Source organism: Lytechinus pictus, chromosome 1 (assembly GCF_037042905.1).
Source record: "Lytechinus pictus isolate F3 Inbred chromosome 1, Lp3.0, whole genome shotgun sequence".
NCBI classification, from domain to species: Eukaryota; Metazoa; Echinodermata; class Echinoidea; order Temnopleuroida; family Toxopneustidae; genus Lytechinus; species Lytechinus pictus.
Genome location: NC_087245.1, coordinates 3,054,608 through 3,195,386, shown reverse-complemented (window position 1 = coordinate 3,195,386; position 140,779 = coordinate 3,054,608). Strand labels below are relative to the sequence as shown.

At 34.8% G+C, this 140,779-nt stretch overlaps 2 protein-coding genes across 2 annotated transcripts; both read right to left on the bottom strand.

Moving 5' to 3' along the window:
* Positions 1-44,142: 44,142 nt before the first annotated feature.
* LOC129254219 (alpha-1,6-mannosylglycoprotein 6-beta-N-acetylglucosaminyltransferase A-like) lies at positions 44,143-113,847 on the bottom strand. Its single transcript, XM_064104617.1, has 17 exons — positions 113,665-113,847; positions 103,289-104,145; positions 100,176-100,364; positions 98,646-98,717; positions 88,744-88,823; positions 87,147-87,236; positions 86,285-86,359; positions 80,651-80,815; positions 70,777-70,946; positions 68,645-68,782; positions 64,994-65,127; positions 62,650-62,777; positions 61,851-62,021; positions 60,841-60,987; positions 58,218-58,409; positions 57,520-57,619; positions 44,143-44,249 (listed from the first exon to the last, which is right to left on the bottom strand). Exons 2-17 carry the CDS (start codon positions 103,548-103,550, stop codon positions 44,143-44,145), a joined length of 2,220 nt encoding a protein of 739 aa, XP_063960687.1. The 5' UTR covers positions 103,551-104,145; positions 113,665-113,847.
* Positions 113,848-119,226: 5,379 nt separating this feature from the next.
* LOC129255836 (endoplasmic reticulum resident protein 44-like) lies at positions 119,227-129,541 on the bottom strand. The gene is made up of 8 exons (XM_054894168.2): positions 129,426-129,541; positions 127,937-128,121; positions 126,807-126,922; positions 126,015-126,072; positions 125,263-125,379; positions 123,798-123,909; positions 123,016-123,157; positions 119,227-121,284 (listed from the first exon to the last, which is right to left on the bottom strand). Exons 1-8 carry the CDS (start codon positions 129,523-129,525, stop codon positions 121,083-121,085), a joined length of 1,032 nt encoding a protein of 343 aa, XP_054750143.1. The 5' UTR covers positions 129,526-129,541; the 3' UTR covers positions 119,227-121,082.
* Positions 129,542-140,779: the final 11,238 nt, after the last annotated feature.

Here is a 140,779-nt window from a genome sequence, read left to right as displayed (position 1 = left end):
AATTAATATGTTTTTAAGCAGTTTTTTGAGAAAATAAGCCTACCAATGGAAAAACCTTAAATATAGAATCAATTGGGATCACGTATTGAAGATACTCTGAAATAAACAGTTGTTTACGGAAGGACATATTAGGTATCTTGGGAAGTGTCTCTTGCATAGCTGGTCGAGTAAGTGGAACATCTCATCCAACTTCACACCCACCCATCGCAACACAGAATCTCCCTCACATAATTACATTTAGTTCATGTTAATCAGAAATCGGCTCACTTCATTGTATTTCTTTAAATAGATTCCCATCTGTATATTGTATGCTCTTTAATTTCTTTTATTTTTAATAACTTTTTTTTGTGAGGGGGGGGGGGGTCCGCTGACATGTTCTTTCTAGCTATATGGTCAATAAAGCATGTAAACTATATCCCATTGATCCAAGCGAATGAGAACGGAAGAAGACAGGAAATTACTTGATACTTAATGTGATACTAGAGTAGACATATCTGATTTGAAATTGAGAATTGTTATAAATTGGTTCTAATCTGGAAATAATGTAGTATGGTCTGTATAAGTGTGTGTGTGTGTGTGTGTGAGAGAGAGAGGGGGAGGGTGTGTAGGTGTGTGTGTGTGTGTGTGAGAGAGAGAGGGGGGGGGGGGGGTCATCACTGACGCTGGGACCTAAGAACTATGAGAGTTAAGTTACTGATTGCAACGCCCGCCCGTCAATTGCTGCTAGTTTTTACCACGCCAAACACACTGCAATACTATTTTATTTAATTTGCAGTACTTCATTTTCATTTGGACACAGAAATAGCATATACGTCTGACGTTAAGCTACCTACTTACTTAAATTCAAGTTTGCTCTTTAACTGCAAATTCATGCTATTCAAGGATTTGCATGTATTTCGTACGTTTTATTTAATCTCAATCAACATAAAAAATCATATTAATAGTTATTTTCCGTCTGAAATATTCAGTTACCAAGCACATGTCTACCAACACCATCTGATATTTTTGGTTTGGTCCCCCTCCCCTCTCTCTCTCTCTCTCCATCAATCTCTCATTGGAGCTGTAGGGAGAATTTGATGATATAGAAATCTTTAGCTCTAACGTTGGTCGTTTTTCTATTCAAAATGAAATATTTATATTGTATCCCCCAGTGCTATTGTACAAGATCCAGATTTTTAAAGGTATATCAATAATTTATATATCCATTAGTGATTCTTACTATACACAGACTGATATTCTGTTCGTGTCTTTTAATTACATTCCTTCCAGGCTAATATTTATAGGTTTGATAACAAAGATGTAAGATATCTTGACAAATTTGATTTTGATAGAATACGTTTGGCCATAACAAGTCCAGCAACGTTGGCAGATGTCTTTCAGTTTGTTTAAGCATATACCGATTCGATGTTCAAAGTTGTTACCAAAGTCTTTCGCATCAAAGCAATTATCTTTTACCAAGCAGTATTTTAAGTTTATTCATTAGATTGATTTTCCTTTATTCCAAACCTTTACAAATTTGCATTAAAAATCCATTGTTATATACCACTTGTATTTTTGCACTTTGATTTACACCTCCCCCTGGTTAAAAGAAAAGAAAAAGCAATTTTATTTTCAATTTCGATTACAAGTTCTGAAACAACCTTGTTTAATTGAGTAAACTTTCATGAACACAACCCCAACCCCCCCCCCAAAAAAAAAAATTGAAACATTATAAGACAATTTTACGAGTATAATCTGGATATAGAAAGACAATACCGAGGAGAAACTAGACATATTCACTAAGATATTCAGATTTGGATGTGATTTATTTTTATTAATATTGTAATGTTAAAACGGTCTTAAGGTCGGTAATTTGCAGAATTTTATGATGTATTATGATATATATAAATCAATAGTCAATCACAAATAAATAGGGATAATGATTTTTTTTTCAAAATTGAACATGATTGAATCGAACTCCATTTGCATTTTCCCCTGGATTTTATTTACTACATTATTTTGTTGACGATAAATCTAATATTATTTGTGATTAAGTTTACAGGAAAAACACAATTCAAGTCCTCTATATGTTTGGTGCATTTGGCCAAATTAGGGGCACTCCTGACACACTAAACATTTTGATGAACTTTTAACATTTCCTATTCATGATATTCATTACCTTAGGAATTGTATTTATTTTCCCGGGTGAATTTTTCAAAGGAAACCGTTAAAATCAATCAATCGTGCTCCCTACTGTGTCTATATACTTGTATCTCGAAAGTAGACTAATCCATGAAACAACCTACATGTCTAGATCTACCCATTCCATCCTTAAAATGTAATTAAAATTAAAAAGAAAATGGATATGTGTAGGAACTTATACCGTTCCTGATACTTGGTTTCACGCTATCCCTACATTGAATATGTTTCATACAAATACAGAATGATATAACCAGCAACATACTGACGAATTTATCTATATCAAAAGTAGAATAAGAAAGCTATGGCATTTTAAAAAATTGTACTTTATTTCACATAAAACGAAATCAAAGTGAAGTGACATGCATATTAAAATTAACTGGGCAAATGAAGAAGGTCTTTGATATATTACACACTCAATATTTATTTTGTACTTGATTAAATGAATTATGAAACATTTTGCATTATTACCTATACGAGGTGTTTCTCCGTTGCAATCATTATCCATATTTTGCGTTCTCTGATTTCGCAGCGGTCAATATCGTGCCGTATTTTCTCTCTTCCGGGTTTTCCCGTTGACTTTGTGTGTAAATTTAACAGCGGGCAATATTCGCGAAATCTGGTTGGAACCAGTTTGTGAAGAGACCGCAGTCGTAGCGCAGCGCGGCTCTATATGTACAGCGCAGCGCATAGTGCGATGCATGCCATGCACATGCACATAGACAAATAACTATGAAAATTGTGTATGCACAGCGTGTAGATGACGTGAGAAAATGGCTAAGAGATTCGCTAGTTATGGTGCAGACGAATTTTATTTGCTGTGTTCATGATTGTTTGCATCTATTTTAACTCACATTAATGGAGCATGCTGCATTACAAGTAGGCCTACAATGGATGATTTTTCAGAGGAGCCTTTATAAAAAAGTTAAGTCAAATGTGTGGTGAAAATTCTCAATATAGCGGGTGTGACTGTGTTGATAGACTATTGCAAAGATGTTTATATTATGAAGTTTTGAATCAATTCACTATATAGGTAATAATAATAATATTAACTGGCATAGAATGAGATACAAACCTATATTTCCCTCTCTGAATCCAATATAGCCCGCGCCTTCGGCTTGGGCAATATTGGATTCACATCGGGCAATATAGGTTTGTATCTGATTCTATGCCAGTCAATATTATATAATTATCACCCGTATCAGACATCTGAGCTGGTCATTTACAAAACCGCATTTCCCTGTATTTTATTATTATCAGGAAGGGATAGGTATATTGTTTGTATTTTCCTCGGTCTCAATGCGCGCATTGACTTTGCATGCAGAGACGACGCAAAATATACCTTTGTATTTTCCCTGGTCTCACATCCGGGCCTTTGAGGATGCGAATGAAGTGATACGCTTCATGTTCCGCGCACCAACGATCTACGTCATAATAAAGACAACGCTGGATCTGGGCGCTTGCAAGTACGTCATAATGGTAAAGTGCAGAGCCTAGACACTGATTTTATCATGACACAACAGAACTCTATTCTTAAAAGACATCACTGTTATCATAATTTTTGCTCTAGATATCTGATTTGGATGATAATAAAAATATTGACTGCCCTTATTTATTTATTTATTTATTTATTTAAAAATCTTTATACAGGATAAGCATGTTCAGATAATATATACACTGTTTTTCAACATGGTCCTGTTGACATAGTAAACATCTAACAATGTACAGAAAAAAATGCATTAAACAATTTAAATTCAGACATAGTAAATAGTAAAAAAAAAAATGAGTGACATCGGTATTAACAAACATAGATATATAAAAAACAAAAGATATATGTGCACTTGGTGATGAATACTAAATTGAAAGTTGAAAACATAAACCGGCATAAAGATGAATAGAATGAAGAGCGGAGAGAGTGTTACGCGAAGTGTGTTTTCTTCTTTCGGGGAACATCAAATATATTGCCCTTAAAAGACCCATATTGCCCTCGTCTAAAGACTCGGGCCAATATGATTCTTTTGCTGGCAATATATTTGATGTTCCCCTCAAGACCAGTCAATATTATATAATTATATCCTTCTGTAATGATGGTCTGATTATCCCTAGTAGTAACGTAGTTACCACTCTTGTAACTATTATTCAATCAATAATCTTGTGTGATTACAGAATCTAAAAATGTCTAAAATAAATAGCGTGCGACTTTCCATCGTCAGTTTAATCGTTGTCATCACATCACCTTGGCATTCTTGGAGAGGATCTTAAGCCTTCAGTTCTCTGGTTGTTTATTACGTGCGTTCGTGCTTTCTTAGCAGTCTCGATAACGTATATATATATATATATATATATATATATATATATATATATATATATATATATATATTCATATTTCCCCATGTAATATTTTTTTCATAAGAAATCGAATCACGTAGGTGTAAGGCATGTTATCAAACGTATGATCAAGCCTTCATCAGTCACGAGAACAGGTAACTTTCATTTAAAAGAAATTTTCTCCTAGTTCTTTGAAGATAACATGGTATTTTACAAGATAAGACCCGATATGCTTACTCTATAGTTTTGCTAATGGCTAGATAAAATAAAAAGAAACTCTATTCTATTTCATGTAGTCCTGATTAAGAACTACGGGCAAAAAATAGATTGAAAAAGAAAGACAGGTACATCATAACCTAAATTCTAATAAAGAAATTGATGAATGGAAATATTATGGCAACTCATTCAATGCTTGAAATGATACTGAAATACTTCGTCTTTGCGATTGATCAAATATAAAAGGAATGATCCATGAAAGTAAGAATAGTCTTGAATCTAATCCAACCAGTGGAGATGGAGCATGAACTAATGATAAACATGTCACAATTCAGTCTTGTATTAAATGCACGATCAAAATATAAGTAAACAGTGAAAGGGTATTGATAAATCACGTTCTAATGAATAGTATCCTAAATGAAAGGAGCAGAAGCTTTGCATTTACTTAAATAAAAAAATCTCGGTAAAACGAAAAAACATGAAGGGGGGGATTATATTAAGGAAACCCAATCAGAAGGTAGGGTGAGAAAATGCGCAAGCAATAAACAGCTGCAAAATGTAAGATCAAAATAATAATATTGTGCACGAGGGCCAAAGAAGATGTGTGTTAATCTTCAGAATTCTTGTTTCAAAATAAAATCAGAGGTCATTAACTCTTGTTGAACTCTTTGGATTATGAATTGGAAAATGATAATGAAGCCTAAAAAAAATCATTAATGGCAAAGAAAATATTTTTTTTAAATGAACTGTTAATTGTAAAAAAAAAAAAAAAAAAAGATAGTGATACAACTGCAGGATCGGGGATGTAATATTCGGTCATATTGGCCCGAATTCACAAAGGTGGTTTTGAAAACCCACGGTTGAATCCATGGTTTATGCAGATTTCTTGTATAAATTATGCTTAATTTAGCGCGTATCGGGCGCGTGTATAAAAATGTCCAATGTGATGCGCGCTTTTGTCACAGTGCGCCAAATTGACGCCTGTTACCATGGTTAGATACGCTATTTTATTCATGAGTCCACTGTTTGAAGAGTGGACTCATGAATAAAAACAGTGGACTCATGAATAAAATAGCGTGGATAACCACGGCAACAGGCGTCAATTTGGCGCACTGTGACAAAAGCGCGCATCAGCATTGGACATTTTTTAATATGCGCGGTAAAATAAGCGTAATTTATACAGGAAATCTGCATAAACCATGGACTCAACCGTGGGTTTTCAAAACCACCTTTGTGAATTCGGGCCAATGAGCTTGAAATGACCAAAAAATATACAATAAATTTATATTTCTAACTTGGAAATAATTTGGTATGTATGTGATAATGAACGTTTTAGAATGTTTGAATTTCCTAATTCCAAACCATTTTTAATTGATATATAATGAACAGATGGAAGCATCATTGCTAAGATGAAAACTGATTTCTTTTTAAACCGTATTTTCTAGATAGGTAACCGGAACAGACGGCATGTGAACGAAATACCGAAATGTTTTTATGCAAAATATTAAAGTGTCAGTTAATACATGAGTCCGACCAAATGTAATAAAAACGATAAATCACTTTGATGGTCATTAACATCAAAATAACGGTTAAACGTATACCATGACATTTTGAATTGATTTAACCCCCGTTTTGGTCGCACACATGTTTATCAACACATTAATAATTTCTTACACCAAGCCTTTTCTATCACTTTCGAGCCTTCACTAATAAAGAATACTAGTAGTACAGGTATGTAATTTAGAGGCAATATCGATTCATGGCATTAAAATCCATTCAGCGACCACTCCCATAGGGTCTGGATGAATGAGTTACGTCATATTAATCATCTGTCATCTTAGAGGTTCTCCAAGGTTGCATGGTCGGACCCTATACCCTTCGTCCTCGTCATTGGAGTACAATCTTTCGGAATACTTAACATCATAGTATACAGGGGCCGCGGAACGGTTTTCAAAGTGGGGGGGGGGGGGGCTGACCATGCTAAAAATCACAATCATATGGTCATTTTTATTTTTTTGTACACGGTTTTGGAAAAAAGTGGGGGGCTGAAGCCCCCCAGCCCCCCCCCCCGGTTCCGCGGCCCCTGGTATACGGTGCATCTCTTTGCTGATGACTGTATCATGTAGTGAAAGTTCAGGACAGAGGAAATAGACCGAAAAATACGGAGGGACCTAAGAGATATTCTTAATATGTATGATTGCTTATATATTTTCTACACCATTTGTTGAGTAAAAAGAAGAAGAAGGGGAATAAGAAAATCTACAGTTACGTCATACAGGAGTGATATAGGAGTGTATAGGAGCGCTTTAAGCACCTAGCAAGGTGGATACGTGCGCTATATAAATCCTATCATATTTTTTATTTATTTATTTATTCATTTATTTATTTATACAGGAATTCAAAGAGAAAGTCTGGAGTTAGTCCTGCCAGGGCAATCTTGTCCTTGAGCAAGACCTTTGCATGTATCTGCCATTCTCTTCTAACGTAAATCAAATGAAGATTATACATTTTTAATTTAGTGTTCGCATTTATGTCTGTTTTGGGGTGTATGAGGGTGTAAGTGCTAGTGTGTGTTAATGTATTTTTCTGTTCATCATTGTTCTTTAAACTTTCTCTCATCTCTTCAATTTATTATGTTAAAGATCATTAAATTTGGCTATATAGGCTGAGCAGACAAAAATAGAGAGTGTGTTACTTCTTAGAAAAACCAAACGGACTTGGGCGTCGTTTGTTTATTGCTCTGCAGTAATATAAAGATTATTACATCTATCCTGTTAATAGGAAATGGCAGGGTGGAAAATTTACAACTTGCATTATGAGAAACATAAAAAAGCAAGAAATTTCAATTAATCCATTTTGCAAATGAGTGTATAATTATGAGAACAGTGGCACATCCGATTCTCATATTACTTTGTGGGATATTGATCAAAGTGTTAATTCGATTTTTTATTTTTAGGAACAAATTATTTTATTTCATTCATATTTCAAGATTTGGTTCGCAACTGAATATGACGTCAATGTCAAATTGAGTGGGCATGAAGAAGTACATCAATTCTTATATTACCCGAAGGAACATAATAAAATCGTTTAAAATATTCTATTAATGAATTCAGGAAACTACATATCATTTCCAGATGATTGCGTTCGCCTTTGATTTAGAAATGTGATAAAATACAGTGATAAAATATTTCAAAATGAATTTCTAGTTTATTAATTTCTAACAGAAATATACTACAAGATCATGACCTAGTTGACATTCGGTAGCATATCTGAGAAGAGATAAACTAAGTGCACAACCAAAGATTATGTTTTTGTTGAATGAATAGTAATTCGTTATACACATTGTAAAGAGATGTGTGTAAATGTTTATGGAAAAGTAAAACAGTAGAACTTTGCGTTAGTACATTATTCATTTCTATTTGACACTTGATCATGTATATATAAAACTTTCAACTAAAGGTTAAGCAACACTTTCAAAGATAAAAGCCATTCAAATCAGATAGATCTCTCCTTAATCGTATCAAATTTGTTTAAGCGGTATCAAGGGTTGCCGAAAGTAATTTATTCTGATATAAAGTCAGGACCATTTGAAAAAAAAATGCACAGCTATGTTAAACAACATTTGTATCACAAAAATCTAGGATCTTACTACTTACCTCTCTAAGCACATAACACTTCACCTGTAAAATATGATAAGACCATGTATATTGGTTTTCGCTGATTTTTTTTCTATATTATAAAGAGGTTCGCTATATTTCTTTGTGATGCGCATCCAAATGTTATATTTTAGGACATCACGAAGGCTTGCACTCGCTCGACGGAAGGAGAGGGGCGGTTTCCAAGCGGCATCACCATCCCCTTTCAGCTTTTCTATTACTTTGTGTAACGTATACCTCTCCTGCATCCATGTTAACTTTCTTCTTACCATGAGATCGATTGGGTAAATTTCTATTCGCAGAATCAATGTTTAGATATTTGATCTTTAATATCGTAATCTCTTGATATCAAACTCATCCTTACTGTTATGTTCGGATCATCTTCCAGGTGAGTGAGCCAATGAGTCACAGAATGGAGTGAACTTGAGCGTTGAATTTACCATCGATTGTACTTGGATGACGTGGTAATGAATCTCCCTGAATCTCATGAAATTATCATCTGTAGCAAGCGATCGAATTTCTATTCAATTTTATTTTTCAAATGTTTTGTTTGCTTTATCAAAAGCTTTTAACCAACTTTTTTGTTTAATATAAAGAGTAAACATATGGCAAGCATGCGTATTGTTCAATGAAACGAAATGCACCAAACATTTCCAATACCAAGCATCCAACTCTCACAAACAATAGCAAAGAAAAAAAGAGGAACAGAAAATGAAACTTAATCAATAATTCCCTGCTAAAAAACACCCCATCTCAGACGCTGGTCCTATGGAAAACTAAAAACTGCAAATGAAGAGGAAGTTTTGATATGGAGAAGTCACAATTTTCGTATTAGAATTTTTTTCTTTCATTTCAGTTTCACAGTATGGTAAATTGCGCAACATATCTGACTGGTTATGATTGATCCGAATCTGATTCATGTCAATAAGCTTTTGAATAACTTCATACCTTACTATTGAGAATGGGAAAACGTTTTTTCATGCCGTGAGCTGGGTTACGCGTGAAAATCTTCTGAAGTTAAAGTAATGAACGGGACACCCGACCTCAGATATCGAAATGGTATTTGCGAAATTCACTTAGATACCCCCCCCCCCATTTTTTTCTCATCTTCTTTCGTGATGTCATAATCTCTACCCTCCGAAGATAACGTTATCAATTGAAAGAATATTGTACCTTTGACATCCTTATTTTCAAAACAATAAATGTCAACAAGATGCACATTTGGCACCCACTACAGTTCCACGTGCCTATACTGACAAATTTATTCAGTCCAAAAGTCTGGTTGACCGCAAGTCTCTTAATACTGGAAAAATATTTGTATAGTTTCAGTGGTTGATTGGCAACTTCTTGATAAAGCATTAAATGAAATCACTTGAAACGATTTAAAGTCTTATCACAATTTTGCTCTACTTTGAGAGCTTGCCTTCTTGTATAGATTTAAATGAAATTAAATTTACAATTTACAATTTATCAAATATCAAATCGACTGGTATTTTCCTTCTTTCTGTTAAGGCTCATACTTCATGGAGGCTTATGTATTCATTAATGACTGATCATAATCATCTCTTTCATTTTTTAGAACTGAGAAATTTTGATTGATCCTACAATCTGAACTTAGCAACATATTCTAATTAATGAATAGGCATTTTAGTAAGTGGACAGTTCAAATTAAATGAAAATCAATCAAATGAAATTAGCATGTAAAAATGAAAGTTTCGTTTGCATTTTCCGTCATTATTGTGAATTCATTTTTAACAGAAGAATCTCAATGTTAAGCATATATCAGAGATGGGTTCCCTACACACAGTAACTACATCCCATGGCCATTATTCTAAGATAATCCCCTAGAAAATTATTTCAATCAAAATGTCAGCTCTCTTAAGAAGGGTGTTAGAAAGAAAATTTGAAATGTGGGGAATTCAATATTCGCTCAATCGTAAAAATATCATGAATTAATCATAAAAAATAGGAGAGCAGGTTATTACATTCCCTAAATCATTGGCGTAAATCTTTGCGTCACACCAATTGTTCTGGGAGGTGATCAGTAATCTATTATTCCATCCCCTCCGAACAATAGATGTGACGCAAGAATTTACGCTGGTGCCATGAATGTCAGCTTATGACAATCTTCCATGAAGAAATCTTTTCAACACCAATGCTCGAATTTTGAGCACTTAACATTTGACATTCAAATATTGTTTGAATCTAAGAACAGGTCTTCTCATTCCCTGTCGTAAACCAGAATGAGCACATCGATTTTACAGTGTATATCCGAAGCTAAGTGGCGTTCTAGTCTGGATGATCGGTGCAAAAAATAGCAAGAATTGTTCAGATTATGGTACAAGCATGAAATTTGGCTGACAGGTAGAGTTAAAAGTGCTGAACATTTTTAGCCGGGGGTGCCAACCCGATCTCTCTTCGTATAGCAACAGTTGCTAGGTAACATATTTACCTTACCAACCACCATTTCAGGGTGTTATCTACATTTTAAAAACTATATTTTTACTTCTAAGCGCCAATTTTACAGTCACATATTAAGCAACGTTCCAACCATGTACAGCAACAGTTGCTAAGCAACACATTTTCCATAGCAACTATAGATAATAATCCTGAATACAACATCTGGTCATAATAACTGAATGAAACTGGTTAGAAAATTGGTCAAAATATGAAACCTGCGAGTAAAAAATATCTGATAAGCCTGAAAAATTCAGAAGCAGTCCAAATAATTATAATATCCGCATAATAATCGTATCTAGGTAACAAACCTAATTTTGATATACATGATTTGATTATTTTTCTTCATACTTTTTACTCATACATGACACAGCTAACCTCTCCTTTTCTTTCTTTCTTTCCTTTCTTTCTTCCTTCTTTCTTTCTTCCTTTCTTTCTTTCTTTCCTTCCTTCCTTATTTCCTTCTTTCTTTCTTTCTTTCTTTCCTTCTAAACCTGCATTAGCAAATTATGTCTTCAAATGTCATTTTTATTTGTTATTTGTTATTTGTTGAACTGTATTTTAATGTTCGTGTTCTTTTTTAGCACCAGCTAATGAGGAGAGTCTTTTAACAGAAGCTTGATTTTTTTTTTATAATCCCCAGGTTTTAGCTGGTGTTCTTTCCTCTTTTTTTTTTTTTTTTTTTTTTAATTGATATTGTATATTGGATGTTGTATGATGATTATTTTCATTGTAATGAATTTGACTATTGTTATGAGTATGTGTACCTGGAAATGAAATAAAATTAATAAAATAAAATAAATAACACACCGACAAAAATAATCACTGAGTCATTGAATGTGCTTGCTATTTAATAATTATATAGGATCTCGCCTGTTATGAAAATGTGACAGGGCATCGTAGTGGATGTACATGGAACACTGGGAAAGACTGAAATTTTGGGGCAAAGGGAAGCTGAAATTTGATTGATATGAACTAATCGCTCCCAAATGACAAAGCTTCATTTTGGAAGCAGTGGCGATTAATGCCCACACACAATACTTGTAAGTAAAGTTTTGATATTATTGACTGACTTGAAAAGCATGTACAGTAGACCTGAAACGGTTTCAAGCATCATTGACTGTATGTGCACTGTACATAGCATGCATAGTAGACCTGAAACAGCCTCAATCATCATTGACTATGTTCACTGTATAGCATGCACAGTAGACCTAAAACAGCCTCAAACACCACTGACTGTATGTTTACTGTATAGCATGGACAGTAGACCTGATGAAACAGCCTCAAGCATCATTGACTGTATGTTTACTGTATAGCATGGACAGTAGACCTGAAACAGCTTCAAGCATCAACTGTACATGTACCACTTGTGAATATGTCACGAAGCAATACATTTGTCGTTTATACAACAAAATCTTTTAAAAGAAATGGTTATCTCTGTAATTGACACTAATCATTAACGCCGCATCCTACAAATCATGAAGATGAAGCGGTAATATGCAGGATATTGTATGTTGTAACAGGTCGACATAAAAAGTATGGTTGGAAAATTGAAAGCAATGTAAAGGTGTTGGTACAAAGCTTTCCAACCTGCTTAGAATGATTTTTTTCATCATTCTTGCTCATTTGAGCATCTTTAAAAAAGAACAACTAATTATTCAATCCCAAGTTTACTAGGAGCAATTGCCACTGTATGTATCTGTATATATTTGATCATAATGCTGGGCACCTGAGTCATTTACATAATTTACATGATATTTTGCAATAGTTTCTAGATGATGAAAGAACATTAATGATTTATATTTACACTGTAAGTTTCCAATAGCTTGGGACTTTGGGTACAATTCTAGCGAATAAATCGAACGTACATTTTATGTGTCGCACATGCCTTCTCAAAGAAGGGCATATAATTAGTCCGAAATTTAAGTTAAGACTGTCAATGTTTATCATAAGTACAGGAAAGTAAGACCACTGTGAAGCATGCAGTATGCTTGACAAAGAATATCAGATGCAACAGAGGAATACATCAAGAAAGTTACAGTCATCATCCTCTTCGGTGGGACAATTAATTGTTCATCAATCAAAGTGTAAGAAACATTTCTCTCCATAAGGAAATTATATTGCGAGATAAGGTGGTAGTGCCATCAGCAGAATCATTTCAATCTGAGTTGGACATGCCAAGAAGTATTGGAGGTATATGGAAGGAAGAAGCATATCAGAACTTCATGCTACTGTCATGACTGTTCTGTGGCCGAGTATGGATCGCGTCCAGCCAACCTGATATCACATGTGCTTCACATACGTAGGTGACAAAGTCAGATGCGCATAGTCCTGCAAGAACTATCAAGTCATAATCGATCTTGAAGCTGCAGGATCCTGGCCAAAATACCTGCAATTGGAACTAACAGGTCAAATCAACTTCTGCAGGATCGAGCTATGATAGATCAATCATATAGCTGCATGATACAGGCCAGCACGCCTGAAAATAGAACTGGCTGGTCCAAATCGACTGTTGCGAAATCTTTCACGTGATGACAAATCCTGGAGCTGCAGGATTGTTCCAGGTCAAAACTCCTGGAAAAAGAACAGAAAGGTCCAAATCAACTTTAGCGGGATCAAGTCATTTAGCACCAGGATCCAGGCCATCATGCCTATATAGAAACAGAACGGGTCCAAATCAACTCTAGCAAGATCTGTCACGTCATGATAGATCGTGGAGCTGCAGGACTGTTCCAGGTCAAAACACCCGGAACTAACAGGTCCAAATCAACTTCTGCAGTCATGATAAATCATGTAGCTGCAGGATCCAGGCCAACAGGCCAGGAAACGGAACTGAATGGTCCCAATCATTTCTAACAGATCTTTCCCCTCATGATAGATCCCGCAGCTGCGCAGGATTGATCTAAGTCAAAACGCCTGGTCAAAATCAACTGCTGCCCGTGGCATTCGGTTTGGGAACGGCATGGAGAACTGATATGATCTTCATTCAGGCTACGGAAGGGAGTGGGTAAACCAAGGCAAAGTGTGTTGGCTTTCAAGCTAACGACTACTGTTAGCAAGGGATAAGTGGTATACAAGCACTCATTTGAAAATTAACTTCTGGCAAGTTTTTGGTGTTTGAAATAATTCTAAACTTAGTGACTCAGTCAATTATTGGTGGTCATTCGTTTATCTCTCCAAGATCAGACTGAGATATTTAGGTTGTAAGCACCCATGACCTCTGGGAAGCTCTTGTGACCGTTCTTCAACAGAGTTACCTCTTGCTAAATGTTGATATTGTGGAATTCTTTCCAAGGGTCGATCTTTTACATAATTTTATGTTTAGGTTAATCCATAATAATTATGGTTTCCAAATGGATAAATATTGAGGTTTTTTTAACATGCAATAGGCATTATTGTACTAATATAATATGGAACCCATAGACATCGTCTTATAATATGAACCATATCATGAGGTACTTTAATTTATGCAAGGTTTTACTTCTTAAGCATCTATTAGTACCTCCGTGATTTACACACATCAATAATCTTACCTTAAGGCCTTTAACCATTGGTTGCTACAGAAAACATATTACTTAACAACTGATACTTCGCATGGGCTTGTATACATGGTATAATTGTTCTTGGGTTGTTGTGATTAATGTATTAATGCTTTAATAGAAAAGATGAGATTCATAGAAATTATAATCATAAAAAAAGATACCCTATAATAATTGGTTATCGTGGAAAATGTTACTTAGCAACGGTTGCTATGGTGCTCATTGTGTCTACCTATGGAGACATTCATCACATGAGGAATCTATGGGCCAGATTTAATTTCTGAGCTATTCTGATTAAATTATAATGATCTAAACTAAGATAAAGTATTTGTTGCTACGAAAGAGGGTCACTTAGCAACCGTTGTTATGAATAAATGGATCAAAACTAATGTGATACAAAGGAAAATGCTTTAGATCAAAATTTGTGTGACATATCGATTGAGAAAATGTTACTCAAGCCCAATTGAGCTCAGTTACTAAGGTAAATATGTTACCTAGCAACCATTGCTATGTTTGGTGAACTCACGTTGGCACCCCCTGCTAAAAATGTTTAGAATAACTTACTCTACCTTTGTGCCGAGTTTCATGCTTGTACTATTTTCTGAACATTTTTTTCACCAATCACCTAGACTATTCGGGCAAACATTGTCCCCTCTCTCTAGATACCCCATTGGGCCTAACAGTTTTCAATTCGTCTATGCCGGACTGTCGTCATAAAAAAAAACAGCCCATTCCTTGTCGGTTGTGATTCATTCTTAATACCTCGGTCACATTTACTCTACGGCGGCCGTACGTCAAGTCGAAAACAGCCGTTTTAATTTTTTGTATCAGCTACATAATGGGGTTTGAATAAAAATGAATAAAACGGCTGTTTTCGACTCGCCGCACGGCCGCCGTAGAGCAAATGTGACCGAGGTATAATTACACAGGATAAACCACCATTTCTTATTTTAATATGAGCGATAGAAAATGGACAAGACTCATGTTGATTGAGCACCCTCCGTCTCCTTACCATTCCGAAACTGTCCATGAACATCTAAAAAAATGAAATTTACAAAATAAATCGATTACTTTGAATACAGCTTGATCATGTTTGATAAACATCTACCAGGACATTAAATAGGATAGCGTGCAGGCTACCCTATTTTGACATTGCTTTCTTCTGTATACAAATTAGAAGTTCCCGAAAAATAAATGTGAGTATATAAAATTTGAACACTCGTTTCAAGCGGATCGTTAAAAAAGGTTAGGCATTTTTACACAGCATCTCTATGGAAAAGAGTTGTAAGAATCTGACACATGTTACTATTCCGAAAAGTACTCTGATACATTATGAAAGGAAATACGTACCACAGTTTTCTTCATCTGACAGATCTATGCAGTTTGGAAACCCGTCACACATTTGTAATTTCTGGTAGCATTGTCTGCCATTATTGCATGGAACCGAATCATCTGGACAGCGCCTGTGTTCTAAAAAGGAAAGACATGAAAATGAAAATATCTGAGAATGAAAGCCCTAATAACATCGATGTATTCTAATGACGGTATCTCAAGAACATGTAGATCTAGAGTTGGCGACCATTTAAAGAGACTCCCCTGGTTTACTAAGTTGTGTTTATACTATCCTGGATGACTAGTCAGGCCTCCGGGAAATCCCATGTGAATGGATGATTCTAAGGAGACATTGTCCAAAATCAGACTAACTAGTTCAAGTAATATATCCATCTGCTAAGGACACTATTTTGGAACTGCAACGACACATTCACCAACTTTGTCCTCTTTTCAGACTAGCTTACTTTACTTTAGACGAATATCAATTTGGTCTAACGACTGCTCAATACTCATTCTCCTGCACGTTAGGTCAAATATTTATATTTTGTAATAGTATTGATTATACTTCTTGGTACTTGACCAATGACCAATTTTACTACTAGTATTACTTATTTGTCAGTTACTATATGTTGGGTCTCATGTTTAATAATAAAAAAAATCAAGTAATCAATTCACGGTTCACGGAATGGCAGATTACAGAATATTTTTAGAATTAAAAGTCGTACAAATATTGTACCTATTATTAGATAGAAGAAAAAAACATGGTAGAATGTTATACATTTCCTAAATATTCGCATCATACTTAATATTCATATGATAAAAAGGGTATATAATATGACATTTTGAAATCATGAAGTATACAATTTTGTAAACAACGTTGGGAGTAACTTGCAGACCGATTATTGTCGCGATAGCACTGTCAACAGTTGGGATATTGGGGGAGGAGTCAGCCACAATTTTTGCCTTGTGAGGCATGAAAAAATAGCAAGTCATTTGAGTTTAAGATACAATCCATACACTCTATTTACACTCTAAAAATGAAATGCTAATTTAGCACTTAATGATCAGAACTTCATTATTTTAGAGTGGAACATTCATTTAATGTTTAAAATATATGATCGTTAACTGATGTAATATAGGCATTTATTTTCTTATATGCATCATCAAACTTTTGTTCATTATTCTTTTATTTATTTAGAATCCAATAACATGTGAGGCCTGTTCCCTATACGGTCAACATCCCTCTTCATTTTTTATTATATTTTAACTACCTGTTGGAAGAAAAAGAAATCAATGATAGTTTTATGATTTGCCTCACTTAATTCTAGATCATAAACAATTTCATTCAATCTATTTTCAAAATCATTCACATCTTAAAAGGAGGAAGTGTGTGAGGATACAGATGTGATGAGGATTGGTGGCTGAGGTGTAAAGCTTGTTTCCGTTCGGTAAACGCCTTATCACCTGCTGCTATACTGTATAGAGCAACCGGAATTGATCTTATAATTCCTTGTCACAGATCTGTGAATTTTGCATCCACATTCAAATCATGATTCAGGTTCAAACGGGACCTTAAAAAAGGGGGTAGTTTCATTTCAACGAAGGATATTTCGTTTGAGTTGGTTTATATACATTTCTATATTAATTATCAGATTGTGAAGTAAAATGTCTCTGGTATCGTTCTAATCAGGTGAACAATCATACAATAATTTAATCAAATAGGCTCATAAAGTTAACAAAGCAATAAAATAGAAGGTGAATCCTTGGTTTGATATATATATTTTTTGTTACATGATCAAAGATAAACACTTTTACTTGATCACTATCTTCAAAACAACTTTCGGTCATTATTTAATTGTACCATCACTTCTACATTGTCATAAATGCTAGCCTTTCAACCATCAGAGTCTACATATTATATAAATATCAGGCTCTGAGGAAGTATAGCGAGAATTAATTGTCGGGAAGTTTGACTGGCATTACTAGTTTACACGAGGGGCGAAGCCCCGAGGAAAAAACAGTAATTTTGCCAGTAAAACCAAGGATGAATAATTCCCTCTATACTGTCGAAATAAAGGCCTGGTATATTTGTTTTACATCCTACTTTTAATAAGTTGGATCAATAGATCTCGATAATCTAGTTATTATACTCGCAGTTCATCTTTTTTAATCTGAACCAAAATTAAGATAGGCTACCGCGCCGCGCTGACTGACCTATCTTTCCCGAGGCACACGGAACGCGGATTAGTGCCAGCGCCGTCCCATCACGTGACTCGCCCACTGAACTGGAAATACGTATTTCCAGTTCAGTGGACTCGCCCGGTAGGCGAAAAAAATTTTCCCACCGCAGTTCTGGAACAAAATATGAATATTCATGACTTGCGTCTTCGGAATACGAGTACACATGCGCGTGGACATGCATAAACAAAATTAATTCACTCAGTGGTCGTGTACGTACGTACTGGTCGCGTACGTACGTACGTGCGTACACGTTAGCATTCACGTTGCCACGGATGAATCATTACCGGTACCCTTACATTAGTTACATAGGCCTTATAGGCTTAGATCTATATCTAGATAGCTTGTGTGAAAACAGAAAAATCAAAGAATCAGATCAACGAAAGTTTGAGAAAAAACAGACAAATAATGAGAAGGTTATGAGCATTTGAATATTGCGATCACTAATGCTATGGAGATCCTCCCATTGGCAATGCGACAAAGATGTGTGGTGTCACTTGTGAACAACTCTCCCCATTACTTAAGTATATATTTCACTTAAACTGCCTCTTTTATCACATCTAACGGTATATCATGTGTTCTTTCTATAGGAGAGCATGTAATACAGATTTATAAAAAATATATCATGGATGAAGAGTTTGTATCAGCATGAGAAAAAGCAAAAAAGAGGCATTTTGGGGGTATTTTGTAGTCCCTCAAAGGGAAAGTTGTTCACATGTGACATCACACATCCTTGTCGCATTGCCAATGGGAAGATCCCCATAGCATTATTGATTGTAATATTCAAATGCTCATAACTTTCTCATTATTTGTCCTATTTTTCTCAAACTTTCTTTGTTCTTATTCTTTTATTTTCTGTTTCGACACATGCCAACTTGTTCCAAAGGTTTCATTTCCCTTTAATAATTGGTAAAAAAATGCAGATCGATCTATTGTTGATCAAGACGCGTACGGGGATCAAGATCCGTCAAGATCGAGAGTTTACTCTCTGCGATTGCAGAGCCGCGTGCGTTAAACGGGTTATGTAGGCTATGTTCTGTTCACTGTGCCTGACGTTAGAATACGTTCCATGATGATACAGTGTAGATCAGAATCTATCAAGATATAGAGACTAGACTAGATCTAAGATAACTTTATTTAGATCTAGGACTTGTCCTGTATACGGACTAGACCTATTAAACCATGGCTACTAAGCTAATTGTTCTAATCTAATTAAACGTAAACTTCGGAATTAACCACTTCGAAGTTAACCATGGCATTAGTCGGCTACTAGTATGAGGCATTAGACAGGTCCAGATTTGAGGTAAATTTAAAGCGCTAGCCTAAGCGAGCCCTAGCCTAGCATTTTGTCTTGTCATTAGTGACAGCTAGTTTGATAAGTATTTAAGAATTTGATCTAGATAGATCTAAGCTTATAAGGCCTATGTAACTATGTAAGGGTACCGTACCGGTAATTTGAGGGTGCTGATTCATCATTCGTGGCAACGTGAACGCTAACGACCACTGATCGAGGCACTGACAATTAATTTTGTAAAGATATCCACGCGCATGTGTACTCTTATTCTGACGACGCAAGTCATGAATATTCATATTTTGTTCCAGAACTGCGGTGGGAAAAATAATTTTGCGCCCGGTAAAGGCACCTCGATGTCCGGTGCGTCAGCGAGATTGCAAGATCTGTGACGTCAATGATGGATAAGTGCACTATTCCATCATTGACGTCACGGAAAAGTACATTTTCTTTAGTTGGCGGTCTGTATCAGTAGTATAGCTAGAATATGTTTGGTTTCATGATGCTGTTTGAACCAATAACTAGAGAAGATTAAATACATGTAGGATATAAAGCAGAATATACAAATAAAGCACATTATGACTGTGTTGTGGCGATGCAGCGCATTCGAGGATTTACAATATGCTTTTGCATGTTGTTATACGAGAAACCTCCATCGTCACGAATTTTAAAATGCGCATTACTGTTTATAAAATTTGAAGTGGACATGTGGTTTGAGTCTCTCAAAATTTTTGAGGATCGCATTTAGGAAGAGATCACGCATGCTTTCCATAATGACATCGCAGGTGTATCTAGTAATGCGCGCCGAAAATTAAGCGCATAATTCCTTGCCGTAGCCCTTTCTTTGATAGAATGCGTATTCAGTTTTAGCGCGCTGTGGGTAAAATGCATGGTAAAATGATACACCAAAAATGCACAGTGTTGCACGAAAGAATGCACGACTGGGATCCGGAGGTTGGGTAAAATCAAAGAATGAATATGTGACTTGCATGTGCACTCGCCATTTGCTACATCCTTGAAGCCGTTTTATGATATGCTTTACTGCCTAACCATATACCTATTTTAGGTTTGATTAGAGTAAACCGAAACCCACCATCAAAAATTGTTATCTCATAAAAGTGTTATGCATATTCACATTCATAATTATACATGGTCTATCACATGTTAAGTTATTGCATAAAGTGCTACCACTTGGAGAAAACACAGTCTAAGTGAATTGTGTTATACACAACTACATCACCAAATACAGATATTTCTGAGAGCGAACCTAAATTACTTCTCAAATTGGGTCTATTTGCGTAAGCAACGCCCAGATATGTGCAAATGTACAAAAAAAAACTTTCGGAAATGTCCCATCTTGAAATGTCCCTCGCCTCTTACAGGGCATAGAATAGTCAGAAAAGTTGAACTTGTTACATATCTAATGACATTGTAATAACGAATAAAGGTTTTGATTTTTCAAACTCACGATCACTCTAGTTTGTGCTACGTCATGCAAATAAGGTGAATAAATATCATTCGGTTATTAGGATAAGACAATGTGTGTAGCATTGATGCTCAATGCATCCCCTTTTTCAACTTAATTTATTTTCAAGGACGTTCGACGATTAAAATGAAGCATTTTCAACATATTTTACATAAAGTCGATTTAGTAACTATGTGAGCATCTATCATTGAACCTCTCCCACACACCATCATTACAGCACCAATATACCCAATCAAATCATTGAACCTCACCCACACCATCATTACAGCACCCAGATACCACATCCATCATTGAACCTAACCCACACCCACATCATCATTACAGCACCCAGATACCACATCTATCATAGAGCCTCACCCACACCCACATCATCATTACAGCACCCAGATACCACATCTATCATAGAGCCTCACCCACACTCACATCATCATTACAGCACCCAGATACCACATCTATCATAGAACCTCACCCACACTCACACCATCATTACAGCACCCAGATACCACATCTGTCATTGAACCTAACCCACACTCACACCATCATTACAGCACCCAATAACCACATCTATCATTTTACATCACCCACACCCACACCATCATTACAGCACCCAGATATCACACCTGTCATTTAACCTCACCCACACCATCATTTCAGCACCCAGATACCACATCTGTCATTGACCCTCACCCACACCCACACCATCATTACAGCACCCATATACCACATCTATCATTGAACCTCACCCACACCATCATTACAGCACCCATGTACCACATCTATCATTTAAGCTCACCCACAACCACACCATCATTACAACACCCAGATACAACATATATCATTGAGCCTCACCCACACGCACATCATCATTACATCACTGAGATCCCACATCTATCATAGAACCTCACCCACACTCACACCATCATTACAGCACCCAGATACCACATCTATCATAGAACCTCACCCACACTCACACCATCATTACAGCACCCAGATACCACATTCATCATTGAACCTAACCCACACTCACACCATCATTACAGCACCCAGATACCACATCTATCATTTTACATCACCCACACCCACACCATCATTACAGCACCCATATATCACACCTGTCATTTAACCTCACCCACACCATCATTTCAGCACCCAGATACCACATCTGTCATTGACCCTCACCCACACACCATCATTACAGCACCCAGATACCACATCCATCATTGAACCTCACCCACACCCACACCATCATTACAGCACCCAGATACCACATCTATCATTGAACCTCACCCACACCATCATTACAGCACCCAGGTACCACATCTATCATTTAAGCTCACCCACAACCACACCATCATTACAACACCCAGATACCACATCTATCATTTAACCTCACCCACACTCACACCATCATTACAGCACCCAGATACCACATCTGTCATTGAACCTAACCCACACTCACACCATCATTACAGCACCCAGATACCACATCTATCATTTTACATCACCCACACCCACACCATCATTACAGCACCCAGATATCACACCTGTCATTTAACCTCACCCACACCATCATTTCAGCACCCAGATACCACATCTGTCATTGACCCTCACCCACACACCATCATTACAGCACCCAGATACCACATCCATCATTGAACCTCACCCACACCCACACCATCATTACAGCACCCATATACCACATCTATCATTGAACCTCACCCACACCATCATTACAGCACCCATGTACCACATCTATCATTTAAGCTCACCCACAACCACACCATCATTACAACACCCAGATACAACATATATCATTGAGCCTCACCCACACGCACATCATCATTACATCACTGAGATCCCACATCTATCATAGAACCTCACCCACACTCACACCATCATTACAGCACCCAGATACCACATCTATCATAGAACCTCACCCACACTCACACCATCATTACAGCACCCAAATACCACATTCATCATTGAACCTAACCCACACTCACACCATCATTACAGCACCCAGATACCACATCTATCATTTTACATCACCCACACCCACACCATCATTACAGCACCCAGATATCACACCTGTCATTTAACCTCACCCACACCATCATTTCAGCACCCAGATACCACATCTGTCATTGACCCTCACCCACACACCATCATTACAGCACCCAGATACCACATCCATCATTGAACCTCACCCACACCCACACCATCATTACAGCACCCAGATACCACATCTATCATTGAACCTCACCCACACCATCATTACAGCACCCAGGTACCACATCTATCATTTAAGCTCACCCACAACCACACCATCATTACAACACCCAGATACCACATCTATCATTTAACCTCACCCACAGTCCACACCATCATTACAACACCCAGATACAACATCTATCATTGAGCCTCACCCACACGCACATCATCATTACATCACTGAGATCCCACATCTATGATTGAACCTCATCCACACCTACACCATCATTACAGCACCCAGATACCACATCTATCATTGAACCTCACCCATACCCACACCCACACCCACACCATCGTTACAGCACCCAGATACCACATCTATAGTCTGGGTTTAGATGGTATTTTTAATTTTCCCTACAATGTCGTTCTTTTGATTTGCAGCTGATATTGGATGGAACCTTTTTTTCCTTCATGATATTTGATATTAGGTGAGTACTATACAGACTGATTAGATAGCTTGAAAACCACTTAAAATAGTGTTTAACTGTCGATAAGGTAAAAGAACAACCCAATACCTTTGCAGTATAGATCACATCTATCATTTAACCTCACCCACAGTCCACACCATCATTACAACACCCAGATACAACATCTATCATTGAGCCTCACCCACACGCACATCATCATTACATCACTGAGATCCCACATCTATGATTGAACCTCACCCACACCTACACCATCATTACAGCACCCAGATACCACATCTATCATTGAACCTATCCCACACCCACACCATCGTTACAGCACCCAGATACCACATCTATAGTCTGGGTTTAGATGGTATTTTTAATTTTTCCTACAATGTCGTTCTTTTGATTTGCAGCTGATATTGGATGGAACCTTTTTTTCCTTCATGATATTTGATATTAGGTGAGTACTATACAGACTGATTAGATAGCTTGAAAACCACTTAAAATAGTGTTTAACTGTCGATAAGGTAAAAGAACAACCCAATACCTTTGCAGTATAGAGCAGTCATATCTCCTCGTAGCATCTCCATGAAACTCGAGTACTTTACTTTCAGTAATCGATGTTAAAGAAGTTGGTATTGAAAGTAATTAAGTGGGAAAATCGTATACTGAAAAGATTTGTGTTGTTTTAATAGACGGATCAATGTTTTCCTCGATACTTTAATGGTTCCATGCGGTCTGGTCCAGCCAGAACATTTTAATTCAGATTCTGTTATTGAGAAAATATGAGACCTTTTCAGAGGCAGGCCAAACAGTTTTCCTCCCAGGGGAAAAGTGAATGCTTAAAAGTAACTCGTATACATGAAAGTTCTGTCAGAGGGTTTTTAAATATTTCAATATTTGAAAGTTTATCAAAATTGTACTATATTTTTCAATTAACCTTTTTCGCAAACTTATCTGCGTTAGGTCCGCACCATGTACGCGGCGATTACGACTGCGCTAATTTTCAATAGGTCCGCATTGAACCTGATCGCACTGTGGACCGTTTTATGATCTTGTATGGAAGAGATCAAGTAATGCTACAATCAAACGGTTATGTTACGGACCTGCGAATGCCCGCGTATATTTGGATAATGAAAATGCGTATTTTTTCCCCAAAAAACGGAAATTTTAGCAAAAGTTACCAATATTCTGCGGAAGATACGGATTGATTACGGATGCAATCCTGCGAATGAGCCCATCCGCTGGCACATGACTTGTGACGGACGGATGACTTACGGACGATATACAGATAAGTTACGCTCGTGTCTGCGCATGTCAGCTTCCTCTGGCGACCGCACCATCCGCATATAAACCCCCGTGGATCGGAACTTGCGTGAGTCGCATTTCATCAATTCTGAGAGCTAGAATGCTTTTTTTTAAATAAATGTTTACCACAATGTGCTTTAACATATTTACAGGCTGCTTGCAGATATGCAAACTGATATGCAAAACTGTGGTTTTTTTTCAAAAAGTATTCAATATATTTCCATGAAAAAAAATTATTCTGCAAAGTGAATGTAATATATTACAGGCAATATTATACATGTATAGAAAGTAAAATATAGAAAAACATAGGCCCGACGTGCCTCGATCCATAATTAAAAGATAACATTAGTTCAATTTTGAGAGTGAATTTTTCTAAATCATCTAATCATCCAAAATAAATGGGCAAAAGGAACAAAATTCAAAATTTAATATACCAACAGTTTTCAGATACTTCTTAACACCAAGGATATTATGAAGAATTTATATTGCAAATATCTAAATGTTCTTGATATGTTTATGAATTTATAAATAAATCTATATACATCCTTTCGTAAGCTTGTTCGTGCCAGTTTCTTTTTGGTAATGAACATTTTTAGGAGGTTTTTCGCAAACATTTTCCATTCGGCAGGTATACCAGACATGACAGAATAATAACCAAGAAACTTACAATGAATATCTATTTCGGTAACCTTTTTTTAAGTGCTTGGTTTAAAAGATAACAAATATTGTTCAGAAATGTGATATATATGTGATACCGTGTCACGGTGATGGAAAAATAATGTTTCCGCATTAATCTGCCTGATTGGAAATTGTGAATCAAGGTAAAAAAAAACGTTGTTGTTTTTATTTCAATGTTGTATAGAAAAAAATGTTGGTTTTAGATGGTTTAAATGATTATAAGAATTCACCCCCCCCCCCCGAAAGTGTAAAAAAGCCATAGAATTTTGAAAGAAAAAATTATTAAGCCCATTTGCATATATTTAAACTTTCATGTCACTTAATGATCATTAAGTGTGCGGATCAGTTACGTATTCTACGAATTGTTCAAATGGGTTTACGTATGAGTTACGTATTTTACGTATGGATAACGTATATTCTGCGGATGCTTACGTATATTTTGAGATTTTCAAAATTTCCGCTGCGGATCCTGCGGATTGAATCTTGGATGGATACGGATGCTTACTGATAATACGGATCCTTGCGGATGCCTACAGATTTTTTATCCGTAGGCATCCGCAGCTTCCGTAATGGACCGTGTGACTGTAGCATCAAGTGGGCTGTCCTACGGACATCGGCAGGTTCTCTCTAATGAGCCATTGAGTCAATATTCGGGTCTCTCTTTATTTTACTCATTTGGATGCGGACATTTTTCGCTCTCTCAAACAAGAGGTAGCTCGAGGACACTTCAAAGAACATTATTATTATTATCATTATTATTATTATTATTATTATTATTATTGTTATTACCATTATTATTTATTCGGCATTTCAAAATACATGAATTATAGTACAATACAAATTACATAAACAATAGGATATACATGACATAATACAAAGGACCTGGAATAGAGATGAAGGGGCTGCCTGGGTTTGGAAAGGGTTAACGAAATTACCATGACCCACAGGTCTCCCTTCCCACACCCCTTTACCTCCATCCAGGTCAGTATAAGAACATAAAAAGAAACATATGAATTAAAAGTATACATCTGAAACTGGAAACAGTTAATTTGGCGAAACAAATGTAACACGGATCCATCTGCAATCATCATTTCAATTGATTCATTGCAATATAAATTATAAAAGAAAAGAAATAAAAATAATAATGCAATAATTTGATTTGATTGTGTACATATCTGTTTCGAATCTTAATTGACTACTTTATTATTGGAGGACACTCTGCAAGAGCTTGTCTACGATTGGATAAGAAATTGAGCTACACTGAATAATTTGACAAATAACTAAATTAAAGAATTAAATACAAATTATATATTGTAATTGCAATGTATTCATTAAATTTAATTTCATTTTATCCGGATAAGTTGCGGAATAAATGCGGATCATGATCATAAATTATAAATGGGTGCACCCCTCTCCCCATTCGTAAATTAGTTTTGTTCTGTATTATCTCACCAATGAGCACATTATGAAACATAAATAAATAAACCTCAATCCTTATCTCTGCCAACGCAGAAGACGTGAGTTTTGCGTCTAAGTCCAGTTTCTGGTATAGAAGTGCGTTTCTCCCGTAGTACATCGTTCCATCTAATTTGGAATAAACACCTTTCGCCTTAGTCAAATAGACAAACTTCTTCTTCTTCTTCTTCTTTCTATTTCTTTCATCTTCTTCCATTTCTTCTTCATATTCGTCTCGTTGTTGTTGTTGTTCTTTTTCTTCTTCTTCCTACCTTCTTCATTGTCTGTTGTACATTTACATTTCTCTTGAATGAATATTCTTCAGGATTATCAGAAATTTTAGTTTTCTTGTTAGTAAAAATATTTACTCACCAAATAATCTAGTGATCATACTGCGCAAGTCATCGTGTCCGATATTAAGTTGGCCTATAAATCTAGCAAGATGGGAAACAGTTTGAGTGACAAGTTCTTCAGGCTGACTCTCCGTGACAGTACGGATGGTCACTGTCTTGGCTGCTGATGGCGAAGGCTCGTAAACTGTCGACTCTTCGTACCATATTCTAGGCTCTTCGTTTAATATACGAAGCCTTTTGAATAAAGAATCTTCAACCGAGGTTGATATAGTAGGTGGAAGAAGGAAAATGAGAGAAAGAGCACCAAAAATAAAAACATTTACATCGGGTATTGTCCATGCTCGGAAAACCAGCATCATTGAGAGAGTTCACTCAACATAAGCCGGGAAGCGACGAAAGAGCGGACGTGTCGTCTGCTTTGTCGACGTCGTTTACATAAAGTGAGAAAATAACGGCGTAGAAAACTCCGTGCGGGTATATCTCTCTATATCAATTAGCTTGGTCACAAGTCAAAATGAAATGGATAAAAAAGTTACACCAGTAGTTCCTAAAAATCACTTTAGAATCGGCAACTGCTCTACGTCTTTTCAAATGAAATAAAATGAGATGGCACTGCTTTTAAAAGCTCCTCTGCTATTGATTAGATGATCTTTTCACTACCAGATTCTCCCACGCTCGTACTATGATTAATTGTATTTCATTCGCCCTGAGGTACCCTCACTCACTCTCTCCCCCTCTCTCTCCCTCTCTGTCGTTGACATTGTTTGTCTTTCTATGATGGGTGGATAGATCATAGCTTTCTTTATAATCCCGTAATTGATTTCTAATAATGTTCAAGCTTAGTGCGTACTACAGCTTACGCAAGTTGGAAGAGTGAAAAGTATGCCGTGTATGCGTATGCGGCAAGGGATGTATAATATTACAATTAGTGTAAAAAAAAAGAGGTGAAAAGAGATAGCGAGGGAGAGAGAAAGCGCATGGGATATGGCAAATTCAAAATATTTTGCAAAAGGCGTTGGGGAGAAAGAAAAAGAAAGGCGACTTGAATGTTGGTAATAAAATAAAGGAAGAATAAAGAAACGTTAAAAAGGAAAGAAAAGACTGAACATGTTTGGGGAGTCTGTGAGGAATGTGTCTTTGTATTAACCCTAAAAGCTCGAAAAGAATCATGACATCTCAATTTTTTGGGGGGATTAATTGTAGTTTGCAATTAAAAAAATCACGAAGATACCTATTAAGGGAACGATCATTAGGAAAACATAATTTGATAAAGTTTTTGCTGAATATCTTGGTAAAAGAAAATGCAATATCAGTTATAGCATTGTTTTGGCTATAAACATTTTAAGTTCGTTTTGCTGAAGTATGTGGTGCGTAAGAAATTCCTTCCATCAAAATTAAATTAATTATTTCGGCTCATTCATTTGGATCTTAGTCTCTAATTAAAAAAAAAGTTAGACCAAAATGGAAAGAGAAGAGAAAGTGGTGAAAGGTCTTCTTTATGCGTCAAAAAATCAGTTCCTGCTCGTGGTGCAAGAAACGAGGTTTTCGGCAATTGTCATTGGGAATTAATGACTCCTCCATAGTCAGATTAAAAAAAAAATTACATTCGCATATGTTGAATATAAGAGAAAGAAACCCATGCAGGGAAAAATGTTCCTGATTTAATTTTGAATCAATTATCATTCTCAATTGTGTTAAGTTTTAGGAAAGCTACTTTATTTCGTGAGGATTTTATTGGTCTCGCTTGATTAGTCTTAAATATAAAGTTCATTACCTAACAGCGCAGTTTTCAGTCCATTACAGATCAGGGGGCCGTTGCAGAAAGAGTTGCAATCAATTGTAACTCTAAAAATCATGCACAACTTGATTTTCAACCAATCAACAGCGTGCATTTGGGACTTGCGATTGATTTTTTGACTTGCGTTTAAACGTAACTCTTTCTGCAACGGGCCCCAGGGGTTAATTGGTTGAAAATCAAGTTGCGCGTGATTTTTAGAGTTGCGATTGATTGCAACTCTTTCTGCAACGGGCCCCAGGTGTAGTTCATGCACGTAGTTCCATTCTGCGCATGATCAGAAGATTCGGCGCATGATCAAAGGAAGGTCATTGGTACTAAAGTGACATGGTGGTTTAAAATTTAATGGGATAAGCACCAACTTTGATGTCTTGATTATTCATATATTCTTTTGAACTGTGTTTTTCCACAAAAAACAACAATGCGTCCACGAACGAATGGTATTCTACAGTTTGCCAAGTACATTTTACAACATACTCTAATATGCATTCAAAGTAGAAATGCAACAAATACCTTCATAGAGTGTTTATTGGTGGTTATTCTAGTCCTCTGGTCTTTTTAATTTCTTCATCCTGCTATGTAAGGCATGCTTACGTAATATCTTGGTTTGAAATCTGCTTATCATAATAAAATACATGAAAGGTAATTTGACCAAAATTGTCCATGAAGTAACTACGAACTGGTCAAAATTTGGGTCGCGTTCTAAATTTACCCCCCGACCCCTCATAGAGCGAAAAAAAGCGATTTAACCTCGAGCTGGATTAACTCACGTTCAGATTACGATGATGCTCTGTACTGTGTCTGTGAATGATTTTCAAATCGCGAGCAATCACACACACACGCACACCCTCACCTTTTTTCAACGCATAAATACCCTTGCTCATACACACACATACAGTGCAGCAAATTATCGAGACTATTCGGGAGGGGGGGGGGGGTTGCAAGAATAGATCACGTCCATTTATGAATATTTTTTCTCCACACGAAAAAAAGTCAATCGATTGATCGTAGACCTCTGTTTCTAAATATTGAAAATCAAGCTTGTCTTTTGCGGTACTAGCTGATTTTTAGTCATAAAACACCGCCTCGTTTTACTTCGAACATTTACCATCATCAGCTTGTCATCCAGCCTGAAGTTCATGTGGTGGAATGCTTCAACCTAAATTGGATATCTATAGCAATAAATGAAGAATATAAAAATGTTTACACGCCGGGAATAGGGGGAGAAAAAAACACATACCCTGTGATCAGATCAACAATACCTCTGAGCTTATCTAAAAAATGGTCGAAAATTTGTTAAATGGAAGGGCAAACCTAAAACGTAACGTCCCCACTTTTGGCACCAACCTTCAGTACTCGGATGCGTTGCAAGTGAATAAAATATAAACTATTCCAAGTGCGTCATCATATGTATGCTTTTATCTGCTTACCACACCACAGATAATGAATATAATATCTAATCCGATAAAGCATCTATATTCAAAACGATACTTAATCATTTACCGTGGTGTGACAGCCGACACGATGAAATAATAATTACCATAGCTATTATTAGTAGAATAATAATACCATCCATTAATCATATTAACTATTCTTAGACATTCCATTGGCAGGGGTGAGTGGTCACAAATAAAAAAAAGCTGAAGAGTGTTGAAAAAGTCTGAAATAGAAAGAGCTCCCATACTTTTTGTACAGAGGAAGGCCAAAAATAAGCTGAAATTAAGCTGAAAATCAAAACAAAAAAAATCTGAAATCAGATAGAAATCTGAACTCTCACACCCCTGCATTGGTGGACAAAGATTTCTCTAATTCAAAGTTGATTGTAAAAGGACCTGAATGTAAAAGTCAGAATCCTTCAACATGTCAATGGCAATGTAATTTACCTTTAAAGGTACTAGATAAAAGGGAGAAATGTTCCAATATTTCATTGTTTTATTTACCACACTTTCACTATTCAAATGAAACAGAGTTAAATTCCAGTTAGCGACATTCCAGATCATATTTATGATCATAAGTGTGTGTGCTTCTGTGTGAAAAAGAGCAACCTGCAGAGAGAGAGAGACAGACAGAAAGACAGTGATAAGGATAGGAATGGAAGGGTAAATGAGAGTAGAATAAAGGTAGACATACCAAAAACATATTACACAAATGCATATACTTTTTACTTGAAAAATACCATTTTAATACAATTGTGTCAATTTCACCAACATACAAATTTGAAGATTCAGACACAATAATAGTGAAAAGGTGCATCAAACATATATCTATAAGAGTGAACACATCATGATCATGTCAATAAATTAGTCTTAACAAGCCCTTACAAAAGACTAACATCATTTTACCTTATTGACCTACCTGTCCAAAATTCAGGAAAATACAGTTTTCAATTTCATGTCTGTAATTAATAAATTACTGAAAATCAAATTTGCAGACATATCTTGTTGCTATATCAGTCAAGAATAAGGTATATGTTCTGGATGTCAAGAAAGACCTATTACTAAAATCCTAACCTAGAGTGAAATGTGCTAGCACAGCAGATGTATAAAATAAAACTAAGATGAAAAAATGCCATACCATGGAATGGGTGTTGACACAAGAACAGCAAACAAAGGCCAACAATGCTAGAGAATTATCACTGAAAAGATGGGAGTGACCGAGATTGGTTCAAATATAAAGATTCACCCACATAGTGCAATATAGGTTCCTCCCAAATAAAGTTATTCCTAACTCTTTCCAGAAAACTTTCTTAAACATGGGCTAGTAAAACAAGGTATACTTCGAAAAGACCTTTGGCAACTACCAAATAATGCACATTCAAACAACATATGAGACAATTATATCTCGTGATCAAACTAAGTATTATACAAATAATGCATATTTATGAGTGTGTTATGGCAATGCAGCGGACTAGAGGTTATTCGCAATATGCGAAATACCAAAGTGCCTGCATCGACACTAACACATAACAAATTCAAAAATGTGCATTATTTGTTTTATAAAATATGTTTGCAGTAGAAATTTGTATTGGATATCGAATCCCTCTATTTTTTTTAGGATTGCACAGATGAAGAGGTCGCACCTGCTTTCCATTATGACATCACAGGCATGTCTAGTATTCGCGCACAAGTAAGCGCCGGCAGCATGCATTTCCTTTGAAAGAACAAGTATTTCAGATGGCGTCTCAGTTTTTACACACTCTGGGGAAGATGATGCACCCAATATGGACATTGCTGCACAAAAAATACTTGGCTGGGAGGTGGGGTAGAATTAAAGAATGAACATGTGACTTTTTACCCACTCACTAATGGCTACATCCTTGAACCCATTTTAGACATACGGAATAGCAAAGTTTTGATAGAAATCAAAAGGAGAAATAGAGGAGAAGCAGCATTTTTATCTATTTGTTTAACTGATATTTGACCATACATGCACCCTTTACCTATTTAAAAATGATTGTTAGCTTGCTGGAAATTTCATGATGCTCATTTAAATTAATAATTGAACTATATACATTGAAATATATCTATAAATCTTGATTGAGCATTGAATTAACATTTTGATCAAGCATTTGATTATGTGTTCCCTTTACCTATTTCAGAATCATTTTTAGCTTGTAGAAACTTTCACTATAACAATTCAACTATGTAAATTATATATCTAACAGTCCTAGCGTTTGGGCATGTCATTTGACCAAGAACTATTGAACATTTTGATCTACCATTTTATCACACGTGCACCATTTACCTATTTCAAAACTATCAGTAGCTTGTTGGAAATGTCATGTCTCTCATTTACGTTAAAACAAATGAACTACGTACATAAATTGAACTTTGTTAAGTTAAGAACTGAATTATGTAGAATAGAATACTCCTACGAGTCTTAGAATTTTATTTTGATTGAGCATTTGCTGGTTGAAAAATATTAATTACAAAATTTTTATTCAACTGAACTTTGTTTAATGGGAAATAACCCTCTATAAGTAGCAATATATACAAACAAGGCACTCTGTAAACCTACATCATGATATCAAATGCTTGAATACAGTTTAATTCCAAACAAATCCTTATGTGGAGAAAGAAACATAATGTAATAACTTATCAGTAATACCTTACTGGTGGCAAATGAAAATTCAATTGCTTCAAATTTTCAGAGAGCTCTTCTTCAGAGATTAAATGTTAATTTTTAAATACACAATCTTTATCCCTGAAAATAGGCCACAGTAAATGTGGGGGAAATATACTATCAACGAGAAAAATCCATTGTTATTGATTTCTGACTTTTAAACACATGTACTAACACTCACTACATCTTCTAAGTATTAAACCACAATAATACTTGAAAAACAGGAACAAATAATCAAAGAGTTCTAAAAAAAATAACACAAAGAAAATAGAACATTGCTATCCAAAGACAAACACAGAACTTCTTTCAGCAAAACAAAAGAGTTTGATGAAATGGGTAGTCAAGAAAAAGTCATATTCCATAAATCACCTTTCCCTACAATAGAAGTGACATTTCATGTAAAAGATAAATATGTACCACAAACATCAATATAATATCATGCTGCCTTATCTAATATATCTCCAAACAGGTTTAATGCATAAAATTTGATTAAGAACACACAAAATAAAATAATCTACCCAAATTAGTTTGATACCACTAAGTTACATGCTTTGTTCAAAGGGCATTGATTTGTACCCGTAATAAGAATAACAGCTATTTTTTATATAGCGCTTTTCCCATAATGGCCCAAAGCACTTTACAGCATATTATTACCCCTGTCATCGGATCCTTGCATGCCTGCATACAATGTATGCACCTTCTCCACTCCCTGGGGAGCATTCCAACAAGAGTTCCAAGACTCAACTGCTAGGCATACTACATAGGCTTTCCCATCCTACCGGGTACCCATTTAGCACCTGGGTCAAGAGTGGCAAAGTATGGAAGCCTTACCCGTACTGACAAGATGTCTATGAAAAAAAATCAATTGCCTTTATCCTAATAATAGTTAATGTGCATAACTACCATTAAAATGTGAGGATTTACAGAGCTTTTCTCAATCAATACTATGCATGTAGGAAAAATGAAACTGAGATTATCTATATCAACTAGCATTCATACTCTATCAAGACAGAAGTCATCCTCACAGTCGTTCAATTTTTAAACATGTAAAAAATACTTCAATTTTGAACAGCATTCCTCTTCACAATTACTACAATTCAAGATAACTTTACAACAAATTAAATTGACTAAAACAACATATACATCAAATACACACACTGTAATCATTAAATAAGAAAGAAAGGAAGTAAGAGAAGAACTATATTTCATTGATATATATTCTTTGAAAGCCTCTACCCCAGTACTGGAATTAAACAACTACCTCTACTTCATTCCACGTCTAATTAAATTTGAAAACAAAATAGTCTCTATTCTGAACATGCTTGTTTTAAATTTATCTATGATTGGTCAGTTTTAATCCTACATCACAACTCTTTGCAAGTTTTTTCAATACAAGTTGTAGGTAAATGAACTGAGTACAAGCCAGCAATGTCAATTATGTCTATTTGCAATTTTGCATCACTCAAAATCATTATCGATATACAAAAGCTTGCAACATTTACTCAAGTAATCATGTCAAAGGGTGCTATCACGTTTTGCATACATTCATAAAAACACCCCCATAACCTACAAAGTGTTGGGTTATGTGACCAAACAATTTGGTGAATACGAAATACAAATCACTACGTAACATTAACAACATAAATTGTCACTGAGAACAGATTAATATCCTTGCACGGTATACGTGATATCGCGCCGTGACGTGATTACGTAATTGAAAGTCATATTATAGAAAGGTGTAATACTGCACTTTAACTTCATATGACATTAAAAAACACCTTATGTAAGAAAGAATATGTGATCCATTCTAATATTCCTAACTTAAATTACTTTAGCAACAGAGATTAATTTCTTTTAAAAATAGTCATTTTAATGCACTATTCTTAAAATTGATTTTTAATTAGTCTTAAGTTTAGTTAATCTGAATGATCAATGATGTATTAAAAAATCAAAGTTATTTCCACATTTCCATAAAAACATAAAAACAATCATCATAGCAAGTATAGTCATGTATAATGTTTATACAAAGGATAAACAAAGGACAAACATAGAGAATATATTATAAAAATGTGGTGGGTCAAAAGAAGTTCTTGTATTAACAAGATTACAAATACAAATTTGATGCAGTAAGCATCTTTTGATAAAATCAAAGATTTAGACAATGAAAAAAATTGTGATAAAAATAGAGAGGTAATGCTAGAGTTAAAATTCAATAATAATTTCTAAAAGATTTATGAAGAGTTTACTGTCTTTATATATACACACACAATGAACAACGCCATGTAGGAAGGATGGCTACAACTGTATTTGCACATGAATGACAATTAAAATGAGCATATTGATCCCTTGATGAGGTCTTTATTTGATTGCAATATCAATGTTTATGTGACCATTCGTCATACCAATTAGATAAAACCACTGTACAGATTGTCAATATCAATATTTATGTGACCATCAGAAAATACCACTTGTAGACTATCATATAAGTATCAATACATTTTAGGCAAGAAATGTTGGTCTAGAAGGGATCAGATCTCCCACAAAGATTAATTTCAGATCATTTAAGACCCCGACTTGACCAAAAAGTGATATTGACAACTCATATATCAATCAAAAGCTAATAAACTGCAAAAACATACATATAGCAATGCAAGGTTCATGCATTTTGAAAATTAAAATTCTTCTTATTAACAAGCATTTGAATGGAATGTTTATTATTTTCAAAATAATTATAAGAAATTAATTACAATTATGATCAAACAGAAGTATTGGGTATCTCAGGAATAAAATGGGTCACCCATCATTAAAGGTCAGCAATAATTGATTTAATGCATAAGTTACAAAAATATTTTGAAATGCCCCCAGGGCCACTGACAACAGGCTTGGGAAAACATTCCTAGATATGCAACTGATCCTTCAGTTATACTGCCCTTAAACAAATATATGCAAAACAAATCTCCAATAAGAAAATAAAACAAGTGGAGCGCCTCTGGCAGTCTCACCTGCATCACGCGAATCAATATAGCAGCAGTGCTGACTTTGAAAACTACTATAACATGATTATTCACAAAAAACACAATTCATATAATGATACAATACTACGTTCATTGACAACAAATGACATTTGATCTTGATCATGCGACCTAAGACTTGTCGGTGATACTTGATTACCCCTATATCCACATTTTATAAACTATATTTATAAACTTTGAAAGTAATGACAGCAATCTAAAAATTACCTCCAAAATGGCCAAAGTTCATTGACCTTAAATGACCTTTGACTTTGGTCATGTGACCTGAAACTCGCTTGAAATGTTCAGTGCTACTTGATTACTCTTATGTCCAAGTTTTATGAATCAGATCCATAAACTTTCAAAGTTACTATGGTAATTCAACAATACCCCCAACTTGGTCAAAGTTCATTGACTCTAAATGACCTTTGACCTTGGTCATGTGACTTGAAACTCAGGCAAGATATTCAGTAATACTTGATTACCTTTATGGCCAAGTTTCATGAACATACACTTTCTAAATTGGTTTAAGATTTGATGTTGATGCCGCCGCCAACGCCGTCAGAAAAAACTCTGCTATGCAGGTGAGACAAAAAATGCATAATATACATTCTTTAAGCTAAAGAAAATCATACACTCAGTAGTGATGATGAGATATATTATTTCTACTAGAAGTAAAAATATCACCAAAGATGAAAATATCACCAAAATTTACAGACTAAGAACAAACATGAAGCATATACACGTAGGTGCAATCAATGTGAATATTTCTATTAGTCTCATGGACATGTTCACACAAAACTTACACACCTGATAATATACAGAAATATACAACCTATAGCAGCGGACTCAATTCTTCTTAATTCTATTTTTAGAATACCATAATTAAAATATACTATTACCTCAATGATCAAACAAATATTGCAATTTTCAAGTCCAACATATAGTCATAGAATGAACATTCTACATTTACGAACAAGAATGTTTCAGTCTTTCTTTGGTAGTTAAATTTTCATTAATATTAAAATCAAATATCGATAAATGTAATTGAATTGAAAAAAATACAATGATAGTATACATAAACATAAAATAACTTGAAAGTGCAACACAATCATAGAATGAATTTTACTGAAGAATCAGGAATATTTCTCAAATTTCCTGACATTCACTTTCCTTAATTGTGGCTGTCAAATATTTAAAGAATGACTGTGATAACTGAGGACATCAAAAAAACCTTTATAATAGTATTTGAAAGAAATTAATCTGAATTTCATGCTTCATGAATATAGCTTTTTGAAATTTGAATAAAAAAAAGATATGTGAGGTTTTAAAGGCAATGCCAAACAAATTTTTGATAAAATGTGCAAATCCCATTGGAAACAGTCAGCCGAACCGTTGTTTCTGCATTCATTGACTTCGCATGTGAAAGAGTGATACAAATTTTTGCTTGATCGTGCACATTGAAATCATGGTCAGGGTTGTTTTATTCCCCATGGTGTTTCTGTAAAGGGAAAATCTAAACCTCTCAAACCAAAATATGCCAGTTCAAAAACTTAACCTTGGTAAAGATTTCAATGTTGACAACTTCGCCGCCACCGCCATCGGAAAAGCGGCGCCAATAGTCTCACTCTGCTATGCAGGCGAGACAAAAATGACATTTTCAAATTATCATGTCCTTTTTACATTATAAGAATTATTACTTTGGATGACTTTATTATATAAAAATACATATCCTGCATGATCAATAAAACATAACAAAGGTATCATCAGCTTTAGAATGTCTGTGGAAGGTTATGGCAACCTGTGCCGACCTCACAGAAACGTTGTTAGCCTAACAGAGCGCTAAGTCACATCTTTCGGATTGTCAAAACATTTATTTCAATGTTAAGCAATGCATTGTTGTAACATTAGGCATCGCCGCCACATTACCGGTTGTAACAGGGCCTCTGTTAGTGCACTGTTAGCGCTAACAAAGTTTATGTGCGGTTAGTATAGGTCTTACGCAAACTTTACACATAAATCATTACAAATTCAAAATTTATGAATCTACATTGTTTGGCAAATGTGATAATACGTAAAAAGTCAAAAGGTAGAGATATAGAGGTGTCATTCTTTAACAAACCAGGATGATAGGTTTGATTGTTATCATTTTATATCCTTATCAGAAAGACAGTTCACTGCTCTTTTACTTGAAATATACTATGCCTGATACAAATATATGTGGGAGTCTTTTTTTAGAAATTAAATGCCCGCAAAGGAACAAATTTGTACAAACATTAAGACAAGGTTAGAGAATGCTACTCTGCACTCACTTGGGTAAAAAAAATCTTGATTTGTAAGTGTTTGTCACAAGTCATGCAAATATATATTTAATTTTTCATTATTTGCCTGATAAATCAATTTGATTCATTCTCATGTGAGTACTATAAAAATGGAGAAACATTATCTTCTTTGAGAGCAAGTCCTACTCCTAAAGTATTTCAGTCGTAGTAATAACCATTGGAAAGCTCAAGTATATGTTGTTTAAAAAGATAAATATAATTTGACTTATAGCATAACATCTAATCTATATACCCTAGATTGAAGTTGGGTATTCAAAGTCAATATATCTCATAATTCCCTGCACTCCTGACATAGTGCCACCTGGCCCTTAATATAGTCCCTACATGGACACAATCTCTTATGGTTAAATCCACTGCCAGCACAGCTGTAAAGGAGATGGTGGGCCTGGGTGTAGCATCTAGTTGATAGGATCGTAGACTCTATGGATGGAGCATAAATCTCCTCAACAGCTGATGAACCAGAACACTTTGATGAAGTAATACTGAAATTTAATAATACAAAATGAAAATAATGAATAATAAATCTAAAAGATTTATTTTTCATATACTTTGTAAAAAATTATTTATAAACAAAATATGGTTAAAGATGATCATACGGGTGTGATTCTGACCACCAATAAGTGGACAGGTATCTGTTTCTGGGTATCATATATATCACTTGGTACATGAGGTTCTGAAAATTTACCTTTCGAGGTCGTTCTTATTTTTAAACTCATCTAACTACATTTGTACATGTCCACATACATAACTTTATAAGCTATAATTTTCACAAAAATCTTTATACAGAAGTTATTTTTGTTTAGGTAGTATATAGAATACCTAATTAATTCTATTCATTAAGAATTCCATGTATACAGGACTGACATGTCTCTTTAGCTCTCTCTGCCAAGATTATTTTATACATCCATAGTTATGGGAATATATATTTGTGAATATATTATTTATGGGAATATATTCTGTACTGACTAGATTATACTGATCACTTCTGAACCAATTTACCCACGTTTTGTACCCATTTTTTTAGAATATTCTTCAAAGTTTCACAATGCAGAAGGACAATATGACTACTAAGCTAGGTTCTTATTCTACCCCAGCTGCATGACGAACCCAAACCATCACGTGATCCAATGCTAAGTGAAATTCATTAACCTATCCTGTCCAGCTCCGCCTCTACAAATCGCAAATTGGATATACTCATGGCAGAAATAGTTTACTCAAGGACGTTCCACAGTTAAAATGAAGTCCATGTCATTTTCACGAAATTTTGCAGAAAGTTACTTTGGTATTTATACATTATGAAAATGCTAAAAATAATATAGGTTCATGTGCGTATTTCTTTCTACAGGACTTCAAAGTCGCCGTATTTTAATGATATGAAATGTTGTACAATCAAGAGAATTATGCATCTCTTCGACCTCACAAATTCATCAAATAAGTTTAAATCATCTTTACTCTGTCGATATCGCATCAAACTTTCAGGATATGTAACTAAGTGGATACCAAAGTAGGAGGATATCTTTTAATTAGCAAAACTATATCTATTTAGAGTCAGCAGCACCCTCATTTGACAAGAATGGTGCATAAACTTCCAAAAGACGTGAATCTACTCAAAAATTAAAAAAGTATAGTTTAAGCTGCACTTATTCAAAATCCATGTCATTTTCTAAAATTCGGCAAAATTGTAGGGGAATGCATTGCAAAGGTGTAGGGAAGTTGAAAATATGGGGTCCATGTGCTCGTTTTTAAACTATCAGTGTCCAAAGTGTTACGAGTTGGCTTGAAATTTGCCTAAAATGCACCGAAAACATGCGAAAGTCAGTGTCCAAAGTGTTACGAGTTGGCTTGAAATTCGCCTAAAATGCACCGAAAACATGCAAAAGTCTGATAATACCATCCAAAATGTCTAAAATGTCTGTCATTTTCCTCACACTCTCCGCATTTGTAGAGGAATATATTCTGAAGACGTTAAAACATTAAAAATATGGGGTCAATTTGCTTATTTTTAAACTATCAGTGTCCAAAGTAGTTGTGAGGTGGCTTAAAACAGCTCAAAATTTAAATTGGGTCCATGTGCTTGATATTTGCTATAGAGCTTCAAAATTCACCCAAATGAATGTTCTTAAGAATTTGTGCAATCAAAATAATTTGGCATTTTTAGACCTCATGAGATTACAACAATGAGTTTAAAGCTCTATTACTCAGTCAAAATCCATGAAAATTTCACAATATAATTAATAACTGTAACTTGAAGATGGATAATCTATTTATATTGCTATTGATTGTTTGCTCAAGTCTAACATCACTCTCAGTTCTTAGAAATTGCGCCAAAGATAACAAAAACTCGACCTCAAAATGTGAAATTTTAATATCAAACATGATAAGTACAAGAAATGCTGCACTTTATTAAAAACCCATGTAATTTTTACCAAACTTTACAAAGTCGTAGAAGAAGGTATACCTAATGTAAAAGGGGCAAACATAAAAAAATATGGATTCGTGTGCTTGTTTTCAAACTATCAGCACTTTTATTAGAGCAAATGTGCTTTTTAAAACACCCCAGAACGCGCCAAATGCTTGGTATCTAAGTGAGGAAAAGTTCCAAACCACTCCACTCCACCATTTAATTCAAACTCAGGGTCATATTCATCATACTTTGCAGCACTACAGAGTAAAGTATTTTGAAATTGTAGAGGAATTTAAAAAAAATGGTCCATGGGATTATTCCACTTTATCAGCTTCATAAAATAGCACATCATATCTACAGTTAGTGTAGATAAGGAGAAAAATCAGCTCATACCTACAGCTCATTAATCACCTGTTTATGCATTGTGACGTCAGCGCGCAGAGTGTAAAATATGCGCAGATCATGATGCGCACAAACATAACTGTGGAACGTCCTTTATACACGCAAGCAAGATGAGTTTGAGCATGGACCTACTAGAGTAGGTCATGAAACGTTGCGAGAGCTTTTTGCGTTCCGAAAATATTGCAAAAAATGAGGGGGACCTCTGAGCCAAGCTCCCCCCCCCCCCCCCATAGATCGGGTTAAAATTGTTTTTCACTATAGGCAAATTGAAATGCTGAATTCTGTAGATTTGTGAACATGACTTACACTGATAGGTGCATCATTACATTAATTTTCTTTCATCCTTTCCCTACTTTCACAAAGTGCATTGAAAGAAGATTTAATAACCAAGCTTGTTCTTAGTTGGGATACGACACTCTGCAATAAATATATTGATATAATATATGCAACACTACAACCATATAGAAGTTAATCCATTTATGAGATCTCATTCTTCTTACATGAAATATATATCTACTGAGTTTTCCATGTGATAAATTTTCTCAAATGTGAAAAAAACATAGTTTCTGTCAATTTATCCTGGCAAGGAATTTACTTACTTTTCAATACTTTCTTTGTTATTTAATTGCTTGAAGAATCCAGGTTCACAGACAAGATCTGCAAAACAAAAGAATAAATTAAAACATACATAATATGTATCAAAGCAAGTGTTGATAAATGTATGTATATCATCAGAAACCGGTGCCAGTATGTAATATTTAAAGAAATTATTTTGGCAACAAAATAAAATATAAATGAAATAAAATACTAATTTCACAAAATGATTTCAACAAAGCTAATATGTCCTATAAATATTCAACAAATCTAAATGTTTCATTTCAATATTAACATGACCAAATTCATTAGTGCAAAACATCCAACTTGCGAGCAATTTCCCTTACACTAATATGAGGTCTGAAACATAGATAATAATGCCTCCCACTGTCATATATTCCTGTGTTAACAATAATCTTAAGATATTGTGCTTAAAATAGACGGTTTGGTAAAAAGAATTGATTTCAACCACTGACAAGGTAGTCTTTACTACCTACATCATCCGATGAAAGCATATGACTTTACAAGTAAGCTAAGACATAATAAGCATTCTAGAATAAACAAGATAGAAGCTGTCATTTCCAACTATCTCATCATTCATAACCCAAAATCACTATGCTCAAAAGATGAATATTTACACTTCAGTTTTCTGATCAAGGAGAGAAGCATTCTGAATATACATGTACAGTGACTACTTTTTGAAGCAGTATTTGATCCCACTCTATGAATGAATTTGTAAGATACTTTGCTATCCAACATCAACCTGAAAAAATATATCACAAAATGAAAATTAGAATAAAAAGAGGAAATGTCAAATATCTCTAAATTCAAGGTTTTCTTCAACCTTCTTGTCTGAATCAACCACTACTTTTGATTTTACATTCAACTAGTATGAATCTTTATCTGGAGATCACAATTTCAATGCTCAATGAATGCAAACTATACATTAAAACAAAATATTTGCACTTATTAAGCTTTTAAGCTGCTTGCCAACTTCTAAAAAAAATATTAATTTACAAATAAATCTAACTATGGAAGCTAAAAGTGCATCACGACTATTGGTGGTTATTCCGAAATATACCCTTCGGGATATTATTCCTGAAGTTAAGAGCATGCGCAGTATGGTCTGATAAGCAGGCAAGGCACGAGATTCAAAACCACTAGCTCAGCAGCCACCAACGGCGCCCGCGCCCAACCACACGCTGGGCTAAAAGTTCCCGTAAATTGCTTTCACATTGCCAAAATACCTGCGACCTTGGAAAATCCCCGCGAAAGTTCTCGTAATTTTGCCAAGTACCTACTATTTCGTGGGTATTTTCTTTTGGGGATATTACGCGTAATTTGCGTTCACATTGCCAATATTACCTGGTATTTTCTGATCGGGTAAATTTCCCGATCAAAAAATACCTGGAACTGACGAACTTCGAGGCGGTCTGAAACCACCTTCTGAAAACTTTTGGAGGCTGTCTGATTTTGTTATTTTTTAACAAATATTTCTTATAGACTCCAGGCTACAAATTTTTATAGTCAGCGGTCATCTGAATCCATGTATCACGTACAATGTTGCAAACCGATTTCAGAGAAAATCGACTTCAAACTTTACTGTAATTTCCACACTTTTGACCCCAGCCTTATAAGATTTTCATTGCAAGAAAATTACAAGACAACTGCTTGACATTGGTAAAACCAAGAATTAGGAAAATATCGCAAAAGAGCTACAAGCTTGTAATTGCAGTTTGAGCGGTTTAGATTCTCCCTTCACAAAACGCAATAGGAAATATGACAACCCTCATTGCATTTCCAATACACACGATCAGCAAAATGTTTTATCACTCTTTTCATGCAAAGTCAATGCATTGCAGACACTATGGTTTGATGACCGCGTATTAACTTTTAATAAGTAAAGTTTCCAATGGGATTCGCCCTGAAAATCACCACATATCTCAGAAACTAAAATATATAACTACCTAGAAATTTGTTTTTGTATAGAGTAGGACTTGTACTTTCGTTTTCTGTAAAAATCTCAAAATTGATTTTTTTTTTTTAACCCAAATTGACTGATATGGTGGTTCGGATGAATGCTGAGGATATGTATATGGGCTCAGTCTTCAACAAGTTAAAGGTATAAATTCCCCGGATTTATGAGGGTGATGTTGGACATACGTATGCACTGCGGATGGCACCAGCAGCCCATTGACACCAACAAAAAATGAACTGAATATAAAACAACGCTTAGGCAGATGCCATATTCTGAATGCCCAAACTCTGATTCTCACTCAGTTCTTATGAGCTTCGGCTGCTGGTTGAATTTTCCCAGCAGGTTGGCTCCGACTCCTGCTCTGTGAAGTGACGTCAGCAGATAATTGGGCCAGCACTGATGTAGCTAAAAGCAGCACAGCATACACATGTGTACTGTGTATGTGAGCATGTGCTGCAAGACTGGCTGATGATCTTTGCAATAAAGATGGCGGCAAGTACAGCCCCATCCAACAGCGCCCTCTTGAATATTTGGAACGTGCACCTTTAAATTAAGATTCCCTTTGTGGCACTAACTGGCTGGTTATGGTTAGTGGACTCTCATACAAATTCCTATAGGTTTGATACAAGGATCAACGACTCCTATCCCAATTGGGTTACAGTATTTAAGTGAAATTAGGGGGATGCTTTTCCTTCATAAGCACCACTGACATGGGACCTGTAAGATATGTTTGTGATCGATTGCAAATAATTGAAAACAAAACAAACATTTCCGTTTGACTACTGGTCATTTCTTTTGACAAATGGCACATGGAACTCTCAAGTTGATTTGTCATTGACATATTGCAATTAATAAAATAAGATCTTGGTTTTATTGGGTAATGCTTTTTAAATACAAAGCAAAGACCAAGTTTAGTACTTTTTAAAGTCTCAGTTGAATTCACCCCACTATTTAACAAAAATATGCTTACAAAAAAAAACAGAATAGCAAGACTGTATACAAATTCTTTTAATTGGCTTATAAATTGACTGCATTGAATCAATTGTTAAGAAATATTTTTGGACTTGATACTCAAATCTCATATGACAATTTACTTGAAAGAATAGTAAGAAATACAAAGTACATGTAAAGGGTGCTTCAAAGCTGCTGTTTGGAATTGGAAAGTAGCAATGACTTTACGAAGAACTTTAAACATGAAGATAAACATTCAAGTGGTATACAGGCATTTCAATACAAACGTTATCATATGTATTGGGATTATAGGAAAGTCAGTCCCACTTCTATAAAACACCAAGGAAAGTTAGCACCAGAACATCATTCCCAATATTTTGGGAATGATGTTCAAAGTCATACTTTACAAAGAGCTTTATGGAACAGCCTTCTGGTTAACTTAAAGAGCTGAAAGTGTCAGTAGCTCTTCTTTAAAGGTCAAGTCCACCCCACAAAAATGTTGATTTGAATAAATAGAGTAATTTAAACAAACATAATGCTAAAAATTTGATCAAAATCGGATGTAAAATAAGAAAGTTATGACATTCTAAAGTTTTGCTTATTTTTCATAAAACAGTCATATGCACAAGTCAGTGACGTGCAAATGAGAGAAGCGATGATGTCCATCACTCACTATTTCTTTTGTTTTTTATTGTTTGAATTATACAATATTTCAATTTTTACCAATTTGACATTAAGGACCAACTTAAATGAACCATACAATATTATAACAATGGTAATGCCACATGTTCAGAGAGGAATAAAACTTTGTTTCACATCACAATGAGGAGAAAATTAGAATTTTTCATATTTCATGTAATAAAGTACAAAAGAAGTAGTGAGTGAGTGATGTCATCAGTCCCTCAATTGCATACCGACCAGGATGTTCATATAACTGTTTTGCGAAATTAAGCAAAACTTAAAAATGTCATAACTTTCTTATTTTACATCCGATTTTGATGATTTTTTCAGTGATATACTTGTTGGATTTTTCTCTTGTTATTCAAATCAACTTTTTGTTGGGGTGGACTTGTCCTTTAAGTTTTGTAAACTGATGACAATTGTGTCTTTATAAATGGAGCTACTCCATGCTTTAAACAAATATGGAAATTAAGATCCAAGGATGAGTCTGTGGAAATGTACCTTCATAAAAAAGTGTAGACAATTAGATTCATATTGAATTTCCTGTCAAAATTAATAGCACCAACAAAAAGTATCTGAATAAATAAAGAATATAATCATAAGTATCAACAGGATTGTACGTCCTCTTTATTCTTATGAATCTCATTTCTAATCATCATTTATTGCTTATGAAAAATTCAGAGTTGAAAGGTCATAAATGGTTAAACTCTTTCATGATAAAATCAATTTTTTATTTTAATGCATTTTTTACCTATGCTATCATAATCCAATCATTTGAATCAAATATTTTTTGTACTCTATTTTAAAATATCAAATACTAAAAAATAAAAGCATGACATTTTTTAAGTTGATGTGTTGAGGCAAGTCTTGAAATCTTCAGTGGGTGAAAGCATTTTAAAAATGTGTTGATATTCACAGAGGTAAAGAACTTTTGTCTCTATAGAAAGATCTAAAGTCAGTATTGTATTTTATCATTATCAAGATAAAAGTATTTCAATTGAAATTTAAATGGTAAATTTTCCTTTTAAGAAATAAAGTATTGTATTATATTATTTTGGTAAATCTTCCTTTTAATAAAATCCATTCCTGATGCCACAAATACTCTATGCAAAGAAATAAAAAGAGAAAATATGAGTTTTGTATCACCATTAATGACAGGACTTAATATATATCCTACGTGTGAATCACAAATTAGTTTGCAAGGGAACATTTATAGATTTCGCATATTATTAAACGCCCTTTCTTGAACAACTTGCACTCCTTAACTCTTACACACCACAGACATAATCCCTCCTTTGCGACATTAATGTTAGAGTGCAACCATCCATGGTTTTTGCATGGACCTGGCTTATTCAACTCCAATAACATTCAATTAGTTTAATGTTTGAGACAAGAGCTTTATGTGTACACTGTACAATGTTACGCATACATCATTTACAATAGACTTAATGCATTCTGTGTGCAAGGTAAATAAAATTGTGACTTGAGTTGAACCTGGTAGTTCAATTTATGTTATTCTAATAGACAAAGCGGGCAAGAAGTTGGAACATTTATTTATGAGGGGGGGGGGGTGGGTGACAAACAACACTTTCATAACTTTTTGATGGGCATTTGTAAAATAAGTTTTCCATAAAATTGGGCTGAGTACAAGCACACTATAAAGTTATTCAAAGATATGAATATGAAATTTCATTGTAATTATGCCATTCAGAGAAGGAAACTTCATTGATTTCTTGTTTCATCAGGATATTTCTAACCACACCAACCACCATCTTGTCAATTTTAGAATACCTCCTGATTAATTTCCTTTTCCGTCTCAATTTTCTTCCAAGCCACTCTCATGTAATCCTCCCCCCTTCCCTTTTCTCATTCAGTGTTCTTTGAAGCAATACATGTTTGAATCTTCATTTATTTGTCTATCCTTGCTATAACAATGATAGAATCATTTCTGAACAAAATATACATTTTTGTTCCTTTTTATTCAAATAGCTCTAAGCATCTACATAAAACCTAGAGTGTAAGATAATGGACGTTAATCCCTTTTTGGGACAAAACTTTGTTTTAGCCCTCAAAACATATACACAGAACTTTATTTTTGATCAAAATCAGAATTAACACACATTGAAAAAGAAATAAATCAAATCAAATTTACCTCTATGTCATATTAATCAAATGTAATTATGTCTTTTAAAAATAGAACATTTGAAAGTGTAAAAAAGTAATCAATGATGCAGCTTTTCTGATCAGAAGTAAACGTTTCTCCTCCCTCATCCTTTCTCTCTCTCTTCATATTTCTCTTTCCCTTCGTCATTTATCTTATATACATTACATTTACTCTGTTAATGAACTTTTTTTTAAGTATTGAGAATCATATCATTTTACTCAATATTTCTGTAAAAATGATATCGTTAAAAAGAAGAAAATAGAGATAATTGGGGTAACAAAATTTAACTAAAAAATATCATGTTGGGTTTGCATCATGAATCTAGGTGCTTACATGACCACTCCATCAAAAGAATACAAATAATTAGAACAATTTCAGGCCACAAAATACTTGAAAAATTACGTTCACATCCATCTGAGGTATCGTAACAAGAAAAATAACTGGAATTTCTGTGATCAAGTGGGTATAAATCATCTCATATCCGATCCAATTCATTTTTTTCAGAAACATAACCAAGAAACTAGTCTCATCACTGAAGAATAATTTGATTTCTCTATGAAAAATCCAGAAATTAAATGCAAATCATACTTTATACATACACAATACTTTTTCTTTCATTTCCCCCTTTTTGTACTTAAAAAAACAGGCCGATACCATTATGTTTGCTTGTAATACCCTGCATCATCATAAAAAGTAGCAAGAAAATCCTTAAATGTAGCATTGTGATGTAAAAAAAAAAATCCCTGAAAATGGTAATCTCATATCCATCTTCCCTTCTTTTATAAACCTCTTATCCAATGTCAGTATTTTTTTCAAGTTACTATTAAGTAATAGGATTTGAAAGAAGGGGCGGGAGGGAATGCTCTCGATTTTTTAACACTATTTGAATGAATAAAAAACTAATGTGTTTTTTCATGAGTGGATAAGACATTGATTTGTTTTTAGCTGTTTGCAATGTGGGTTGGGGCAATTAGTAAAACATGCTATTACTCATAAATCAATAGGCTGCTGAAATGTTTTTACTGAAATTTGATGCTCTATGAACACATCTCAAATGTCAAAAATACATTTTAAGTTCATATACTACTATCTGTGCCTCTAGAACTATTATGTGTATCAAATCATTTTGGAGCAATGTGTAACCAAAAAAACGTGTTGCTCCAAAAAAAAAATGCTCAAAAATTGATGTTGTGGGCAATATCAATACAAATTCTGCATTCAGCCAAATGTCATAAAATGTATAAATTTCCTCAAAATACATAAAAGAATTTAAAAGCAATAATACATAAAAAATCAATCTAATATTTTTTAGCATATTTGCCAAGAACACCAAAAAAGTGTTTTTTCACCAAAAATTAGCACACTGGGAACTTTATTATTGGGGGAGTTACACCAAAAAGTAGGACTTAGCCTACACGAAAATTTCATGAAATATTATAACTACGCAATTTGTAGATTAGGTTGCAGACAAATGCATGCCAGTTTCCAACGCGACCACGCAGTCGACAACTGGGATTTCAACCTGTAAGGCCTCTCGTCATATAATCTCCCAAAATACCTCGGCCTAAAGAGGGCAAAAGATTTTTGTCTTTCCTTTGAAAAAAAAACTTGAAAAGAATGAAAGATTGTTACACAAGATCCCTAAGCCAAAAGAAGAAACACTAGGGCCAGGCAACAACTGACATCCGAACCCACCGCATCATCCATCATTGCGATACATAGAGCTCATACAGAAATTTGACAAATAAATACAATTATCATGGTGACAATGACTCTGCCCACATTTTGCCAATGGTTACCAAATTTGATGACAATAATATGACGCAGCAGCGTGACTCTGCAGAACCTGAAGTATTGTCCAGTAGCACCTGTTGGGGAATACAATTATAGAGTAATCTGGATATATTTTGTAAACCTAACCCAAGACCCTCCCCCCACCAAAAATGATAGGCATCTTCGCTTTAATACCTTCTAATATTGCTTGTGTATGCCAACTGCTATGACAAACTTTCTATATATATGGGAACAGCATGGTATTATGATACATGTACCTTGGAATGAAGTAAGCATGATACATTGGATTGTAATAGTTATTGGTAACACTCACTTGGATTGTTACCATGACAATAAAGACCCCCCCCCCCACATCACCAAAAATGATAGGCATCTTCGCTTTTATACCTTCAAATGCTTCTAATGCTTCTGTGGGCATACTGTTATGATAAACTGGAAAAAAATATGGTTACCATGGCAACCATGTCTCCACCCACTCCAAAATCAGAAGGCGGCTTTGCTTTACCATAATGGACCTTCATGACAAATTTGAAGATGTTCGGAGAAGAAACGCAGCCAGAAGAGCACTCACAAGGAAATCTCTATTTCCACAAACCCTTGTTACCATGGCAACAATGTCTCCGCCCACATCGAAATCAAGAGGCGTCTTGGCTTAATGGACCTTCATGCCACATATGAAAATGATCGGAGAAAAAATGCAGCTGGTAGAGCGCTCACAATGACAAAAACTCTTGTTACCATGGCAACGACATCGCTGCCCACACCAAGGCAAAATCAATAGGCGGCTTTGTTTTACCATTGTGGACCTTCATGCCACATTTGAAGATAATCGGAGAAGAAATGCAGCTGGTAGAGTGCTCACAAGGACATCTCTGCTATTTTCACAAAAATTCTTTTTTTGTTACCATTGCAACGTTGTCTCCGCCCACACGAAAATAAATAGGTGGTTTTGCTTTACCATAATGGACCTTCCATGCCACATTTGAAGCTGATCGGAGAAGAAATGCAGCTGGTAGAGCACTCACAATGACATCTCGCCTATTCCACATAAACTCTTGTTAACCATGACAACGATGTCTCTGTCCACACCAAAATCAATAGGCAGCTTTGCTTTACCATAGTGGACCTTCATACCACATTTGAAGATGATCGGACAAGAAATGCAGCTGGTAGAGTGCTCACAAGGATATCTCTGCCATTCCATAAAAACTTGTTACCATGGCAATGATGTCTCCGCCCACACCAAAATCGATAGGCCGCTTTGCTATACCATACTCTACCTTCATGCCAAATTTGAAGATGATCGGAGAAGAAATGCAGCTGATAGAGCGCTCACAAGGAAATCTCTGCGGCGGCGGCGCGACGAGGCCAAATCCATAGTATCCTCCAAACTCTGTTCGGGGGATACAATTAGTGAACCCCACTCAGAAAATAAACACATCTATTTAAAGTGTTCAAGTCCCGCCATGTTTGATATTTAAAGATAAATTCCAGTTGTGGGAACGATCTCAAAATGACTTTTTACAGAATTTAATATGATCACCAAAGTGTCTGTTTGTATGAATAAAAAATATGTGCCACAGGATTCTGGAAGAAATTGTGTAATTGCTGAGAAATAAGCAAACTAAGCGCGGATTCGGTCACTTCTGTCGGGTCTTTATTCCAGCAATAATAATACACTGTCCCACGTGTGCCTATCTGTGTTGGCGATCTTCAGTGTGATCGTTTTTTAGCTAGATATTATGATTTCACAAAGTTCAGTTTATGTAACTGTACCAGATCTAGATCCACGATGATATATCAATACTTTACCTTGGTTTTACAGACTTTCTCACAAAATCAGTGTTTTACTGCAACTACGTTCATTTAGCTTTAACTGTGAAGTCAGGTGATAAAATATTACATTCAATAAAATTTGTTTCTCTAGGCTCCCTGAACATTGAAGTGTTGTTTACGGTACATTCAACACTCAGCATTCAGGGTGCATTTTGTGAGGGGGGGGGTTACACAAACTTCACCTCAGATGTTATTCTATATGCAAAGCTAACAGGTACTTCAATTTCTGAATTATATTGATAATAATGACATTAATAATAATGATAATTACAAAGACAATGATGAAAGTGATGAATTATGATAATGGTGATCAGAAAGATAAAAACAAGAAAAATGTTTTAAAACAGCTTACAATTGCTGATAATATTATAATGTTGATTCATACCACAACCCTTTATTTGCATGAGCTCTGTATTTGTATGTACTTTTTATGTAATGACTCATATTTAGGGAATATTGGATGGCCTTGAGTGGGATGCGAAGATATGTTGTACGAGCTGAAGAACAATATCGGATGAGTCGGAGACGAATCCAATAATGTTCTTCAGCGACTAACAATATTTCTACGCATTTCACGAAAATTGGTTATTCAATATTCTTATTATTATTTAGATACCCCCAAAAAGCTAAACATAAAGTAACGAAGCAAAAAAATTGTTTTTAGTACATGTAACCATCATTTATGGCAATCCTGTAAATCATGAGCATGGCCCCTGAGTATTATCATTTTTCAAAAAATGAAATCTCTGTAATAGAGTTAAGATGCGCTACAGTATAGTGCAAGCGCATTTGAATTTAATAAATTGATGCTCCTTTACCACACCTTCTGGCAACTAATACGCATTGCGATTTCATTGTGACGTAACAATAGCTTCATGCGCACAATCATTTATTAACCAATGATAATCTTGTGGGCGGGGCAAAATATTTATTTCGTCTAATATTTTTAATATCGGATGGTTTTCATAGGCATGCACGTTAAAAATCAGTTTTAATATTCTGTCTCTTTGAAACAACCTCACAAGACGTCAAAAAATATCTGCGCCTCTAAAACCCTACATCTAAATAATAATACCAAATGTTATTCAATGCTTAGAGAAGTCTTGAAATTCAGCCTTTGGGCCATGATCCTGTTTTTATTTTTATAGACTTTGTTGAAAGCCATGTAATTAATATTTTATCAATTTATATCTTAATGATACTTTTCATATTTTAAAAAATCTTTTTGCAAAAAAATTGAATTGAATTGAAATTTCAACTCAACTGCACATTTCAATGGTGCATGACACTTGCCTTACACAGATTTGTACAGGCAAAGGTTGATGGTCAACACATTTTACCCCAATTTATTAAAATCCTTAGAACTGATTTGTAATAATTTCTTTAACAAGTTTATTGTGACTGGGCCTCAGAGGTCACGGTAGTAAGTTGACATATATGCTAAAACGATCTATCACTCATTTTATTCATGGCATGAGAACATACCACAGCCAAGGCAGCTCACCCAGCTAAGTTGTAGTTTCACAAGATGATGTCTTACACAAAAGGGCACAAGTTTCCTTCATAAATGAAGGGAATGAATACAAAAAAACCCAACATCATCACTCCAAACAAGAAAGGTGGATCTTTAATAGAACTGTCCATATGTGTATGTTGAATTTTAATCATGTGAGTTTAAATAAAATGAATAAAATGTGAAGGAATACAAAAGTAATATAATTGGTCGACTATCAAACCCCATTTTCAATTTTGTGCATGTTAGATTAACACTACAATTTCATTGGCAAAAGGGCCAAAGGAGCTACAGCGTTTGAATAAATCTGAAACTTAATTCTAATTAGACACACTTTATCGCGATGTACCTTTATTCCTAAAATAATTTAAATTTGTCCAACATCTTTCAAATTATCAAGCTGAAACTAATTATAGAATTTAAGTCCTGACTTCTTATCATTGGCCTGCAAACTCCTACTTGACCTTGACCTAAACTTAAGTGTGATGTACCTGCCTTCCCAAATTATTCTACAAGCTAGTGTATGGAAACCAATGCAAATCTTAACAGCCTGCATGAAAATACTTACGAATAATAAACCTTGAAATGAGCTGTTTGTTACATGTAGATATCAAACGTAAAAATGGAATATAAACATTTCAGTCACAAATAGCTACTATTCTTTTTTTACTTTTAAATAGAGAGAAGACTTGCATACAAGTCTATGCAACTACATATACAATGCATAAATCCGGGAAAAATACAGCATAAAACCATAAAACCACAACCTTTGTTTTTAATTGCTAAATAATGACAGGAAACCTGATGCATATTGAAACAGCATGTAGTGTGAAATTTTGGACCATTCTTTACCTCAAGAGGGCAGCATAAATAATTATTTCTATCAACCTTCAAACACACAGCACTAATATCAGTCAAATAACAAATCAAATCTTCCTCTTCCTCTATTTCCTTCCTTCTTGTTCTTAATCCTCCTCAATGATCTGCATATGATCTACAGCAAATATATTTTTCATAACACATGATTCAGGGTGAACATATGTGTGATTATATATATATCTATACATATTATATAAATAGTGTACAATCTATTGTACAATTTACTGGATTATATGTATGACAAATATAAAATTATCCCGAGTGCAGGTTAATTTCACCGAGGCCGAAAGACGAGGTTAAATAGACCTGCACGGGGGATGATTTTATATTTGAAGTTCGTATAGTCTAGTAATATTGTATGATAGAACATTCACTATTTATCATAGTAAATTGTACAACGCCTACTTAGCTTGTTGTACGCAAGCAAATGAGAGGCTGAATGTCAAATATTCGTTCCGTTGCACATGTACCATCCAAAATGTACCGTCCATAATGTTAAGTTGCACAAGTCAGGAAAAGCTGACATCACTATACAAATTAAGATTCAACACATTGCATGTGCTAAGTAAATGCAGACATTCAGGACTGACTGGCTAAATGCACATTGTCATCAATCAATATTCTCCCCATTCATTTAACACGGTTTTTACCCTCCAAAAATCAAGTTATATTGTACATATGTACAATATAACTTTTTGAAGGGAGGTCACGTGGTACCAATCTAGCCAATCACAGCTCGTATTTTACTACCGCTATTTACTATATATATACAGTCAAACCTGTCTTATACCCCCATCTCACTAGATGGCGATCCCGCTGCGATCGTCAAAAATCGACAAAGCGTGTTATATCGTAGCTTGATCGTGGCTTGATCTTTTCAATCTTCTCCGTCGTACCTTGATCTTTTCTGAAGCGGCAAAGATCGCCACCATCTTCCTGGTCGCCACAAAATTTTGAACATGTTCAAAACTTACGTAGCGAGAGCGCGGAGGTGGTAAAGCGCATCACAATCGAGTCATGAGCGTATTACAAACAATATATTCATAGCTGTAACGGAGCTCTAACGCATAAAGCGTAGTAGAAGCGCATTAAAAGCGGCACCGATCGCCCGTGTTTTCAGGCCCGTTCCCAAGACAATACTGCCACGCTGCTTCCGTTTACAAGGCGCCTAACGCCTTGCACTCGACACGCTTCACACCGCTTCCACCGCGACGCTTTCTTCTTTGGGTGGCATGTGGCACGCGTATGTGGCACACGTTCTCAGGCCGCTGCAGGCATTCGCGTTGCGCTTTTGCTGCGCCGCTGATGACTGGGCAGCGATTGTGCAACGACCGTCCGTGCTGCTATAAAACGCCGTGCCGATGGTGGCGGATTATCACATTTGCAACAGATTACGAGGCGACACCACGACGTTTTCAAACATAACTCCCAGAAAAAGGACAAAAAAAAAAGGAAAGCTGCCCAAGCTACCCCTGTTAGGCCGGCAGTCCAAGAGGAAGAACAAGAGGTTATGGTGGTGGTAGAGGAGGATGAAAATCTTACTGCTGAGCCAGCTGGAAAGAGAAAAAAAGACGCTCGCCTGTCTTGATGACCAAATGGGTTACCTCTGCAAAAATATATAAATTGACTATGTTTTAAAAATAGATTGAATTCTAACCACATTGACAGTAGACAATATCAAATTTTGTTAATGATTTGATCACTAATGTATTGAATGGGAAAGGCACTCTTTAGGGAGATTCTGGCATTGTGCCCCTTTTTTATGAGTGCTCTCAAATCAGTAGACTATTTCTTGTCAGCAAATTTGAAAGGAATTTACAAAAAAAAATTTGAGTGACAAACTTTTGTGGAAAAAATAAACAGAATATCAAAGATTTGTATGCTCTTTTATGAAATTCTGGATGCATTCCTCATTAGGTTCCTCAATTAGGTTCATCGACATCTTTTGAATGAAATTTTAATAAATATTGTATATTATGACTTAAGTGACAGCCAGGATCGGACCCAGTATTGTTTTGGCCTCCTCTTCCTCCTGTCCTCGTATTCAACTTCTAACTGATGTTGTTGTAGAATGCTAAGATGTATAAGTCCAACCAAATTCTGGACATCCATCTTGGTTGGAGGTTGGCAATCGACTGAAGAATGTCTCATGTGCCGCGATTAATATGCCGATTGCTTGAAATCGTTTCAAGAGCCCATCATGAACGTAACACAATAGCTCCATTCGTAGCACCACCGTAGCGAGGTCCTAATTAGCGTATGAGCCTCGTTGTACGGTCGCTTTGATTGCAGAAGCAGCGCATCACATCTGCCTCGAATCGTGGCAAGAGAGTGGCAGCGTCGTACTAACAGCGTATTACCATCGCATTCAGCGCAGGTCGGTCGCAGAGAAGTTGCAGTGCAATCGCCTCGCAGGCTAAAAATAGAATTCTAGGAAGATTCTGCTACGCTTTGCGGGATTTACACAGATCGCCATGGTCGCCACGATCGCCTTCCTAGTGAGATGGGGGCCTTAGCGGCCACCAGTATTTAGTGGCCACTTGCTTATAGTGGCCACTAAATATTCCCCTTCAGGAAATTCATGTGTTGTAGACCCTGTCTAATGCGACCAGTGTCCACTCATTTTGTGTCCCTCTGTCAATGTACCACCCTCTATAGTGGCCACTAAAATCAGCTTCACTGAAGCTTTTGACTCTGAAAATAATTGAATTTGCTAGTCCTTATGCTTGCAGCTGCATCTGAACATAAATCATACTCTTAAAATAATGATTATACAATCTACATAAGTATTTGGTGGATCGGAATAGATCCAGGTAAATGTATGCAATTTCAAATTTAAAAAAATTAACTCATTAGAGACACATACATGTACTGTATGTCCAGTATATTGCACATTATATCCCTCTTATGAATATTTATGCGTATTCTAGATAAACGATTGGTCAATTCGCGATCATGTGACATAAGTATAATTTCAATAGGAAAGCAAATCGCTGCAAGTAGCTCCATATAGTTTTCTTCAAGCTCCGAATATTTTTAGATATACTTTCATGGGGAGAACTGCGCATGCTTGTGCTCGATATGTTCCCTCAACATTGAACTGCGCATGCTCCCTGACCCGATATCCACAAAAATAAATAAATAAAATAAAATATGAGCTTTTGCACAAATTACTTACCGACAATATGAAAAAACAGTGTGGAATCGGGTCTAGATCAGCATGCAGAAAATTTAATTCCTTGACAGCCTTTCATACAGGATTATTCAAATAATACCTAACAAGGTGAGTCAGGATTCGATAATTAGCCTGCGCGTTAACAATTTTAGTGCAACTGCAGCGGCGCAGCGCAGTGGACCTCTCATTAATTGCAGTCAGGTAGAAGCAGCGCACAGCCTACCTAGGAACTGGTTAGCATTACTAGCTCGTCAGGCCTACATTGTAGGACTAGGTTTGGCAACGATAGAATTGGTCTAGATTGTTTACACATCAGCAAGGACGAGGTATACAAGTCAAAGAGGGATATAAAACAAATATATCAGGCGTTTCTTTCAAAAGCATAGAGGGAATTATTAATCCTCGTTTGGACTGGCAATAACTATTTTTCCTCAAGGCTTCGCCCCTCGGAGAAAATGGTGATTGCCAGTCCAACCTCGGATAAATAATTCCCACTATACTTTCTCAAAGCATACTTTCTCAAAGCCTGATATATTTGTATAATATCTACAATAAATTGCAAATTCAAGATGGCCACCAACCTGTCTATAGCGCCACCTGTCTGCAGTGGCCAATTTGTTGTTTCCCTTCGGTGGCCACTATACAAATGTAGAAAGATATATATAAATATATATGAACTCACCATCTTCCATGCATCTTTCCCTACATGACTGTCCTTTCTCAGAAACCTTGACTTGTAAAGATGATAATGGTGGCCACTGCTTCTCTCCAGTACAAAACTCCTAGAAAAGGTAATCAAACATAACACAGTCAAGTATGTATTCAATAATATCAGTAGTAATAATAACCCATACAGTAATTTGGTTTATCTTGTGTTTCTACCTTTATACTCCTGCATTTCCCCCCTTGAACTATAGCCAAATTGCTTTAGAATTTAACCCATTCTCAGTTTAACACATGTGCAGGTTTAAAAGGGAGTTTACAGCTTTCTCTATTTGGGGGTTCTTAAGTAACAAGACATACATGTACGTTCTGTACTGTAAATTTGTTAACATTTTAAATTACGTATGTTATTATAGTTTCATAAGCCAGGATATAGGTGAAAAGGATTTTATGCACACTCAGATATGGCATGCAATTAACATTTTTGCTATGCAGCATAGCAGTTTTGTAACAAAGAAAATTAATGGCCTTGCTTATAAACGCCATTCATTCTCCATATTGTCAATCCATTTTTAGTATAAAATTGTGATGTTTAGTGGCTATGCACACATCTTTGGCATTTTTAATGATGTGCACCTTTGTAAGTACATGTATCATCAAATGTGTTGTGTCACTATTATCACACTCACACCCGTGCATTATTTGTAATGCACCCACCTGCTTTTGAATATAACTACTGACTCTCTCTAACATTCCATGACATGTGAATTCAAAGGGTAAATATGATGTAGTGTTCTTCATGGCTGCTATCTTCTCCAGTGCTACATCAAACTCATTACCCAATACATCTACTGTCCATACATGAGGCTGTCCAATGTACACTTCAGTGTAAGGGTGCTGAGATGTAAGCTGCAACGGAAAAAAAAAGGAATTAATGCTGTGTAGTCCTATAGAATTATTAACCTTTTCTAGAACCAACCCCAATATTCTTCTATTTTAACTTCATTTCGCAAACTACTTCAACCAAGATAACATTCGAGAATTACAACTGTCGATTATGAAGTATAAAACAGAGTCAAACCATTTTATGAAGGACCAATATACAGAGGGTCAGCCTTAATATTTCATGAAATTGCCTTTCTCCTTACATGCATGTGAATTGAGATCTAGGTTGATCATTGAAATTATAATTTAAAGAAACTTTATCATTGAAGCTTTATTAAAATAAGTTGTTCAGCATTGCAATAAGGTGTTCAGCAATGTTTCTATGAGGGTAGGTTTTATACAATAAGACCATGAGCTCTAAAATCAGTATGCTTACATATTTTTTCCTATCAGTACTACTTTAAAATCCCAACATAAGTCATTAATGACAAGATAAATATCAACACCCTTCACTTGAGATCAACCTATGTACTTAGCATAACCAGGCAAGTGCTGAAATGATCAACTACAATTCATTACAGAGAGAGAAGAAAATAAATTAAGTAAATATTTGAAGTTATCGTACTCATGTGAATGCAAAGTCTGTCAATATTTCTGGTAAAATTTGAACAATCTAAATTATATATATTACACAGTTGTGCTAAAAAGTTAGTGAACCCACCACAAAATGCACTCCTTCATGCTAAGTGTTGAATGTAAACACCGACACTACAATGTTCGGTGAGCCCAGAGTAACAATGATTGGTTCTTTTAAAACCATTACTTTCCATTCCCTTCTTTCTCTTTCTTTCTTTCTATTTCTTTCTTTCTCTTTCTCTTTCTTTCTTTCTTTGTCTTTCTTTCAATTCTTTCTTTCTTTCTCTTTCTTTCTTTCTTTCTTTCTTTCTTTCTTTCTTTCTTTTTCTTTCTTTCTTTCTCTTTCTTTCTTTCTTTGTCTTTCTTTCAATTCTTTCTTTCTTTCTCAAATGTCTCAAATTGCAATATCTAAGGGAAGTAAAGTAAATGTATCTTTATGTAGTGAAAAATATGAGTAGCTAAAATGTATTTATATCTCTGTACCCTGTTTCATTCATAACAATTGTTGGTTTCAGAGCTTTTCAGTAGATATAAATCTATTCACAGGGTGCCACAAAACCGCTTGCCCGGGGCAAGTTGAAATGACGTGCAGGCAAGCATTTCTCAAAGTCAATTGCCCGATCGGGCAAGTGGTTGTTTTGGAAATAAAATATCAGTAGACCCTCTAAATTTCAATATCCTTTGGATAATCACAACTATCTCTCAGATTATGTCAAACCAGTAAAAAAAAAAGTGGAAACTGATATAAAAACAGCGCCAATTACCAATAATTTATCGCCAGGTACCTCGTTCGAAAAACCGTGCCAACGCATCTTACGTTCTTTGTGTGCAATGACTGCGCACGCGCTACTTGAGCAATTTGCAAAAAAAAACCACCAAAAGTGGCTAAAATTTCACATTTTGCAAAAATCCATGAAATGGACATGTATTTTCCATATTACCTTAAAATGTTTTGATAGTTGGAAACTACTGAAAAAATGAAGAATATTCAGCTCTTTCTTTACTCTGATTTATGATGATGTACTTGGTAAATGCTTTTTATTATTGTGGTCCCACATGTAGACTTCCATGTTGACCAAGTGTAAAACAATCAAACGATACGATCAATCGATACGATCAACGATCAAAGCTGCAACACCATGAAAAAACCCCATGAAAGTCTACATGCCGGACTACAATAAAAAAATATTGACCGAGTGTAACATCATAAAATGATGAAGAAAAGACAAGAGAGAGGTGAATATTCTTAATTTTCTTGATAGTTTCTAACTAATTTTTAAAAAATTCCAGGAAATATGGAAAATAAATGACAATTTCATGGATTTAAAGATGCAAAATGTGAAATTTTAGCCACTCCACTTTTGATTTTTTTTTACATCATAAAACGATCTTTTTCAGAGTCAATAAAGAGCTGAATATTTTTCACTGGCTTTCTTTATAGTTTCCAACTAAATCAAAACAATTCTAAGGAAATATGGCAAACAGATAACCATTTCATGGATTTAAAGATGCAAAATATGAAATTTCAGCAACTTTTGGTGAAGTTTTTTTTAACCTTCAAATAAGCCCCATTTATAAATAGCGAAAAAATCTAAATAAACGTAATGACTCAGGCCTACATTGCTGAAAATATACTTTTAAAATAAAAATAGGGCAAGCAGTTTTTTCTATCGGGCAAGCAAATTTTTTTTGTAGAGGCCTGCTATTCATGTCATATTTCATGTAGAATGCAAGATATAAAAAACAAAACATATCCTTAAAATGTTACGCATGTACATGTATTTAAGGTGATGTAACAGATCAAAACATTTATACTTACCGCTCTAGCTGTTGGCTTTCCTGTGAAAAATTTAGTATTTTTAGAATTTTTAGGAGGAGTGAATTTGGGGTTGAGAAAGACACAGCCATTAGCTACAGCTTCAAGTGGAGCAGGACCCTCATAAGGAAAGCCAAGACCAATAAATAACTGTAAAGCAAAGGACAAACAAAAGGGATTGAGTTAGTTTTAATTTCTAGCTTTAACTTTCTTTAGAAATATAAGCTTTATGAATGCTTATTTACAAAGTCAGCAGAGCTACCAACCATGAGTCAATAAAAATGTGTATTTTCCCATCAAAATTCTTTTTTATTCAATCGACCCTATTTTCAATTTAAACAAAAATTGACAAATTCAACCGTTCTCATGCATTTCTTTTCAAAACATTTTTTTTATCTTAAATTGATCCTTTTTTTTTTGGGGGGGGGGGATAGCAGGTAAAAAAATTGAAGTAAAAGAGAGAAACATGTGTTCTCTTTTTCCACTACAAAAAGGCCCCAAAAAATTATTTTGTCCAAGTCTTGCAGTTCCTATGCTTTATGTCGGGTCTCCCTTAATATTTTTATTACTGGTCTCACATAAATATTGAAATTATAAATAAAAAATACATATAATTTATCTAAAAAAAATGATTTTGTTCCCTACAAAATTTTACTTTTTTTGCTTGCACATAAAAACTGGAATACAAAAAAAAAATCTTACTGGTTGGCAGGTCTCAGAAATTAATGAGTTAGAAAATGTATCAAAGTGCAATTACTGAAATGTAAACATAGTAATGTCTGTAACATACATTTTTCAAAAAGTAATTAAAAGGAGCACTAACAATCCTACAGAACAAGGGAAGAAACTTTATTCTTGAATAGGCATTAACATACAATTTTAGATTAATTTTAAAGTAAATAAAGGATATGTTCTAAGAGGTAGAGATGAATAAGTGCAGAATAAGTTTTCATAACTTCAGAAAGGAGACAGAAAAGATGAAAGAGGGAGAGCTATTTGACTTCTATACAAACCTTTGTTTCTTTTAATAAATTCTGTATCTCTGAACCAGATACAATGCCATGGTTTACCACATAGTCAGGTATAACACTCTTCATTGTTGATGTGCTTTGGTTCAGGAATACTGTGCCATGAATCTCAAATTTCTTGTGAATCTTGTCCAAGTATTTCCTAATCCAAGGCTCCTACAAGACAGGTAAGAAAGAGAACACATCAAAATGAATGAATACAGAACTTAACAAAAAGAAGAGCAAAGGCATTTGTTTGATATTGAAGGGAAGCTGGTAAAATATTCGCTAGAAATAATATCTGATAATCCATCAGAAAAACAAGTTAACTCTCCCACCCCCCTCGAAAAAAATATCTATAAATAAATAAAATAAATAAATAAAATAAATACATGTAAATAAAATAAATAAAATAAATGAAACAAATAAAATAAATAAAATAAATAAAATAAATAAAATAAATAAAATAAATAAAATACATAAAATAAATAAAATAAATAAAATAAATAAAATAAATAAAATAAATAAAATACATAAATAAATAATAAATAAATAAAATAAAAACTACATAAATAGAAACATAAAAACAAATAATTAAATAAAATAAAAATGGAAATGAATAAACAAATAAATGAGATAAAATTGATATGAAATAAAAACAAATAAATAAATACATAAATATTTTTTAATAATTGAAGAAATATGTGCCGTTTAGGCTGCCCGTAAGAAGTAAAATGAATATAATACGACCTGTGTAGTTTTGGTACATAAATCAAATCAATGCATCGTAAATGTTTCTACTCACAGTCCAAAATGAAGCACTTTTTCCATAGACAAGGGCACGGTTTGTTCTCTGAGAGGAAGACTCTGTTTTAGCTATGTCTACCTGATGATCCACTACAAAACCCATGAATGAATTATCTGGTGTATGAGCTGAAAGAAAAGTATTACCATCAATTAAACCAATAAGCAAAGGCTCAACATTGACCACCAGAAATTCACCTCGGGCAACCATTAAATGAAAAATGCCAAGTTTTGGTGGCCCGAATCGGGCAACCAATAATTTTCAAAGTAGCGCGATTTTTCTCTGATTTTGCACGCATTTATCAACTTTCTACAGTTCAAATTGCAAGCCAGTTTGTCATTCGTCTTGTTCTTTGATCTACACACATAAAATTTGCATAGTCATGACAGTACGTACCGCATACAGAAGTTATTATCCTGCCAGCCGGCTGGCATGAGCTGTGCCCGAAGCCATGTCATTGCAGCTATGCACTAGAAGTCTTTACAGACTCAGGGAGCTGCGATAAGAAATGTAGCTGCTAATAAATCTTCCCCAGAACTTTGAAAATCTAAGTAAAAATTCACATTTTACACCAATGAAATGCCCTTCTACAGTCCATATTGCTAAAATCTGGTGTACCCTGATTATTTGCACGCATTTAACAGGAATTATGACCTTTCCTTTGACTCAAAAAGATCGATTCTATATGAATTAATACACATGAAAACACATAGGCGAGTACATCACAGTCCCACGTGTGCATTTGTATGTGTGTTGATACGTGGTTTCTTTCGAAGCTGTGTCTTTTCTAGCCAAAAATAAACAGACAATTTCTTTCCTTATTGTTAATAAATGACTTCTTAAACCACTCTTAAGAAAGTAAAAACTTTGGGAAGGCATTTCATCAATATGAAATATGAACTTTTCATAAATTTTGGCAAGTATAGGGAAGGACTTTTCTCACACTTTTTTTTTCTCGATATAATTTTTTTTTTCTTTCATTCTTTGAAAACTATACCCCTTCCCATTAAATTTGCCTGATTAAATAATATGTTGCTACTGCAAAATAAAATAATACAGAAATGCCCCATTCCCAAAAGGTAAGAGAAAATTATTTGCTTGGCTTTTAATTATATTCCAGACAGAATAGACTGTTGCCACAGCTGTCAAAAATATATGTAATGGCTTCTTAATTTTCCCCCTTTTCCCCTTGTCCCCATCTGTATTTTAATTTTGTTTTTATCATTTTTCTTTCATGTTCTGTTGATTCTTTTCTTTAATTTTTTTCTTTAATTTTTTTTTCTTTTTATTTCTTTTCCCTCTTCTTTGCTTTTTCTTTCTTCATTTCTTCTTTCTTATGTTTTATTTTATTTTTTGTTTTATTTCACTTCTTTCTTGTATTATTTTTGTTTTCTTTTTGTAATATACTTTTTGAAAATTATCTTTCTTTTCCTCCTAATATGCAAACAAAAATAAACTGGATTTGGGGCCTGTATACTCTAGGTTTTAGGATTGAAAGAGTAAGAAAGGAAAAATCTTTGTTTTGATGTAGATCTAGATCTATTTGAGTTTGTTATGCATAATCTATTTACTTTACCATTGTGTGTGTTTATATGTAGATCAAAGAAAAAAGTCCACACAACCTGAGAACAATACAATTAATTTATTCTCTTTTGAAAAATCATTTCATATTTACAATGATAGAACAATTTATATTTACCACAAATCAATTTGCAAAGTGCCGGTATATAGCAAACAAGGTTTACATACAAGACATTCAAAGTGAAAGTAATTTATTGGTAGTGGCTGCATCATTAATATTTCAGAAGTTTGTTTTATTAATATTTAATGTTTTTATTTTCATTTTCAGGCCACCAAACTTTAATATCAGGCCACACAAAATAAATTACATGAAGGTTTTTGTGTTTCATGGGCCACAGGGTGTAGCTATCCTTTTAAAGCCCAGAAGACAGTGTATGCTGGCAATGAAGCAATAGAACAAGTTTTCCTCCATTATTTCTTTTTTTTTCTTCAAAATGATGACCAGTGTTAAGTGGAACAATTTATTTTGTATCTACCACATACAACCAGTTGTAAACTGTAAACCTCAACAGTATATACTCCAATCAGGAAAAAAAAGTGCTAATCCAGCAATAACTCTATGTATCATACAAGTTTAGTTCATTCTTATTTCACAGTAAAGTTACAATATTTCCTCATCTGTATGCCCCTTGATTCTAGAATCATAGCTTCCTTTTATTACTCACTTTTACATCTCATTCGATCATCTATTTCTTTGTCTCATAAATCCTCTTCCCATGCAGCAAAATAATTAATGTTCTCACAGATAGAGTAAATAACTTACGAAACATGGTGAAAAACTGCCTTGGTACTAGATTCCAATTGCCCCAGCTAGACTTTGTACCAGCCTTTTTTATATAAGTATCCACATTGTAGGCTGGTTCTGTTCCAAATGAGTCTATAACCCTGAGAATACAACTGAAAATTGAAGGGGAAAAGAAAGGTATAAAAGTAACATAGTTTAGGATGCAACTCAAAATACAATAATGACAAAACCTAAATTAGACAGGTGTATTGATTTCTTCTTTGCAGTGGACTACAAGCTGCCATTGTGAAACTTACTTTGATTATTTAATTTGATGTAAAAGAAAAAGTATCAATGAAAAACCCTAAATTCAAATCAAAAGGTTTTTTTTTTCTTCCAGTTGAGTACAAGCTGCCATTTCGCCAATGATGACTCTGATTGGGAAGCCAAAATAAACTCTTTGGTTAGGCTAAAGTACATGACACTTAACAGGGAGAGTAGAGAGTTGGGCGATTGGCAAACTGATTTCATTGATGATAACTTGACCAATGCAGTACAGTATTAGAGTGAATCGAATCTGACATAACCAAAAATAATATTGAATAAAAAGAACATTGATAAAGCAAAAAAATGTATCCATCCATACAGATGTCCACAGTGCATATAAGAGAATAATGACATACATGTAGTAACAGAATAATGACAGAAATCAAATATACATACAGTGCACAGATGGTTACATTGGCATTGGAGAATGCATTATGCATCAGAAGCACAATTAATGAAAATTCAATTGGCTGAATGCCATCTTTCCATCACACATAATAGCTAAAAAGTTACATTAGCAGGTGGTAGAATATAAACACACTTTTTAGCCAATACATGTACCTCCAAATCATGATTGTTGCAATCTTTTATAAAGATATCACTCTCTTTATCATCCCTTTCAGAAGTTTCACTCGCTATCTTCACAAATCCCATCATATCATGGTTTATATTGATAAATTACAACAATTTCCCTCAATTATAAAGTGTGCATGTATATCATGTTCAAAGTCAAGCTCTTTTGACTTTCATTTCACAACACGGATGATATGTTAATCCCTACAAGGCTAACAGGCTTCACTTGTAAACATGTTTTGAGACAAGTTCTATAATTAGGAAGAGAGATGGCCACAGGGCTCTCTAAAGACACACACAAGTGTCTGTACATACTCTGCACTTTTAGAATGATAGTATTTTAGATTTAAGCTGTTCCATTTGTTATCCTTTCATGATGATATGTCAAGGTGATTTCATATACAGCAAAAAAAAAGAAGATTGTTTAATGAAGCTGACAAATTTTACTCGATACTAAATTTGATACATTTCAATACATTTGATTTCAAGTAGTCCATAAATAAATAACAAAATTTGTTGAATTCCTTGTAATTCAATCTAAAAGTGCTTCATAATACTTTTTTTGTTTATTTTGTTCATTTTTCATTTTGGACTTGCTATATCATATTAGGGGAACAAAATAAAGCCACATACATTTGAACAATTCAATATGAGCCCTGTTACATAAAAAACCTTTAGCATTGATGGCAATTCTAAGTGAAACTTTTTTTTTACTGAGTAATGTTGCCATGGTATTTACCCCTAATATCAGAGCTGCCATATCCATGTAAAGTAACTTTTATAGATCAGGGGTAAAAGTGACTACACTACAGGAACCTATTGATCTCTTTATGAAGGCTATACAAACTAAAGGATTCAATGGCCAATGTGTATTAGTCACTAAACACTTGAACCTGGAAATACCAATCAATCTCAATTGTGTGCTAAAATAAAATGGCCCCAGACTGAAGTTTCATGAAATACTTTTCATCAAAATTAAAGAAATCAAGATGATGGCGCATCTATTTCAAGTCCCTCCATACTTATGTATGGAACAGTTTGATAAGTATTTGTAGAAGGCACCTGAGCAGGTTGATTTGTAGATCACATTGACTCAGTTTGACTCTATCATTCTCAGACAGAGTCACATGCATATTTCCCATATCCTGTTTCTTGCCTACAAGAAATTTTGAGAATGTGCAAACAACCAACTTGGTTTGAATGCAAGAGCACAATCATGAACTTGTATTGCACTTAGCTCAATGTGATATCGGTTTGCTATGAGCTAATTTTGTTGTTAAAGGGATGGTCCGAGCTGAAAATATTTATATCTAAATAAATAGAGTACATTGAAATTAACAGAGCAAAATGCTGAAAATTTCATCAAAATCGGACAACAAATAACAAAGTTATTGAATTCTGAAGTTTATAAATATTTTGTGAAAACAGTTATATGCACATCATCATGAATATTCATTAGGTGGGCTGATGATGTCATATCCCAACTTTCCTTTTTCTTATGTTATTACATGAAATCATAAATGTTTCATTATTTCATACATGTGTAAATGATGTGTCTCCATTATGATGAAATAAATTGCGGCAATAAATAACTAATGCTCTTAATCAGTTGTCATATCCCCACTTTCCTTTTTCTTATGTTATTACATGAAATCATAAATGTTTCATTATTTCATACATGTGTAAATGATGTGTCTCCATTATGATGAAATAAGTTGCGGCAATAAATAACTAATGCTCTTAATCAGTTGTCAATCCAATTGTTTTAGTTCTTGGTAGAAATTTTTTTAATGAAACTAATTTCATATATTAAAATACAAAAAACAAGTGGGGATACATGTATGACATCATCAGCCCACCCAATGATATTCATAAAGACATGCCTAGAACTGTTTCTCAAGAATAATGCAAATCTTTAAAATTCAATAAAGCATTTTCAGCATTTTGCTTTGTGAATTTTACTCTATTTATTGAAATATAAATATATCCAGCCTGGACCATCCCTTCAATAATATTAAAAAGAACCTGTCATTCTCACTTTTATATGTTGCGATTAGTAAATTCCTATCAACTTTGGTTATTAAAAGTCTAAGTCGATATGATCTAATTTGGATAATATAAAGTCATATCTCTACCAATGCCCGTCCATACAATTTAAACATAATGTAACAATATTCTCATGAACAAATTTCAACCAATCATTGGATTATGTTGCACTTTCTCATCTTATATCTCACCCTATATCTTTCATATCTTTAGTAAAAATGAATCTTCTCACATGTATAGCTTTTCAAATAGTATCTTATATTACCACTGTTACCTTGAGAATACCGTAATACTTCGAATTTATATTGTAATTTTTGTATATTTCTTGATTCTTTTATTATATTATTTGTTAATTTCATTGTTTTTTAATTGTAAAACATCTGTCAGTTCAGCTTTTAAGCTGCGATCGCATGTCTTTAATAAATCTTGAAATCTTGAATAAACAGAATTTGTCCAAGTAGTGCATCCTTGTTTTGAATTTGTGACCCCCCAGTTCTAAAACCACCATCTATAAATAGGGTACATTTATAAAGTTGCAAGTCATGCTAATAAAGCTTCATTATGCAAGTAGCTCAAGCTATTGCATGATTTAAGAAGATTAAGAGGAATTTTGTTTGTTTGTTTTATTTTTTTTGTGTGTGTGCGTGCATGTTTTGCTTTTTTTCAAGGGGGTGTTTTTTTTTTTTTAAACAACTACATACTGGGATTGAAGAATATGAGACTAATATGTTAATACAAGCTCACCTGAATTGTTGCCACTGTGCTCCAATAGTCTTCTTAAGCTGTTTCATTCCAACGATATCAATGTAGACTAGATCATATTGGTTCTTCCCTTTCACTGGGCAACTGACTTTGCTTGTTAACCCTTTCCTTCTTAAGAGACTGGAAAACAGATACAAACAAAGTGATATTTCATCTCTGCTTGAAAAGATTAGGGATTTTCATCATTATAGGTTTAGAGGAAATCACCCATTTGTATTATAAGAATAAAAGAGAAATAAGACAAGCAGATCTAGGGAAATGTTTGAATGAAATTAGACAATTAACAGGCAAGTTATGAGTTTCAAGTCACAGAAGTTATTCCTTTATGGATTTTTAATTGACCAAAAAGGTCATGTCATTGTGATGTAATGTAAGGTATGGATAACTCCTCCATTTGCTCAAAATGCCTTATATGATAATATAACCTTCCTCAAAAGTTAAAATATTTTTCTTTCATGAGAAATACACACTTTGTTAAACTTTTGTTACTGTTCCTCAGGAGAAAACATAAAAATTACTGATTAAAAAGCAATCTACTTCTGAAACAGCAAAAACTTTCTCATTCACTGTCTGATTTCTTCCAAACTTTCACTTTTTTTCTGATTTTTATTCCTTTAATACAAATCTTTATTAAGTTTTGATTCAAATTGTTTGTTTTTAAATATATATATCACCATAAGTCACATAGTTGTATAAGAATACATGTAGGCTTGCAACAAAGCTCAAGAACAATTTGTGTATTTATGGAATACAAGGAAATAATATTAAACAAAGACAATTATTTTGTCAATACAAAGAAACAAGTGGAGCGCCTCTGGCAGTCTCACCTGCATCACCTGATTCAATATAGCAGCAGTGCTGACTTTGAAAACTACTATAAAATAATTATTCACAAAAAACACCATTCATATAATGATACAATACTACGTTCATTTACAATAAATGACATTTCACCTTGATCATGCGACCTAAGACTGGTCAGTAATACTTGATTATCTACATTTTATAAACTATATCTATACACTTTGAAAGTTATAACAGCATCTAAAAATTCCCTCCAAAATGGCCAAAGTTCAATGACCTTAAATGACCTTTGACTTTGGTCACATGACCTGAAACTCCCATGAGATGTTCAGTGATACTTGATTACTCTATGTCCAAGTTTTATGAACTAGACCAATAAACTTTCAAAGTTACAATGGTATTACAACAAATACCCCCAACTTGGCCAAAGTTCATTGACCTTAAATGACCTTTGACCTTGACCGTGTGACTTGAAACTCCGGCAGGATGTTCAGTAGTACCTGATTAACCTTATGTCCAGGTTTCATGAACTAGGTCCATATAAAAACTTAACCTTCATTGATTCATTTTTGGTAAAGGAAATTTTTGAGTGGTAGGGCAGACTGTCAATAAACCATTGTAAAGGTACAATCCAGCATACTTTCCACATAGTAGATCAAAAGCCTACCGGTATATCTATCTTCACTATGATAATTAAACCAATAGGTTTTTTTTTTTCTTTTTCTAAATATTGTTATTCTGGTCTTTTAAAACCTATAATAGCCCAAAAATGAAAAGAACAATTTTTTTTCTACGCATCGCATTTACTCATGATTATCAAGTGCAAATTTCACTTAATATTCAGAAATGAAAACAATGTATAAATCTATAAAAAGGTAACAAAATTAAATCGTTTGTCCTAGATATAGCTTACTTGGTAATTTTTTCCTGTTGGGGGTTTGGAAAACTTATTAGTAATAGAAACTATATTCATACTTCCTTTTGTAAGAAGCAGACCAACAATCATAATTATAAACTTGCAAAAATAAACTGTAAGATTGACAATTGATTTGCGACCTAATATTACTTGCAATATTATTTTTGCAATGTCCCCTCAAATAATAATATGCAACATTATATATAGCGCTTAATACAAATGTTTCTCTAAGTGCTGCATACTATTACAACGGCTTTAGCACGGCTATCCTGATCGGGCGCTGGAGCATTCAAGAATTCCTTCCTACCGGATACACATTTACTACACCTAGGTGAAGAGTGGCAAATGTAGATAAACCCCTTGCCAAAGTACACACATGTGAAGATTAACTTACTTTCCGAGTGTGCCAGTTGCAGTAGATATCTCAATATCATGACCCAGAACGTAGAGTGTGGATAGGATGTCGCTCCATTGAACCAGTTCACCTAAAGGACCCCCGTTGAAGGCATTGTCTGCAATCTTGAAGCCAGATTCCTTCGTCAATGCACCAATATGAACCAAAATCTGAGGCAAGGGAAGGCAATGAAAGAATGAAAATGATATCATGCAAGAATTCATGAGTCAACAGAATTTGATCATGGAAGGCAGGGCAGAAAGCTCTATTGCTGTCCGTATTCAAGACCATAACTTCTTGAAATCAAATTAAATTCAATACAATTCAATATTTATTGTCCACAGTGGAAATTTATTTCGATTTTGTGTCAATACAAAAATTGACATAGATTACAGACATACAGCATCAATTGATAATATGAAATGGGATTCTTCAGTTTGGTGACTGATAATTATTTATGATAAATGATTTGGTTGAACATTTAAATTGAAATTAAGAACATAAATCAGGATTTTCAATTCATATGATAACTCACTGCTGGTTGCTTCATCAAAGCTGTTCAAACTTATGAACGACTTTACAAATGACTGAACACGATCTTAGGTGCTCATTTGACTACATAGGGACATATCAGTTAGCACTAGAAACTAAAGCGTCGCTAGTTGTGCATAAACGTCATCCGTAACTTACAAACAGCTTTATGAAACACCTACCAATTCATACATGCTGTATTGAATACATGCCGAATCAAATTGACCATTCAGATAAAATTGATTTCTTCTTGGATGAGTGAAATCAGACTCGGCTCATTAATTCTTTTTTTCCATTGGTAAAACTTAATAAAATGTACTCAAAATATATTTTAAAAAACCTGCCCCAGGGCTGAGTTATGTACAAGTATGGTGAAAGGATGAAGCGAGGATCAGATTTATAACTGAAATATTCTAAATGTGTATTCTTGTTGGTACATCCTGTTATCATTTTTTTAATAAAAATATGTATAGTTTATTTAATATATTTCTATGAAATGCAGGGCCGGTATAAGTCTTTATTTCACAAACAAGAATGTCCCTTAATAGACTTTATGAAAATGAATTAATATTTTCTATAATTGGCCTTTCTGACATACACAAAAAGGGGCACAGTGTGTTGAATATACATGTACAGGTACAAATTCATACTTTGTCTAAACGGTGACATCCCTGCAATAAATTAAGCAGGAATAAAAGGAACTATAAAGGAGGAACTAATAAAGGTAATACACTATATTACAGGAATCTTGAAATTTCTATTTTTAGGCAAAATGAAGAAAAACCATGAGAACACAATGTTCATAACATCACAGGTCTCTCTCCTCATACCTTTGTTGATTTAGCAGTTTGTGTATTTATATTTGATGAAAGAAATACAAATTCAGATTGAAAAATAACTATTCACAACTTCAAAAACGAAGCTGAAATTGAAATAAACATCAGAAGTCAACACAATGGCAGTATAGTGCAAAGTTCATTTACTGGGCCTATAATACATGACAGCCTTTAAAAGGACAAGTTCATCACAACAGGAGGTTCAAAGTCTTTATTTTTTCTGTAAAACTTTAAAGATCACAGAATTTAAATCAGGTAAACCTCACAGGATCACACTGTAGATTGTAATAAAAACCTGTAATTTATATCATATTTTCCATTTTGGTTCAGACCAAAGATGAAGAAAATATTTATGATGGGGCCCATAGCACACCCATACTATGTCTAAAAAAAAACTGATGCAAGTATCACAAAAATCATACCCCAATAAAGTACAACTAATGCTGCACTTTCAATCCATCTCCTATATATTAAAAAAATCAGTGTCATATCATTTATCATACACTAGAATCACAGTATACTAATTTTTTTTTACTATAAAAATACATTGTGTCCCACAAAAATTGTTATTAAGCACTATAAATTGGTATAACATGAAAATTACATCATCATCTATGCTTTATACATGTACCTTCACGTCCGTAAACTACAATTCATTTTCTACTTTAGGTGGATGAAATTTTATGTGATATGGTCTAATAATCACAAAAATATGAGATTTTTTTTCATACAATGTACATGTACACATCAGGAAACCTCTCCATCCAAGTTTTGTATTATTAAGTAGTATGTGCAGTCGGGTTCAGCTAAACAAGATTTGTTATCAATTCACGTTTAGCCACAGGCATAAAACTGAAATAATTTTCTTTTCTTCAGGACTTGAAGATGACCTATTCATTCATCTGATGAATAGCAATTCTTGCATACATGATGAACAATACAGAGATGCATTTTGTTGAAACAGGGGTTCTGATATGACCATCGTAGGTTATTTTCTTCACCAGGACATTCATCTTGGTTCAAAAGAAAACTGCATTCTCAATCATTCATGATAATTAATTATGGTAGGGCGGCAGTTCACCAAGATGAGTTCCAGGCAAAATTTAATCAAAATGTATCCTGAAAGATGGTACTAGCACATACTGTACAAGACCTAAAAATTCATCCCTATAAGGTGTTCGGATGAGTGATGAAAGAAGGCTCATATCTCTGTGATCACCATATCGCATAAAATTTGAGCCAGTTGTACAAAAGAAATGCCAAATTACGATTATAAAATCATATACAATATTATTCAGTAATTTTCACATTATACTCATTTAAATTGCCATTAACATTTTTGGTGGGATACGCTGTTTACATATATTACAGGGGAGGGAGGATCCTTACATGTATACACATATTACCACACATCAACATCATATTTTTCTAAAATACCATATTTGCACAACTTAATACCGACCACATTATTAATCAGCTAGTCATTGAGGAGTCGATGTGCATAGAATAAAACATGAGGTGGAACACCATTAACGTCACAAAACAGCTTTAAAAATATGTCTTTCATAATATATCACATTCAATCAATACGGTATTTCTATACAATGACAATAACACTCTCTTTGATACATGTACAATACTGGGACTGAAATTGTACTCAAGTATACTTAAACTGAACAAGAATACATGTATACAGCAGCGGATTTATCAAATATGAAAGATTAAAAAAAAGTAAACATGGTGTTTACCCATCTGGTGGTTGCTATTATGCTATTAATTCAATAACCTTCCGAAAATGATGTCCAATCATACTTTGTAGCTCCTATTACATAGATTTTCCATTTTCATTCTTATTCCTAGTCTATTAAATAAGCACGCCAACATTATCTTGTGACTTATAAAAGCTGAAAAATTATTTTCATCACATTTAAACCATTATAAAATAGCTGCTGTTATCACTTCATTAGCATTTGGTAAAACAAATTTGCTCCACATGTATGTTGAAAATGGTTCTCCTTTAATACAATTTAGTGAATGATTAGATCCACAGATTTTTTAAAATAATGGGTGAATGCAAATTTGTGACCAGCAACACAAAATACCAACAATTGCCAGTGAAGGTTCTATACTCTGGTCTCCAAAAGCAAAAAAAATATATAGATTTTTAATTATTAGAGAGCAATTCTTCTTCATTATGCTGTAACAATTGAAGTTTTAAAGTTGAATATTAAAAAGAATTGAAGATACATGTACAAGAGGTTCTTTGACACCATTTTCCGAACTTCTTGGGAGTGTTATCGAGTTCTGTCAATACCTCATGCTTGAGTGAATCCAAATTTCAAACCTAGACTTCTCCTTTTTTTTAACTCTTGCTGAATTCCCTCTGCAATGTACTTTGCGAGGGTTATTTGTAATCAATTTTGACAAGTTACAATGCATATTTTAAAGCTTAGGAAGTACTTTTTCAAGCTTGATAAAAATCTTAGGTATTCATTTTGGCAACCTACATGTATAGGTATTGTTGGTTTGGGGGTTGCTGGTCATATCGTCGGTGTTCATCTGAACCGTCGTATCAGTCAATTATGGTCAAAATATCAATTTTTAGATATTTGCAGAAAATGCATGTACAAGTCCTATTCTGTTCATAACTAAATTTCTAGGCAGCAATTTATTTTAGTTTCTGAGATATGAGGCAATTTCCACAGCAATGCCATACAAATTGTTGATAAAATTCGCAAATCCCATAGGAAATGTGTCCTGTAGCAAGGCAAACTGCAGCTGCACGCACTTAATATGCAAATGAGCAGTCAGCCAAACCATCGTATCAGCACTTCATTGACTTTGCATGTGATGTGAAAAAGCAATACAACATTTTGACTGACTGCGCGCATTGAACTCGCGGTCAGGGTTGTTATGTACGCCCTATGGCGTTTTTGTACAGGGGAAATCTAAACCGCTCAAACCGAAAATACAAGCATGTAGCTCTTTTGCGTTATTTTCTCTGATTCTTGGTTTTGTGTAAAAATAAAGATACCAATGTCAAGCAATTGTCTTGGTCTTTCCAACCATGTATTTTTCTCGCAATGAATATGTTGTAAGGCTGGGGAACTACATGTAAGTGTGAATATTATAGTAAACTTTGAAGTCGATTTTCTCTGAAATGGGTTTACTCCGTCGTATTTGTGATACGACGGTTCGGATGACCGCCGACGATATACGCAGTTTAGTTACATTTCATGGGCAAGATATAATTTTGCAAATCAAACATGGTACAATGATAGAGAGACTGTCTTTGATATGCTTATGTTTGGAGAAGCAGTAATTCAGAATGATACTGATGCACCATTTTGTTATTTTTAGAATCATAGACATAGACATAGCTAGTACCCGGTACTTAGGTTTCACGGTACACCATGTATGTAACCATATAGCCTACAGGTTCAGCAGCCTCAATTATGACCAAGAGTGAACTCTTTTTTTTGCATATTACGAGCCTAGGGGTGCGTTCAATCATTTTTCCCAGTCACATGTACATGAATCAAAATGCTACATGACGGTAAATATGATACTTGTACGGCCTATTGGCTGTATGCTTACTTCAGGAGAGTGCATACAATCACAATGTTTCTACCTATTTTCAAGTCCACCCACTCCACATCCCAGACCAATGAGTTTGAAATAAAACAAAAGTAAAGGTTTACATGGATCATAAAAAATAGACGTCCAAAAACATAAGAATGCCCACGGTAGTACATGTACCTGAAACCTGTTGTGCCATACGCCATGGTTTCTCAAACTCCTGTAGGAACTCGGAAGGACAGCTTTCTGCTGGTAAACGCCAAGCTGGTATATAACCAATTAGGGCAATTCCATGGAAAATGTTCACTTTAGAGAAAAAATGAAGTTTCAGATTTCACTTAAGCAGTCAAATTTTCTTAAAAAGTAATCTTTAAAGTTTCAATTTCCAATAGAAAAATTGCAATATTGATAAAATTTTGTATTTTTTTCCATTATCCAAAAAATAGAATAGTAAATTGCAAAATCTAAAAAAATTTGCTATTTTTGAACAATTCATCTTTCCTGTCTCTAATAAAAGCAAATAAGGTCCCAGAGGTCTCTTTTAACTTTTGAATAGTTGATTAATGTTCACATCAACAGAAAATCATCGTTAAATTTTATGCCATTCATCAATTTTAGAGAAATTGATCTTCAGATTTGTGTGATTTCTTTATCATTATCAGTGTCATGTCCGTTACGTTTTTCACTTAAAGTTTTCACAGCTTACAGGAAATTTGTCTGAAGGTACTGCAGATTTAGATTCTATGTTAGAATCAAACCCCCTACCATGCGTAGCAATCATTTTCCCTTACCACTTCTCATTTTCATAAAAATGGCGTAACGGACATGACACTTCGCGTAACGGACATGATGCCTTATATATGACAAAAGGCAGCATTCACAAAAACAAAATATTAGGCTCAGTGTCACAGACTGAGGTCAGTCGCAATTGCTTGAGGATAGCTGGATGTAATAACTCCTAGAATCTGCATGTCATTCAAGCTATTTTTAGAAGTTGGTGAATGATGAAAGTTCAGCTCTTGTTCTGGTATATTTTTCTGAGAATTAACGGTATGCCACATAATATTAGGATAAGATGCAGCTAGATCTGGCAACATACTCAGATCACAATCTGCATCATTTGTGTTTGAACAATACAATTGATTATCTTAGGTGTTTGCACTGACAGTTTGGAGCATGATGAAATTCCAACTTGTGAATTCACGAGATCATTGATGATATTGCTTCAAAATATCTGACTTTCACCAACCTCAACTTCTTCAGTGATGGCACGGGCTCACATTTAAATATCTGTATCTTTGTTTACATGACGTAGCTCTATGAATCCATGAATCTACAGTGGCACTTCTTTGCAATATCACAAAGCAAAGGGGCTGTAGAAGAAATGTGGCGCGATCAATAAATTATATCATCATAGTATTTTGGTCAGCCATAATCTCAATTTGAATGATGTATCTTCATTTGTACACAAGCAGTGCGGACAATGCAACAAAATTAGATACAGCCACATTTGTCAGCAAGCAAGATCGTAAGATTTAGAACATCCAAGATTTGATGAAAGGATGATTATATTCAGGATGATATTCATTTTGAATGAAAAAAAATGTCAGAAGCGATTTACAAACATTCCGATTACCTTTCAACTCATACATAATCGATAATGAACGACTGGTTTCCAGGTACTGTTTTGAAATTTTAAAATACTTTTTAGTATCATTTTTTAATATCTTAAAATGAAATTAATAATAGTACATATTCTTTATCATAAAATACATTTCATAATATGTTCATCTTGGATTTATATAGGTCTGGTACATTTTGTTTTCTTCTCACAAAAAATGAGATTTGGTCTTCTCAGTGTGCCGTAGTGGTACTATAAGCATTGTATTGTATTCTACATGTATATAAAATTATCATGTAGGCTATAGCTATTAAATTAATAATACCTGCCAATAATATCTACATGTTTTTCTTAAGAATGTTAGTAAAGGTACTTTGCTGTTACATAATTACATTCATTATTCATATTTCTTTCATTTTGAAACTAAGAAGTGCTGATGAAGTTCACTTCGTAAGGGTGTCATGTCCGTTACGCTAGTGTATATTGTCAAATAGAAAGCCATGAATAAAAAATAATCTTTACTTTCAACTTTTTCTCTTTTAATTAGGTGTGGCGGATGGTAGTAACTGGAAAACACTCATTAACTGTTGTTAACTGGTGTAAAATAAATTTTTCTGAATATTTTTTTGTTTTATAAATATTGTACGAAAAGCCCCTCTCTCAAATTGCAAAATAATAGGAGATATTACAGATTACCAGTTATGATGTGTGTCTCCAACCTCTAGCCTTATCATGTAAATAATTAGACTTGTACCATATCTTGTAATAAAATAATTATATTCGCTTACAAAAAGTGGACGAAACTGTCATGTCCGTTACGCTTCGTGTGTCATGTCCGTTACGCTACATTTTGAGCTATGAATACAGAATGCACTGCAAAACTGTTGTTAAACACCTTTTTATGGATAGAGCATGATCTTAAGGTTAAATTAACACCAACATCAGGTGCATGCAATCTAAGAATTCACAGGAATTTTGATTAGCATTAGGAGGTAAAAATGCTTCGTCCATTTCGTGTCATGTCCGTTACGCTCACAAAGAGTGCAATTTCTCTGCAACTGTTCAACGAAACGATTTGAAATTTCATGTGTATGTAACTGATACTTAAATGTGTCTGATAAGCTCAGTAACAATTATCAAAAGACTGCTAATTCTACTGTATAAACCTTTGAATTACAAAAATTTGTCTGAACGTCATGTCCGTTACGCTGGAATTGACCATTACCAGAACCTTGGAAACATTGGTTTTACCTTTTAAGAAAGATCTTCATTGCATCTGTTTCATGTTTGCATTAAAAAAAAGATGTTTATCTTACGACCAATTAAAATATCATTGAATATATCTTTGGTGTGGACTAAACAACTTTAAAGAACCATGTTCCTGGGCTAAAACTCTATCAATTGAATGCAGCCTCAGAGGCTCAAAATCATAAAAATACTGGAGCAACAAATCATATGACAGTGACTCACCATATCATAATTTACAAAAGCTCTAAAAAAAACATTTGCCTCCAGGCTTACTTTTGCAATGATGTGGATATGCAAGGTATGCTTCCCTCTTTTTTTCAATACTTTGAATTCCTCAGTAACAAGACAACTGAACTTTGTGCACTATATCTTGAAAACAATGTTGTGTTTCCTGACAACATCAACGTAAGTATCATAGAAACTAACTTTCAGAGGTATATACATACATGTATACATTCACGGAAACCACATCTCTTCCGATCATGATACTCAGTTATATTTTTGTCTATAGATTCGTTCAAAATCAGAGGTAATCGTGGCATAATTTCTTTTCAATACATCAAGAAATGTATAAATGCTATTGATTGGCAATTATGAATATAAAAGAAAATCATGTATGCACAGGTGTTAATGAGTTTACAAAGATATGGTAGAAGATCTCATTTTCACAATTGCAAGTTTTTCTTAGTGGCCTTGATGGAAAGATTTGAATCAATTCAAACTGATGCCTTTTCCAACATTTAATTCAATTAATAAAAAGGAAATTCATAATTAATGATGAATACTTTTCCTAAACAATATGACTATAAAAACAGAAAAGCTATACACCATGTATTTGCAATTTGTGAGATATTAGTACTCATGTCACTTCAGCTACATGCATTATATTCTCATCAAGCATGACTATAAGATCAATATGGCAGAACAAAGATATAGAAGTAGGACGATACAGAGGATGAAAACAATCCCAGTGGGTTGCTATAGTAATATATGGTAATAATGCATGGGTGTCGTGCAGAGCAAAGTGGTATTGCTGTTATGATGCCAACATCAGGAGTTCGTGTAAATTCACAGCAAAAAGTGGACAGGGTAATCTACTCTATTTTTAAAGCAATTTGATAATTAGTAATGAAATAAATCAGTATATCAAAAGAGCAGAGAAATGCATGACTACAAAAAAGATTAATTCAATAACTATGAAATTCTAAATAAATGAATGAATATATGAATTGGTGAAGTTATGAACACATACACAAAAATAAATTCACAGATAAACATTAATACTAAGAACAATGAAAATGCAAACTAAAAAAAAATCATACTATACAAATTTGTTAGCCCACTTTCAACTTTCCCTTTTAATATCTACTTGATTTGCTCACACTCTTTGCTCATTAAAAAGGCAAGAAAATAAAGATGCAGGGAACATTATCAGTGCTAGAGAAAGTCCAAATGAGTAATTTGGGATATGCGGTCACATAAATCAATGCTTCTTTAATGAGTGCCTCAAGCATGCATGGTTTGGAGGAAAATACCTTCCTTGAGGAAAATGTAATTTTGTAAGGGAAATAAAGTATCATATTGAACTTTAAGGCAGGTAACATGACTGGATGAATTGCAGCAAGATGTCACTTCATGCTTACTGAAGAATCAAATTCTTGAATTCTTCTTACTAAGAAATCAGAAATGATTTGCATTTACTTTAGAAAATCAATTCAAATACAAGAAAAGACCCAAACTACCAACTCTTTTTTTTTTCATTTTAGTGTACAGAGGGGCAAGGAGTATGTTATTATAGATCTTCATCAAGATTGGAAAAGACACTTGATCCCACACTTCAAACATGAAAGTTTGTATTCATTATATACTTGTAATTATCCTTTTTATTTTATAGTGTCAGTCAATATTTGAAAATGCCTTAAGGATTATGCAATAAAAAATTTGATGTGGATTTTGCATCACTTTTATGATAGCTAAAATATGAACAGAGAAATAAAAATAAAAGTATTAAATCAAACAATGTCTGACTATTGTCTATTGATTATCAGATAATAATTACCTTCTTTCGTTCTCTGATTTTGTCTCCTTGTAGTTTGCTGAATTCTTCTGCCGCAGGTACCCACATAGAATCCCACATCCTTGATATCCTCATCTTAATCCAACGGAACTTGGTAGGTTCCTGCATCAGATTGAAGAGACCTTGTTTCTCAAACCGGATCTTAGCCTGTAGAGTGGTAGACAGCATTCAAAGCAAATTAAACTCTTTAAGACATACATGTTAATGAAGTTTATCCAAGGGGTTTACTGTAATCTTGCTCATCAAGCTATCAGATTCGGTGTACAAGATTGAGAAATGAAGAATAAATCATAGTTCATCAACATTGCATGATACAGAGGAATCACCTTTTCATAACAAACTTCAAGAATTTGATTGGCATGTAAATCAATGGATCTAAATCTATATGCTTTTGGACATTAAACGAGTTGCGAGGAAATGTATGGAAATGAAAATGCATTTTACCAAAACTGCAGTATTCTTTCTGATGATAGAGCCAAAGAATGGAAGCTATCTTAACCCAGACACATTGATTCATATCTGGTTTGTAAATTTTGTCCTATTCTGTTTCTTTCACCTTTCACACTGATAAAGTAGGATACAGTAGGTCCATGGCAGAATTCACATGTTAAAATTTACAGATTTTACTTTATATCAGTGTGAATAAAAACCAATTTCATCTTAAACTGTGTACATGTAATTAAGGTGTTTTAGATCAATCTCACTTTGTCCTTGGTTTAAACCCAAGGCATAAACAATTACCACTAGATGCCAAGATGGGGAAACTGGATGTCTTCCTAATGTACCTGGTCATGACAATCACATTATCAATTGTTTTTCTCCAGTTAAAATCATAATCATGAACCATATATCAAAATGCTTACACAAAACTCCTGACAGAATTCAAGCTAATTTTCATCATAACAGATTATCCCTCATATAATGCCTAGACACTTGACCCAGGAAGTAAATGTCAACTTGGAGCATTCCTAGGGTCCACGGTTGCATGTGTGGACTGAAGAAGGTCCATCAAAGTCATTTTCAATAGCCAACAGAAAATTGTAAAAAAACAACCATGGTTTCAACTTGTGTTTCTTCGGGTAATGCTACCTTATCATATTTATTTTCACCAACCTACATACAGCTCTGCTTTTAACTATCATATACATGTATCTTGGGTGTCTGCCTCCATCTTTCTCCTTCCCGTTCTCTCTCTCTCTCTCCTTTTACTTGGTCAAGTGAAAATTGATTTCTCATCACATCTCACAGTGGTGCTGCAGCCATCCTTACTCACTTGCCAAGGTGTCAAACCAAAACCAATGAATATAATATCAACCCTTGGGAATGAGACCACCAAATTGATGCTTTGGCTCTATAGTTTTAGATGCCACATAGCTCGAGCCATGCATTGTGAAAATCCTTACAACCATGTTTGGTATTTGCAAGCACACTCATGAATATTTAACAGTGGTTTGGGAGTATTATAGATCAGTGGGATGCAAGGTCAAGATCTTGTGTAATATTCATCAACCTTCAGCTATTTAATATGTCTATTTCAACAACTGATGGCAAAATATTATTATCATTTCACAACTTAGGTGTTATTAGGATAGATCAAATGCTGGCGAATCAATTGTATAAAATCAATATGTTCTGGTGCTGCATTTCTAATTGACATGTACCACAACCCTATAATTTATCAAAATTGGCTGACAATATATTATTAATACATTTATATCAATCTATATTAGTGTTCACATCAACTACAACATTAAAGACTACAGTATACATGTAATGTTCGTATCACAGGTCATCACACAGTATTATTTTCCCCATTATTAATTTATATGTTGTTTACACATCAATATTTTCTCACCATCTATCATTTTCACCTTGTACCTGCTGGTGAATTTCAATATCAAATTGTTCTACCTTGGTTTTTTGTAAATGTTTTGGTTGAAAATTATATGTATTGTCTTTATTAACTTTAACTATCTCAGCTCTTATTTTATCTTGGATCTTTTTTTTTAGAACATGCACAACTAATGACCTGATGGCCACTGTAGCATTAAATCACAAGACATTTCATGAGACATTGAGGCTGTTCTCACTACGTTCCTAAAACTAGTTTAGTGGAAACTAGTTTAGTGGAAACTAGTTTAACGCGTAGTGAGAACGGTCGAAGCGGTCTTGGAAGCGATCTTCCAAACCAGTTTGGAAAACCACCTCGCGATGTAGTTTTCAAGATCGCTTTGCCTCGTTAAACTGGTTTTAGCGTAAGTGAGGACACAACCGTTCTTCGGGAAGCGATCTTCGCACATTTTGAGCGCGCTACTCCACACGACAGGTGTAGAATGCCTATGCTGCGGTTTCGAATTTCGCGCGAAACGTGTCACCCCACTGAGAGCGTTTCCATAGCAACAAGAGCGCTTTACGTGAAGTGATTTTGAAATCCACTTACGTGTGATCAAGTGGGAACGCTAGCAAAGCGATCTTCCAAAGTGGTTTCCTGAATCGGTTTCCAGTAAACTAGTTTTAGAAAGCGTAATGAGAACGGCCTCAATGTCATGCCAAGAATGAATATTTCTAGTGGTTTTACAAATTCAGTAGATGATGAATAAAGGTGATTAATTTTCATTCAAATTTGGTTTAATTCATTAAATGTTGGTAAATTTTGGTTGTTGAATGGTTAGTGATGATTTTCATTACAACAGTATTATAATACAGAGTTTGAAAATAGAAAGAAAATAAATACATTTTAAATACATGTACATATGCACAATTGCATATATGAAAGATCTCAATGTCACATAATTCAGGAGTTTTCCCCCTAACGATAAACAGAGGATTCAAGGACAGAGTAAATGTATTGTCAAATGGCGATCATGACAAAGAACGATAGAAGTCTTTGTGCAATATTGGTAAATCAAAGCAGCATTAAATATATTTGTAATTTTTCATCAGCTCATAAACTATGAAGAAACTGCTCTTCCAGTTCATCAATTTTTGACTAAATCCTTCTAATTTTTCTTTGTCATTTGATGGGAATTTGACAAAAAAATGTACTCTGTTCTTCAATACTGGTAAATCAAACCATAATTTTTCATCATCTCTGAAACTTAGATGAAACTGTTCTTCCAGTTCATCAATTTTTGACAAAAATTTAGGAATTTTTCTTTGTCATTTGATGTGCATTTGACAAAAAATTTACTCTGTTCTTTGCTGTCCGAAAACTCCCTTATGAGTGTCACCACAGACAAAAACTTGAATTCTACAGGTTTGGGAATTAGACTGTATTGATCTAGAGACTAGAGATTTCAAGATGATTGTTATACATGTAGGTCATCAAGCAACACATTGAATCATGATCACATTTGCAGGTAGCCTATAATCCAGGCTGAGGCTGCAGCTTTTGTCTTTTCATTTTAATATGAGTCTGATGCTGTTAAACAAGTCATGCTGTCTACGAATGCATGCAAAAAACTCTCACTGACCAATCACTTAGTGCAATCAATTTTGTGCAATGTAAATATAAATAGACAAAACATTTCTTACTCCTTTGTATTTTCATTCAACTCAAGGGGGTTAGAGTTGTCCTACGGGTGCTTACTAACGGCATACATGTATACCCATATATTTTGCAAACATACATTTTGGTAGATATTTTATATCAGTCTGCATCATTAAACCATGAAATCAGGAAAATCTACATGTATATAACATCCTGTTCCCATAAACAGGTCACACGACAGGAATTATTTGTACTTCAGGCTTTTTGATATATATAGTGTGCAGATGTAAAATTAAATACAGTACGTAAATATAGTCAACATGTTATCGGGTGATTCCATATGTGTCGTACGGGACATTTCAACAATTTCTAGTCTCTTTATTGGCTGAATGATGCTTAAGCAATGAAACTTCCTTTTTTGTCATTGATAAAGTTATAGTGGGTAGTCATGTGAAAAACTCATTACAAATAAAAAATGTTTATGAGTGAATGAAAGGTGAAAATGTTGTGTGACGTACGGGACTCAGAAATGCCCCGTACGACATACAACATTTTCACCTCTAATTCACCCATGGATAATTTGCTTTTGTTGGTTATCATTTTTTACATGACTACCCACTGGGTATTACCAAGTAAAACAAAAAACAAAAACAAAACAACCTCGTTTGTTTAGACAGCAGGTTAAAAAGTGTTGTGAAAATGGCTGATTTTTCTAGCACTGAATTGCCATATCACAAGATCACTTAATCTAGGAGGGAGGTACATATAGAATGTATGCATGTACAGGTTCTATTAAGTTCAATATGGTAGTAGCATTGATGACATTAATTGTGCTGTGGGTCAAACAAACCCTCTCAGGATGCTCATAGAATGAGCCCGGATTTTTTTGTTCATGCAAGTATTTAACTTAAATTCAACAACAGTATCGGCCCTCACAATTCCAATCTCGACCCAGCAGGTCAAATCAAAAGATACATACAATACATATGGGGTACATGTTAATAAATTCATTTTGAAAAAAATTAACAATTGATATTGATAAAATATGAATCCAATATTATTCATGTCATATATGTAATCTAAACACCAATGGCAATGAGTGCAATATTTGTAATTCAAAGAGGAATAACTTTTACATAAATGTGATAGTATAAAGAAAGGTAGAGAGCAACAGAATGTATGTGTACATGCAATCAAATAGCCAAAATTAAAAAGGAAATTTTGAAGAGCTTTTTTCTCCTTATCAATAAGAAGTGCAATTACGGAAAAATTGATTTTAAATAGAGTGAAAATTTTGGCTATTCCAGCAAAATAAACAAAGCCTCTTTTTAGAGTGACTCTCACAACTTTTAAAAGCAAATTCTAAGTCCTTAAGAATAGTTAACAGTTTTCATTTATGTTTGTTTCACAGATTTCTTTTTTAAATAGACCTACTGTGTATGAGCTGACCTTATGAACTTGAAGTCATCTTGATCATGATATGAATTGTTAATGTTGAAGTCTGAACAGCACAGGTTGATGATTGATTAACAATGCCATTCTGTCATTTATTATTCATACTGAAATCGATGGTTGATATATCACATATGGGCCCTGTTGCATAAAAGTTTACTCTTTATATGGTAACTATATAATCAATTATGATTGCCAGAGAAACCCTAATTTGATTGGATCTTTGGCTCTGTTAGCATTGCAGTTTCCACTGGAAGGCACAATACTGGGTTAAATAAAGTTAGGAAAGAAATACACATGCAAAGATCATGATATGGTGACCACAGTATTTCTGAATCATATGAACTTACATTGGCTTAATAAAGTAACTCTAAACTTGCATTTGATATTTCTATTGCAAAGTACATTTGTCACAATTTTAATGACATTATTCAAAGAGTGGTCTAAACATACATGTATGTGTGAAATTTGATGAGAAAATCAAGTATTTCTACATTCTTTATTATTATACTCCGAGTCCTTTGACCCAAATTTGCGCAGATCAATTAATTTTACAGCTAATAGTGTCATAAAATCTTCAGAATGTGGAACTGACAGTGAATTTATGATTTATTTTGTCAGAATAAACTCTTTCCATTACTTTTTAACTTACATTCAGGTCCCAATTTTCTCACCTTTTCATAGTCCCGAAGAATTATACTCGGAGGATCAATTTCTCTGCCCTTTACTCTTGGGCACCAGTTTTCAACCTGTGACAAGACAAAATAAAACAAAAAGAACAAGGGTGTGTATGGAAACATATATAAGGGTATATAACATTTGGTGATCAAATGAGTTTAATTGAGTGCCCAGCAAGTTTTATAGAACCACTGAATAATGCATTGCTCAATACGTCAGTAGAGTAGAAATCTAATTTGATAAATTAGTCTCATCAGTTAAAGCATGTTTGTATTGTATCACATATTAAAGGGAAAATTGGTTTACTAAAGGCACTGGAAGAGAGGGGTGAGATGCATTCATCATGTGTTTCCAATTGTTAAACTGATTGCAAGACCAAATATTCTTATTTCCTCAAATAGACAAAACTGCTCAAGTTAAAGTTTATGTGGGACCACTTTCTTTTATCCATATATTTTGATAAAAAGTCAAATAAGTGTTATTTTATTGATAGAAATGTAGATTTATACATGTAATCAAGCAAGTTATCTGGAATTGGAGTTTCCACTAAAATCCAGCTCCAGGCAGTGAAGCCCAGTGATCTTCAGCCACCTCATTAATTCTTCTTTCTTTTTTTTACAAACTCAAGTCAACCCAAGTTCCTGTTGCGCATTGAAATACAAATCTTTAAAGATCCAACTAAATAAATAAATAAATGCCTGAATTGTCCACTTCTGATTAAATAGAAAATCAATTTATGATTTCGTTTGAGGGTTGCATTTGATTGAAAATCTTCCTGCAATGAGCAAAATTTGAGTTTATTTTAATGACTGTAAGCCTTTAAATCTGGAAGTCATTTGTCTGCAAATCTGGTCTTACCTCACTGAGATAAACCCTGAATGAACAGTCTGTACCATCAACTCCATACCGTGCATAACATGTATCAGATCGCCACATGTCCCTCATCCACTGTTGAAAAAAAGAACAATGAAATTGAGACAGAATCAACACATGCATTGATGGGAGCAATATACTGTATGATGATTTCTTCTTGAGAAATCATTTTCTTTTTATCCAACAAACATGTGTCCATTTCATACAAAACAACATATAGGCCTTATTAATTTGTAAAAGGATATTTAAGATTTCTTCCTTTAATAGACAGATTGAATCTTCTTCATCCTCTGCCTCCCTCTCCTTCTCTCTTTCTCTTCTTTGATTCAACCTGAACCCCCCCCCCTTCTCTCTCTCTCTCATCCACCTCTTCCCATCTCTTTCCCTACACATATTATTCTAACTCCTTTGTTCTTTCTCTTCATATCTTTTCATTCCGCACACCTATCCATTAATTCCATTCCCAACATTTTGATTTAAAGGGGTGTACACTTGAGCCTAAAATTGATAGGAATATCAAAAATAGAGTAAAAATCAAACAAGCAAACCGTATAAAACATCATCAAAACTTTCAAAAATTGTATTTTTATAATTTCGGGCATTTCTTAAGTTAAAGTCGTATAATGTAAACATAATCATCATCATGAATATCCACGAGTGAGCTGATAATATCCACGAGTGAGCTGATAATATCCACGAGTGAGCTGATAATATCCACGAGTGAGGTGACAATATCCATGAGTGAGCTGATAATATCCACGAGTGAGGTGACAATATCCATGAGTGAGCTGATAATATCCACGAGTGAGGTGACAATATCCATGAGTGAGCTGATAATATCCACGAGTGAGCTGATAATATCCACGAGTGAGGTGACAATATCCATGAGTGAGCTGATAATATCCACGAGTGAGGTGACAATATCCATGAGTGAGCTGATAATATCCACGAGTGAGGTGACAATATCCACGAGTGAGGTGACAATATCCACGAGTGAGGTGACAATATCCACGAGTGAGCTGATAATATCCACGAGTGAGCTGATAATATCCACGAGTGAGCTGATAATATCCACGAGTGAGCTGATAATATCCACGAGTGAGCTGATAATATCCACGAGTGAGGTGACAATATCCATGAGTGAGCTGACAATATCCACAAGTGAGGTGACAATATCCATGAGTGAGCTGACAATATCCACAAGTGAGGTGACAATATCCATGAGTGAGGTGACAATATCCATAAGTGAGCTGATGATATACTTTAATTCATTACATGATTTTTTTTAATGTCTTAAATCGTAACTAAGTACGTTATACCAATGATGCACAAACATAATAAATGCTTTCACAATCTTGGAGCAGAAACACAAATCTACTTTCTTTATAATAATGCCAAGAGAAAAAAACAAAAAACATGTACACATCTTTTTTCATATTTTTCATCCAATCTCAATGAAGATTCCAGAGTTTGCTTGCTTAATTGCACCATACAAACATACATTTTAAGATATTGATTTCACATATCATTTCAGGAACCTTTGGACCAGGTGTAGAATGAAAATCATTCTGATGGTACCTACCGCTATTTTTGCTTTACAGCTGGAGAATCCATTCAGTTCAGCTTCTGTAAGAGAACAATCTGCACCTTCTCCAATTAGTTCTATAAAAGAAGATTAAAAACATTTAAAAAAATTAAAGAATACACCAAAGGGAATGGAGAATGTGAAAAAATTAAATTCATTCAAGTTCAGGTGCTATTGCTGGCATAGAAATAATGTTTTGAAACATTAAAGAGCCATCAGCAATGACATGAAATGTACATTCCATGAAAGTAATTAAAAATTTGTAAGGGATATTGTAGCATCCAGCAGGTATGTAATATTGATTGGCCTTGAGGGGAGCATCAAAATGTTGCCGCAACAGAATCACATTGGCCTGAGTCTTCAGACAAGGGCAATATGGGCAATATATGTTTCCTCAAAGAAGAGCCAGTCAATATTCATTACAATAGCTGTATAATGTGTAATTCAAGCTATTATTTGGAACAATTTATGCCTATAGATAGATATTAAAGCTTTTCACTACTTCTGAGGTCAGTCGTGCATCTTGTATGACACGCAATAACACATACAAATCTTGCGCTTTTAATAGGTTTGATCAGCTGGGAATGCGTATGCACTGGCCATGCCACGCATTATCTACAATGCGTTGGCTCACAAACTGACTCCAACCAGATTTCGCAAATACTGAAATTTTAGCAATCAAAATCGCAAGCGCACAGGCAAAAATATGGCAAATGTTGCCCTCAGTTTTTAAGTATTCCAATTGGCAAAACCCGGAAGAGGGCAACATAATATATAGCAAATGTTTACCACTTTGGTCTAGGATTGAAACTACACTGTAGCATGCAAAATTTTAAGTTGTTAAAATGACTTGTATACTAGGTAATAATAGTCAATGTAGGCCAACACTGATGTCTGCTCAACAATAGTAAACCTTGTATGTGACTATCTAAAATATTCTAACATGGATCAGAGAATGTGTGTACACATATTCATGGTGTATATATACATGTATTGTTTTTTCTTCTATTCTAAAGGTGATTCATACCCAAGTAATAACAAAAATACTTGGAACTTCCTGATCAGAATTCTAGTCAGATTAGAATAGAAATACCATTCATTTGTGCAAAATGTGTGAAAACAAAATAATGTGGCAAACTTTTCCATGCAGGTATGATGCAAGGAACAAATTATCTGGTATTTTGAGGCCGGTCTGAACGTGGCATGCTAGGCCTACAATGATGATGCACTTTAGGGTATAAAACATTAACAGGGTGGGTGGTATGAAAGCAGCTACAATACTATGAACAGGGAGAGTTTCACAAAGATAAGTGTGACTTACATGTAGCGTAATGCTTAAAGCACCGACACACGTTATTTAACGCATAATCTGATAGATGGATACGCACGAGTGCGCATCACCTGCGCATGATCTGGCCTATGCGGTGATGTGTTAAATACCACACTCAACTAAAATTTAAGTACATTTTTAGAGTCACACTTATCTTTGTGAAACACACTCAGAATGTATTACGGTATAACATGTATTTGCAATGACATTGTTAAAAGAAAAGCATGTTTCACAGTAAAACAGATTTGAATTGCAGTACAATGTACAATTGCTGATGTAAGGATTTTTTCTATAAAATGAAGTTAGCATTAGTCACATAAATATAAAACAAGTGGAACGCCTCTGGCAGTCTCGCCTGCATTACGCGATTTAATATAGCAGCAGTGCTACATGTAACTATGAAAACTACTGTAAAATGATCATTCACAAAAACACCATTCATATAATGACATAATACCACATTCATTGACCATAAATGACATTTGAACGGTGACTTAAGACTTGTCAACTACACCCATGTCCACATTTCATTCACTCTATCCATAAACTTTGATGGCAATTCAACAATTACCCCAACATGGCCTAAGTTTATTGACCTTAACTGATCTTTGACCTTGGTTTTGTGACCTGAAACTCACAGGGGATGTTCAGTGATACTTGATTACTCTTGTATCCCAAGTTTTATGAACTAGATCCATAAACTTTCATAGTTAGGATGGTAATTCAACAAATACCCCCAACATGGCCAAAGTTTATTGACCTTTAATGACCTTTTACCATGGTCACGTGACCTGAAACTCTACAGGATGTTCAGTGATACTTGATTACTCTTATGTCCAAGTTTTATGAACTAGATCCATAAACTTTCAAAGTTATGATGGTAATTCAACAAATACCCCCAACTTGGCCAAAGTTCATTGACCCTAAATGACCTTTGACCTTGGTCATGTGACCTGAAACTAAGGCAGGATATTCAGTGGTACTTGATTAACCTAATGTCCAAGTTTCATGAACTAGATCCATAAATTTTCAAAGTTATGATGGTAATTCAACAAATACCCCCAACTTGGCCAAAGTTCATTGACCCTAAATGACCTTTGACCTTGGTCATGTGACCTGAAACTCGAGCAGGATGTTCACTAATACTTGATTAACCTTATGCCCAAGTTTCATGAACTAGGTCCATACACTTTCTAAGTTATGATGTCATTTCAAAAACTTAACCTTCGGTTAAGATTTGATGTTGACATCGCCGCCGTCGCCGTCAGAAAAGCGGCGCCTATAGTCTCACTCTGCTATGCAGGCAAGACAATGAGATCACTACAGCAAGACCTCTAGAATGAACATGTATATGAATTGATGATAATAATAAAAATAATCCAAATTTTTATGTTCAAAATAGAAATCCTCTTAAAATTTATTTTTCCCATTTGATCAGAAGGCCAGGCAGCTACTGAGCAGTACCAGATTGACATTGTTCTATCAAATCATTGAATGCCAAACAGGGTAGCAGCAGAAAATTTAGTCTGATGCAACCGGGCTTAAACTCCCGACCTCCAGGTTGTGACGCTAACGCTCTACCAACTGAGCAAACCAACAAGGTTGATCAACCTAACTCCTACAATGAAATGGAATGCATCTACAATTATTCTTACACTGTGAATTGACTTCAACTATACAGTGCGTTTCAGAAAAAAGGTAATCCAAAACTAGATGGCTGGTATTCGAATTACATTCAATTTTGGGAAATTATTCTGCATGGATGTGAAAGAAACACTCATTAGCTTTCCATTGATACCCTATTTGTACCATTTGTGCTATGCATGACCAAATTATTTAAAGTGATGTTGAAGACAACAGGTGCAGATACCACTTTTTCAAAGTTTTTGAGAGCTTGATGAAAGGGCAGATGCTGACATAAATACTTACATCGATGCCTGAGCTGGCAAAAATCATGATTGAACCTTTTTATTCCAAAAGGAGTGTAAGTGGGTGAATGTACTTGCAAATTATTAACAAGCAGATCATACCTCAGGCTTTGGACCAACATTTTGAGAGGCAGGTTCAAGGAGTGTACCTGCATCTTTGGTGGATTCGGGACAAGCACTCCTGTCCTTCGTTCCAACATCATTCGAGAAAGACTAAAAGAACTCTTCGGACATCAAGTTGTTGCCCTCAACCATGAAGTAGAATGGCCACCAAGATCCCCTGACCTCAGCGCCATGTAATTATTTCCTTTGGGGACACTTAACAACAATGTATTTGTAATTCCTTCTCAAGATCTTGATGATTTGCAACGCCGAATTCGACATGAGTTGGATGCTTTTTGTGCAATGATCCAGCAATGCTAAAACGAGCTGTCCAAGATATCCTTAATCCCTCAATGCTACCAGTTTTGTGAGCAAAGGAGAAGAGGAAATGTTGAAGGTGATGATGATGAATAAGACATTAACCTTTCAATCAGCATTTCAGAGGAATGCCTTGACTCTTCATTCCAAACATTACTTTTTACATTTTATTCTATGAAGCGCACATTTTACCCACTATACCAAAACTTGGAAAAAGTGGTACCTGCACCTGTTGTCTTCAACATCAATTATTTCGGTCATGCGTGGCACAGATGGTACAAATATGGTATCAATTGAAAGCTGATGAGTTTTTCTTTCATACCAATGCAGAATAATTTCACAAAATTAAAAACGATCCGAATACCGGCCCTCTAGATTTGGATTACCTTTTTTCTGAAACGCACTGTATATTTCTTAGTGTATTCAATTATATGTTTCAACATGTGATGTTCATGTACGATATAAATGGACCACAAAATAATGTTTGTACAAAGTTTTGAGAAATGTTCAAGTGAATTCCCCACCCCCGTTGAGAAATGAGTAGAGAACTGTGTCTTATTCTCTGGTCAGCACCTGCTCGGAATCTGGCTGACATAGGGAGAAAATGATGTTTAGTACTAGTTGCATACATGTACATAAAGATCTTTTGACTATCCAAAGCCCACACAATTAACATCCATATTATCTTGGAGAGCACCAGAAAAATCATAAGCCTTTCAAGGAGGTTAAATTAATATGAAGAGGTTTTCAAATTTAATGTGAAATTATTCATGTCACTGTCACAAATATACATGTACATGTAGGCCTTTACATGTAAGGCCTTACTAGTACTTTGAGGCTCTCATTGTTTCATTTCAGTAGATCACTGTTAAATGAATGAAACTTTAGAACAAGATAGCTTGTGTGAAAACAGATAAATCAAAGAAACAGATCAACAAAAGTTTGAGAAAAATTGAATAAATAATAAGAAAGTTATGAGCATTTGAATGTTGCGATCACTAATGCTATGGAGATCCTCATATTGGCAATGCAAAAAAGATGTGTGATGTCACTTGTGAACAACTTTCCACATTACTTTAGTATATATTTCACTTAAATTGCCTCTTTTATCACATCTGTCAGTAGATCATGTGTTATTTCTATATGAGGTCATGTAATACAGATTTTCAAAGAATGCATCATAGATAAAGAGTTTGGAACACTAAAGATAAAGCAAAAAGAGACATTTTGGGGGTATTTTATAGTCCATCAAAGGGAAAGTTGTTCACATGTGACATCACACATCCTTGTCACATTGCCAATTGGAGGATCTCCATAGCATTAGTGATTGCAATATTCAAATGCTCATAACTTTCTCATTATTTGTCCGATTTTTCTCAAACTTCCTTTGTTCTTATTCTTTGATTTTTCTGTTTCAACACAAGCCTATTTGTTCCAAAGGTTTCATTCCCCTTCAAAGTTTCAATAACTCAAAGATTTGGGCCAAAATAGTTGTGTATAGCTACATTACATGTAGTGATGTGTATAGAAGCACCATGTGACAGGTATAGGCCAGATTTGGAGCAGGTGCTGACCAGAGAATTCCTGAAAGTGAAAGAGAGCAATGCTGAATATTGGCCAAAATTCTGTGCACTAGCACAGGCCATGTGTTGAGTGCAGCACGCACTTGGAGCTTCACCCATTCTTTCTGTCAGCAGCCTCCAAATGAAAGTGTATGTAGTTACCACAACTGTTGGCTCCCTTTTGAATCATAGGGACCTCACAAAAGATGCAGGATCTGCTGTCAGTGTCAATTTGAAATCAAATATTACTGTGGTGCAGACTCGGTGCAGAGCTGCAGATAAGAGGTTGGAGAGTTAATAGGCACTTAATACCAAAAGTCAGAACTACAGCTTTCATGCAGGAATCCTGCAAGCATCTATGCTAAACATCGTAATCACCATCTAGACCAAACAAAAGTGAATCAGGAAAGTCACTGAGAAAGAGGCAGCCATAGGATCTAGTAAAATTCCCTGCTAAAAGATGCAGCAGAGTCCTTATGGTGCCTAAACACCTTAAAGCTGCTTTTAATAGCAAATATCATAGTCAGATCTAAAGACAGTGGCTGTTGACCCCCCCCCCCCCCCCCCCCACCACCTCCCACTCCACTTACTGCAGCATGTCAGCAATTAATTGAATTTCACATGGAATGTAGACTACATGTATGTAGTGTAAATGTAAATTACAAAACATTAATTTATGAACATCAATTTCTAAAAATGGTCCCCTTTATCTACCATTTTCATACTAGGCATGGTCCCTGTAAATCTCATGAGGCCCCACATCTGTTTCAAGAATACATGTAGATGTTCAAGTTTCATGATGCATGCATATTGTAGTTTTTAAAATATTACATTTCATTAATTCATTGTAAGCGCTTTGGGCCTAAAGGGAAAAGCGCAGTACAAATAATAAGTAATAATAATAATAATAATATTGAGTCATTTTTTATGAGTAAAGCTTAACAAATAATTTTCAGATCTGATCAAGAGACCACAATATGGAAGAAACTGACTTCAAATGATTGGATGTTGATTAATCATGGCTGTATGCAGACATTTTTTGCTGGGGGGGGGGGGGAGGACGCATGAACTATAAAGCGAGCAAAGCAACCAAGCTTGTCTTTGGGGGGCTTTTGCATTTCGGTGAACTTTTCAAAATTGCTGCATACGGCAATGATTATGATGAATACCGTAAGTAACGGTCTATTAACCGCACCTTTTTCTCGGCGGGATAGAAGCAAAAGTCGGGGGTGCGGTTTATCCACGGTGACGGGTCTGAGCCAGCCCGTCGTAACCCTTCCCGAACATGTAAGACGTCTGCCAGTTCACAACACATCGAGTGGTCGGGCGTAGCCGCCCAGGGCAATGTCATTTAGAGGGGTATGAGCCGCGGGTAATGAGAAGCGATTATTATGATTTTATCAAATATTGTCCATAACAAACGCACCCACCTTCATGACACTAATTTCGACTTTTATTCTCGGTTCAAAGCAGCGAAGTTCCCTGGCTAAGTTCAAAGAGAAGCCAAGCATACTCGGTAATATTTTGTCACAGCTGAGCGAGCGAGAGAGTTGAGTTAGCTGAGCTAGCTTGCGTTGTATTGTGGTTATAGTGCGACTTAAGCTGGCGCTATTCATTTTAACCCTCGATCCCCTCCAAAGTCCCGTTTCGCGCCAGCTTATTTTTTCTTTCCCGTTTGCTTTTCATAAGATACCATGTACACCACGCAACAAGAGAGACGGCACGAAGCCGCCAAAACAACTGTAAAAAATGCCAATTTCTTTGTTTTTTTAACCTTCCCGTAATCCTGTATCCAAAATTCATGCTAAGACATCGAATGCTAGACAAATTCTGAAAGTGATTGTGAGTTTGTGATGCAAGAAATTTGAATGTTTCTTCCTCCTACGGCGGGAAAGACACAGATCATTATTTGATAAGATGTACTGGTACCGTATCGTAGTTTGCAATGTACAAGAACGGCAGTGCTGTGTGTGTGTACACTGTGACTGTGAGGTGAGTGTGTAAGTGGCCAATATTGTCGGGACCTTTCTTTCTTGTAAACATTTGTAGATGAATTGATCAAGAACAGCAGATTTCCGCATACCGGTAATCTCTTTGGATACTTTGAAATCTTTAACTTAGTTTTTGTTTCTTCGTACCTCAAATATAATGTGAGGATTTTTTTTTTTTTTTTTTTTTTTTTAGTCCAAAGTTGGGGTGCGGTTAATCCACGGGTGCGGTTTATAGTCCGTTACTTACGGTAAGAACATTTGTAAGATTAGATCATCACTAGTAAAAACACAAGTATATTGACATTATTCATTATTACTGCAGAGATACATGTAGTCACATTAACTGCATCCATTCAAACTAATGAGTTGAGTTTGACCATGACATTTCAGCGGTTTCGGGTCATAGGACATACATGTAAGTGAAGTTTGACTAAAGTATCTCAGTAGCAATCTTTGTCAGTGCAGGATCTTTTTTAAAATATTTTTCCAAAATGACTATGAACTTCAAAGCTCATATTTGATTGATATGATTTTTGATCAATTAGTAGCTACTCTGTGCAAACGCAGGTGCATGTAATCCTTTTTCAAGCAAACCCTGTTTATTATCTTTTTATAGACACATTTTCATCAATTACAGACAATTTGCAAGATTTGAGCATAGGGCCTACATGTAAAAGGAACAAGTCATGTACCGGTGTCTACTCTACACTCTGGTGGGTGTTTCATGAAAGTTGTCAGTGCTGACTAAATTGTCAGTACTGGCTATTTTAGTGAAATCCCTGGTTTGATTGGCAGAGAAGCACTGGCCTCTGACTGTTACTATGGTAACTGTGATAAAGACAACTTGTTCGTGCTGACAACTTTCATGAAACAGTCCCCAGGCGTAGAAACATTCTCAGATCAAGTCAAAATATCAACACAGCAAGCTTCATTGAAGCAGGTGTCAATTTATGGCAACTTTCCTTGTGATGCATACCTACAAAGTGGCAGTTTGTGTAAACAAGTGGCGGTCTCACCTGCATCACGTGATTCACTATAGTAGCAGTGCTGATCTTGAAAACTACTATAAAATAATTATTAACAAAAAACACCATTTATATAATGATACAATACTACATGTACGTTCATTGACATTTGACCTTGATCATGTGACCTAAAACTTGTCACTGATACTTGATTACCCCTATATATACACTATATCTATAAACTTTGAAAGTTATGACAGCAATCTAATGATTACCTCTAAAATGGCCAAAGTTCAATGAACTTAAATGACCTTTGACATTGGTCATGTGACCTGAAACCTTGACGGGATCTTCATTGATTACTCTTATGTCAAAGTTTCATGAATCAGATCCATAAACTTTCAAAGTTATGATGGTAATTCAACAGATACCCCCCATATTGCCAAAGTTCATTGACCTTTGACGTTGGTCATGTGACCTGAAATTCGCAAAGGATGTTCAGTGATACTTGATTACTCTTATGTCCAAGTTTTATGAACTAGACCAATAAACTTTCAAGGTTATGATGGTAATCCAACAAATACCCCAACTTGGCCGAAGTTCATTGACCTTACATGACCTTTGACCTTGATCATGTGACCTGAAACTCACACAGGATGTTCAGTGATACTTGATTACTCTTATTTCCAAGTTTCATGAATCAGATCCATAAACTTTCAAAGTTATGATGGTAATTCAACAAATACCACCAATTTGGCCAAAGTTCATTGACCCTAAATGACCTTTGACCTTGGTCATGTGACGTGACTCAGGCAGGATGTTCAGTAATACTTGATCAACCTTATGTCCAAGTTTCATGAACTAGGTCCATACACTTTCTAAGTTATGATGACATTTCAAAAACTTAACCTTAGGTTTAAGATTTTGATGCTGATTCCCCCAACATGGTCTATTAGTTCATTGCCCCTAAATTACCTTTGACCTTGGTCATGTGACCTGAAACTCAGGCAGGATGTTCAGTAATACTTGATTAACCTTATGGCAAAGTTTCATGAACTAGGTTCATATACTTTCTAAGCTATGCTGTCATTTCAAAAACTTAACCTTCGGTTAAGATTTGGTGTTGACGCCGCCGCCACCGCCGCCGTCGGAAAAGCAGCACCTATAGTCTCACTCTGCTATGCAGGTGAGACAAAAATGTGATTTCCCACATTTAAACAAAATCATGAAATGATACAAGAGCATTTGCCACACTTTTGCTGTAAAAAACTGCACAACAATCAGAAACCTGGATGTGCACACAGGTTGTCAATGGTGCAAAAACAGCTCAAATGTAATTGCATATTATTAGACCAGAGTGGCTTTTTCATGTTACCGGTAATCATCATAATATTCATGTCAAGACAAAATAATGCATAATTTTTTCTAATACTGAAATTTTTTAAATGAAAATTTAGTGTATTTCCCCTGTGTAATTTTGGGTATTTTTAAACGTGAAGAAAAATGAGTTAAAATTGTTCTTGATGTTACATGTATAATGAATGGAACAGACATGAGAGAGTAATACATGTATGAACATGTACATGTATGAAAGCATTATGTTCATGGGTAGATGGATGAAAGGGATATCTTTCTATAAAGCTGCAAATGAATAATTCATTACAATAAAACAGGTAGCAAGTGCAAATTCTAAAATTCCTCACCAAACAATACACCACCAACAAACTTATGTATCATCCTTGACATGGTGGAATTCTGATCTGCTTCAAGCTCCCCTGCATTTCATTGAAACAAGGGTCATGTTCATAATCATATTCAATAAATTATCAGAGCAATAATCCCAGGTGTCAGGATGGGAAGGGAGTGAGATAATCCAAGACAATTTTCATGAGCATGTATACAGTCAGAAGTGTAAACTTTACAGCATTTTCCATTTCTACCTTCCTTTGATTGGATTTTAAAATCCATTTTTTAGGGTGTATTTTGTCTTTAAAAGTGATATCATTTGATCCTTCAGAGAGGAACCCACTCACTGTGATAAGCATCTATTTAAACTATGGAATTATACTTGTAATGTCATTAGGAGAAGTGAATGGTAGTGGCCTCATTGCCTGGAAAATTTTGATTCCTTTTTTTAATAGGCCTGAATCAAGTCCCCAGAGTAGTCCCACCATAGAGCATACTCAGCATACTATTTCTAGAAGCTTTGTATGCAATCGATTGATAGAAATAAAATCAAGCGGAATACAAGAATTTTATTAAACCAAGCATTTTTATACACAAATTTTCAGATTTTCCCCTTTATTTTACATATTTCACATTATCTCCTCCTGATCTTGACATATGTGGTGTGAATTATATTTTCCCGTGACATACATGTATGTTGTGCTCAGGAGGAGGCAAGATGCAATTTGAAAGATGAGGAAAATCTGAAAATTTGTGTACAAAACAAATGGAGACTTGTCCACAAAATCAGCCATTTTGAAGCACATTTGGCAATTTGAGGATCCCCATAGAAAGTACAACAAGACTTTTTAAATATCCATAACTTGCTTATTTCATAACCGATTTTGATGAATTTTTTTTTTTAATTGTTCCTCTCATTTGTCCCTGCTATCTTCATATATAGATTCCTAAAGCAATCTGAATACTGAAGCTTTATTGTAGAAGGCTTGCTTGCCCTCTGTTTAATTGATGCCCCTGAATCTTTCACTGTAGAAAGCGCCCTCTATACATCGATAATCAATCCAATTAATCTTAATCTACTTTAATTACAGTATTACAATGTTTATCTTTTAATATATACAACCTGTACTTCCAGGAGTAATCAAATCATTCCTACAGCGCGAACCTGGATGTCGAAGCCAATTCCCTCTGAATATTAATACACCTTTCATAGTGAACTCTTCCACGTTTAATTACCCCTTTCATAGTGAACTCTTCCAGGGAGGCATTGGGTTGATTTGACCTCTAATGTCATTAACCGGTGAAACTTGTAACATCCCTTTCATGCAGCCAGGTTTTAGCAGGTAAATCGCTTCCCTGTTAAACATTACCACCTCTTCCCAATCTCATGAGTTGAAGTTATCCGCTAAAGTTCAATAGGGAAGTTTTCACCTGTACCTGTTATACCGCATCTTCTTGGCAACTTGCCCTGCATATCAACGAGGAAGAGCTCACTATGCTTCCAGGTACATTCAAGAATTACACATTGGTAGCAAAGAGCCACTCACCTTTTGCCTTGATTACTGCTTCCTTTGACTCTACACCATTTCTATCCTTATCTACATCCTGATGAACACCTGAAGAATTCCTTAGGAGACTCTGTGTTCCATTGCTGATTGCACTGTCCACTCGTTTCTCTAACTTTCCTAGTCTCTCTAATATGCTGTCCAGCAGCACTGCCATAGTTTTTTTAAGGTCTGCAAGGCGAGTTATTAATAATGAAATAGCTTGGTAAATGTACATATACAGGAGTAATGAGTTTTCTTCATACGTTAGGCCTATATATGTACACATGAAAGTAAACATTTTTTACTTGTACATAAAAAAAATGGAACAACTTTTAATGCCAACCGGTTATCAAGTTTGGTAAATTCCCCAAAAGCGAAAATCACCATTCATAATCATTTCTAGATATTCGGAAATGTGTACATTATATACCCTAAAAACGATTACAATTACATAATACTGGACATTTTCAATATTTTGTAAAAAAGTATGTACGCTATGCATGAAAATTCATCAGGTGCCTAATAAATATAATGTCTGTATATTTTTTTTCTTTCTTTGTTTGTATTATTTTAAACACCCCACATCATGGAATGGGCTGAAAATTTCAGGATATATCTTTCTGATATCCAATCAAAAGGCCCCTTTTATTTTTTAAAGAAAGATTAAAATAACATTAGAGATAATAATTTCTAACTTTCATAAAAATAAATGGCTGAAGAATATTGACTGCCAGTCTGCCACTAAACTTTAATATTTTCTTGGATTATAATCTGATGAAGCCAGAATACCCGGTACTAATTCGCAGTTAGTTACCATTTACCCACATTGAATTCCCCCGCATAAATTAGTGCTGATCTACATGTATACTTGATTTAAATGTTAGTATTGCTGATATATATGATACATCACTGAGTCTAGAAATTAATTATTTATAGCATTCATTATGAGCTGAAATTCTGTAAGAGCAGGGAAGGGGACATGAAAGTAGGCTTTCATTGATGCTTGTCCATGAAAAGCGGGTATTTGGCTGAGTTGTTAGCCATACCAAGCAGCATATTTGCTCAGTGAATAGTGATTAACTTGTCATAATCACAAATAATTTGGTCAGAGTATGATATCATGTTACCAGGATATATCAATATAATCATATAACCATTATTGAATATTCAATATCTTTTCAATATCGAATAATTTTTTAACTATAACTATTTAATCGCCAAATATACCAAAATGTGTAACAACTGACTTTTTGGAGAGTTTTTTCATGGTTCATTGCAAGTGAGAACTGATATACTTTTTCTTAAAAGTACATACAGGTGTCTGGTGTTTAGATATTGATTTCCCCAGTTTTGATGGTTTGCAAGCCAGCTACATGTATGGGAGGTAATCAATAGCTTCCTCAGTCTGACTGCTGACAGCTGACCTTGACTGCTGACCTTCCAAGTTCAGCTTCATGTCACTGCACAAACTTCTCTCTAAGTACTACGTTGTCATGTAGACGTAATACCAGCATACATGTAAGAGATACATATGGGCAACAGGAACGAATCCTATCACCCCTATTTTCACCAAAATGGAATGCTTTGGTGGAACAAACAATATCAAGAAGAACATCAATATTTGCATTTTAACTGCAAACTGCTTGCTGCACAAAAAAAGTAGCACTTTGTACATTTTTTTAAAGCCTAGAAATTCAGCAATTGCCCCAATGTGACAAACAAACACTCCATGATGCCCCTGGAAAAAACTTATTTCCTACACTACCACCCTACATTGCCTACATGTGTACAGTATGCTGCCCGCGAATCCAGGATATATGTAAAATATAAAATGCACCAAAAAAAAGGGAGAGGTCAAAATAAGATACATGATCTGCCTTAACCTCAAAGTAATTTCACAATATAAAGGCATGGTATGATAGGCAACAAGTGTATTTTGGAAATTTGTTAAGGAGCAAATAGGGATTAGGGAACAAAAGAAAGGGTAAATTACAGAGCAAGGAGAGGGGAGAGGGGAGATAGGGAGAGGGAGGGATCGGGTAGAGATGTGGGGAAACAGTTGATAGTTTCAGGTGGTACATACTTTGCTGTAAACTACGTACAGTATACATGGTCTGCAAAGGTGAAGAATACAAATTACATGTAAACTCAAAAGGATGAAGATAATTATCAACATACACATGTATTCACTGTAACTAAAAAAATAGCCTAGAATACACAGAAATATACATGTAGCCTACTACATACATGTATGTACATGTAAAACTATTTCTGAAGGTGATTATTGCCATTATCATGGAAACAGTTTCCAACACCTGGATAAAAACATGTCTTGCCTAGCATTTTCCGAAAGACCAATCCGTGAGCTACAATGTAAATATCATGAGAATTGGTAAAAACATACATGTATAAAGTAGTTTAAATCGCAAGATTTTGGCCTTATTTTTTTACATACTGTATATGTTGTTACCATGGCAACACAATTTCCAACACATCAGTGGACTGATTCCTATATTAACCCCCTTCAAACTTCATTTGGCATTGGTACATGTACAGTATACATGTACATGTAAATATTTTAAAAAGTGCAAATTTTTTAAGGTCACTCAAATTTCCCATTCATTCTGTATGTTATGTTATTCACGTAGTGTTCCATCCTGTCACATGATAAGCTGGAAATCACATGTCCTACCAAAAATTCATATGGTAAGTAAAAAACTGTGTTTGTAGTGGTAACAAACATAACGTCCTTAATTCAAATTGGTCAGTATACATGTACATGATGTAACGAACCTTTTTTTTTTAGAATTGAGAGAATTCCCTTTTTAATCTTCTTTACAAATTAACAGTAATATTTTAATTCTTTCATACTATCTAAATCTTTTGTTACCATGGAAATTATTAAAGTGCTTGCCTTGTTTTTTGGCAGGTTTTTTTTTCCATCTTACATGTAGTGCTCAGCTAAAATTGTAAACATTTCCTTCATTCAGCTTTACATCTCTCTCTGCTGTCATATTTTAAATTCTAGCAATTACCAAAATAAATATAAAACAATGTAAATGTAAAATCAAATGCAAAATATCTACATCTAGTTGAAATCAAAAGGAACTTACCATAACTTGAATAAGCTTCGGGCAAATTTTTCCCTTCCTGTTGTTCATCAGCCAAGGCTTTAACATATTCTTTGCTCAATTCTAGTATTTGCTGTTTGAGTTTTACACTCTCTGGAACATTAGGCTCTGTCCGATACAGAGCAAATGTAAATAGGGTATATGTCCAGAGTATCATGGTAAGGAATGCAATGATTCCAAACCGTTTTGACAAGATTGGAGGTACCTTGTACCATGACCTACGAGTTCTTCCTTGGTTTCCCATTTTTGCGATTAATATTTCATAAAGATACTATAATATGAATTGAATTCAATTTTCTGCGGCTCAATACGTATTTCTCATGGTGTGAAGGTCTGGTCCAACTCCAATATTATTTCTGCAGAATCCCAATTGACTTGAAGCTGCAGCAATGAAATTTTGGCCAGCAGGTTGAACAATCCCAACACTTCCTGGACTCCACCACAAATTTTTAAGACCTTTCTTCAGAACAGAATGATAAACTTTCATCACACGCTCAACTGCTAGTTCTCAAGTTAAACTCCAAATTCATACAGCAATTGCAAATCCAGCCAGTTTAAAATGCACTATGGAGTATTTGTACCAGTACATTTTATTGAAATTGAAATTCTCACCATACAGTCTGTACGTATGTTTGATTTTAAGTTTTATACATTGATGTTCATTCCTATGTTATACATGTACATTATAGCTCTGATTACATGTAGAAGACTCTCTCATTCCATTGATTTATCCACAATTTCTTGACCAAAATTTGCATATTGTTGGATGAAGACTGAATGGTTAGTGATGGATGAGTCTACCATGTAGAAACCAGCTCCTGTTATTCACACACAGTATACTGTAAAGAGAGAGAAAAAAAAGTAATAATCAAACATGTTTCTCTAAATGCAAGTATACAATCAACTGAAAAGCAAATATGCAGTGCATGTAGCTCTTCTGGAGGAATACCGGTACTTCTGGCATGACATAGCAAGTGTTGACTTTGCAAACTTTAAAATACCCTTTTATAGTTTGAAATCCAAGGTCATCATGGGCCAAGACTGCTCATGCTCTGTTGACTGGTCTCAATGCACCTTTCTACATGTAGAACTTGGGAAGTTTGGGTGGCACTTTTAGTTTTGCCCATTAGTGCAGTAATAAATGTGCCTAACAACAAAGTGGCCCTGCCCTATTAATATTAAAATTGAGGGCATAAAATTTGGTATCATTATGATGTGAAGCTTATTGACTGTAAATGGCCTTTGACCTTGACTTGGTATGAAATGATAAACAAAATAACAATTTCAATTCAAGTCAGAATTAACAATTTCAATTCTAAGTTAGAATAAACAATTTTAAAACTTTCTTAAAAATTCAGTCATAGCCTACATGGTTAAGACTTAAGTATTGGATGTTGATCCTACTTTATCACAATTGTGTGCAACGTTCTCGCTACCACGTGTCACAGTGGGCGGGAGCCGACTACCCTGAAAAATGTAATCGGCAAAGCAGACAACCGTGGCCGACAACAGTAAAACAGGCCAACACCAAAAACTGAATAATATAAAAAAGTTCGCTTTTCAGATCCTAAAAAAAAAAAAAACTACGTCAATGATTTCTTTCACTCACTCGGCTATTCTTCCCAACGCAACGATTCGGCAGAGCAAAGTCTATGCTATATGAAAAACAGACATTATCGAGCAGTGCTGCAGTACTACATGTAGCTCTCTTTCTCTCTCTATTTTGTTGGCAGAGCAAAGATGTTTAACTTGCGTTGCATATTGCATTGCTCACATTATTTACGTCTTAAAAAATGGTAGTAACGTAAATATGCACAAACATAAAGGGAAGGAGCCAGGAGACTGTGGGTTACTGGGTTGGGCAATAGCCCCATAGAATCTACCGAGGATCTAAAATGAATTTCTTTATAATTCTGACGTTACAAGTAGGCCTGACTTGAAACAGATATTTCAATATTCAGATACCCGACACTGAAAACCGGACGGCGGACGGGTATCCGAAATTGTACCCTGAAATATAAAAAATAATATCCATTTGCACTTATTTGAGTTATATTTAAGATTTTCAGTTATATTTGAGTTTTGAACCTATCCGATGATGGCGAGAGTCAGCGTGCGCTAATTAAAATATTTCTGAAAACCACGAAATTACGAGAAGCTGAATATTTTGGGTTGAATCTGTTTTGCAATCAGATTTGACTAATGTGAGTTAGCGTGAGGCTACGGCTACAAATGTAGATCGTATGACTGTGTACGCTATTAGTAAATTACTATTATTTGAGTTATACAAGTCGGGCCTAGTTACGATCCCATTTAATGGTTGCGAGAGTATGTGTGTTTATTTTTTAGTTCCGATCGAATGAAATAAGATGCAATGAATTTGACCGAGGCGATTGTAAGTGCGAGTCTACTATTACTAAAAGTCTAAAACCAGACAGGCCTACTGTACATCATTCAGCTCATGCACGTGCTGTCCTGTCTGGACGTGTCTGGAGTGAATCGTCCGATATAGATTTGGTCACATTACACTCGCTACACCTTCAAATGGGATCGTACTTGGAATATTTTCATTTTCATGTCGGGTTTCTCCCCATTCCCCAAATTATAGCCAAGCTCATTTCTCATTAATAGTAATATACCAAGTATATTTCAGCGCCTTGAGCACATAATCAATGTGGATTTGGCGCTTTAGAAATACTCTATATTATTATTATTATTCTCAACTTCTGAAACATAATCACACTTCTAACAAAGATTCAAGACAAGATTTAATCACAGTAACAGTAACTAATCACTTACATTCATCACCAGTAAGTTTTACTGCAAAACACATCGATTCACAACCGACCACATACTCGGCGGGCGCACATCATAAACCTTTCTGGCATGATACCGCCTTTTAAGTATTGTTGTTTACGACAATGGACAGTTTCATTCTAATTAATCATTATTAATGACAGTTCAAGAAAGAAAAGGGATGATTCATTATTTCGGATTTGATAAATAAATCAAAAGAAACAAAATGAAACGGCCAATCAACATGTATTTGACGTTTACATGATTTCAAAATTATCTTCATTCTTCATTCATATCGAAAGTACCGGTACTGAAAATGAATATTTCATTACGCATTTCAATTTAAATAAATTACAAAAAACAACAGGACACACGCAGCCAACATTCATTCGACGTTTTCATAGTTTCAAAAATATTCATCTTCATTTGTAACGAAAGTTGCCGTGAGAAAAAGTAGAATTCATTTTGTATTTGATGAATAAATCACAAAAACAACATGACACACGCAATCAACATTTATTCAACATTTTCAACTTTCGATAGTTTCAAAAATAATCATCTTCATTTGTAACCAAAGTTGCTGCGAGAAAAAGTAGAATTCATTTTGCATTTGATGAATAAATTACAAGAAACAACATGACACACCCGAGTAACCCGATCAACATTTATTTGACGCTTAAATGGTTTCAAATTATCTTCATTCTTCACTCGCATTGAAAGTCGAGGTAAGAAAATATACGATGAGTTACGCATTTGAAATCATCAAAACATAAGACAGGAAAGAAAAATGATCTTAAGCGACACCATAGTAAAATCGCCATCATTGTCAGAACGGAACTTTACTCCATTCACGGACGGTCATGCTCCAAAACTGATATAAGGTCATGTTCCAAAACTGATATAAAAACGATGGTTTCGGCGGGAATATACTACCGAAGAAGATTAATTGATATTGGTGATTATATTGGCGACTAAAACTTATAAATTTTGTTGGTGAGTCTTACTAAATTTAATGAGTTTTTGTGACAGGAAAGTGGTGAATCAGTGTCCACGGATACCCGAACCCGAAAAATGAAAACCGTTATCCGTCCACGCGGGCGGAAACCGTTCGGATATCCGTTTGGTGGCAGCACTAGTTACAAGTTCCAGTTGATGTTGTCACTTATTTTGTCAAAAGTAAAGTGTGTCAAAAATAATATCAAAATTTTATTTCATCCAGTGCCAGCAATAGTAATGGATGCTTTTCCGGTATTCACTGCCATAGAGCAAATTGAGAAAATCATCCATAGATCATGTTATCAACAAAGCCAAAGGAAGGGATTGATTTGATACATGTACACAGTATAATGTCCAACTCATTTACATGTACTTAAATGATTTATTCACATTTATATTCCGATCTAGATCTCTACATCTCTTGAAAGTGTTGATTAATTTTGCGAGTGCATGTGTAGTCTACCAAGTTTTCTGTTTCACTCGCTACATGCCACACATACAGTACAGTATACAAATCACACATGGCATCATCAAATCCCCAAGATTGTTTGATCCGAGTCTTCCAAATTTAGATGGGGTCCAAAACCAATATAATTTGAATACTTTTTTAAAGATATTCATTAAAACTATAATAATTTTCATAAGTAATAATTTTTTGTTAATAATATTAATATAATATTAATAATTTAACAATAAAAGCTGGATTTATAAAGCGCTTTTTGCCTGAGGATACAAAGCGCTGCTATTATTACCCCGGCTTTAGCTCGAGCTACCATCACCGGCGCTCAGTGCATGCAAAGAATTACTCCTGCCGGGTAACCATTCACCTCACCTGGGTCGAGTGCAGCAGTGTGGATAAATTTCTTGCTGAAGTAAAACACGCCATGGCTAGGATTCGAACCTACGACCCTATTTCAAAGGCAAGAGTCAGAACCACTAGACCATGACGCACCAACATACATTTTATCAGATTTAGATTAACTTTTTTAATGTGAGTTATAGTCTTTTCATTTTTATTGTTCTTTGCCTACCCATTAAATAATGAACACATCACAGTGAATACTTAACAAATTTGTTGTACATGTACTTATCAATTACGATTTACAATAAATGATTTGAAATTTAGTTTGTGTAATGGAGAAAGAATGAATGGGGTGGGGTGGTTGTGGGCAATAAAAAGGAAATGATGAGATGTTTGTAGGGAAGGGGATTGGCGAAAAGAAGTCAATGTTCCGAGCGAATGAAATTAAAATTCATTTATGGATGTGTCTGTGATGGTGGCTGAACAATCTTTCTTTATGGAGATTGGGAAATCCACCCGGGGGGCCACTTACATTGACGAGTGGATACCATGCGCGACCAAAAAAACATGTAAAAAGGATGTCTTTTTTACGATAGGGCACGTTACGTACGTAACGTGATAAGGGTGTAAAAAACACAAAAATAATGAAAAAAGGGTATCTATTTCGCTAGGAAAATTACGTGTTTAGGGTCAAATTTGCGGGGATGATAAAAAAAAATTAAAATGTTTTATAAAGGATGTCCTTTTTGCCCCAACACTTCGTGTTTAGAGTCCGATTTGCGCGAGGTGTAGAAGGTGGGGTCGTACTAAACCAAATAAGGTAAAGCCGAAGACCGAAGGACCCGTAACAATAAAACATTCCTGTACTTGTTTAGGGGTTCATTTCAGGAAATATTTGCCAAGAGTATCGTTTTATTTCAAATACTTGTTAAGGGTAGGGTTTTAGACGCTAATACTTGTTAAGGGGTGCATTTTCAGAATATGGAAATTACGTGTTTAGGGTGCTTTTCGAGACCCCATGGTCGCGCATGGTATCCACTCGTGAATGGAAGTGGCCCCCCCGGGGAAATCCACCTTGGGTCGGGAGGTGTAGGCGATTCAATAGATTTTAACAGAAGTACACATTCAACATAATGGCAATACTTCATCAAACGTATTTCTGATACATTGGAATTAACAATTATTCAAAGATATTAATTTCAAGTAAAAATAATTGAAGTTGATTTGTGTGAATGTTTTAGATTTCATTTGTTCACGCCTACATGTACACGAGTTCCTACTATTTGAATACTGCTGGATGAATTGTTAAATTTCACTATGTATTTATATATCAGAATCATGCTTTATATTTTATAAAGAGTTATCTTTAACATTGTCGGCCCAATTACTGCGAGTGGTTGTTTATTAAATGAGTTGGAATGTGAATGAGATGCCCACAAGCTGATGGCAGGTGATCAAATTATTATTCACTTTCTGGGTAGAGCAAATCATAGTGCTTGAAAATGAGTTTCCCGAATTACCGCCCTTGGAATGTGTGCGTCCATGCGTGCGTGACCTGTTAACATGTTGAGTGCAAATCAGCTGATTTTGTGACCTCAAATTTTCTCCATTTTGTTTACGCTGGAGGGGGGGGGGCGGCGGCTACAAATTTAAGATCTTTCTGAAAAGTTTTTTTTTTCATTTTAAATAATCTGTTCATGAATTCTGCAACATTAAAATAATTATTAGTATTATAATTATTTATAATCACGTATTGAATTTTAGTTTTTGTTAAATAATAATTTTTATCTATGAATTGTTCTTGAAAACGGCATTTTGTAACATCGCTAATCGAAGGTACGTCATAACGGAAGCGGTTCAAGGGTCAGGCCTATTCTTTTCAATTTTGTTGACAAACGGATCGAGGGATCTACACGAGGTAAGAAACCTCCAATTTTTGCCATTCATAGTGAAATAATTGTTATCCCTTTAAACGCATTAGGCGTATGAAGGTTCATGGATAAATAAAATTCACCCTTACAAACCGATTTCACCCTACGAACGAGGTTATATAGCCAATATAACTATGGATTTCCTAGGGAAATCCATCCAGGTGTGGAGGTCGCGCTTATGCGTCTATGGGAGGGGGTTCAAGGCTTCATGATGAAGAATATGTCAAAATATTAAAAAATATCATCACAAAGTCCTCAAGGCTACCCTATCGGTATATGCGTCTTGTATCTTGGTGAAAAAACAAAGAAAACAAGATGGCGACGTAGTCATTGCAGCAAGTTTTCCCCATCTTTTCAGAACATTTTTCTTGTTTTTTTAACAAATTCTTGTTAAAAATGAAATCAATATCGTAGAAAGGTTGGAAATGAAGTTACTTGTAGTTGTATCCCATCTAGATCTAAATTTTAGGGCCAACGTTAGATTCTAGACTAAAGTTTATGTTAGAAGGACACAGGAAAGTAGAAATCTTGGACTTGGGCCTTTAGTTTGGCTTTTGGGAGCGAAAATTTCATTTTTTTTCTCGGTAGATCTACACCAATAGAGGCGCACGACCAATATTGGAGACTGTCTCCAATGTGGGAGATTATGCTCCAATATCAGAGACTTTTGTAAAGAATTTGGGTATCCAATTTCAGAGACAGTCTCCAGTTTTGGATACCAATTTCCTTTGTTTACATTTGCTGCAAAAGGATTACCTTGGCGGCAAATAAAAATGTGATAAGCAGATTCCTCATGAAAAATTACCCCTTTTCACCGTCTACTTTTGTTTTGATAAGGATTTTTGTTGTCAATCACACACAAAACAAATGGGCTTCTGACCTCAGGCTCAGTGAGACAAAATTTTGGGTGGAAAAAATCATGCTTTTGTTGGTGTTGTTTCTTTTGTCCTTTTGCAAAGCAAGTCTCCAATCACTCACACTACGAGGTTAGTATTAGTATATACTAACCTCGTTCACCGAACCGTGTTTGACCCTTGATTTCGAAGTAGTCGGCAAACATCGCTTCATTGCTGAAGTAATATTTGCCGAAACTCCTTCTCGCTACTCACCGGGGCTCTTTCCGATAAGTAGCAATACATTAAAAAATAAAAAATGTAATTTGAATATAATAATCGGTCAAAAAGAGCAAATTTCGCTTACCTCGGCCTGGAAAGTAACTTCGCTTGTCACTTCTACGGAAATACAAGGAGGCCCGTTGGTGGCGCTAATAAATTTCACAACCTTGATTCAGCTCCTCGGTAATTTTATAACTGTGTCTAAATTCTTTGAATGCGCAATTCTTATGATTAATTTACTAATTATGGGCACCAATAAATGAAATACCTTCAAACATGTCAAAAACATAATTCAAGATTATTATTGGCGATGATAACACTTTTCTGCAATTAATTTAAAACGATGACTAATATTAAGAAAAATTGAAAAAAATAAACGTGCCTGGAACGAAACCAGCAGTAGGCCCTAGGCCTACAGGCTTTAACGAACATCAATAATACGGTACACCAAAGTCTTTACAATGAAAAGATTGGACACTTCACGGACTTTGCGTAATGACCTGCGTCAATTTGCGTGTAAAATAGTGTAGGTGCCTAGTCTTTCCCTTGTCGTGTCTTTGAAGAATATAAATCGCGCGCCCTCTTTAGACGAAAATTGATATCGGCGCTGACCAAATTTTATCTCCGTGAAATCTTCATTAAAGATCAAGAAAATATACATATTTTTTAGAAGAAACTTCAAGGAGAAGTCACGGAAGGATCTAAATGATTGGGTAAGTGTCATAGCAGAATTAGCCAGGCGGCTTCTATTCTAGAGAGTAAAAATCATTTACTAACGTAAGGTTACTCTCATACGAAGCCAGGCCTTCTAATTCTATCTCACAGACCCACACAAAGGAAGCCAAAACCTGAAACTTTCACCCCCAAGATTTCTACTTTCCTTCTAAAAGAAAGCTCGCGTCCGTACTCCGTAACGTTGGGGAAGTACAATAAGAAACAAGATTAGGGTGTCTGAAGCCACACTGAAAAGTGTCAGCATAAAACAGGCTGATTTAGGGGAAAATATGGCACATTTTTTCGGGGAAGTTCAGGCTACTAGAAAAATGTGATCTGAATTGATTATTAACTTGTGTTTGGCATGTATGGAAAGAGAAAATTCAGGGGCTTCTTTTGACAGTAAGGACAAGTTTGTATGATCATTTTAAATAAGGATTTAGAGATAAATTGCAAACCCTTATTTTTGTGTGTGTTGAGATTGCCATTTCTCCATGCGTTTTCTATGGGAAAATGAAATTTCTGTTTTGCACAATTTTTTTCACTTTGTCGCAATTTTTCATTGTGATCTGGTTTCCAAATCTTTATAAAAATCATACCATCAGATAGAGCATAAAAAATCCTATTGGACTCTTTATGGACAAGTTTTTGGCATTAATAATAAATTTATAACAGCTCTCGGAAGCTAAAAATTTGGATTTGTGTGTGTCCATTTCTTAACTACACAGTCTATGGCAGAGAAATGCTGAAAATTAACCTAATTTCATTCTTCTTTTTTGCAGCCAATAATTGGATTTTTTTCAAAAATGTTACATTTCTGTCAGTCTGAAGGTCATTTCTCTTCAAATTCACAAAGAAAATGTGATATTTTCTTGAAATAAGAAAAATAATTTTTTTCTCCAGACACCCTAACAAGATGTCGGCGTAAACATCGGGCAAGTCTCTTCCGTCTTTTCACAATATTTTTTCATTTTTTAGATGAATTCTTGTTTTAAAAATAACAACGAGAGCGTAGAAATGTCGGAAATGAAGTTTTGTCTCATGTACATGATTTAGAGCTAGATCTTTTAGAAGGAAAGTAGAAATCTTGGGGGTAGTTTCAGGTTTTGGCTTCCTTTGTGTGGGTCTATGACTATGAGATACTCAAGAGTCAGATAGAACTTAAAGGCCTGGCTTCATGAGAGTAACCTTACGTTAGTAAATGATTTTTACTCTCTAGAAGCCGCCTGGCTAAGCAGAATGTGAAATCCCTAAATTATGTGTGATGTTTTATGTGGGCGAAAGCCCAGTAGTATATAGACCAAAAGCTTCGGTCTCTGTTATGTTGGTTGTTCAGCTGAACTCCGTTGGCTTCACTCACCAAATACAGAGACCGAAGTTCTAGCGCGATCTGTACAGGGGACTCAATGGCCATATGTTTATGTACTTAAGATCGGATAAAAAGGGGAAGTGAATTTGCGCGACAGCCGAGGTAAGTCACTGTTTTTGTTCCTTTTAACTTGATTTTTCTCCGTTTTTTGGCAATTGATGCCAAGAGGGAATATTAATTTGCATTTTGGTCGCGTGAATTTTCAAAATTTTTACTCATTAAAGACAAAAATTGAAGAGCCCCGACGGGGGGATTTTGCATTGCAAGTCCCCTAATGGTGGCTGCACGCTAGCGAGCCGTCTGTGTATGAGGAGAAATTTAAAAAAAAATAAAATGTTAAAAAACTCCTCGAAACAGACGGCTGCCAGCTGTCTAAGTAGTATATGGATGTGTCGTGTGTGTCGCGTTATTATGAATGATATTCCTTCGCACGCGAGATGATATGAGCCCATGGGTGGGAGCCTCCTGGCTAGTTCCGAGAAAGAACGATAACTTCCAACAGATCGATATGCCGCTACACCGGGAAAGACACGGGGGGAGCGCTACCCAGGCATGCATTGAGTGATTGACATCAACTGACAACTGCAACTGTGCTATGCTATGGAAGAAAAGTTCAAAGCATACTCTCAACTTACCACATTTTTTTACTCAGTAAGTGCATAGTAACGAAATGCAATTGGCCTCGATACAGGGTGTAGACTGTAGTTGAATTCTGCAAAAATAACAGAAATACATCTCAGTTCGTACACCAACACCGTCGGCTGTCGTGTCGTGTCCGGTCGGTCATTTTTGTTGTCAGCTGGTTTACATTTGCGGACGTTGGGGGCAGCATATCTGTTTTATTTAAGGCCCTCATAGGGCCTTGTGTGTTGTAAATTTATCGATGATTTATCATAACTTAATCATAAATAAAATAGACAAATGACCTACCAATGTAAAGCTTAGAATCTCCTCTTTCATCTGGTATTACTTAGATTATTCCTCATTCACGCATGATTGAGCAAAAACAATTCGAAGAAAGGATGCCAAAAACTCATTAGGCGGGGGGTATCTGAATTTCAAAAAGAAAATCACATGACTAAAAAGTTCAATATCTTCTCTTTTCTTTGATACCTAAATCACAGAAAATGGTCAAGTAGTAAAAAAGTTATGATCCCTCGAAACAATGCTTGTATTTCCATAATTTCACGTGTTTTCACAGGTTTCCCACAGAAGCTATCGCACGGTAACAAAAGACGATCGTCAACAAAACGGAGTGTCGAGTGAGTTTGTATGCTATCCTGTAAAACCTCTTCATTTTATGAAATTATTGAAATTCAAGCCTTATTTCAAATAACCAGAACTTTTTTATTTCTTGACCATTTTCTGTAATTGAGGTATCAAATTTAAGAGCAGATATTGAACTTTTTAAAAAGGTGGTTTTCTTTTTAAAACCCAGATACGGCCCGCCAAGTGACTTTTTGGTATCCCCTTTTCAAATTGTTTTTGCTCACTCATGCGTGAATGAGAAATAATCTAAGTAGTTTCAGATGAAAGAGGAGATTCTAAGCTTTAAAATGGTAGGTCATTTGTCTATTGTATTTGCGATTAAGTTATGATAAATCATCGATAAATCTCGGTTTCGTTTTTTGTGGGACGCACTGTATATTAAAGGACAAATCCACCCCAACAAAAGTTAATTTGAATAAAAAGAGAAAAATCCAACAAGCATAACACTGAAAATTTCATCAAAATCGGATGTAAAGTAAGAAGTTATGACATTTTTAAACTTCGCTTTATTTCACAAAACAGTTTGTATGCACATCCTGGTCGGTATATGCAAATGATGGGACTGATGATGTCACCCACTCACTATTTCTTTTGTATTCTATTACAGGAAATATGAAATATATTCTGATTTTCTCCCCCTTGTCATGTTAATCAAGGTTTATTCCTCCCTGAACATGTGGAATGAACATTGTTTAACATTATGTGGTTCAGACAAGTTTTACATATGTCATTTCTGCAAAAATTGAAATATTGTATAATTCAAACAGTAAAAAACAAAAGAAATAGTGAGTGAGTGACATCATCAACTCTCTCATTTGCATATCACTGAGTTGTGCATATAACTGTTTTGAGAAAAATAAGCGAAACATTAAAATGTCATAACTTTCTTATCTTACAGCCACTTTTGACTCAGCCTGAGTATGCTTGTTAGATTTTTCTCTATTGATTGAAATCAACAATTTTCTGGGGTGGACTTGACCTTTAGGTGGAGGTGCCATGGCCAAGTGGTCTAAGGCGCCTGGCTATACAGTCTGGGGCTTGATGAGCAAGGCATTTAATCGGCAATGCTCTTTTATCCTGCATTCAAATAAATGGAAATGCTATATCTTGAACCTTGAAGAGTAATCCCTTTCCGCAGCTTCAAAGCTCCCGGGATGTGTATCAGTGCGAGGTGCCACGATGAGGTAATTTGCATTGAAAATTACCAAATGTCTGTACAGACGTCTCATATTTTATCACTGGCATGCCCATTTTTTTCTCAACCAATCATGAAATGTTTTGACTTTGATCAACCTCCTCTCCAAAGAACATTTGAGCATTATTAGGCATATATACACCTTGCGCCCCTTCCACTGATGCCTGTGCATTATCATAATTATGTACAAAAGGTGATGCCATATACCCCTACGATAGCACATGAAAAAAAAAAGGAATCATCATCTCAAATGAGGTCATAAATAACTGAAAACTCTGCAAATTCCTGCTTTATAATATTTTTGGAGTGTCTCTTCTTGTAAAATGCAATCTGCTTGCAGGATGGTGAGGGTAGGCATACTTATTGTTGACCAAGTCATATCTACATATACCTTTATCTCTAAGAAAGTAAAGATTTTGAAAAAAGATTATCACCATATCTATTATCTTGATATAGAGCACAGAAATGTTCATGAGCCCTTTCCAGATCATGCATTCTTAGTGTGAGAGATAATGAAAAGAGAAAAAGTAAACACAATTTTAGGAATACAGATTAACTCAGATCAGAATTCAAATTCATTTTTTTTTTTTTTTTTTTTTTTGTATTTGTATTTAAAAAAATATAACCCCGTGCAAATGTCTCCCTTTCCTCCCTTTTCCCTCCCATTTTTTAAGGGGTGGGATTAAATAGATATGGGTTTTGGTAACAATAATACATTATTTTTTAAAGCACCATTTCCATTTTGGTGAAAATTTTCAGGGTGTGTAAAGAAAATGGAAAATAATAACTCTAGACTGAAGTGCTTGTTAGAGAGCTCAAATATCAGAAACCATCATATAAAGTTAAGGGCATGTGGCATAATCAACAAGAGAGATATAGAACACGAATAAGCCAGTATCCACAAAGGTGGTTTCAATCATTCTACTATGGTACAAAACCATAGACTATGCAGGTTTCTTGCATTAACACATGAATTTAGTACCCTTTGCAAAAAGCATGCATTTATAATTTATTAGCAACAAGATTCAAATACAGTGACAACAGGAATGTTAATTCTAAAAAGAAAGAATTTATTGAATTTCAGCAATCAAAACAAACAAACAAAAATTATGAAATAAGATTTTATTTATAAATCTGGGAGCAATGTTCTTTTTTTTAATCAATTATTCTTTTAAACTTCTCAGCAAAATATACATTTGTTACTCATTGAATGACATTTTCATTAAGAAATCTGATTAAATAAACTGTAATAATGTTAATAACAGCTAGACTGTTATTATCATCCTGTTTTTCCAGAGGATAGAAAGCAAAACTATTATCACCTTCAAGTGTGACAAACTTGAAGTGTCAGAGCAGTGCAACATTTGAAGCTTCTTTGCCATATAAAATACAAAAAAGCATAAAGCATTCCTCTGAGACAAAAAGGACATTCAATCAAACTTACCGGAAATGACAACTGCTAACATCACAGCTACTTGGTAGACAGATTTGACATATACATATATGACTTTAAACACAATAGACAATCAATAAGTGGTTTCCTGTGAATACCTCTGTCAAAGATTTGATTTTAGTGAGATCACCCTGAATTGATAGATGCAAAAATAGAAGTTAACTGTAGTTGTAGCCATGATAAAGAAATTAATTTCAACACAATACAACCGATTGACCACCAAGTGTTTGTATGAACAAATTATTAGCAGTTTATGTCAAAGGTTCCTGTTAGAAACTGAATAAATGCACAGCAACAAAAGAAGAATTGCACCTTTCTTGCATAATTATTTATTATACTTCTTGCTATGAAACTGTAATTACTACATTTCACACCTAATTTTCTGAGTTCTTCCGTTCATTTGACCTACATCAAAACACACACAAATATTGTCATTTTATCTGAAAAGAAGTCAATGTTATTTATACCAGCATCTGTTGACCCAAAACCTTTTATTTTCATTTGGCACCACTCTCCAGAAACTGGACTGTTTAGAAACTGGCCACTTAAGACCATATTGAGAATTGATCTACATGTACAAACTAATAAATAGCATTAGCTTACAATAATCTAATGTACAACAAAGGTATTAGGAAAGAAATCAATAACACAAAATTGAAATAAAATAAAATACAACCTTCCTTTCCACAATCAAACATATTGCAAACCAAATCTAAATACAATACTTTTTTCAACATTAGAAATGCAGAGAGCACAGAAATGCACTTTTTTGGGGGGAATAAAACTATTATTACCTGAAAAAAAGCAATTGCATCCTTTATTATCCTGACTTGGCTTTCCCAGTAAGTGACCGTAAACACTCCTTTATCAGGCATGAATGAACATTAGGCAATAGCCTATACATACAAGCTCATATCAAATCTTCAAATATAGAAACATCAAATTGAAATTCCCTACTCATATATCAGCTATACAAATGATAAATTTGGATGAATCTCGTCAACATAATTGTTTTTTTTTAACCTGAGATGTGTAGACATGAGAAAACGTCCTTTATTTCCCCACAGTCTAGCAGCCTCATCAGGCCTTCATATCTGACATTGTTGCTTGAATTGAACTCCACCCCCCCCCAGAATAGAGACTTAGGACATTACATGCTCTCCCCCATGTACGATCTGATTATAATGCACCGTTGGGCTGTTCCAGCAACAATGCAAACAACGACAAAGATCTAATGAGACTTGCAGACTCCCAAGTGAAAGCTTACCAATAAAAAGGTTAAAATTCTTGATTGTGGAAAAAAATAATATTTTTTTGTGTCAAAGATGTTAATAGTCATATAAAACAAGGTACTGTAAAAAGATCATAAATTACTATCTCGAAAAATACTTGTATATAATAGACATGTAATGGAAGTTTATTGTCATATTAAAGGGATGGTCCGGGCTGAAAATATTTATATCTTAATACATAGAGTAGAATTCACTGAGCAAAATGCCGAAAATTTCATCAAAATCAAATAACAAATAATAACGTTATTGAAGTTTAAAGTTTAGCAATATTCTGTAAAAACAGTCGTCATGAATATTCATTAGGTGGGCTGATGATGTCACATCTCCACTTTCCGTTTTCTTATGTTATTATATAAAATCATAATTTTTCATTATTTCATACTTGTGTGAATAATATGTCTCCCTTATAATGAAATAAGTTGCAGCAATAAATATCTAATGCACTAAATCAGTTGTCAATTCAATTTTTCCAGTTCTTGGAGGAAAAAATTTGAATAAACCTCATTTCATATAATAAAATACAAAAGAACAAGTGGGGATGTGACATCAGCCCACCTAATGAATATTCATGACAACTGTTTTCACAAAATATTGCTAAACTTTAAAATTCAATAACTTTGTTATTTGTTATCCAATATTGATGAAATTTTCGGCATTTTGCTCAGTGAATTCTACTCTATTTATTAAGCTAAACATACTTTCAGCCCGGACCATCCCTTTAATGTGTATGTTAAGAGGAGCAAGTTCCTATTGCAGTTAATAAAACTTCTGAAGCCCACCAAAAATAACTGGTCAATTTGGTAGGTTACTTTACCATCCCACATACAATGATTCTGAATCTAATAAAATTTCCATGCATGACACAGATCCGATCAATTTCTCACATAAGAAACATTGAAATCTGTTGTGCACTGCACTGCACTTGAAGTATGATTGACATTTATGATAACATAACTAGAATTATTATGACAATTTTTACTCTTCTACATTCTTCTGTAGGAAGAGGGACACTGGCTATGAGAAAAATATTTCACTCCTAACATCTCAAATTATTTGTACGATAAGGTAGAGTAACAAAAATGCAGTATAAAATGATACCTCAATCATGAATTGCCGTCAATAAAACAAAAGATGCCGAAAGAATCTTTAGAGAAAACACACAAGAAATTTCTACAATCGTAAACATTTATAATAATCAACAATTTAAAACAAATATCTGGATATTGCCTTCATCAAGTCCTTTGTACAAGATAAGAATTGGGTGAATGTCAATACCAAATCTTTGGTTGAAAAATTGATGCAAGATATATATTACCAAAAGATATTACAATTATCAGAAAATGCCTATATTTGCAGCATTATGTCCTCCTAGAACACAAATATAAAATTCATATAACTCAGGACTAGTGCGTGATTATTTTCTTTATTCTTAGAGTCAGGATTATGTCAATATAATTGGAAAGAAATATCAAATAACATTGGAAATATACAGATCCTAAAATGCATGCAACCAACCATATTTCATGGGGAAAATCATATCATTTTATTGCTTGATAGTAGAAAACAAGAAAATTTGTGTCTTATATGTTTAAAAAACAAATAAACAGAATATATGACTATGCAGGAATAAGGTTGCAAAAAACAGGGGTATATTTCAATTTGAAAATATCTTTATATGACATATTTCTCATCTCCTTAAGTAGTAAAGTGAACATTGAATATCTTCCACCAAAAAAATGATATGAAAGTGCACAATCATATTCATCAAAACATGATAAATAGTTGCAGCATGATGGAATGACCCCTTGTTATGTTTCTGGTGAAGGTGTTTAAAGAATATGTACTCAAATAAACTTGAAATATGGCAATAATATTTATCTCAACGAAAGATAACAATTTGCAATTAAAGGCTCTCTTGGCTATCCTAGTCTAATAAATATGCATCCATTTTTATTCTCATTAATTTGCAGTTTAAACCAGTCATATTCCATTTTAATCACAATTCACAAATGGTGATATTCACTGGACCAGAACACTGTCATAGATTGGCATACCTACTGGTGTGGAAACACTGCGAGTATTAAAAGGTGTCAAATATCTGTGAAAACTCACAATATAATCCTATCTTTAATAGCAATCCTACAGTAGCAACTGTTTTGAACAGAACATAGATTAGTTTGATGAGGGGGATGATTAACAGCAGTGTTTTGGTGAGATACATTCAATAGAACAGACTTCCCAACACAGTATAAAGTATTGAATGTCAGGCTAAAGAATATACATCTGTTTTGAACAGAACATAGACTAGTTTGATGAGGGTGATGATTAACCGCAATGTTTTGGTGAGATACATTCAATAGAACAGACTTCCCAACACAGTATAAAGTATTGAATGTCAGGCTAAAGAATATACAACTGTTTTGAACAGAACATAGATTAGTTTGATGAGGGTGATGATTAACAGCAGTGTTTTGGTGAGATACATTCAATAGAACAGACTTCCCAACACAGTATAAAGTATTGAATGTCAGGCTAAAGAATATACATCTTGGTAAAGTCATTAGGTCATCTATTTAAAAAAAAAGAACTTTATAGTAGGGAAGCAAAATTAAAATGAAAACCCTCTCGACAAGTCAAACTACATGAATCAAAATCATCCATCCATCTTTCAAATTTATTCTACAATCTATTCAGATCTCTGAATAAATAAAGTGTATTAATAAGCTCAAATCTTTAAAAGATATCATAGATATAAAATGGGAAAACAAGTCCTAGTTGTGCAAATATTGTAAAAATAGACATCACAGATTGAATAAAAGGACATGTATGAATAGAAGGCCAATCTCAAAGCTCATCACGGAATGAGTAGCGATTTTCACTGGGCATGAGTTTGACAAACTGGCTTTCAGGAGGATCAGTTTTAGCTGTTGGTGGAGAGCCAGGTACTGTATTCTGTTGCTGGACTGGGTCAGGGCCATGGTGAAACTCTCGATGAAGTTTACCTGAATGAAGATCTAATACAAACTGCTTCAGCTTGTTTGGAACCCTGCAGAAGAATGTTAAAAACACCAACGATATTTTTTTTATTGTTTGAAATATCTTAATTCTCTACTATGAACTGATTGTGATTAATAGGAAGTTACTATTTTGAGTCTAAACAAACTTTGAATATAATGTGATGATGACTACAGCACAAAAACATTGTGGTAAATTGCAAATAGGTTCAAAATCATGATAAACTATTCATCTAATTTTGATAAACTCTGTCTTTGTAACAAAAAATACTCTAAGGCACCAATTTCATTTCAAATTGACTGACTAAAAGTCCAAAATTAAAGTGATCACCCACTATTGTAATACAGTCAAGCCTATTCAAAACATTCAGCATTTTTCATCTTGTCAATTTTTCCCTTGTATGATATTCGTTCTTGAAAAATCAGCCAGTAATGCCATGGGGCATCCTGGCTAGCTTTTCATAGATATGAAAATTGATCTTTAAATCAAGTAAAATGACATATTTCTCAACCATTTTGCAGACTCTTGTCTTTGCACTAAAAGGACTTAACCCTTAATAAACTGGGGGGGGGGGGTCAAATTGACCCCCCCCTCATCAAATTTTGTCACTACGCCGCCGCGCGAAATTTTTTGACCGCGCCCCACGCTGACTTTTTACTTTCAAGTCTTGCGCATCTTTTGAGACCAAATTTCTGACGCCCGGGTAAGCGATTCCGAAATTACGCAACATTTGTAAGTGCATGTCAGACCCGAAATTGCTCAAAAACGTGATTCCGTGTACAAAGTCAATGCAAATTGTGTTTTTCAACCATAACTCATAAATGTATTATTTTTACTTTTGTTGGTTTAAATGGATTTATTTTATACTATTTATGATCCCAAAAGTGTCCCTGACAAAGTTCACTGGAAAAAACAATAAAAAACAAAGATTTGAAAAAACAAAGAAATACATAAGAATTTTAAAAACAATAAAATACATAAGAAATTAATTATATTTTTGAATTTTTTTGTAGACATTTGTTAGAGATGTAATAATTGATACTCCCACCAAAATTAGTATTCTACTAGCTTTATAACGTGAGTTAAAGGCAAAAACATACACAAGAAACCAAAATTAGGGCATATTTCATACGCTTATTTGCAGAATTTAAGATATAAAAATATAAACAATTCATTTTTACCAGTCTTGTAGATTACATCCGGCTCTACGCGCATGCAAATTTTTGCGGCGATCGAGCAATCAGCGGCCAAGATCTGAGGGGGGAAGGGTCAAATTGACCCCCCTCCAGTATATTCTGGTCTGAAATAGCCCAGTTTTGATAGGGTTAAGGAAGAAATACCAATTAATGCTGAGTACAGTAGCCTTGTCAACAGTGTAAAATACTTCGGCTGCTAGCCCAGGGGTGAAAAATTATATATATAATGGAAATTAATTTTTTTTTAATATGAAAGATGAGTCATTTTACATAACCAGAATCATTATAAATTTGTATCAGACCTCACTTCTTATAATTTTCACTTTGTGTACTTCACAATAAGAATATGGTTAGGTCACCTGGGGGGTGTTTCATCAACATTTTCATCCGACAAGTTGTCAGATCTGACATCTTTCTCTGATGTTGATTGGCTGAGAGGTACTGTTACTATGGTAACTGTCGGATAAAATGGGACTTGTCGGATAAAACGTCCGACAAGTCCTTTCATGAAACGCCCCCCGGGATGAAGTTGAGTAAAATAAAAGTAAGAGTAAAATGATACTTACGTTAATTCTTTGATGTTAGGGAAAATATACATATGTCTGAAGCTATCTATAGCTATTACTGGAAGGTCTTTAGGGGTTTTCCCTAAATGGTGTAAGGGATGAGTAAACTTTGTACCATCCGCAGTCAAGAAATTCACATTTCCTGAAAAAAAAAAGCAAAAAGAAAGCGGTAAATAGGTAATGAAAGTTAATCAAAACAGGAATGAGCACTGTTAAAGATACTGAATTAATTAAATTATCTATACATAGATTTGGGTTAGTTATTGACATTATTTCATATCTGAGAATATTTAATGGCCACTACCGTATGAGCCATAGAAGGCAATCTTTACATCAGTTTGAAAGATAGCTTGATTTCTACCGCAGAATATTATAATGAACATCACAAGTCACAAATCATTCTGTGTATCAGAAAAATTTTAATTTTGTGCTGCTATATCCATTACATGTCAGAAATTGTCAATTCACAAGTACACAAAGAGTAAGACTGAGATATCCAACTAAATTCAACATGATTTATATCGACATTTAGGTGTTCGAACATCACATATTTTTGTTTTTAATCAAAGGCAGCTCAGAAAAGATTGATTTTACAGTGTTGACATACAGTATTGAATATAATCTTCCTTTGCCTATGAAGAATTCTTTACCAGAGTAAGGAGACTGTTTACAGATAATGTAAGGTTACCACTATTAAAAGACAACTGAACTGCCCTCAATTTCTTTTTTTATGTGAGGTTTAAACACCCTAATGACAATACATAATTTCAGCATATTCTCACCTCTTTCAGATATAACCTCTCTTAAAATCATATCATTGAATTGTCTCAGTATTTCTGTATCATCTGGATTGTGGAATAGAATCAAGAAAGGCAGTCCTTCCTCTGTCAATTCCTGTGATAAAAAAAATATTAAAAGAATCATAAAGTCATTGTAACAAGCAGCTAAAAGTTCTTATCATGACATCTCTCTGTCTCTTGAATATACTTGTTTAATCACAAGTTTTATGTAATACCTCCTTCTACATTAAGCATGTGAGATAAAACCACATTGAAAATGTGATAATTCAATACAAATGTTCCATCACCAAGGTCAGCAGCTATCCAAAATAGATGACAATGGGTCAAATGCATAAAAATTGCTGGAAAGCAATTGCTTCAAGCACAAGCAATAGCTAGCCAAGCAAAAGATCATGCATCAGCAATTGCTTTTATTTCATATGCATAACCCTTTGCTAATGCTTGAACCCTTTTCTTGCCTTCAGAGAGCAATTGCTAGGGGTTTGAACAATATTGACGTCATGCTGGTGCGAACACGACTTACAGAGAAGGCAGAGCTTGAACGCAAAGGTGTGGCAATGCAACTTACCGCTTCTTTCATACAACATCTTTTCCTCAGACGTGATGTCAAACTAACGTGTTTCTTTTTGATAAATTCATATATTCAGCATTTGGTTTGCACTTATTAGATAGAAAACGTATAAGTAGGTTACGGTACACCTTGGGGTTCTCTCTCAGGTGCATAAACATGATTAAAAAACGTGAATGCACTGATCAATCAAACGCTCAAACTGCTCTGACAGAGCTTGACAAAACTCAAGCAAGTGCTTAAACGCACAAGCGAAAAGTTTGCTTTGTGGGTACGCTTTTAGCAATAGCTTAATCGTCAAGGTAATGCTAGCATTCAATTAGCGATTGCTTGAACTTACAAGCAAAAGCATTGCTTGCTCATTTTTATGCATACGGAATCAAGCAAAAGCCTAGCAAAATCAATTGCTACTTTTTATGCATCTGACCCATTGTATTGGTTTTAATTAACTCAGCATACACAACAGAGGAGTTGGTCAACATCAATGTTGTACTGTAACTGTTCGAAAATATGGTTTCTACTATCAGACAGGTATAATCACTTAGAAGAATCCAACGTGTGAACTGTAATTATCACCTTCATTCACTTTACAGAATTAGTCTATACAGAGTAATTATTCTAGATCCTTGAAAATTATTGAAACCCAGAAAGTTTGGTAACAGCCAAGAAATACAGAGGAAATGGCTATATTGAAATCAAATACCACCAAGTTTGAAGCAAAGGGATATACTAACACCACTTCTCATTATTATTACTACTGACTATCCCACTTGTTGGATGATGTGCAGAAGCTTTCTTAAAAGCATATCCATAAGAATACACCAATCATTAAAAACATTTTCTAAATCTATGACAATTATTCATAGGATCTCAGCTCACCTCTCCATTTTCAAATGTGATTTCTCGAACCAGTGGAATACATTTATCAGTGGACCAAGCTCTAAGAAGTTCAACATTAGTCATTGATCCAAGGTATATCATGTCTTGATCTATAGACTGTAAAAAAGAATAAGAACAAAAATTTACAAAGTTAAAGTCAATTACTTGATGCTTTCATTTGATGATATGTACATTTTTTTCAAAATGGCTACAATATTCATTGTGAAAAAAGCAGTGTCTTTCAAAACAACAGTCATGGTATCATCATTACAAAGAAGGTGAAGCAAAATAGGAAATGTTGACTGAAAGTAAATTGTAGAAAGAGAAACAATTCTGGAGGCTTCAGGTTCCCAGACAGTTCCTGGTATTTAAAGACCATAATCCTGGAAAAAAAGGTAAAAAAACACCTAATCTTGATGAACAAAGATGTACATGTAATTCTTTCATTCTTCTGCCTTTACAGAGTCAATATTATATACTTGTGGAATTCGTAATAAATGGACATCAAGTTTACACTTTGAATTGTACTTTCAAGAATATGCACAAATCCTGTCGCACAAATTCCATAAATCTGAAAGTTTGTATCTTCATCAAACAAGTTTAACAGCATATTTGGAAAGCCAATGAAATATCAAATAAAATTGAATTTGAAATTGAAAAGAATATTAATACAATAATAAGAAGAAAAAGGAAACATGAGGAGGATTAATATGATGATACTGATGGTGATAAAAAGGAATGTGAACCCTTACCCTCGGGGGTCGATACATAATGCTATTTCCTGGAGCCAACTCTTTACTGAAGGCTTCTCTGTAATCAAAAAACAAAACAAACAAATCTGAGAAACAGAACAGATATTGAAATTACATTTTGCGTTTTAACATAGATTCCATAAATTAAATTCTATACTGAACAATTACAGTTTTATACACACAAATATACTAACCGAAAAACAAAATCCAGGATAGAATTAAAAACTATAAAAAAAGAACAATACATAGACATTTATTCATTCAATGAGATAAAGTAGAATCTTGTTCAAAACTACATTCTGGCCACTCATACTGAGTGAGCAAAGACGTACCATGAAGCAAACCAAGCCTTAGTAAATCCATTACCAAGGATTTTCTGAAATCAGACTAAATGGATATCATAAAGAGTATCTCAAGCCCTGCATGGGTTGGTAATGACCCAACGAAAACATTGTTACATGAGCTTTACAGAATTTTACCAAAATAATAAGTCCTTTTTTAGGACTACCTACATGTACACTGTGCCTCAGAAGACCAGTTATAACTTCATGCAAATAGTGAATGTTCAAATAATGAGAGTAGGGCTAGGCAACTTGTCAAATAGCGTCTTTTTATAGCAAGAATTTAGTCATTAATAAAGGCACTGTGCATCTTTTCATTGCATCTTTCCTGCAATTTTGTTTAATATCATGAAATATATGGGTTGGAAATGACAGCTGGTTTATGGAATTCCTCTAGAAATACAAGATTCTGACATTTTATAAGGTATCTGAGCATATAAAAACTACTCACCCTGATCCAGCATAGAATGTGCAATCATCTCTTAGACTACTTGTAACCCTCTTAAATGTAGCATAATCAGCATCAGCATAACTCCTGAAATATCCAATGACTTTACGTTTGCTCTCCTGTTACAAATATAAATCAGCAATTCATAAATAAATTTTTCACTTGACATAAATCTTTTGCATTGATACAGTTCTCAAAACAAACTGAATTGGTAGCTCCTGAAAATGATGAATAATGTACGAGTTAAACTTGTCGAGACCAAATCAAATTTTCATTTGACCCAAATTTATTGTAAGAGGGTACTTTTTTAAAGTTACCAAGGCTATTTGGTAAACAGCCTATGTCTGAGTGTATACTCCTTGCCTGGTAGCAAAATATATGACAACAGTAGAAATGGTTCCGATGTTATAATTATAATTCCTCAAGGTAATGTCATTACTAAAGATAACATTAAAAAAAAAAAGATAACAGCATCCAAAACATATCAAATCACATTCAATTTGAATGAGCAGAGAGACAGACAAGGTTGAAATGTAATTGGCTTATGACCACGGGGACATTCCTATCACTTTGGCAGGTAAAACATTAATGAAGAATAAAATACTTCTTTATGCTCTATCATTTCAATGCCATTCCCTGACAAGCATTCATTATTATCTAGTGATGTCTGTTCTGAACAGCTGGCTGCAAAACACATCCGTCACCTTCTGCAATAAGTACCGTAGATATGTTCTAACCTTCCAATAATCAAAACAAGCTAAGGATGGATGCTACCAACATATATTACTCTATACAAAATTACAGAACAGTAGTGGTTTGATTCACCTTTTTACTTATTCTGTACTGCACTCTACCTTGCAATGAATTTTCCTTTGATTCTATTTTTAATTCCACAAGAAAAAAATAAATTGAGGCAAATTTACTCTTTGCCAATCACCTTGCATTTGTAATAAGTAGCATACAATGTATAACAATAGCATGTACAGTAGTTACAATTCATGGCATATAACCCTTCAAATGTGTACTACTAATCCATGTTTACAAATCAATGTCTGGATATTTTATGTAAAGTGTAATTCTCTTTGGTGGACTATTAGAATTATATATATATATATATTTAAAAAAAAACCTACATCTAGACCAGATACATCATCTGGACTTGCAAGCTGGATTACCGGGTCCTTCAAGTTTTCCCTGATGTGTGCCACAAAAGCATCCTTTGATCTCTGTGACCTGTACTCCCTCTTGGCAAGTTGACCTCCTCGAAATAACTTCAATGTTGGGTATTTGGATATGTGGTACTTCTTGGCCAGGGCCGCTAATGGTATGAAGGGAGAAAATTAGATAATTCACAGGATCTGTGAGTAAGGAATATAAACCATCTGTATCTATTGGCAGCATTCTTACATTAAAATACAATCAAGATGTGAATTTATATGTAGTAAATGATTCGCATAATTGGAATATACTGATTGTTGATACCGGTAATCAAAACTCTTTAAGGTACACCTGGCAATTTTTCAAACATGAAGCGTAACTGAATTTCTTAAGGTCTATTTTTTATCAGAAAGTGAAAGCAAACGATACTTTGATTTCCTTATCCCAAAAGAGGAAATGCATTTCTTTGTCATTCATATGAATGAAAAATATTTCCTGCTATTCCTTTATAGCCATAATAAATTGCACCATTATTCAAGTCAGGATAGAATAACACAAAGCTGCTTAACTGAAAATAAGCCATCTCACATCTGTGGAGATTACTATTTCAAATTCAACCACCACCAGCTGTTGCACTGGGTGAAATATTTCCTTAACAATGTCTCCCAATCAGAAGTTTTTAATTAGTCTCCATCCCCTTCTTAATTTTAATACTGATCTCTTCCGTTGTTTTAGTAAGAGGACTTTCCATAAAAGTTAAATGAAACAAAAACAAATAATCAAAACACTGACCGGTCAAACAGTTGAAGACTTCTAATACCTACATGTGCATATTTGTAGATGCAAACTGTAACCTTCCTACAATACAAGCCACAGCTGTTTTCATATAACTGATCTTTTATTCAACATAACAAATGATTTCAGGAATTTCCAGAGACCAAATATAAGGTCTTCATTGCAAAAATTGTGCCCTTCTGATTTCAGGGAACTTACTTTTTGTGTTTAATTCATGTACATCCCAAGCTTTATATGCTGCTAACTAATTTCATCATAACAACGCTAAAAATATCAGTACATGTACATAATAAAATGAACATTGATCAGAATATTTTGTGATCTGATTTTTTAATTTTTGGATTTGATCTAAATCTGACAAAATAATACAAATAAATTAATATGACAGCTAATTGAAGTGGTGACTCGTGAAAGTCACATAAGAGCATAAAATATAGTTCTTTTCACTTTTTTATTTGCAAAAATAATGTAACCCTAAGCAGAACAAATAAGGACAAACACCTGTATAATTACACATATTATAATTAAGATACTTTCAGTCAGAATGTAGAATGCACAATTAGGCATCACTGCTCCATACAGTTTGTAGATAGTCAGAAATAAAATAAGAACTGGATCAATTTTAGACTCTAGTTGGTGATATTATCAACCATGGTTAATTCTACTTACGATATTTATCACAATCAAGGCCTCCAAAGACTACCTGGCCCTGTACAGGAAACTCTTGTTGGGCAACCTTAGCAGCTTCTTCAAATATAGGCTTTAACATCTGACTGAATCTACACCTGTTTTATTAAATCAAAATGAATAATTTGAAAAAAAATAATGAGTAAGATGTATTACAGAGTATTACAATGTGTATAAAACACAACTCAAAATACACATTTATTAAAGGGATGGTCCGGGCTGAACGTATGTACATGTACATGTATAGCTTAATAAATAGAGTAGAATTCATGGAGCAAAATGCCGAAAATTTCATCAAAATCTGATAACAAATAACAAAGTTATTGAATTTTAAAGTTTTGCAATATTTTATGAAAACAGTCGTCATGAATATTCATTAGGTGGGCTGATGATGTCACGTCTCCACTTGTTCTTTTTTATTTTATTATATGAAATTAGGTTTATTCACATTTTTTCCTCCAAGAACTAGAAAAATTGGATTGTCAACTGATTTAGTGCATTAGATATTTATTGCTGCAACTTATTTCATTATAAGGGAGACATATTATTCACACAAGTATGAAATAATGAAAAAATATGATTTTATGTATTAACATAAGAAAACGGAAAGTGGAGATGTGACATCATCAGCCCACCTAATGAATATTAATGACGACTGTTTTCACAAAATATTGCTAAACTTTAAACTTCAATAACTTAATTATTTGTTATCTGATTTTGATGAAATTTTCGGCATTTTGCTCAGTGAATTCTACTCTATGTATTAAGATATAAATATTTTCAGCCCGGACCATCCCTTTAAGCACCTACTCTATTACACATAAAAGGGACACTTAATTTCTTTAAAATCAATTATTTTAAAGAATTTTAACATTAAAAAGAAAACTACAATTTATAAGCATGTTTTTCATCTTTTTTTTTTATATCATAAAGTTATTTTAGACTGAACCTTACAAAAAATCTACTGTATGTATCTTTGAAGTGTGCTGTATTTGAAATCATTCAATTCATTATTACGATGAATACATTAATGATTGTACATAGTTAACTGTCTGAGAAGTTGTTCAAGTTGAAAAATTGTGTGTTGCTCCATGAACTGCTTTATGGAACACTGAAATTTACAATGTGAGTGACCTACATGTATTTTATTTGAATACAATTTTTAAGTGTATTTCATGAAGTTTAAATACCGTATTGCACCTGTAACAGCTGTACAGCTACAGGTAAAGGCAATAGGTTTGCTGTGTTTAGACTTTTCAGACAAATACAGTGTAAGATATTAAAGTTTGAACAAACTTATGTTTAAAAGTGTTAATAACTGTAAACTGTCATTTACTTCTATAAAATGTGTCTTTACATGTATTACTGTATATCATAATTACTACAGTGTTAATTAATATTGCAATATCATAATACATAAACTAGACTCAAGAGAGAATAAGTACACAGTACGTGTACTATGATGCCTTCATTTAATCTTGACTCTGTAAAGAAAAATCATGTAATTCAATGTAGTATACACGTATGCCCCAAAAAATCAATTAAATCTTGCAAAGGCATGTTTGCACATTTACCACTAAATAAACATCCCTGAGCACAGCTGTACAGTTTCAATCAGTGAAAATGGATGAAGCTGTTCAAGGACTCTCATGATTTACCTGTTTACAAGATATGGCCAAGTTAAGCACAATAATGAACAAATTATTACAGAGGCTCTTCTGAAACTAATGAAGGCCATTTTAGGGCAAGCTACCTACATGTAAAGATATTACAAGTGTATCCCCCTCTTTATCTCACTTCATGCAATGTAGAGCCTTACAATTAGGACATGTCAGTGAAATAATCACACACACGTATTGCATAGCATAGGGGAGAGCAGGGCGAGTTGGCCCTCAGGGCGAGTCCGCCCACCATGTGATTTACCCCTTTGCTGTGATTGGATATAAGTTTTGCTTATGTAATGACAACCTATCCATAAGTAACAACACACGTTGACGAGAGCTCACAAGCTTGGAATCTGAGAAACTTACAACGAATTATACATTTCGAGGCCACGTAAGTAAAAAAAAAAATGTCAGATTTTTTCCCCCCTATGGGCACTTATAAATGCAGTTTTAGTAAGTTTTGTTGTTCGAAAGGTGTGATATTTAGCTACTGAAATATGCCGTTGATACATTTTGCGTAGAAGAGAAAAGAAAATGGCTGCCCGTGGGGCGAGTTCGCCTACTTTGCAACGGGGCAGGTTCGCCCGGGGGGCAGGCTTGCCCCACAGGTGGGCGAACTCACCCCACTCAGTATGGCTATTTCTACCCATATGCATTTGTTTTTGGAAATTTGACATTCATCCTTCAGATTTCACTTAATAAAGTTAAAATACATTTGAAACACACAGAATCTCATGTGAAAACCCTAATTTATTACAGAATTTCAGTTTTTCATCTCATTTTTAAGTGAATATGCAATTTTTTAGGGCTCATCAAAGCTCATGAGAAAAAATTGTCCACAGAATTTTTTTTTTTGATTTTTTTATTTGGTGCCTAGCGATTTACTGAATGTTTGTGTACTCTTTCTGGACGAAAAACATGACTTTGAGTTTATTTCTTTACATAATCATTAGCATTGGTAAAAACGAATTCATATGTTTGTTGCTAGTTTATTAAATGTTATTGAAGAATAATTTCATATATTGTCAGTGTCAGAAAAGATGGTAGATGTCAGGTTTGTCTATCCAATTTTAGTAAGTTCTTTTGTTTAATTAAAAACCCATTACTGAAAATGCCTGTTTCTTTTCATATGTTTGCAGAATGGTACAAAATTACCAACGGAAAACTGACCGCGCCACGCGTTCCGCAACATGTAATGAGTCTAGCAGTAGATCATTATCTGTCAACGGAGGATGGCACCAGAAAGACCTCCGATATATTTCAAATACCTCGAACAACATTGAGGAACAATATCAAGAAAGTTAAACGCTTGCCGGAGAGGGCGGTCATCTGAGAAAGTCAATTTTGGATATGCCCGACAGACAGTATTTACCGAGATACAAGAACAGAAGATGGCGGACTACTTAAAAGGTAAGGGGCAGCCGACATCTTCTTGGACTGTCTCCGTATGAAGTGAGGTGCCTAGCGTACGAATGTGCTACGGCATTCGACATCCTGGTCCCTGAGTCATGGTCTGAACAAGGATATGTTGGAAGGGACTGGTTTACAGGTTTTTTGAAGAGGAATAACACGCTGTCGATCAGACAACCTGAATCTACCAGCATCGGAAGGGCAACAGCTTTCAACAAGACCAATGTCGAACATTTTTAAAAGACACTTCACAGTGTTCTTGAAAGGCATGAATTTCAGGCACACAATGTAAGGAACGTGGACGAAACGGAGAGACGAGCAGCTGTGGCCCAGGCCAGCTGGATGAGGAACAACCCGGGGAAAGGTATGACGTTGTATGACATTGCCGGAATCGTCGGAGGGATATGGAAAGACACGCTCACACAGCGGAACATCACTCAGGGATTCATCAAATCTGGTATCATGCCGTTCAACTTAGATGTTTTCAAGGAGAAGGACTTTGCCCCGTCAACAGTGATGGACAGACCTGACCCAACAGCAACCGAATCTACTCCCAGCACATCGAGCTCAGATGAAATACCAGCAGTACAATCTTTTAGCAGATCAACATCACCATTACCTTCGATGCCAAATGTATGCCAAACAGTGAGCATTGTGAATCAGATCAACAAGAGCCAGTAGAGTTTGGACCAATCGTAGAACTATGTGGCAAAGTAGTTGAATTTGCAGGAGATGGTCATTGTCTCCTTCATGCCGTCACTGCCGCACTCAAAGATAAGGGTCTGAAAATCACAGAGAATGGAATTTCTGAGTCCATGTTCAGTGAGGTCGTGTACAACAAGGCATATTACGAGAACTTTGCGGTTGAATCCCAAGATATTGTCAGTGAGTTGTGCAAATACATCTTCAAAAGAGTGTACAACACGGAGACATGTGACATTTTGATTCCTGCATTATGCAATGCTCTGCATATCACTGTTATCATATATAAGAAGGCACAGATTGATGGGAGTTACACTGTAAGCAAGCACCCCCCTGGTCGCGAGAATGTTTCATCTAAGTTGACAATCTCGCTTGTCCTCACAGGGGAAGGAAATGGGTCTCACTACAATGCCCTTATCCCAGATGGTGATGTCCTTGAAGCGATGATATCCATCAGTCATCCAACACTCCTCTCGTCAAATGTACCAGTCGCGAATTCTCGCCAGAAATTGTGGTTCCCTACCCCAATGCACCTCCACGCAAACAAACAACAAGACGCAGGAAGAAGAGGAAGTCTGCCATCCTAAAAAAACTCCCGTAAAAGATGCTTTGGAAGCAGAGCAGATGTCAAAACCCCGCAAGGTTGACAGGAGCACTAAGAAGAAACTCTTCAAGAAGAAGGGAAAGTTAACAAGCAACACAAAGAGTGGGAAAAGGGGAAGAAAGCAGCAGGTGTGTCAGTCTAGCTCTTCAGTAGATGATGATGCGTTGTGTCTTGTCTGTCTAGGTCCATGGTCAAACAGCAGATCACGAGAAAAGTGGGTCGAGTGCGTCCAATGCCACTTTTGGTCACATGAAGAATGCACAGGTATTGAAGGAGCTCGATCATACTTGTGTCATATTTGTGATCCATCAGATTCAGATTAATTATATACCAGTCACAGACTATAGCATTTAAGGATGAACGCCAGAATAAAGAATTTGTCACAACATTTTCACTTTAAGTTGGATGAGATATTTTTTATGAGAATTTTTTTGTCATTAACCTCAACAAGCTTCTCAAACTTTTTGGTTTATGATCAAATATTTCTGCGGTCATATTCATGAAGTTTAAAGCCAGCACTCCCATTAACAAACGATCTACCGTATGTGCTTTTTTTAAAGTACCTCAAACTTTATAAATATAATTCAGTATATATATATATATGGTCAATTCCATTGTGACTTATGGGACATTTGATACTTTTTTCCACATAACTGAAGTGCATATCTGGAATAGTAGCTGCACAAACATGGATTTACTTTATTAAACTATAAGAAGAATGTTGAAACTTACTATATACAAAAATGTATGCTTTCAGCTTGGTTGCATAGGGTGCTAGATCTTCAGAAATGTCACTGTGACTTATGGGACGTCGATGGACCACACAAATTGAGCTCTTTTGTTCAAAGTGCCATAACTATCTCAGTTTTATGACAATGTTTTTAGATTTGGGCTTGGAGATTAACCAGTGATAGGGCTCACTAACAGTACTTGAATTGGACTTGATTCATTTCATTTGTTTCAGTAGTTGTGTACAATCGTGTGTGACTTATGGGACAAGTGAATGTGACTGATGGGACCCTATCTCATTTCATGGAATTTACATTTCCTCTCAATGACTTTTTAAGTCAAACTTAATTTCAGCATAAAAAAATATTCCCTAATTAGATGACACCTTTAATAATTCATGCCATTGTGTCAGAAATAAATTCAACAAAGGGCAGAAACATCTTTTCATGCACTTCATGTATATAAAGGGAACATTAACCCCCCCCCCAAAAAAAAAGCTTCTTAACTTGTCAGCAGGCTTTAAAAACTGTAATCAAATAAGTACAAAATAATCAATAAACAATTACAATCATAAATATTTAGCAAAGAGATGAACAATGAACAATTAGAATAAGAATGTACACACTTTCCGTTGTGACTGATGGGACATAATGATAGGACATATTTGTTACAGATGGGACAAATAAATGTTGCTTTTCTCTATCCGTCTCGTACAGTATGGTAAGAAAGTTACCTTTTCAGTGTGTTACATATAAGCAAATTAACACATTAATACTGCCATGAAGTATATCAATATTCTCGTTAACATATTCTCTTTCGTGTCGAATGCTGATATTTTTCATTAATTGTTGATGTTTATGATAAAACAGATATCAGTGCACATGCAAATTTTTGACAAAAAACATGAAAATGTTGGCATAAATTCTTACCTTTTTAAAAAATTATTAACTGGACTGTCTAGAAAACGATTGCAATCGATTTCTACTGTCTATACTTGTATAGTAAAAAGCGTATTCATTTACATGGAAGATTTTACCATTGTCTGTGCAAAAAATATGAAAATTGATTGATTTTCATGAAAATCCAAGATGGCCGCCAAAAATTGCCTATTTGGAACCCCATGGAACACGGTTTGGCAAAGGGAACAAGATTCATTAACTATACACTTCAGGCAATACAAAAAAAATGGTTAAAAATATGTCATGGGGTGCATGTGAACCCTATCACAAATTCTTTTTTGCGAGCTGCTTGGGTTGATATGTCATCTCTTTCATAGAAATTCAGAATGCCTGTAAGGACATCATCATTTATAGAGTACCGAAGCAATGACGTCAGTTGCCATGGTGTCATGGCGGCCTGGTTCTAAAAGAACCTGGGGGCCGTTTCATAAATCTGTTCGTAAGTTAGGAGCAACTTTAAGAACGACTGGTGATCCTTTCTTTATACACGCTAAAACATTGCCAATTTATGATAACATTCACCACAAGGATCACCAGTCGTTCTTAAAGTCGCTCTTAAGTTATAAATAGCTTTATGAAACGGTGCCCTGTTACGACTCTCAGAATGATGGTAACAACCAGGGACAACACACATCACCATTTTTGCAAATACAGATGTGTATAGACGATTGTGCAGCTGCGACTCAGTTTAGAACCGGCCGATTCGATGTCATGAAATCGTGATGTCACCATGTCACACTTCGGTACTCTATATGCGCATGTTCCTTACTATTGACAGGCGGCAGGAATGATTCTGAGAAAACTTGATGGCAAGCTTCTGAACAACTTTTTGGCATTTACAGGGGCTGGTAGGGAGTGCTGTATGTGCCTTTTTAACAGCTCTGTTCATGGTAGCCTTATGCATCTGAAGACTGGTGCTTTTATTTTGACAGGATCCAGAGGGTCCCTCAACTACAAAATTTGTGACTGATGGGACATTGCAATAGGTCGAGTTTCCATGGGACTATATACCAAGTTCACATCATATGTAAAACAGTGGATGCATACTTCAAGGGACAAGAAAACCAAGAGAGTGATCTGGACCTAAAAAATGAATAAAAGCTAGGGTGAAACAAACCCAATTCACCTGTATTCAGCTTTGCATTTTAGCGAGATATCTCATATTCAGTTTTCTCCTTCTTTCTGGGCTGTGCACACATTGCAAGTTTTTTTTGTTCCCATGCACTGCCTATGATATTCTGACTGTTTTTTCTGACAGTCAGCAGACTACCCTCCAGCTTTTAAGCATTCTTGTCTCTCTCTTTGCTGTCATGGACAGCTTTAAGGTGGCATGGTTTACGAACTGTATATGTGACTTATGGGACTTGTGACTTATGGGACTTAAATGTATGTCCCCCCAGTAGAGCTATTTCAAGTCCAATGCAGATGCAGCTTGATTTGTTGATGCATGCATGTACTGTAGTAGATAAAAAAGTCCAATGCTTGTCTGCAGGAGTCAATGGCAGCATATGAGGTAAACTTAATGCTCAAAACTGTGACTTATGGGACATCGAACATTCACACATTGCAATGTATTTTGTGCCTCGCCGTTTCACTGCAGCATGTAAAACAATACAGGTAATGGTAAATTACTGCTTGGAGGTCACATGGACAGTGGAATTTTTCATCAGCACCCTTTGCATGCCAGGAGCCAGAGATGGGTGAAAGTTGTACACTTTCTATGAAATCTTAGTACCAAAGTGCAACAGAGTGCACATTGTGTATTTTATGAATGAATCAGGGTATAGTAAATATAAATGTGCTTTTGTAAACCTTAAACTGTATACTTATAAACAGTATAAACAAAATTGCTCAGAAAAGAAACTTTAAAAAATGGAAAAATGCAACTTTTGGCTGGAATTGACCATATATTACTTTTTGGGGGTGGAAAAACAATGCTTCTACGTTAAGGTTGGTAGGAGCATTTAATAATTAGTGCTAATTAATTAGTAGCACTGAAATCAAACTAGTTGCTTTCACTGCGTTGATGGGTAAAAAAGCTTCTTCTACCTCCGGAAAACTTCTTGTTGAAGATAAAATTACAAGCACTCCCATGTGATCCTCCTTATCTAATTTGTCTTGTTTTATCCATATATGTTTGATTTTTCTGTATTTGTAGTTTAGTGTTTTCTTATTTACTTTCCTTCCACAGTTAACCTGATTGGTCTTCTCTACTCACTAATGCCCCTTTTGTCTCCTTGTTTCTAGTGTTGCTGTAGCTTGTCTGTGGTCCATATTATGGTTGTTCCACTTTATGTTTGTCATTTTGCCTCCGACAAAGATTCTGCTAGGATCGAAAGCTTAGGCCCCTTTTGACTTTCAAAACTACAAGTAGGCATATTAGGGCCTACTCTTCTACGCCCTGCAATTTATCTGTGTTCATTCATTTGTTCCCATAATACATGTGTGTTATAACTTCATCTTGTTTCTTGTTGGCTACTAATAACTATTAAATAAATGTTTGTTACCTTTGAAAACATCGTTTTAATAGTTTAATATATCACTGTTTTGTTATGGGTGAACTAGCCCCGCCCATCTGGCCAACTTGCCCCGGGTGGGGCAGGTTCGCCCTGTAGCGAAGATTTTCTTTACGACCCTTTTTTTTCCAAAACCGTGTGTATGTCCTCGATGAAAATAGGATATTAGGTAGATATTACCTAGGCCTTTTATAACTGATAAGACACGACCTTCCTGCTAAAGTAAGCACGGCTCTAGAAGAGTGGGGGGAAAATGGGGCTGACTCGCCCCGCTCTCCCCTACTGCTCTGTATTTCTCATTTAAAAAAAAAGAAAGGGTAAAATCATTCTGATTATGAAGTACATGAATCAGATGGTACTGATCATACATGTAGGCACTATTTCCCCCACGTTGTGATTCAGACAAATCCTTCAAAACTAAAAAGCAACATGTCCTTAACATGCACGTTTTATAATACTGTATATCCGTATTAAATACAAGAGGAATTAAAACTGAAAGGTTTCAGAGTGGTGCCCCTTTGTCCTTGCACTATGGATTTAAATGCTTAAGGCTTTGAAACACCCAATTTCAAAGTATACGACATATTCCTTGCATTGTTTTTTACCTAATGTAGAGCTAAATGATAAAACAGGATGTACATGTACATGTACATGTATTTCCTGGAATTGAATCTTCCAAAAATACTTAATTATTTAAAGTCCAAAGCCAATATATTTGTACATACCCAGTTTATTTAGTGACTGTATCAAGGTAAGACTGAAAGAACAATTTTCATGTTTGTACCAGAATAGCGTACTATTTAGATATTCATTATTTACATCAGACATTCAATCATACCAATAGTTTAATAATTTGATTCACAATTCATGTTTGAGAATAAGAATCCTCATGTAATTCATAACTTCAATAGCAAACTGTCCAACTACACATAAAGTCATACAGTATGTAATTGATGCACATCGACTACACAAATACACAATACATGTATGCACATTATTCAGTCTTGGCATGGGGAAAATGTGCTGTCATCATGAAGAAAATTACTTGTTAATTATTCATGATGATCTCAAATACTGGAATAATCTACATGTACATGTACTTGCATGCAAGGTCAGGATAAACAAATGAATTACTACTACTAGTAGTATTTGTAGCAATAGGATATAAAAAGAGACTGTACTATATTCCCGATGATGAATATACTAATGATAATTAACACATGCACATGCATCTGTTGTCAATGACTACCGGTAGAAATAATATGATTCCATCATGCACTTTGATGCATTCAAAGCCAGAATGTATTATTTGTGTAATTTTTAATTCTGATACATAAAGTAAAGTATATACATGTACTGCAATATAGTACATGTTTACCTGTAGTATAAAATATTAATATTTGATATCGTTTTTTGTCAGTGCTCCAAATCATTTTGTAAAGCGCTGTAATACAATGTTATTTTGTATAAAGAGCACTATAAATGAACATATTTCTGTTTATTATTATTATTTATCATCATCATCATTATCATTATTATCACCATCATGATCACTATTCACCATCATGATCACTATAAGAAATGGCTAATTGGATGCAGTTTGCATACACTATTTAACAGTAACACATGAAAATCAACAAGTTGGTCTTTGGAGGAGCCTGATACAACTGGCAACTTGCTGTCCCTGATTTGGATAATTGAAGCATCCATAATGTACATCAAATGATCAATTCAGATTCATATCTTCTGTTCTAACATTCAGACCACTCCAGCTCATTTTGAGGAACCTGAGATTTGCGCATGCCTGCAAACTACATAATAAAAAAGCAGACTGATAAAAGTAAAACCATGCCTTGTTTATGATAACCATGTACATGTAGCAACCAGTCAGGGTAAAAAAGCAGATAATTTTGAATGGATACCGGTAGATATCCTATATGGTCATTTTCCAGTATACTTTATAAAAATATGATATTTATTCCCCCAACATGGTCTAAGTTCACTGACCCTAAATGTCATTTGACTTTGGTCATGTGACCTGAAACTCAGGCAGGATGTTCAGTAATACTTGATTACGCTTATGTCCAAGTTTCATGAACTAGGTCACACTTTCTAAGTTATGAGGACATTTCAAAAACTTTAATAACCTTGGTTAAGATTTCAATGTTGGCGACGCCACGGCGCCTATAGTCTCGCACTGCTATGCAGGCGAGACAAAAATGCATGTACTTCCATGCAATAGGAGACTTTAATATTTCAGATCAAATGAATGGGATTGGTGCTAAAAATATACTTTAAAGGGCTAATGACTAATTTTCTTTTTAGACAGGGGGAATGCACAGAATTTATTAAGTATCAAGTGTTAAAGAACAGACTTTCTTTCAAGAAAAGCTCTTGCATGGAATGCATGTAAGCTGCATTTGATTTGGGATTGAAATATTTTTTCTATTAACAAATTTTCCATTTAGGGCATGTGTAGAAAATATCATTTTGTATGGTTAAAAAATATGGACTGTGAAGAAGTACTTGAAAGATAGATTAGATGGCACATACACATGTATGACTTAAAATGAGCATACAAAACATTAGTTGGAGAAATCACAAAACAAAAGTTTAAATCTATGGAAATCTTCTGCCTATCTCTAACACCGTAATTATACAGAGATGAAGATTTGCTGGTAACTGTTTCCGTAGTGAGAAGGAAGTTATTTCTGATTTACTTTTGTTGCGCCTTCCTCATAAAACCAGAGGA

What these genes read in the sequence shown, in the direction of transcription:
- LOC129254219 (XM_064104617.1), bottom strand. Translation starts at nt 103,550, where the DNA reads ATGGGAAACCAAGGAAGAACTCGTAGGTCATGGTACAAGGTACCTCCA. An exon ending in CGAAGCTTATTCAAGTTATG is followed by an intron (nt 100,365 to 103,288) that starts GTAAGTTCCTTT and finishes CTCGCCTTGCAG; the next exon opens with ACCTTAAAAAAACTATGGCA. An exon ending in GCACAGTGGCAACAATTCAG is followed by an intron (nt 65,128 to 68,644) that starts GTGAGCTTGTAT and finishes TTCAATTTTCAG; the next exon opens with TTGTATTCTCAGGGTTATAG.
- LOC129255836 (XM_054894168.2), bottom strand. Translation starts at nt 129,525, where the DNA reads ATGTTAAAGCCTATATTTGAAGAAGCTGCTAAGGTTGCCCAACAAGAG. An exon ending in ACATTCTATGCTGGATCAGG is followed by an intron (nt 126,073 to 126,806) that starts GTGAGTAGTTTT and finishes TTTTGATTACAG; the next exon opens with AGAAGCCTTCAGTAAAGAGT. An exon ending in AGAGGTTATATCTGAAAGAG is followed by an intron (nt 123,158 to 123,797) that starts GTGAGAATATGC and finishes TTTTTTTTTCAG; the next exon opens with GAAATGTGAATTTCTTGACT.